Here is a 142,773-nt window from a genome sequence, read left to right as displayed (position 1 = left end):
GGCCACCCAGGTCATCAGTGAGCAAAGCCCAAGCGCAACCCCGGGCTCACTTCGAGCTCCGTGCTGTAGCTCTCACGTGCATATGCTTGTGGCGTGGGTGCTACTAGCTACTAGGAGTCTAGGACAATTTTCAAGCTTATAGCGAGAGAACAAATTAACCTAAATGCTACGAGAGCCCTCTCCATTAAGGATTAACTGAAGAGCTCTCTTGTTACCTTATGGAATATGCATAGGAAGTAACAAAAAAGAAAGAAAAAATAACTCTAGACTACACTTCTTCTCCAGCAACGGACGGGTGGGAGGTGGGCGGGGGTGGGTGGCGGCGGAGTTAGGGTTCTGGGGTTTCTGGGCTTGGGGTTGTGGGGAGGGCTCCATAGCCGGTGACCCTTAGAGGGATGGTCGTGGGTGGCAAGGCTGGGCGGCAATGACACCGCCGGCCGGGTGATGGTGGGCAGTGCCAGTGGTGGAGGCGCGAACGCGCAAGAGGAAGAGAGGAAGGGGGAAAGGGAGGGGAGAGGGGAGGGGATAGATGACGGCGGTCCTTGTCGGCATCAGGGGCGGAGGTGCGCGGGTGGAGGGGGGGAGAGGGGGGAGGGGAGGGGGAAGGCAGAGGGGCGGGGTGGTACGTGGGCGGAGTGATGCAGAGGCGGGGTCGCCGTCGGCCGCGGCGGTGGAGGAGGCGACGAGGTTGACTGGTTGGAGGAGGAGAGAAACACGGGGAGAAGAGAAGTGCAGGGGAAGAAGATAGTGCGGGGAACATGTGTAAATATGTGGAGAGTGGTTCTCCATCTAATATTAAAAATGAAGAGGCTTTTCCATGTAGTTGCCTCCATAGATTAATTAAAGTGAGAATTACGAACTGAATAGTACATATCCAGTATTCCCCTACTACGTACGCTAAGCTATAAGCTAGGAGTATTAAATATGAATAACTGATAAAACTTATTCTATAATCCCGGGTGAAATCGCGAGATGAATCTAATGAACATAATTATGCAACGATTAGACAATATCGTGCTACAGTAAACAACTTCTAATGACGGATTAATTAGGTTTAATAGATTCATCTCGTGATTTTCTGTCCATCCGTGTAATTAGTTTTATAATTATTTTATGTTTAATACTACTAATTAGTGTTGTAAAAGTTTGCAAAAAATTTTGCCCAAAATTTTTTGCGAACTAAACGCGCCCCAAGCTGATGTTAGATTTGGAATAATTGGAATGGCGAATTCGAAGTTATTATTATTACTATTTAGACCTGCAGATTGATTGAACTGACGACAATTTTATTTGAAACTGAGACTTTGCTTGCTGTAAGCGAAACAAGTAGTCGATGGCATGCATGTTACTCGGCATGTGCCGTGTTCCAAGCCAATGTCCACGCATCAAAAGGCGAGTTGTGTATAGGCCGTGCTCCCGCTTCGATCAAGGACAATCTCTCACGGACCAAAGAACCGTTGTGAAAGGACAAAACAGTGATATATTTTAACCACTCTAGAAACGAACGAACTGAATCACTAGAGCACTACCGGGAAACTTCTTATATAGTATGCCGACATGTACACACACCGACCATAACACTGGCATACAACATCCATAGTAGAGGTTGTGCATGTAGAACGGTGATCGCCATCGACGTCGTCGTTCACCCATGAAGACCAGCACAGCTACTTCGGCGACCGTCCTCTTCCTCGGCATCGCGCTCCTCTACGGCGTTCCCTTCTCCGCTGTAGACGCTGCGAGGCAACTGCCAGCAGAAGGCCGGCTGGTCGTCGAGAACCATCAGCAGGCGGCGGCGGCGGCTTACACGACCCTGCGGGAGAGGGCGTGGTCCAAGACGACGGCCATGGCGTGGACGCAGCAGCTGCCCTCAGGTCCGAGCCCCAGGGGTCCGGGTCACTAGCTAAGCTAGTCAATTGCCATGAGATACGGAGTTTCGTCGATCGATAGCGATTAAGAAGACCAGCCCGAGAGCTCCCTTTGTACGATGGTTTTCCCCCCATGATTCGTACATTTGGAAGAAGCTCGTGAGTTCAATTTCTTTTTGTTTCAATTCAGAGTTGTCGATTTTTCACTTGTGCTCTCTATTACTTCTTCATTTTGGGTCCAGCCGTCCATCAGCGTTCAAGCACTGTTTCAGTTTGGTTCCAAAATATATATAAAAGATGGGACTGTTGACACTTAATTCATCAGGTCCAATATTTTTTTCTTCTTCCAATTTGTTTAGTTCTTGCTGAAGAGCTCGGGAAGATCTGGTGCCCTATCAAGGGCACCAACTGTAAGTATCTCGGTGAGAATCGGTCCTGTTCACATTCCTTCAGCCGGCGGGGAAACGCCAGGCTCTGGAAGACGGTCCCTGGATGTTCGGCAAGGATTTGGTGGTGATGGTGGAGTTTGATGAGATGTGGCGACGCTTGGACGTAAGTATTCATAATATACAGTCTTATCTTGGGATGGTGTGTCCATTGGTATCGAGGATTTGTGACCAGTGATATCACCATGTCTCTAGTTTAATGGAACGCAAGATTCCTTCAAAAAAAGGTTTTGTTCAAGTCGACCACACAAAACCAGGGGCAATAATGGTTTTTCTTTTTGCAAAGCCAAGCTAGCTAGGTTTGTTGGTCTATTTCACCACGTGGAAAGAAAACAATGCAAGGTCTTTCAAACATAAAGAGAAACAAAAAATGGGGCAATCCAAGGCCTTCGATGGGAAAGGTTATTCATCGCATGCACGAGTGGGTGCTGGAGTGTCGCAGAAGATTCCCAGTGCAGCAAACTGACATATCTCGGATTGCGTGTTACTCCCTCTATCCTGAAACGTAGTCCATTTTAGGATTCAAAATTTATCCATAAATATAAAGCATTCTAGGTTGAGAATGAATCCAATCATTTTAATTGTGCATTATTTTCGGGTCTTTCCCAATGGAAAGACATGTATGAAACTATGTAGGGAGAGGTGAGGGGGTGCATGATGAGAAAGGGCATGCTATTTTAATTATCATATATTTAGTGACCCAAATAGAGTCACCATGCTTAATAATTAAGGGTAGGAGAGTCTTTTCTACACAACAACAATCTGTACTAAAAACTCCAGAATGCCCTACATTTCAGAATGGAGCGAGTATGCATACGTTCAAAATAAAAAAAATCTATATTTCGCAAACCAATTGTCCAAATTAAATTTCAATTACACTGCAGTGATCCTTTGCACTGAGATCTTTGAAACTAGATCATATATACTTGCCTACATTCGGTAAAAGTTAAACAACTTTTCTTTTATCCTGGAACATTTTTCTTGATTCATAGAACATTTAATTTCATTTTCGCAATACCTTATTTTATCTTTACACCAATCCTTCTTATGTTCTTAGAAAATATTTTTGAAACATTTTTTATATTGTAAATTGTTATCTTATTTTAAATTTGATGGCATGTTGCATGGCCGCACCGCACATACGCCCATCCACTAGCTTCTGCCTTTCTGCTGCGGTGGTGATTGAAGGCATATATGCGCTGCATATACGATGGAAGCGGATTAGATTCATATAAAAACAGATTCGGATATCAATCTTTCTCTTTCCTTCTGTTTTCATCTCTAGGCTAGTGCCGGGTAGTAGACTGGAGGACTGACAGTCGTGTCATGTGGTGGGCTGGTGGCACAAAGAGTTTTGGTTTTGAGGCTGCGGTGTGAATTGTGATCCGGCAGTGTGTGAATTTTAGGCCGTTATCACAATAGACTGTTGTAAAGAAGCAAAAAAAAACATAGCTTAGTTCCGAAAATTCTTTGATACAGGAGTTTCTTTCCTATATGACGCGTCTATGTCTAACCAAAACCGTATGCTCGCAAACCAAAGTTATTTCTCATTCACTGTACAAACATTTTGCCCACAAAACTGGTTAAGTGTGGCTTGCAACTAAATGGACCCACGTTAGCGGTTTTTTCTTTTTTATATTTAAAAAAATTAAAATTTCAAAAATATATGTCCGTTTTGGAAAATTTCAAAAATATACCCCGGTCGCCCTATGGGGGGCGACAGGGCTCAAATGTAATTTTTTTTATTCAAATTTGCAACGAAGTCCCTAGGGAAAAAAAGAGGGGGCCTGTCGCCCCCCCCCCCAACGGGCGACAGGCCCCTGTCGCCCACCCCTCAGGCGACCAACCAGGCGGCCCAGCCTACAGGCGCTAGGGGGGCCTGTCGCCCCACCAGCGGGCGACCGGGTCAGGCCACCCTTATATAAGGCCTCCCCCCTCATTCCCTCCTCATTTGACCTCAAAAAATCCACAACAAAACCAAAAAAAGAGAGGGGTGAGGAGAAGGGAAGCGGCGAAGCTCTGCCGAATTCCGCACTTGTGATCTACCGGTAACTTCTATATAAATGCGTTGATATTGTATAACAATTTAATTTAATTAGCAGATTAGCTGAATTAGATTTGATGCTTTAAAACACTAGTTTAGTATTACAATTTGAGTACTATTACAGACTTTTTCAAATAAAATAATTATACATTAGAATAGAATTATGACAGTACCTTATTGATATTGCAGTATAAGACAATAGAATTATGACAGTACCTATATTTTCACGCATCGATTTGGTATACGATATGTGCATTGCTTAAATCATTGTTTTTTATTTGGCGCACCATACTATAGCGCCAATGTCTTCGTCAGGATCAACCTACATTCCGTGGAGCAAGTGTAAAGCCACCGTACGCGAAGGAATTGATGTGCCAATGTGCTTCTGCGGTTCGTTATGCAAGTTCATGCAATCTGAGGTTTTAGGAGATGACTACGGCATGAGGTTCTTTATGTGTGAGAACTACGAATATGATCCACCTAAGCGATACGGCAAAGACCGGGCCAAGGTAGCAGGACAACATACGCTATTTTTCTCTGTGACCTAACATTGAGTTATGATTCTAACTTGTGTTGGACAAAGTCTCCTCCGCCTCTTTATGATTTTATGCAGTGGTTCGACACCGTGCAGTCGCAGCAGGCAAAGGACATTGTGGAACAAAAAGCAAGATGGGCTGCAGAACGTTGGCACCGAATAAAGCACGAAGAACAGCAAGAGGAGAAGCGCAAGATAGAGCAAGAAGAGATCCGCAAGAGGATGGAGGAGGTGGATCGTAAGGCGGCGGCCGAACGTGAAGCTGACAGGGAGAGAAAGCGAGAGAGGGCACGCCGTGCGAAGGAAGCCGGGCCCGAAGCAATTAGGAAGGGCAAATATCCTAGGTGCACTCAGTAGAGTAGTACCATGTAATCTCGGCATTTTACATTCCATAAGGCATGGTAGGTTTAGATGCAACAAGAAATTATCTTGTCGCGTACACATGCCACTGCAATTAGTTGTTTATGTTTTAAGTTGAGAGCTTAACTCTGTGTGTTGTAGCCTTTACCATTAATTTGCAGTTGTAGCCAGGAGTCTATGAAATCTTTGAACTTGTCCTTAATATTTTCGGAGCTTTTCATGTCACTAGAATACTAAAAAGCACACATTTTATTAATATAACAATAAGAATTAAGAACTAAGAAATACATCGGGGTCTGCTGCTAAAAAGCACACATTTTCATGACACTAGAATACTAAAAAGCATCCGGAGACCTCACCTGTCGCTCAGGACGCGAAAGGGGCTGCGGTGTCTGCTGCTGAGAGATCCCAAGAGATCACAGGTTGCCACTGCTCAGCACGGCGATCACGGGTTTTCCAAATGTCGCATTCTTTGCCCAGACATACGTGACAAAAGATGTGAAGTGCTCTTCCACCATTTCAAAAAGATGTGACAACACGGCAATCACACCAGCTCACCTTCAAAGCAGTCTATCTGGCGAGGACGACGGACCTGTCATTATACAGCGAAGGTCTGTGGCGTGTAGTGGGGAAGGCGGCATCTAGGCGCGATCGACCGAGCGGCAGCAATGCAGTGATGTGAGTCTGCATGCATAGAGATGCATCGAGTAGTCATTTTGAGAATCGAATCTAGCCTTTTCAGTGTTAGGTCAGCTAGCCTCTTCACTGTGTTGTCATATAGGTTTTTTAGGTGCATTTACACTCCACACTTCGGGTATCAGACCTTTGTGCGCCTATAAATACTCCCAAGTTTGTGAACTCCCAACACAACTCAAACACCAAACCTCATTGTATACCCAATGTCTGGAGGTGGGTCTTGCGGGAAGAATTACTATAGTTTTGGGAAAGGAAAAGGGGGAAGAAAGGGAGACCCCATAATATGGGAGGGGCCTCTTGGACCTGATTCCTTTCCGGAACTAGTGTTTGAGTTTCCGCCACAGCACAAGAGTGAATTTACCAATGAAACTCCTCTTCGACGATACGATAACCGTAGAGAACCGTGGCCAAAATGCAGACATGGTGAGGACTGCTTAGTGCAGATGTGCACCGACGGGATGGATGGCGGTCGGCGTTTCTTTAAATGTCCACACGCATGAGTAATACTCGGTTGTTTCATTTCTTTATCTTCAATGAGACACCTTACATGAAATTTGTTTTGCAGTCTTCCGATGCTCCAGAAAACTGTGATTTTACTAGGTGGGTAGATCCTGCACCAATTGATTCTGTTAAGGAGTTCATCGAGTACCTCCAGATAAAGATCTTTGATCTGGAATGCAAGGTGAACCATTATGAGGAAGTGAGCGAGGGTAACAAAGACGACGAAGTTGATGATACCAGCAATGCAGCCGGTTCACAGGATGAACCATGCACTATTTCTTACTGCAACTGCTCTTGTCACAAGAAGAAGGGCCCTGCGCCTCCGGCACCACCGCCTGCACCACCTGCAATGGGTGGATACTGCGGAGAAGGCTCAACGCAGTTTGCTACGTGGGGGTACGGCTACTAGGACTACCCTAGTGCTAGTGACATGCTGCATCGTTGTGTTTGTTCTGTTTTTTTAATTGACTAAGGCATGTTAGGTTAGTCCGGAATCTGTTTACCGTAGTTTGCAACGGGTTCTGACATGCCACTGCATGTGTGATGTGTGTTTCATTATCGTTGTATTATGACGTAAAATTTTGTGGTTCACATTACGTAATGCATTTCTTAGTTCTTATTTCTTATCGTTATATTAATTACATGTGTGCTTTTTAGTATTCTAGTGACATGAAAAGCTCCGAGGGCCATGTCCATGTCCGTGCCCGTTGGGGGGGGGGCGACAGGCCCCCTCTTTTTTTTTTCTCCAGAGACTTCGTTGCAAATTTGAAGAAAAAAAAAATTACATTTGAGCCCTGTCGCCCCCCATAGGGCGACCGGGGTATATTTTTGAAATTTTCCAAAACAGATATATATTTTTGAAATTTTATTTTTTAAATATAAAAAAGAAAAAACCGCCCCACGTTAGGAAGCACTGAAATAGGCTGTACTGTAACACGAGCCCACGCCGTGGACGGAGAGATGGGCTACAAGCCCATCTGCCCTCAGCCATGGTCCATATAGTTGCCTGACCCCCTCTCTCTCTATATATATATATCTGCCTAGGTTGTTTAGATTCAGCGATTAAATTTAAGATCCTACTCCATATCATATTAAAAAAATTAGATATTTAAAAATATTAAATAAAATTCAATTACAAAACTAATTACAAATTTTCAGAGCTAAATTGCAACATGAATCTAATAAGTTATATTAAATCATAATTAGCAGAGAATTACTACATCATTGTAGCAAATTATGTATTAATTAGATTTATTAGATTCGTGTCCTAAATTAGCATCTATCCATAAAAAAATTCATACAGATTTTATTTGATAATTCAAAATATCAAATTCTTTTTGATATATAATAGGGACAAAGTTTAGGGTAAATTCACAGAGCCAAGCCCGACCCGTTCGCAACGCCGCCACGGCCAGCGTCGAAGCCACCACCACCGTCTCTCACCAGCCGCAACTTCCACTCCGCCACAGTTCTAGGGTGCCCAGTGCCCTTCGCCGGCAGATTGGTACGCTTCTTCCTCCGGCTCGCCCTTCCTTCTTTTCATCCATCCCTGCACTTATCTCTCTGATCTAGTGATCTGAATTGCATTCATCGTTTCAATTTATCCCCATTTCTCAGATTGACCTGCGCACTGATGGGTAGTCCCAAGAAGAGTGCCTGCGCCGCCGCGGACCTCACCGACGACCTCATCGTCGAGATCCTGTCGAGGCTTCCGGCTAAATCGATCTGCCGCTTCAAGGGCGTTTCCTGGCACTGGTACGGTTTAATCACCAACCCCGAGCACCGCAAGAAGATCCCTCAGACGCTCTCCGGCTTCTTCTACCCCAGCGACAGGTGGACCCCCGAGGACCCCGTCAGAACACTCCCCGATTTCGTTGACATCGTGAGGGACGAAGAGCCATTTTCAGACCCCTCGTTGACCTTCATGGCCTCCTACAGGTCGATTATTCCAAAGATCTGCTGCAATGGCCTTCTTTTCTGCTTCTGCTGGAAGGTCTCCCCAAGGGATGAATGTGATCTTGTTGTGTGCAATCCTGCGACAGAGAAATGGGTTGTCGTGCCGGACTCTGTTGATGAAAGCATTGCTTTGAAGTACCATTTTGTTTTTGACCCAGCCATCTCCCCCCACTTCCAAGTGTTTGAAATTACAGACGCGGATGAGGATTATGGATACATCGGTGATGTGAATATCTACTCATCGGAGACAGGTGCATGGAGTTGCATAGGGAATGGTTGGGGCGACGAGCTTCAGTTAGTCGATAGAGGAGGTGTTTTTCTCAATGGAATGTTGCATCTGCTGACCTATGATTTAAAGATATTGGCAGTGGACACAAAGGGGAAGAAATGGAGGACCATTCCTTTGCTGGAACCTATGACTGTCTCTTGCTTTTGTAGAGGTCCTCTTGCATTTATCGGTCAGTCTCAAGGGCGATTGTATCACATAAATATGAGGGTTGGTGATACCTCAAAATTGTCAGTCTGGATTCTTGAGGACTACGACAGTGGTGAATGGATATTTAAGTACAACATTAGCACTGCACAGATTTTTGGGGAGAAGAATCTAATGTTTGAGAGGGACTACGCTTTGGTTGCGATTCATCCAGAAAGCAATTTGGTTTTCTTTGTTTGTAGGTGCAAGGATTTGCTGATATCGTATGACATGGATCGTGGTAAAGTATCTGTTAGCAATCTCAAAGAGCATCTGTATAACCGCCCATTTCTTCCCTATCTTCCATATGTTCCATTTCTCAAGGATTCACTGGCTGCTCAAGCCTAGAAGCATAATTTGCAGTGCGGAGGCCAACGATAGTTACCCTCAAGTGACATGGATGCCTACAGCCAGTTGTCCCCAAATTTAAGAATGTAGCTGCGGCTTGTGTAACTCACCTGTTTTTCTGGCCCTTATTTTGTGTTTAACTATCTATACAGAGGTTGCATATTCAGTTAAGTTTTTCTTGCTTTTGACTAATTGTATTTGTTTCCATTTGTTAGCTGTGTCAGTGTGCATGCTATGTTATCAACATGCACTTCTTTCGTCAGATTTCATCCATTTTGTTGAATACATAGACGGGTACTGATGTTTACTCAAAAACCCTGGAGTGAGATGCCCTCACTTGAAGTTATGAAAATCGCATACAGGAATTCAGCTCCGGCTTTTTCTTAGTACTAAAGAACTTAAGATGAGAGAACTTACAGTCAAGATTGATGCTTCAGCAATGTCTTTTTGGAACGAAGTCCTAGCGTGCAGGCAAGCTTGAGTGCTGATTGACTGTGGGCCAAGTCACTGAAACAATCATGAAAGACTCGGCGTCAAGAAGGGAAGGGACTTCAGGATAATCTCTCACCAACACTGGCAAGGAGGCACTACACGCAAGAGAATCTGCTCCATATAGGCATGTGGCCATGGAGCTACCACTGATCCAATGAACAGAACTGCAATCTTTGCCTGATGAAGGGACCCCCGAAATGTCATGACTTTGTGATAGATTTGGGGATGGGGACTTGGGGAGCTCTCCCTTCTTAGGATATTATTCTCAGAAGGTTGATAATGATAGGTAAGGCAGACATAAGAATTCATGTCTTTGCTGGCAGAAAAATGTCCGCCATTCATGGTGGCCAGCTGTGATATCTGTAGTGTTTCCTGCTAAGGTATACTCCATGACCAAAAGATACAAAAAAATTCTGCCAGTTTTTAACAAGGTTCAAGCGTTTCTCTACTTCCGATTTCTGAAGCATAGTATTGCTGTTTCATCAGTGTCTATTACCAAGCAAACGTGCATTAAGGCAAAGTATACTTGTTACTTTAGGTCTCCCCTTTGGAAGTTAATCGGTGATTACTCCCGGTTGGTTAGGGCATCCATCAATCTGTGGATTCGTTTCATTTGTACTAGCCATTTAGTCATTCCATCAACCTTGCTCTGAATATCAAAAAAATGTTAGGCTTGGTTCCCTGGCCGGACATTAGATAGAGAAGGGATGAGAGTTGGCGCAGGAGAGTGGAAGGGATAGATCCCTGATTACTTCAATAGGTAGTACAGTGTTTAAGGAGGCAGGCGCATCTGATGTTATTCACCACCTGCAGGATGATGTGTAATTCTTTCGTTTTGGAAGCAACATAGGTTACACTCCGTTTTATGCTTTCTGAAACTCATTTTAATCCTGTGTAAATGATGACATCATACTACTCAACAAGCACCGCAGGCAAACGATCTATTGTACAACCTGTTGGCATTGACACGCTGGCATCCCAACGTTTTCAGACACATACATGCCTTACGAAGTTACAAGTTACTAGATACACCGTGCGCCTCTCAAGCGACCATTCAAGAGGTGCCCATCTGTGCATTATTTATCTACAGGACGCACCAACACAACTGCTTGCGGAGGAACTTCACAAATTCACGCTCATCAGAGGACCGCCTGTGCTGCGGCTAACCTTGCAATTGGGACCCTGCATCCAAATTTATGTGTCATCAAATTCATTCAAGTGTGTGTGAATCGAAACACAGCCCCGTTAGCAATTGGCAGTTGTTCTAAAGTATGTGGGAGTTAGTATACCCTACAAGAACACATGAGAAACAACGAAATGACATACACCAAGGCAACGCGCAACTGGTGCCTTTTTTCTCCTCTATTTTTGTACGCCACATGTCACTTAATAAAGCCTAAGCTTACCGAACATCTCAAAGAAACCAATTAACACAAACATAAAAACCGTAAAACTGAGGAGATATATCAACAGAAAACTACAAAATTTGAATTTATAAGCTAGGAAACTCAAACTCATGCCACATCTGCACCATCTTGTTACTAGTCAGTACCATACTGCACACCATTCTGTTGCGAAAAGATGTATTAATTCTAAAAGGTTCAATTTGACTGTGTCTCATTCCAGCGATGTATTCATCAAGATATAGTAGTGCCTAACCTGAAAGGCGAACAAGAAACATAGTCCAGTCCAGCCTTCGCAAAAAATGCAACTGAAGAAGGCTCGCCACCATGTTCACCACAAATGCCCACCTGCCAATACAATTTCCAACCCAAAACGCACCAATTTAAATAACAAAGGAAAAATTTACCTTTCAATATGAGGAAATTTAAAAAGGAGTTCGGATGGTACATCATCTTATTTCTGATATATCATGATATATGAGCTAATTCATTACCTCCAAATCAGGCCTTGAACTTCGGCCCCTCTCAGTGGCAATCTTAACCAACTCTCCAACTGCTTTCTGGTCGAGCACCTGACGATCCAAAAGCAACCTTATTGAACCAAGACTTGAAACCACATTGTGTTTTAACAATACAGGGAGAACAGAAAATAGAACATAATGCATATCGGATTGCGACTAGTTTAAGAGGTCTTAATCAGGCAGTAAAGCTTACCTCAAATGGGTCATGCTGGAGAATACCCTGTGACATGTAGATTGGGAGAAACTTGCCAATGTCATCCCTGCTGTAACCAAATGTCATCTGTGTGAGGTCATTTGTCCCAAATGAGAAGAATTCTGCCAGCTCTGCTATCTGTCAACCATTGTAATCACATTCACAGAAATATACATCAGGATTCATGATAGGCAAAATGAAAAAAAATATTTATATTTGTTATAACATAGCTGTGTGCTCTTTCAAGCTCTTGTTGACCACAGACCTCCTAAGGACCCATACACAAGTAGACTACAAGGTTCATGTCCATTTACCTCATCAGCTATAAGAGCTGCCCTCGGAACCTCGATCATGGACCCAAGTTTGTATCTAATAGTTGTTTCTGCATTGGTAAAAACCTTGTCAGCAACTTGACGGATCACGCTCACCTGTTGGCCAAGTTCCTGAAAAAGCATCACTCAAATATTAGTTTTCTTGGGGTTAAAAGTTGCTGCAATTGATCGATCCATGCTATAGTTCAAACATTTTGAACCTAAACAGAAACATAAGGCAAGATGCATCTACCTTAACTAGAAAAAGGTGCAGCCCAGGATATATGGATATCTTTTTTCAAAAAATGGAAAAGGCCCGCTCTTATGCATATATATAGAAAAAAAATAATACATCCTAAACGTTGAAGTTTCATAGCATTACACTATTATGTTCTCTAATCAATCCCCTATTTATGTCAAACACCACCAAAAACTACAATCTACCTGAGGTGTTCCAACAAGAGGAACCATTATCTCGGGGAAAACTTGGAGACCTTGGTCATTCACAGCAATAGCAGCTTCAAAGATAGCACGGGCTTGCATTGCCGTCAATTCTGGGTATGATATACCAAGTCTAAAAATATGAAGCAAATTCAACATCAGAAGTGCCGGTGTGGGACATAAAATAAAGACTATATGACAAGTGCAAATCATCTACTTTCGTGCGAAATTTAATGAATCGGAATAGCGCTGCCCTTTTACATTAGAAATGGCTGGTTAGCAAACGCATGATGCAAGCGAGAACAACATGAATAACTGACCTGCACCCACGGAAACCCAGCATCGGGTTCACTTCAGAAAGTTTTTCAACCCTTGCAAGGATTTCCTCATGAGTAGACTTAGTGTGACAAGACAACATGTGGACAACATCCTCGATGTTACCCTCTGGAAGGAACTCATGAAGTGGAGGATCCAAGAGCCGAATAGTTACAGGAAGGCCTGGAAAACAAGCATGAATGCAATAGTCTCCCGCTGGATATGCAATTTAACTTTACGCTTCAAACTCATTTCAATGCATAGGGGTCCATGTGACAAAATTTTAGCAGTGGAAATAATTAACTTGGGAGCTCACTACATAGATCAATTTTTATCAATGTTCAGATATGACAATATTGCAGATGCATTAAGCAGTCAACTTGAACAGAAGATAAGAGTATTATTGCAGCTATCAAATCTGTTAATGAAACTTGCACAACTGTGAAATCAAACGCAAATGCATGTTTGTTATCACATACCATCCATTGCACGAAAAATCCCTTCAAAGTCTGTTTTCTGATATGGCAGGAGAAGGCCTAATGCTTCTTGCCTCTGTTCAGCAGTATCTGCCATTATCATCTGTCTCATGGCCTTAATCCTCTCGTCAGAAGAAAAGAACTGGAGCAGAAACGAAAGATGCAGTGACAACACTACACTAGTCATTAATCATATAATATTCCTGCAAGTGTAACATAAAGCATTGTACCAACCATGTGTTCAGTTCTGCACAACAAAATGCCTTCAGCACCATTTTTCCTTCCAGCCAGTGCATCTGCACTGGGATGGGCACTAAAACTTAGGTGGCTATGGCTGCAGAAAACTGAACCTGAAAAGGCATGGTCTTTTTTTCCCAATTCAGGCCCAACACCAGGTCCAGTCCTTTTTGCAATGGCTGTCAAAACAGTAATTGGAAATGGAAAAAACACTAGTTTTTGGACAGATGGCTGGTTGCTTGACCAAAGCCTAAAACAAACCCTGCCACATCTATATAGTGCAGTAGCAGTAAGAGCAAGGAAAAGAACAGTGTTCGATGCTATAACTGATGGAAGGTGGATTTCAGATATTAGAGGAGCATTGAGTGTGCAGGTTCTGATTGAATACATTCATCTTTGGGAGCTTCTTTCAGATGTTGAGCTACAGCCAGAGGTGGAAGATTTACATATTTGGAAGTTCAAAGCCTCTGGTCTTTATTCCACCAAATCAGCATATGAGGCTCTTTTCATTGGTGCCACCCAATTCGACCCTTGGAGAGAATTTGGAAAAGCTGGGCTCCGGGGAAATGCAAGTTCTTTTTGTGGACTGCTGCCCATAATCGATGCTGGACAGCAGACAGACTTGCTAAAAAAGGCCTTAACCATCCACCAAAATGTCCACTTTGTGATCAAATTGAAGAAACAATAGACCACCTGCTGGTTTCTTGTGTCTTCACCCGGCAATTCTGGTTCATCATCTTGCAGCAATTTGGGTTACAAGCTGCAGCACCACAGCTAGCTGATATCTGCTTTGTGGATTGGTGGGGAGGAGTTAGCAACATGCTTTCTGGTCAGGGTAAAAAAGGAGTTAACTCTATCATTATCTTAGGGGCCTGGTTAATTTGGAAAATAACCTCTCCGGTTGATCCATTCAGTGATAACCAATCACCTTCACAAAGCACCTTGTCTCCAACCACTAACACCTGCATATACAATTTGGAGGCCGTGGTAGCCGGGGGCGCCGCCGCCGCCGCCGGGTGCGCGGCCCCCTGGACCGTCGCCAGGCGCGCCGCCCTCCAGGCCGCCGCCGGGTGCGCGGCCCCCTAGACCGTTGCCGGGCGCGCCACCCTCCAGGTCGCCGCCGGCGGGGCGGGCTGCTGCCCACCGCGCGGTCCACTCCCGCCCTCTCTCCCTCTCCAACTCCTCAAGGTCTCCGTCGGCGGTGGTGTCGCTGGCGATGGAGCCGCTGAGGCTGTCGCGCAAGGTCTCAACCGCGACCTCCGCCGCACGCGCTGCATCCTCCGCCGCCTCTGCTTCCACCTCCGCCCTGGCCGCCGCCAGCTCCGCTGCAGCCAGCCTGGCCGCCCTCGCCGCTGCTGCAGCGGCTTGTGCCGTCGCTCGCCTGCGCCCCTCTGCCGCGGCGAGCTCGGCATCTCGCTAACGCCGTGCGCTCGAGGCGACCGAGCGCTGAGACAGTGCGTCGGACATGGCGCGCCTCCAAGGGGCTGCTGCGTGGAGAAGACGCAGCCTCAGACGAGCTGCTGCTCGTCCGCTCGGGTGAGGAAGGTGGAAGAGGGGCTGCTGCAGGTGCTGCTGCGCTAACTGCTGCTGCTGCACCAGCAGCTACTGGTGCTGCAGCAGCTACCACTGGTGCTTGGGAGGGAGAAGAACAGGAGATATCCAGTCTACAGGAAAGTACGGCTCTGATACCAGATGTTAGCAGCTCAATTTTCACTCTCATTGAGCTGAGAGGATGACACTCAAGTTGGGGAAGTTTTCTGGATTTTTCTTCATTCACACTCACAATGCCATGCCATCCAACAGGAGGGGAGGCAACACATTTATACACAGCTGCAGGGCAGCCAATACTGAGGCATATTCTACTCCTAGTCTAAGATGCCAAATGAAAGGACTAACTGCTGTCCTATCTAGATGCTAAAGCAGTCCAAGATGCTGTCCTCTAGAGCAGCAATGGTGCTAGTGTGTGCTGCAGAAAATGAGATGCTGCAGCCCCACACAGGACTACAAGTACAGCCCCACAAAGACCACAAGTATAGAGACTCATTCCCTTCACGTAGTTGCTGGAGTTGACGTCGAGGACGGTCGTGATCAGACTCCGGATGTTCTGGATGGAGACAGCCTGAGCGTGGAGGTTGAGGATGGCGGCAGCCTCGTGCAGCATCATGGCGGAGTGGAAGTCGTGGTGCTGCAGATGGGGAGAGTCACCGTCCTTCTGCTCTGGGGGACGCTGCAGTGGGGCGCCAGCCTCGGCGCGGGCGGCGGCCGCGCGATCCAGGGCGGCCTGGATCCGCTGGGCGGCAGCGTCCCGCTTCTTGGTGGCGGCGGCCGCTTCAGCCTCGGCATCGACGGCGCGCTGAAGAGCAGCGGCGCGTGCCTGATGCGCGGCGGCATCGGCAGCCTCCTTCTCCCTAGCAGCGGCGTCGGCGGCCGCCTTCTCCTTGGCGGCTGCATCGGCGGCGGCTTTGGCGGCGGCGGCCGCCTGTTCGGCGTCGGCAGGGGAGGGCCCAGCCATGGGAGAGGCTGGGGGCGCGCAGTGGAGGTGGGCGCAGCACGGCGGGAAGCCGGCGCGCGGGCGCTGCGTGGCGAGGTGCCGGCGCGCTAGGGCAGCGGAAGTCGAACCGGGAAGAAGACCCGGACTCGTGATACCATGAAAGCAAATATGGCACGGGAAATTGGTGATTGATTAACGAGAGTACATGGGGTACATTATATAGGCAAGGATCGGTATCTAGGGTTTATAGAACACACCCAATCAACTGAGATCCTTGCCTAATCGAGATCAATTACCATAACCCATCTAAAACCCTAGCCGCCTAGGCTGGGCGCCAAGGCCCAAAGGCCGGCCCACTATAAGCCTCGCTAACACAAACCTTTCTTTACATTTTTTTAGCGTATACAAAGTTATGCTCTCCATGAATTCTGTTCAACTGATATCTGATTGTTATAGCCTGTGTCAATAAATTTTCAACCAAATAACATAAACATGTCTAGCCTGCATCCAAGGGAATGTGTCATGTTCAAAGCCACCTTGGTATCTGCATTATTATCGCCAGACTTCATCTTAGGAGTTTTCTATAATATAAAGTTCAACTGAAAGGAGACATGTTAAATACTTACAACTTCACGCAAAAGTAACTGTAAATTTCTTTTATTCTAAGAGTGGCCAAAATGGGAATTATTTCTCTTTATGATTTTGTGTGCAGTCATATTTGCTGGAGCATGCACTTGACTCAGTACTTGAAAGAGGAGAAATCCCTGATGTGTGGTTGATTGTTGAATTGATATGTCAGTCTATTGCTCAAAGTGATTATGGAAGGATTCAGCAACTCTTGAATGTTTTGACTGAGGCTTCGATCAAGATCAATGAAGAGGAGTGGGCTAACATACTACAGCAAAATGTGCATCAATTTAGCATTGATGCTCTTCAGGACCTTATATATTACGTCAATACCTGTGGTACTGCCAATGCAGATCCCTTACATAGTTTAGTAAGAGCACTGCAGTCGCAATGTGAGACAACATCATTGAAGGACACATATTTGCTGGTTGATGGTACCAGTACTCAACAGCGTGCACTCTCATCGCTACAGAATGAAGGCAAAAATTCAAGTAGCGATCTGACAGAACAGGATCAGCTCATTGACACTTGCAAGAACTTGTGCACTGACGAACTTCTTGATGTCCCTGATTCCGATAGAGATATCCCTCAATTAGGTGTTGCTGCTGTCATGAGCAGGGCCATTTCATTAATCCGCCCAAGCTTGGAAAACATACATGGGAAATGTGATCTTGGGCATTGGGGTACACAGGTATCTGCAATTGATGTACTTGACTCCATGAGTTCTTATGGTGACAGTTCATTCAGAGAGGTGCCATCAGCATCAGAAATTCTTGAATTATGGGAACAGGAGAGGATAAATGACATGTTTAATCCTAAAGCAGAAAGCAGGACCACTGTTTAGTAGGATTATAAAATGCTGGCAGATATTATTTGATATGGGCAGTGGAATTCTTGCTTTAATTACTGGCAGATGCTGGAAGGCTGTAGTCCTTAAGTTTGTTCATGCAACTCTGGCTGCAATCTTATTGCCTGAATCATCATCAGGAGTCTTCTATTTAATCACTCTATATTTCATTGCATCATCATGGATAGCCCATACTGTGGAAAAAGCAAGAGACTTATGTAGATATATGCCTAGATATATACTTCTGAATTCAGCGCCAACTAATGCGGTTGTCAGAAACACGGTAACTCATGCCCAGGTTCGGTTCACTTAAGCTCAGTTTATACTTATGAAACCTCTCTCCTATCAACTACTGTTTCTTTAACTCACTCTTGTTAGGGTGGTTTGGGCGGTACCTGGCTGATGAGCAGACTAACAGTTCGTGGCCGTATTTCTTGCAAACTTACATTTCAGAAAATGGTCGCCACTGTCCTTACCTAATCTGCCAGAGTGTGGCAGATTGGCATCAGTACCTAGTCACCACAAATTTGAGACGTGTGGAAAGATTGTTATAGAAGCATACAGATTTCATTCGGATACCTTAGCTTCGCTGGTCGCTGCCGCTGACTTATCATGTTTTAACTTCTTCAGTGTGCTGATTTAGCAGAGAAGATTAGTGCAATATAATCCTAAATTGAATGGGCCATTCAGTACCTTCCTAGCAGGATCCCACACACAGCCCAACCACGTAACAAATGGGCTGAAGTCGAATCGTAGTAGTCTATCGGATGGAGCAAAAAGTAGGCACTGATGACGGAAAGATCGTTCGTCCGTCAAATCGACGAGCTCAATATATCATCATGCTCGAGGCTGGGCACAAGGTGCATGATGAGTGTTAAGTGGGTGTGCGCATACTTGTGCGCTTGCAGATTAGTAGTTCCGGTGTTGCGTACCTCTATCTGTGTTCTGGATCTATGTCATGATCTTCAGACGTTGTTCCTTGATGTTTCAAACGCTGAAAGTCATCGGCGTGTCCTCGCAGTCGAGACACACTTCCATGTTCCATCCGGTCCCGTGCCGGTGCGTTGAATTCTGCAGGCAAGGGCGTCCCCACATCACGTACGCCAAAGACTGATGATATATAAACCGGCCTACTGATAGATTGTGATGTGCCAATCTACCACATCACGTGCGTTGAATTCCATGTTCCTATCAAGGAGTCAAGACTATTTCGTCAGAGTCCATCTATGAAGGACTGCTCTGCAACTAGGGTTGAAAACGATCGGGATAAATCCCGTTCCGTTCTGTCCCAATTTCTACATTTTACCCGCTCATTTTTGTGTTTTTGGATAAATATGGAATTGGTACAAAATACGGGATGTTAAATTCGAAAAGGGGACGGAAATGGTTTGGCTTGTATCCAGATCGTTTTCGTATTTCCCGGGATATCCCATTTTTATTAATTCGGTATGTATCGTTTTTATTACTATGTGTGTGGCTATGGCTATGAATTTGTTAAATCATCTAAGTGTGGACCTGTGAGTTGCGACTATATACTACACTACTAAGTGTATGACTGTGAACTTGTTTGTGAAGCTGTGAATTATTATCATGGTTTACAATTACTTGTGTTATTATCATTTGTCTATTATTTTCATATACTCATGTCGGGTCTGTTGGGTGATTGGATATCGTAGGGGTCAGTGTGCATCCGTTCTGACTTTCCGTAGACTGTTCGCTTTCGACACATATCTGTTCGAATTGGTTCATTTTTTATATCCCGTGAGTCGTATTCATTTTCGTGTTCAACTATTCTATTTTCGATATAATTTTTGTATTAAAATATAAAAGTGAAAATGGTAACAGAATTATCCCGACTGTTTTCAACCATACATGCAACTCACATCAACTGAATAAAAAAACCGGCCTGGTTTGTGACGCAACGAAGACGCAGAGTGTGACGGGGTTCGTGATGATTGTTCGTAATCCTGATCCTCATCTGTTTCCAACTCTCACAAAAAAAAATCCTCTGGTTGATGATTTTCCACCACGCACATATATCCCAGTTTCTACTTCTAGAAGCACGTGTGCAGCGACATTTCGCAAACGGTTTGTCCCTGGGGGTACTAAGATAGTATTGGTGTGTCTGCTGGATAAGCACAAGGTTTTTCCCTTTTTTTCTCCTTTTTGAGATGGCATAAGTTGATTGTTTTACGAATATACAAGAGCTGAGGTTCGGGGGGTTTCTCGGCTGGGGTCAACTTGGCCTCTTCTTAATATAATGCCGCGGGGGCGGTCTTTTCCCCGCCCGGTCGAGTTTTTTTTAAGTAATCATAAGATAATTAAACTTGAAGCATGGTATAAGATGAATTCAATACGAAACCACTAACATCTAGTAACAAGCACATCATCATCATGTTAAGATAGTTGTCTATGACATTTGAATCATAAATACCACAGCACATCGCTATCCTAGCCATTAGGTGTCTGGCCGCCTGGCCTGCATCTGAAAAATAAATATTACAACATATCCGCATCACCTATCCATCAGGTGTCTGCCTGGCATCTCAATCATCAACATCACAGTGCATCCAAGCACCACACATCCGAGCACTATAAATATATACGCATACGCATAGCTACCAAACAACCTAACTGGTAGCTTTGAATATAACTGAGACCAAAAGCTAATCATTATGCCACAGTTTGTAGCGCAGAGGTCGATGCACACTTCAGATCCCATGCATCAGACTTTTATTGCCGGAGACGAAGGCCACACAAAAGCTGTCCGCAACTGGCAGAGACAATCAACATGAGTTTCATTACTCATGCATCCTTGCTTGGAGTGCAAAAGTATAATAATTTAATGTCTAGCACCTGTCATGGAGATGTAGCAGAAACTTCCAAATGATTTATTACTTGGTTTCTAAAAATAGGATAGCAGGTTGCTAATTAAAAAAGACCAACAAAATAGTAACACTCGATTGTTTCTGTGTCTTCTTACTGCATTTTGTTAAGTTATCTAGCTTGGCCACTTTGATCAGCCGAGTTTATGTGGTTATATGACTTGTGGATCCATTTTATTCAATGGAAAGATATCACATGTAGTCAGCTCCCAAGTTGTTTAGTATACATGGTTGTGCTTGCACAAGCAAGCTAATAACGGGCAAGCAATCATCTTAGGCTGTAATGCTATCTACTCTGTTCAGGTCGATCTAGTGTAGCATGATTGTGGTACCTATGATAAGAATATTGAGTGGACCTAGCGAGGTGGAGTTGAGGGTAGGTTAAGATCTGAACCTGAATTGAATCATGGAGCCAGTGCTGCTATTTTCTCCCATCTTCAGAGTCTACATTTCATATGCTACTTAGTTCTTCTACTCTTTGCAGAAAAATAATCACTTCACTGTTTACTCTTAAAGTAGGACGGGAGTCGTGCTTGTTTCGATTTTACTTCTCATAAAAATATCACATGCAGGAGCTTGATCAAAGTAGCTAAGTACCTGTTCTGATCAGAGGTGGCTTCACCACTGTCACTGCCACCACTGCCATCTGCAGTTTCTTCACCAGTAAATAGCTTCTTAGCAACTTTCTTGTTAGGCAATGAATGGGATCTAAAAGTACCGATATGAGTTCCATGTTAAATAACCAACTGGCAGACGTAAAACACAACCTTTCGCTACAATAAATATGTCTACTTTAAGCTAAATGTTATTTACTTGATATGGTAGGGAAAAAAGAAAATATGCAAAATGGCTATAATTACTAAACTATTCTACCAAAGTTTTGGAGATATTACTGGATTAAGGTCTTTTGATCCTCTGCAACTTTGTAAATGTCAAAATTAATAAAACCTCTGATTATGCCCATGAATAGAAGCTGAAATTGAGATTAAAACTGATTCCTTCTATGAAACACAACATACTTCCCCCATAAGCATAGTGCACAATCTAGGAGGCCATCGGAATTTAGAAATATTGTGACAGCCAAACTGAATTCTAAATTAGCACCTGTCACCGCTATAACTTGAACATGTAGAATATTTGTCCTACAAGTCAGCTATCCAACAAAACTTTGATTAGTACAAACCATGCTCTGTAGACCCTATTTGATTCCCAGCACCAAACTTAGGTTATCATCCTATTTCCTTGGCCTGTTTGATTGACCCGACGCTGAAATCAAATAGGGTCTATGGAGCTGGCCAACACATTACCACATTAATCATGATTGGTCAATGTTTGGTTCACCACCACATTAAGAAATCTGAATTGGTTTGACAACTGAGAACCATAAAAGTGAGAGGTCCAGCAATGTGCTCACAATTTTGGTTTGGTTCATGGAAGATCAGACTACACATTGCTGAAGCAAAATATTTGTACAAGCAAACAAGATGCCAAAAGGCATGGCCTAGTTATTCGAACCTAACAACAAATGATCTCAATATGATGACTGATGTTCTCATTTAACTCATGAATACACTGAATTAGGGGAATATTGGATCACGGCCGGCCATTTTATGAAATCTAGGCAGCGGACCACTTCATTTCAAAATCTAGGCACAAGACAAAAATCCAGGTTTTCAAAAAGAAAAAGAAACACCTATTTGCTGATAAACTGATAAGTTCACCAAGGCACAAAACAGAGAGGTAAGTTTAATTTGTGCCCTAAATTTGTATTTCTTTCAGACTTAGCTGATGAACTGATCTCTGAATTACTACCTTGATCCATTTGCCGTATAGGTGAAGGCATGCGATCATCACTTACTCGGCCAGGTCTTGCCTCTCCTATCACATACAAACAAAGCCAAAGAAATGAACCCTAGCACAATGTTGAAACACTCATATTTCTTGTCAGTTTCGTCAGAACAAGCAGAAGTGAAGGAGATGGACAGTAAATTAATAATACCTTTGCGAGCAGGTGAAGCAAATAATCGCCATCTAATGGTCCAACCTGACGAGAACGTAGCTGACAAAAGGAGCAGTGTTAATTCCAAAAGACCGTCGAACAAATATTCTAATGCAGGTAAGAATTCAGACCGAAGAGGATGGCTGTTTGCTCACCTGTACAGCCAAGTTGTAGGACGGTGGGTTCATCTCGTAGAGCTGATGGAGGACCGTTTGCGTGGCCTTGTAGGTGGTTGTTGATGATGTTCAGAACAAAATGGCAACTGATGATACATCCACACAACCAGAGCTAAGCGTATTGGTTCATCTTCTGATAGTGAGATAATGCTAAACAGTAACTGCTCATGTTCAAAGAGAGCTACATAGAAGAGAGGAGAGATTAGAGGAGGCAGGGAAGATGAGGAGAGAGGATACGGAGAGGGACCTGGGCAGCTTCCACGCCCCTAGTGAACAACAGCACGGTGGCCACCGTGAATAGGCGCTCCGGGACCTCCTTGGCCCGTCAGGCTAGGCCATCGCACTCGAGCTCATAGCTAGTCCCGAAGTCGAACCGCATCTCATCGAGCTCCAGCACGAGGCCGCCATCCTCGAGCTCGTAGATGGCGCGCGTCTGCCGGAACTCGCCGAGCCAGACAAAGGGTGCGGTGTCCTGTCCGACGCCGACCTCGTCGGCGACAAGGCGGACAATCGGGGAGTTGACCCCGCCGAGTCGCACGGGATTATTGGCGCATGCGAGGGCGAGGGCGGGGTCGACCGGCTCCTCGACCTCCTCGATGCGGCTGATGTTGGCTTCGATGCACGGGTGGCGCTTGAGCGCGAGCACCACGCGGAGAGGCGCACGGTCGTCGGGGTTGTAGAGGTGGAAGCGGAGCACGGCGAGGGATCGTGCGGCGGCGGCGCGCGGCTCCCGGACTGCCAGGCCGTCGCGGATCTCGCCTCCTCTCCCTCCGAGCTGTGCCCCGCACCGGATCTGGATCCCGCCGGAGCAGGCGGCGGCGGCGGCGGGGAGCAGGAGCACCGGTGGAGAGGGGCGACGGAGGAAAGCGAAGAGGTTGAAGGGGAGGGGAGGCAGCGGTAGGGAGGGAGGGAGGGAGAGAGAGAGGAGAGAGGGTGGCGGCGTGGAGCAGGAGTGGGAGGGAGAGGGCGCCGAGGAGCCAGTGAGCGGGGCTGGGTTCCGGGCTGCGGGAGGGCGTAAACGAAAAAATGCCGGGTTTTTTTTTCAAACACAACAGTATTATCATATTTCTTCTTCATATGGAAATAAACATAAGTTCAAGGGCTTTCACGAAAACTTTTCGAACGTGGATACTGTGCAGCCAGGGCGGGATGGGTTTATCTAAGATTTTCTGAAAATCAGAGGTCTTTTTTGCAAAACGGCCAGAGCTCGTGGGGACGCGACACGCGTCCCCTTTTTCGCGTGGGATGCAGGCGGACGAGCGTAGGGGGTGGATTTTAACCATTGCGATGAAGACTAGCTGCACGCAATGCTTGCGTCGATCAGGCGTCAACCTCGCTTCCCCTTGGCAATGGCATGGCCTCTTGGCGAGCTGGCCACCTCGTGCACGCCCCAGCCGCTGCCGTTCTTGGCGTGAGGAGGCTGCGAGACGAGCTTCTTTTTCTCCATGGACCTCCTCAGGCCGGCCCGGCGCGCGTCCTCGCCGGCGCCGTCGTAGCAACCGGTGCCCAGGGTGGGGAGGACGTACCACCAAATGGTGGTGAGGCAGATGGCGAACACCCGCCCGAACACGGCCAGGCTCACCAGCGTGAGCACGATGACGGCCGGCCAGTAGCGGGACGGCCGCCGCACCCTCGTCCCCCACGAGAAGGACGCCCTCCTCGCCGGCACCTTGGTGGTAGTAGCCTTCTTGCCCTTCTCGCCTCCTTCCCTCTCCATCGGGCTGGCCGGGTCCAGCGGGCTGGTGGACGAAGCAGGAGCCGGTGGCAACGGTGGCGCCGCTGCCCTCGGTTTCTTGGCGTCGGCGGCACCATGCTTGAGCTGCTCCTCGTCGGGGAGCTTCACGACGACGGGCGTCCAGCCGCCGTTGGACTGGACGAAGCGGACCAAGACGAGGCCGGTGTCGGAGCCGACGCGGCGGAGGATCCTGGCCCGCCGGGTCTCGAGCTCGGAGAGCACGACGGAGAACCGGTCCAACCCGCGCCCCGCGTAGGGGTTGACCTTGCCGCCGTGCTTGCTCCTCCCCCTGGGCGATCGTGATCCGCCCGCGCCGCGGCCGAGGTCCCCGGGGCCCTCGTCGACGTGCTTGAAGCTGCCCGTGCCGCACTCGCAGAAGAACATGGTGGTTGACTGACCGGTCGAATATTGGGGCGTGCCGATGAATTCTTGCGCTGCGCGCCTGATGGGGTGTTCTGCTCATTATAAAGGGATATGCTTGGTTGGTGCTTGGGGGTGTGTGTTGGCTAAAATAAAATTAAATTGCTTCGTCGATCGCAGGTCAAGCAGAAGCTTGAAGCTTCTGCTCATGACTTTGTAATAATTGCGCCGTGGCCTTGGTGTCGTGTTGTATGAATTGAAGTGTCTACCACTAGAAGGCCGCTAGGCCATGACTGTACTTGGGTGTCGATCTGTGAGATTGCTGCTATCCGGGATCAGATAAGTGAATGATTCAGCATCTACAAGATAAGAAAAGAGAAAGGAAGAATTATACTTTCATTTCTCGAAATTTGTGATTCTCTCAGTTGACCAAAATAAGACTATTCCATCAAGACATAGACAATGCTAAGACACCACGCCTACTCATTCCCATAGAACAGACAACCTACTCCCTCTATCTAGACATAGTGTATATTTGGGTGCACAGCCAGGGGCGGAGCTACAGCTTCCCACTGGGGTCCGCCGACCCCGACGAAATCTGTAAAATACAATGTAAATCACTGTTCATACTTGTTAATAGTGCTTGATGACCCCATCGTTTGGTAGACAAGACCCCGTTGAGCTTGTGGCCTGGCTTCGCCCCTGTGCACAGCAAGTCTCATATATATCAAAAAGCTAAAACAACCGATAATTTGTAACTGAGGATATACCTGTATGTAATATTTAATGCCTCCTCATCGCCAACCTCCATTATGCATCCTCTTTCTTCCTCATGCATAAGCGATCTTTTATGCTCCCTGTAAAGCTAACAGAGAGAAGATCCGTAAATTCAATCATTTCATATATAGGTGTGGAAGAATAACAAGGTACATTTAAGGATACAGAACCTTGCACAATAATAAATCAAACAGTAAATATGTCAATAATTAGATCAATTTCATAGTGCTTTCACATTGGATTTGTGAGACCTATATACCCACCTAGTTTGAGTCTTCATCACAACTTATTATCATTCTTCGGATCAACAAAATGAAGCGACAATTGTGCCATCTAGGTTGCTCATATTTATAGGGTAATAGGAAGGACTATAAAAAAACTCGAGGGAAAGACCACCCCACGGTATTTTCACTAAACAATAGATCTTTCTCATACAGACCGAGAAAACTCTCGAACCCCCACCCAATCCGTACACAGTGACCGTAACCCGTGATGGGTTTTTTGCGCAAAAACAAGGGTACGAGTCCTGGTCGGCTGACAGGTCCAACCCCTGCCCAACTACTGAGCGAATAGCAAAGACTCTAAACTAAGCATCCTTATCTGTAATTTAGAAAAATAAAATTAAGTCCCCCCCCAAAAAAAACCCTCCCCAGTTGACGCGAAACGATCACACACCAAAGCTCGAGAGCCCCGTACGCCAAGCTCGGACTACTCTTGATTCAAGCCAAGGCGTGCCAGTCAATTTGACTTGTAAATTGACAAGGAAACAACAAACCGTCAAATGCGAGAGCGTATCGGCTGGATTTCCGAACCACTCTCACGCGTTATACTGGCAAGGCTCTGCCGATATAGAAAACGACAACTAGACGGCTAGATAAAAACTGACACGTGCCAGATAACAATGCACAAACCCACGAGTATCGGCAAACGACAACTAGACGGCTAGATAAAAACTGACACGTGCCAGATAACAATGCACAAACCCACGAATGGATGGATCTGAGCAAAGCTATGCTTACAACCGATCTAATCAGCTTTTCAAGGTCTAACGCTACAACAAGTGAACTGATAGCCGATTAAACAGATTGCTAAACCGGGTAAATTGTGAATAGATCTAAACAAGAAAACAACGATGCGCCCAAGATCAAAGCTTAGATAAATTCGATAACTTTTGAACAGATCTGAACGAAGCCACAGCGATGCGCCCGGAAGCTAAAACTCAGATTTACTCGGTAAACAAAAACTTACCAGCAAACCAAGTCGCTCAAATATGAGGCGTCCTTGATCAGCTCGAAAGAACTCGTGAAAAAAGAAAAAGATGGCGAAGCCGCCGACGGAAAAGTAAATTGCGAGAAGAGTAAATTTGTGTTTGTTGGATGTGTATCAATCTTCTACAATGACTGGGGGGCTCATATTTATACCCCACGTTAACACGGTTCTAGCCGATCACGACAAAACATGACTCTAACTTAGAAAATAAAAACTAATTCTAAAATAAGATATCTCCTGCCAAACCGAAGCCAAAATATCTGGTCAGCCCTGCCCTCCTCCGGTCCACAGGATTTCCATCGGTGATGTATGATCACCCTTCCAAATCCACCGTTCACGCTAAACAGAATCTTTTCTCCTCTGCAACACTCTTCCTTGACATGTGTTAAAATCTGGTGTCAACCCATGCCCCCCAATTTCGGAGTAAAATATCCTTTTTACTTTGAAATTAATCCTTGTCATGATTACGCTGTCGAATGGTCTTCTCATCACTGCCGTCTCGCTTCCCGTGCGGGTGGTGAACCAAAATTTCTTCTTTGCCCTTCACTTTTCACCTTCCCGTACTCACAACGGGAATCTGCCGATTCATCTTCCGTCCTTTTACCCATACGCTTCTTCCAATTAAATCCAGGGGTAAAAGCCGCACCAGTGCGCCGCGGCTGATTCATCTCCCCCACTTTAGGCTATAAATAACCCCATCGGCACTGTAGTTTCTCTATCGGCCATAGCCTTCCTTGCCTTCTTCTTCCTCTAGCCTCCCAAAACCCCAGTCTTCCTTTCCTTCCTTCCAGAAAATAGCGAACAACAAGCGGGCCGGTGAGGGCTCTTCCGGTGCTCCTCCGCCGCTTCGTCCCCATCACGGGTAACAGATCTTCCTTTCTCCACCAATGCTGCACTCCAGATTGCATCTCTGACTAGTTCTTGATCTTTGCAGGAACATCGACGCTGAGCTCCCGGCGAACTTCCAAGCCCTGGATGAGGGTACCCAAGGGCTCATCCGCGATCTCCTCCGCCAGCGGAACGAGGCCCGTCGCCAGCTTGACTTGGTCCAAACCGGCCAAGTCGTGATCCATGGTCAGCTCTCCGGCGCCGACACCAGGGTCGCCAATAAGCTTTCCTGCCATATCTCTTTCTGCGATCACCACCAACTTCTTGTTCTAACTTCTTCTTCTTTCAGATTTGGAGGCACAGATCCAGACGCTCCTCGACGCTGCTCGAGTCGCCATAGACTCGATCAATGCTCGGGGGAGCACCGTCGCCGCGCACCTGCGGAACATCCCCAGCCACCTCATGGAGCTTGTCGGGCACGGAGCCCACGAGGGCGCCACCAGGGCCATCGCCGTGGTGTCCACCATGTCCGGGGCGGACTTTCGGCAGTGGCAGCCAGTCTTCCCCGAGTGGGGCGCGGCGCGGGAGGACTTCGAGGAGCTTGTTGACGACCTCAGCATTGTCGCCGACGCCATCGTCAATGATGTTAGCCTGGACGGGGTTGTCAGCAACGTCTTCGGTGAGGAGTCAGATTAGGTTGTAGCATGTAACAACCTATCTGGCTTCTTGTAAATATAATCAATGGATGGGCCTCCTCCCCCTTTCGCCTTTGTCTCTGCGTTGCTCTGATTTCCTTTAATTTTCTTCACATTGAGCCTCGATTGCCGCAACAAATGAATCCATGCATTTCAATGATTAGAAAACTCAATCGCAAAGAAACCCGATAACTCCAAGAAAACACCAAACGACCTTGAGCCAAATCCAAAATCATGTGTACGGAGTGTATTTTTGATCTAAGGGCGATATACATCATATCGGCCATGAAAGCATTTGAACACATTTTATTCCACAATCAAACCTTTCTTACTTTTCGTGCTGAAGGCGATACTTCCTTGTATCGGCTATATTCAAAACCAACCGATCTTTGGTGCAATCGGCTATGCATCTACCCATACACTTGGGTAATATTTTTTCAGATACTTTTCATTAAGCACACTAAAAAACTCTTCTCCTTCCAATGTTTCCAAAATGTATGCATTTCCAGGAACACATATGCTAATCTTATACGGTCCTTCCCATGTTGGGGACCATTTGCCGAATTTGGGATCCTTGGTTCCTATCGGCAGAACCAATTTCCACACCAAGTCCCCCAGGTCAAATGTTTTGGCTTTGACTTTCTTATCATACCATCGGCCCACTCTAGCCTTATTAGCTTCAATATTTATGAGAGCATTCAGCCGATAACCAGCCAAATCTTCCAACTCGTCTTTCATCAATGCAACATAGTCATCGGCTGTTAACTGATCCTGGAACGTGACATGCCTGGAACCAAGTCTAATCTCCCAGGGGAGAACAGCCTCATGTCCGTACACTAACTGATATGGAGACACTTTGGTGGCCCCATGACAAGCCATTCTGTAAGCCCACAAAGCTTCATTAAGGGTAGTATGCCACTTCTTTGACTACTCATCAATCATTCTCTTAATCAACTTAATAATCCCTTTATTGGAAGCTTCCGCCTGACCATTGGCTTGGGCGTAATATGGAGAAGAATTCAACAATTTAATTCCCATACTTGCGGCAAACTCTCCAAACTCCTCAGAAATAAATATACTACCTTGATTGGTTGTAATAGTCTGTGGGGTACCAAACCGATAGATAATATGCTCCTTCACGAACTCAATCATCTCTCTGGATGTTACAGTTTTCAGAGGAATTGCCTCAACCCACTTGGTGAAATAATCTGTTGCCACCAGTATGAATTTATGATTCTTGCTGGATGGTGGATAAATTGGTCCAATCAAATCAATTCCCCATCCTCTAAAAAGCCATGGCTTAATAATGAGATTCATAACCGATGCCGGCGCTCTTTGCACGTTACCAAATTTCTAGCACTCTTGACACCCTTTATAATAAGTGAAGCAATCTTCCAACATGGTTGGCCCAAAGTATCTATTCCTCCTGATCATCCACTTCATCTTATATGCCAATTGATGTGACCCACAGACACCTTCATGTATCTTGCCCATCAAGACTTTAGCTTCCTCCTTGTCAAGGCATCTAAACAAAATGCCATCAATCGTCGTATCACTCCCCTTCAAGCAACACATATTTAGTCGCCTGAAATCTGATCCTTCAGCTTACTTTCTTGGAGGGATCTTCCAAATAATCAACGATCTCCTTCCTCCAATCATCAGTAGGCAACTCCAAAGCTATGACTCCCTCTATCGGCCGATAACCAGAGACATGTTGCGCCAACCGATTGGCATCACCATTATAAAACTTGGGGACATGTTCTATAGTTACCTTTTTGAATTCTTTCAGCAATCGGCAGCACTCTTCATGATAAACCCGTAGAATATTATCTTTATATTCATATATACCGATTAACTGATTGACTACCAGCATGGAATCCCCAAATATCTCTACTGCATTGGCCCCAATTTCTTGCAGTAGCCGAATTCCTTTGAGCAAAGCTTGGTACTCAGCCTGATTGTTAGTAGCAGTTGCTTCTATCGGAAAAGACAATTCAAGTATTGCCCCCCAAGGCGACACCAAAACAATGCCTATACCAGACCCAGCTCCACACGATGAACCATCAAAGAACAATGTCCATGGAACTAGATTAACAATTTCCAGTTCTGGTCCACAATGTTGAACAACAAAATCGGCCATGACTTGTCCCTTAACCGCTTTAGCCGATTCATACCGTAGATCAAATTTAGATAAGGCCAAAATCCACTTTCCAGTTCTCCCATTTAAAATCGACAGCGAGAGCATGTACTTAATTACGTCATCCTTGCTTACCACAACACACTCAGCCGATAATAAATAATGTCTAAGCTTGGTACAAGAAAAGTATAAGCAAAGACATAACCTTTCGACGGGAGAATACCTGGTTTCAGCATCCAGAAGTATATCACACGTTCCTTTCCCTCGAACTCTTGAATAAGGGCCGATCAGATAGCATGTTCATCAGCGGATAAATATAATTTCAACGGCTTGTGCTTTTGTGGTGGAACCAACACAGGAGGCGATGTTAAATATTGATTGATTTCATCCAACGCCTTTTGCTGTGCTTCTCCCCATATAAATTTCTGATCGGCCTTCAACTTCAACAATGAACTGAATGGCTAAGTTTTACCGTATAGATTAGCAATAAATCTCTGAATAAAATTAATCTTGCCGATCAATGATTGAAGTTCAACCTTTGTTTCCGGAGCCACTACCTTGTTAATGGCTGTGATGGTCTTCTGACTAATTTTAATCTCTCTCTCATGAACCATAAATCCAAGGAATTGACCAGCCGACACACCGAATGCGCACTTGTTAGGATTCATCTTTAATCCATGCTTTCTGGTGCATTCTAAAGCTCTGCAAAAGTCGGCTAAATGTTCTTGATGCCCCTTGGACTTTACCACAACATCATCAATGTAAATTTCCACAATCTTGCCGATGATCTCATGGAAAATATAATTCATGGCCCTCTGGTATGTTGCTCTGGCATTTTTCAATCCAAAGGTCATGAAAATCCACTCGAACAAAGCCAGATACCCTAGGCATCTGAATGCAGTCTTATGAATGTCTTCCTCAGCCATGAATATCTGATTGTATCTCGCATTCCCATCCATAAAGCTAATAACTTTGTGTCCTGCAGCAGCATCCACCAGCATATCGGCAACTGGCATCGGGTAACCATCCATCGGCGTAGCTTTGTTGAGATCCCTGAAGTCAATGCACACACGCAGCTTTCCATTCTTCTTCTATACAGGAACCACATTAGATATCCATTTAGCATATCTGCACAGCCTGCTGAATTTTGCCTCTATCAACCTTATGATCTCGGCCTTTGTGTCTGGTAAGACTTTAGGATTGCATTGTCTTGCACCCTGCTGAAATGGCCGATACCCTGGTTTAATAGGCAATTGATGCTCAATAATAGATCGATCCAAGCTAGGCATCTCATAATACTCCCAAGCAAAACAATCTTTATATTACTTCAACAACTTCACTAGCCCTTGTTTATACTTAGGATCTAATTTGGCTCTAATAAACGTTGGCCTTGGTCTATCTCCATCCCCAACATCCACTTCTTCTAAAGCATCGGCCGACGTGAACCCATGTCCCAACTTCCCTTCATCGTCTAGGAACTCATCCATCAGGAACGGTTTGGAAAACCGACTGCTTGGATCGGAGGAAGCATGCTGACCATATTGACAGGTGCAGCCGATGATCCTGGATCTTGCCTATCATCAGTCTTTGGCTTGGCACACCTAACCTCAGACCTGACTCCTTTTTTCATGGGAGCCTCCTTTCTTTCTTCTTCTAGTAGCTCTATCTGACACTGTCTCTGAACTTGTCTCTTCTGCGATCTGGTCAAACCCACTGGACACCATTGAGGTCGATCAATATTATCATGAACAGGCTCTCTTTTTGGATCCCTACGATGTGGATACTCATTTGGGACTCGGGCGTTAGCAATCTGTTCAGCCCGCTCATCAGCAGAAATCCTTCCTCCTGCAGGATCACATAGCATGGTCCTGCTCCCCAGCCGATCATGCACTGAAACCCTGCCCCCCAGCCGATCATGTACAGGAATGCGTCTGTCATCATCCCTTTCTCTGATGATCGGCCCACTAGGTCTCTGGTCGAATCGTGGCTTCTTGTATGACCGGTCTTCATGGTAGAAACCGTTGCACTCTGGACAGTTATCCATTGTAGGCAGAGTCAAACCTTCTTCCCAACAGTACACGAAGAAAGGACATCTCCAATGTCCTTCATGGCATCGCGCAGCTCCCTCTCTGTACTGTCGCCTCTCCTGGTCATGCTGGAACTTGTTCAGCAGCATTTGAGACATGACCTTCTCCTTTGGTGTCGCAGACTCTTCAGCTTTCTCCTGCGGCTCCTTGTCCTTGGCTTCATCGGCCGTTTTCTGAGCTTTAGGGTCCACAGCTCCAGATTCCTTAGCCGATTGTGAAGTGAGCACCTTGGTTTGCAACGCATTCCTCTTTCCTCCAACATCTACCATGTTAGTAGAGAACGGGTGCCCATCTATTTTCATCGACTTCTTGGGTGCCTCAAATTTGAGCCTACCCTGCTCTATAGCCAATTGCATCTGCTGACGGAACACTTTGCACTCATTTGTCTTGTGAGACATTGCATTGTGCCACTTGCAGTACTTGATGTTCTTCAGCTCTTGATCTGTTGGGATCTTGTGATACGGCTTTAGCTTAATCTGACCCTCTGACAGCAACAGATCGAAAATCTTGTCAGCCTTTGTAATATCAAACCCATGCTTCTCGGGTTCCTTGTTGCCAAACGGGCACGAGATCAGCTTCTTGTTGTTCTAAACCCATTTAGCTGATCCCACCATCTGGTCATCATCGGAATCAGAGGAATCTGAGTAATCAGGAAAGTTAACTTTCTTCTGAAAGTTACTCCTCTTCTGCTAGTAAAGTTTGATTTCCCCGTCATCCTATGGGCCATCTGACTAATGCTGTAGAACTCTTGGGAAGCATACTTCTCCTTGATATGTGGCAAGAGTCCCTGGAATGCAACTTCTGCAAGCTGTTGATCAGATAGAACCAAACTGAAGCACCGGTTCTTGACATCTCTGAACCTCTGATTAAAAGCAGCGACCGATTCATCGTTCCTTTGCCTCAAATTGGTCAAATCGGTCAGTTTCATCTCATGTACGCCAAAGCAGAAGAACTGGTGTAACTGCTTCTCCAGATCGGTCCAGAACAGTATGGAGTTGGCTGGTAATGTTGTGAACCATGTAAAGGCCGATCCTGAGAGAGACATGGAAAACAGACGCACCTCCAACGCATCATTCTGTGTTGCTTCTCCACACTGCATGATGAATCTGTTGATGTGCTCTACTTTGGAGACCTCCCCTTGTACAGAAAACTTGGTGAAATCTGTAAGTTTGTATTTATGGGGCAACGGGAGCTAATCATATGCAGCTGGATATGGTGTCTTGTACATCAGCTTCTTCTGCTTTGGCCTTAAGCCAAACTGATCTCTCATCACTTCAGCAATCTTGGATGTGCAATCAATCTGTTGACTAGCAGATGACGTTGACTGTGATGCTGGTGAAGCTATTGGCAAGGCTGCCGATGCTGGCTGTGAACTGGGTGTAGCCATCGGCTGAACAGCCGATGCTGTCTCTATGACATGCTGAGTGACTTGATTGGATGGTGGCTGATAGAGGACCATCTTGTTGCCACGATTGGCCTGCGCTGACCCCTAATTAGCTTGTTGTTGTGCCACAGGATGTATATTTGGCACATTCACATGACGAACATAGTTGGTTGCAGGATCATGGAATACCTAAGTAACTCCATTGGCGTGAGGAAGTCTGGACATGAGGACCTCTGTAGGAGACTTGAGTTGTATCATCATTGCCAGATTCTACTGATGAGATGTCGGCCCGGAAGCCGACACGTTGGTTGGACTTGCTGGCGATAGCGTTGATATAACTGGAACCGCTGGCTGTGGAGCTGGTGCGGCGTCTTGAGATTGGGTCGGCTGTGGAGCTGACGCATTGACTTGTTGATTCATCGGCTGTGAAGCCGATGAGCTTGGTTTCCCTACTGCAGATGACATCATGTACTCTGGAGGCATACCATAACCAGTAGTAGGATCCCATCCAACCGGGAATCCTGTCATGAAGCCTCCCTGTGCATGTGTGGCCATTGGTGTAGACACTAGTAGAAATGTGTTAATCTATGACGATTTTCTTGTGACGTTCACAAAATTCGTCATTAAACATGATACATCAATGACAAATTTTAGGATTCGTCATGGATCACGGGTGACGGAGCCCAGCCATTAAAAAATTATGACAAACTGCAACTGAGCATCATAAAACAACAATGGATTTCATAACAGATCATATTTGCCATTTAGGTAATGAATTCTGATGAATATATATCGTCACTGATTACCTCATGTGGGCCCGTAACCTTGTGCCACCCGTGGGCCCCACCTGTCATGCCGGACCCACCTGCCATGTGGAACCCATCTTCAGACGTCCGGGAGTCAACAAACACATGGGCCCGCAACCTTGTGCCACCCGTGGGCCCCACCTTTCATGCGGGACCCATCTGCACCCATCTTCAGATATCCGGGACCCACCAGCCACATGGGTCCGCAATCTTGTGCCACCCGTTGGCCCCACCTGCCATGTGGCACCCATCTTCAAACCCACCGGCCACATGGCACCCAAAGACACTAATAATGTTAAATGGGGGCAAAAACAACAGTAGCCAGGAATCGAACCTGGGATGTGGCTACCAACACCACGTTTCTTAACCACTAGATTATGACATCATCCGTGGCTTTGTATCGTTTGACAAGTTACTTGAATGAAATAAGCAGTGCAGGTATACTTGAATGAAATTCGCATCTATGGGGCGGGGCACGATTCGCCTCTGTGGGTGGCAGCCGGTAGGTAGGCTCACGGCGGCGGCGGCCGGCAGGCAGGCTCGCGGCGACGGCTGGCAGGCACGCGGTGGCGGCGGCCGGCACGCACACCATGGTGGCACATGCTACTGCAGGTGCGGCTGCGGATGCGGTGACGGCTGGCACGCACACGGTTGCGGGCGCGGCTACGGCGACAGCCGGCACGCACGTGGCTGCGGCGACGGCAGCCACCAGGCACGACCGCGGCAGTGTCTTCGAGCAGGCACGCGAAGGGCAAGGCAGCGCCCTGGTGAGATTCCCTAATTGATGGTTACCTCAATGTAGATTGTTGTCTGAGATTTGTGCCTTCATTTATTCCTGGCATAGCGATTAAACTCTTGCCATGGATAATGGATTGCACATCTGGAATGTTAAAGGGGCTTGGCATGATTGTGAGGGTTAGTAATTTGTTTGCTATGAGGAGATGTTGAACTGGCACTACATTTCTACTCTGATGTGCAGCAGAGTAAAATCATGCTACCTTTGTAATTTCTACTCTATGTGTAGTAGAGTAAAATCATGTAACTAGGACATCATATGAAATCAGCAGCCTATATAAAATTGTGCACTTATTTATTCCTTCTGAAATTGAGTTGCATATACAGTTGCTTAAATTTGTAGTGTAATTGTTTGATAAATTTGCTTTGAAATTAATATTGTTACGTTCAACACAGATGGATAGAAGATGGATACATATAAGACAATTCACAACCGAGTATATGGCAGGAGTTGATCAGTTCATGGAATTTGTGGGCCAAAAATTTGGGAGGGATGTTCAGATACGTTGCCCATGCCGGAGATGCCTGAATCTGACGTCATGGCCGCAGCAAGAAGTCTATAACCATATGCATATTTTTGGGATTTCATGTACGTACACTCGGTGGATTCATCATGGAGAATCAGTGGATGGTGTAGAGGTTGAGGTTGTAGAGGATGAGGCTCATGAACATGGCAATGATGGTTTTGAGATGGATGTGGATGAGCATGATGATGAGGACGATCATGGAGTGCCAGAGTTAATAGGAGACCTGTATAGAGCAGTAGAGGCAGATGGAAAAGAACCTAATTTCTTCAAAGTCCTTGAAGATGCGAAGCGATCACTTATTCCTAGATCTAAGCATTCAAGGTTTTCATTTATGGTGAGGCTGCTCGATATCAAATAATTTTATCGGATCAACAATACGGCATTTGATGCATTGTTGAATCTATTGTCAGCCGCTCTTCAAGAATGTGACCTACCGAAATCGTATGATGATGCTAAGAAGTATTTGTGTGAGTTGGGCCTTGGATATAACTCGATCCATGTGTGCAAGAATAATTGTGTGTTATTTCGGAAGGAATATGCAGAGCTCGATGCATGCCCAAAATGCAAGGAATCTAGATGGGAGGATGCAGGTGTGTTGACGCTCCTTAGCGTCCCTGATTTATATACCGCAAGCGCACGGTTTTGTGTAGCTTTTCCCTCAGAGTATTCCCCCAAGATTTATCAATCCACGGAACCAAAGAGACAAGAAACAATCTACTAACATAGAGATTTCTTTGTGTTGATGTGGTGTAAAACGAATCTAATCTACTAAAAATGACAAACACCGAAGGTAGCGAGAGAAAGTTAGAGATAACCAATCTAGATCACCTAGATCATGCATATGTTGTAGTTCCAGCTAGATGAAGTGAAGTAAGATAGATGTGAATCTCAATGAAAAGCCTCTTTAAACCCAAAATCTCCAATCCGATCCCTCGATACTCCGCCTACTCTGTGGAGACGGCCTGTCACGACGCCCCCCTTTTGAACGAAAAACCCTGAAGTAAGTCGAACCCCCTTTGGTAGTTCCGCCATGAACCTCTAGCCACCATGACTACAAGATCATGCTAAGCGATCTATCTCGATAATAGATCTAGGCTGAAGCAAACCCAAAGAAAAGAACGAAATCGAAAGAGAGAACATGGTCGCTAAACATTCGGAATCACAAATAACTTCACCATGAATGATAGTACATCACAAGATCACAACCGGGGCCCTACCTTGATCTTGATGATCCTAGCTCCAGAACTCCGACGTGGTCTTCCTTGCAAGGTTCCCACGTCGGCTAGGGCAAACCCTAGACAACTAGCATGACCCTCGGCTCTCCGAGAGGTGTCCCTCTATCTTCTCTGCTCCTTGGCGTCGTCTCCCGAATTGATCTTTGCGTGAACCTTGGGGAGGGGTCTTTAAATAGCCTCAGGGAACCCTCGGTCAAAGGGGAGGTCGAACCGACCTAAAAAAGGGCTGGGCCGGCCGGCCCAATGAGCCTAGGCCGGCCGGCCTGGCTCTTTCCTTCGTCGTCTCGTGTTCATCTTTCTCCCCAAATCTCCTGGAATCTTCTAAAGTTTATGTCTTTCACGATTGCACCCCATTAGACGTCGTTATCTTCAAGATTTCTTCGAGGAGAAGGATAGGATGGAAAATCCTTCCTTAAATATCTCTTTTCTTTGCTTAGCCCCGAAGTATCTTGATCTTATCTTGTGGGCTTTGTCTTTTGGGCTTCATTGGAGGGTGGATGTGCATGAACGGGCCTCTAATCATCATGGCCTTCGATCCTTTGTTCGGGCTTTGTCCTTTGTCTTTCTTCGTGTCATCGCGTGATCGTGGGCCTCGCCATTTCATGCTCTAAAATTGGTCAAAAACCTGCAAAAACGAAGTACCTCCAAAATATATGTGCAAACGCGAAAATGACCAATAATTGGGCCGAGGTTAGGATGGTTATTGATTCTGATATTAAATCCATACCATTATCAAAGTTAAACAGGGGATAAAATGGATACTTAAGGAGCGCCAACAATCCCCCCATGCTTAAACCTTGCTCGTCCTCGAGTAAGTCTTTGATAAAAATCAGCGCTGCCTTTCAGTGTCCAATCCCTGCACTTGATCATACACGAGAAAACACAATGCTCCCAAAAAATATTTTGCGGTTAATAGTTCAAGTTGTAACCAGCTTTTTCAATGTGGAAGGTAGATACAAGTTAAATGCTTCCCCACAATTATTAAGCACATGCTCTCAAAATTAAACAAGTCTCAGAATTAAGAAAGTAAGTTCCATAAGTAATGCTAAACCAAGATCAATAAAACCTCATTGCAATTTGCTCATGGAAACTCTCGGCTCATCTTGTCTCTCAAACATGCTAGAACTACCTCCTTTCTTTCTCTCATATGTATATGTGAGACTTTATCTGGAGCTCTGGAAAGGTTAGTCCTAACAAAAGATATTATCAAAACAAGAAATATTTCTTATGGATTTACCGAGACTCGTCAAAAAGACCATTGGAAAATAATTTCTTTGTGGAGAGGGAGAGAATGGAACGCACACTTTGGATGGTGGACATGTGCAAATGGCAACGGTTGATCCCAAGGCACAACTGAAGTCCTTGTTATCGGATTGCACATGGTTGGAATAATTGAGTATAGAATAATCTTCAAAGTACCTGGAGTTTAATGAAGCTAAAGGAACCGAGGAGCTTTTCATCATCATTCATTTTTTTCTCTTCCTCTCTTTTTTTTCTTTCTTTTTGCTCCTCAGAACCGTTGGCAACACAATGCACTTACTCCACCTCCCCCCATGCTTGAACGTTTGCTTGTCCTCAAGCAATGAAGTGATGATAACTTGATGGAGTGAGTGCACAAAACTTTTATCAGTTCTCTGGACTTAACTTTGGAATTCAAGGGAGCATCTCCACGTGAAAGATTGAAGCCAACAGAAGAGGAAAAGGGGCAGGCCGGCCAGCCTAGGGGTGTTGGGCCGACTGGCCTACTGCCTGTAGGCCTCTACTTCTTCTGATTTTTCTTCTGCGAACTCTTTGATGCTTCCCAAGCTTATGTTTTACTGAATTTTTCTCTTGATTCCACTGTTTTGCCGTCGAAATAAATATATACTCAATATATAGGTTATGGTCAAGGAGGTGTTTCACAAAAAGATGTTTTTGGTTAAGGGTGGATATCCAACGAGGTTTGCGATGTTCCCGGTATAGAAACTCACAATACATGGATAGAATGGCTAGCAAAAGAGAGGTACGCAAAAATATGGAATGGTCAGCTTCTTAGTCTCGTACCAAAGAAGATAAATCCTGAATTAATTCACCTGAAAATAATTCTTGCTCTATGGTTGTTATGATAGATCATTTAGGTTTAGGGAAGGGTAGAGCAATTGCAAAAGGTATCATTGACAAGGTTAGCTAAAAATTAAATCCAAAATAAATTTTCCTTGACAAGCTTAAGTAAGAGAGCAAGAATAAAAGATGTGGGTCTTAATTTATCATAACCTCCACAATTGAATTAGCCGTCATTTAATTAATTTTCAGATCATGTTAGAGAGAGCATTAGTTTAATCATGCATTAACCAAGCACAAGAAAGTAGACAAAGCGGCAACGATCATCATATTTTATCATGGCACAAACTTTCTATCATCATTACTAACCATAACATTAAAGCGTGGGTGATGCATTTATTAATCATGGTGATGAAAGCAAAAGAAAACAATTTGCACACATGCTGAAAAATAAAAACAGAAAATTGCTACGCACACACAAGCTTGCACACATGCTGAAAATAAATGAAAAGAAATAGAAAAATCCAAACCACACGTGCGAGCATTTTATTCATGGTCTTGCCGTCGATCAATCTCCTTGATTGGCTCTTGCGTTGTATCCTTGGTCATAATACTGCAGAAATGCTCCTCCATTAAATTGTTCTGGTGGCGCCAGGCCTAGAAGTCCCATTTGATATGCAATTCCCGCAGTTCCATCTTCTAGTTGTGTTGTATGCCTCCGGGTGGCATCTGTATCTTCCATGTTTCTTCTTGCATAGGCACCCATGATTCTCATTCCTTGTTCCGGTTGAGGGAGGTCAAAATATTGTGCTGCAAATGACGGGTCGGGCATCTCTCCTTGGTATGACGAGGGTGGGTAGCCGTAGTTGCTAAATGGTGGGGGTGCCGCCGCAGCGTGCCCCCATGCTTGATCTTGGTTCCCTTCCCATTGACTCGTCCATCCTTGCGGGTATCCCTGTCCACTTGATGCACCTTGAAATTTATTCCTCCAATAAGCGGAACTTGGCGGTGGAAGGTTTACTTCCAAGTCTTCTTGTTGTGCCGATGCCGATGTTCCTTCAATTAACCTTCCTCTTTTTGATTTCTTCACCTTTTTTCCAATATTTTCAACTCGCCAATCAGTCCTCCCTCTTGCAAATAATTTCAGCCTTTGATCGGGGAGGGAAATATCCATTTCAGAAATAGTGAATCCCTTCTTTTCATCCCCTCCGGTATAATGACCTTGCCTCAAATGATCAATCCCAATATCTCTTCCCGGGACATAAAATTTTTGGATCACTCGTAACCTCGGATTCATGGCTCGGGCTATCATTGTGAGATAACACCCCGAACCAATTTCTCCCGTGCCGGATGATGCTTCACAAATCTACCTTTCAACCATGATGTAGGTGGGATCAATCACTTGCTTCTTCACCAATGCAGCATACATCCAATTTAATTCTTGGTCGGTGACCTTCGATTCTCTCATCCTCCCGAGAATTCTTTTGCTCAACCAAGAGTGGAATATTTGGAGGGTCACATTACTTATATTCTTCCTTTGGCGGTTGACATCTTTTGCTATCTTTGTCCAAAATTCATCAAGCTCTCCATCTTCAACTTGCACCATTTCATATGCATTACTTTTGAATCCGAGCAAACTTCCTATTTCTCCATAGGTGATGACTTTCTCTTCATTCTTGAGCCTAAATTTCAGACATGGCACTTCTCCATCATCCACCACTTCCGTTGTTTTTTCTAATGTCATGAACATCTCCAGAGCCACTTCTTCTTGCATGTCTACCGTGACACCGTCGGAAAATAACTTCCAACCGATGTTCTCCAAGAGCTCATAGATGTCATGATGGAATCCCAACTTCTCCAATGCTTCATCATCAAAATCATAATTTGCTCGCAGTCTTCCCTTCATGAACTTGAGCCTTTCTTCTTCTTCCTTCGACAAGATAATAAACCCATATTCTAAATTCTTGGGCTTGTATGGTGGTGGTGCGGATAACCTTGTCGAACGCCGTGGAGGAGGTGGCATCCCTTCGGTGAATCTCATGGAGGAGCTTCTCGGGTCTCTCATCCCACCAAGGAGCAGCATGTTGCTCCTCGGTGCGGGGTTCTCTTCCTCCATGCTCCGCGGAGACTCGGAGACCGAGTACCTCCGTGAAGAACTTGCCGATGCGTCGGATGTTGATGAACGCGTCCTTCTCCTCCCGGCGATGAACTTCATGAGGCCACTCATGGTGACTCCTTGCTGCACACACTCAAAAACAAACACACCGGGGGTTTCTTGCCGGCGGGAGAACAATATATCGAAGAGTGGAACAAACTAGGAATTGTGGTGAATTTTCTGAGATTTTTGGAGTAGATTTTGGTGGACGAATTTTTCAGAGCTCTAACTGATGTTTCTGGGCGAAGAACTTGAAGAACGTAAGCAAGGAATTGAATGAGGAGTGCACCTGCCAAAGGGGAGCACCAGAGGGCTTAAAAAGGGGCCAGGCCGGCCGGCCTAGGGCCTTGGGGCCGGCCGGCCTAGGGCATTCCTGGCTCTTCTCCACTTCAATTTTCTCTGGTGGCTTCCTGGTGCAATTATTCGCTTCTGTCCAGTACATCTTTGGTGCTTTGCACCGTCCAAATCCTGTGAACCACTCCTTCTTTGCCTTTGATGTCCACTTGCAACATTATTTCTCCACTTTGTATCATTCACCTTGTCCCATGCTTCATCATTCATCACATGGTGCCATCTTTGCTGAAAATCACATGTCCTTCCCATGCATGGCTGCTCCCTCCTTTGAATTATTTGCATGTGGTGGTAGGTAGAGAGCACAACTCTTTCCCGTGAACTCACTTTGATCAATGGATGTTAATCAAGCACAAAAACCCTTTCCAAATCATGCTTAGATGTTTAATCCTCCTCTAACTTTGAAATTTCAGAATTGACTCAAAGCATGCAATGAGTTTAAATGAATAATCAAAGGGGAATTGAAGCATCTTTACATTTGTAAGTCGAAAAATATTTCCCGACTACGTTAATTTTGGTTGCACCGGAACCGTTCACTTTCATGAATTGATAGCGAACAATCTCGAATTCAACCGTGGGTCTTGGGTTTAGGTTCTAATTTTTGCCAAAATGAGAGAGAGATTTTTGAAAAAGAGAATGATTAAAGTTAGAAAAATTCTAATCCTATGGTGATGAAAACTGAAAATTCTCTCTATGTTTGAGCGAACCTACGCATCAAGAATTCAAATGATATAAACATAGCGCGGCTCTATTCGTGTGTTTTATCTCAACTTGGTCCGGCCGTCATGGAGAGGACGGTCGCCAAAAATAGGTATGGAATTTCGGATGTGGCTTTCTCAAGAAGAGGCAAATAAATCATAGGATGGCTCATGTCATTGGTTTTAAAATAAGAAATAACATCGGAATGACCGAGCGAATAAAATCCAATTCGAATTGTTCGACCGAATGACCAATTGTTCAAAAGTATATCATGTTCTTGCGTAGCAAAATTCTCGACTTACTTACCTAAACCTTTCGCGGGTTGTCCTCCCGGCAGCTTATTCTCGATGAACGGGTTGAACTCCCGGCAGCTTTATTCTTGACTCGACGAACGGGTTGCCTCCCGTGAAGTGCTTCGTTTATAGTCTATAGCTAGACTTTCTTCTTCTTCACTTCGGACCAACGCTCGGTGATGGTGCTGCAGTCTTGGGTACCCACTTCCACACAATCCGTGGTGCGGGTTTGTCTTCTAGGTTAGTCGTCTTTTTGGTCTTCACAGGCGGGCTTTTAGCTTTCTTCTTGACGGGTGCAGCAATCTTCTTTGTCGCGATGGACGCGACGACTTCTATCACCTTCTTCGCTTCCTTCTTGTTCGGCTCCTCTTCTTTCCTTGGTTTCTCCTCTGTGACACGGCGGTGAGGCGGAACATATTTGACATTGATCATGTTGCAAACCTCGAGGCATGGACGAAACTTGAATTCGCTTGTGGTGCCATTGATGTCGAACTTTATCTCCCCCTTGCCAACGTCGATGTTTGCCCTTTCGGTCTTGAGGAAAGGCCTACCAAGTATGAGAGGCGCCTTGCTCCCTTCTCCCATATCGAGAATCACAAAGTCAACGGGGACTAAGTGTTCTCCAATCTTCACGGCCATGTCTTCGGCGATTCCCAAAGGATAGCGAACGGAATTGTCCGCTAACTCTAGGCACATGGCGGTGGGCTCTGGCTCTAGTAAGCGTAGCTTCTCGAACACATTATTTGACATGACGCTCACACTTGCACCAAGATCACAAAGTGCTCTTTCGAACATAAGAGATCCAATGGAACACGAGATGGTAGGACATCCGGGGTCCCTCTTCTTTTCAGGAGCTTCATTAGCGATTGCCGCGCTACATTCCTCGGTTAGCTTGACAGTGCTTGGCGGTATCTCGCGCTTGTTTCCCATGATGTCTTTGAAGTAGCGAGAATACGTCGGAACTTGTAGAGTGGCATATTGATGCTCAACCTGCGTACCATGTCAACAAATTTGTTGAATTGCTCATCTTCATGTTTACCTTTGCGGTATCATGGCCTTGGCGGTAGAATCTTGGTGTCTATATCATCTAGCTCAGACTCTGGCTCTTCGGTGACTATCTCTGGCATAGGAGTAGGTGCCTTCTCCTTGATGATGGTCTCCACTTCAACTCTTGGCTTAGGCTTCCTTGCTCCCGCCGCATGTTCGGGTTCTTCGGTCTCCTTTCCCGAGCGAGTTTGAATTGCCTTAGCTGTCTCCGGACATTGAGGTTGCCCAGGCAATTTTCCTTCGTTGCTAGATAGGCGTCCGGCGAGCTGGGCTACTTGTGTTTCTAGCATCTTCATCATGTTGAGTACTTGAAGGTTAGAGCTCCCGACCTCCGTCACCTTGCCATCAATGTTCTCCAAGATCTTGTCCATAGCCTTGAACTTGGTGACGGTGTCCTTGTTGATCTTGCCTTGCTCCTCCATGAACTCCTTCAGTTGTATACGAAGAGGCACCGAGTTTTGAATGGAAGAGCTTGCATTAAATTGGGGTCTACCTTGCCCGTAGCGGAAGTTGGTCGGCGGAATCCATTCTCCCTTCTTCATGTAGTCGAGCATCTTGGCTTCCTCCGGGCAATTCTTTTGCACATGGCCGTACTCTCCACATTCTTCACATGTAGACCTCGCTTCGGCCGCCTTAAAATCGATAGCTTGGGCTTCTCTCTTTTCCACTTCCATCTTCTCCAACCTTCTCATGAGCAAGTCGATCTTCCCTTCTAGCACTTCTTCGCGTTGCACTTGTAATACACTCTTCGCGGCGCCCACAGCTTGGAGTGGTTGTAGGTGCCCTGATGATGCCCATGCGTCATTGTCCGCCACCTTCTTGAATAGTTTGAAAACTTGAGTATGCGTGAGCACAATGATAGAACCTCCGGCCGATGCATCAATGATCCCCCTTGATGCAGTAGTGAGGCCTTGATAGAACTTCTGGACCACATCCTCCCTTGAGAACTTGTGATGAGGTACGGCGCGGATGTAGTCGTTGAAGCGCTCATAGGCTTCCGCAATAGTCTCCGTCGGGGCTTGCGTGAATGTTGCAATCTTGTTGCGCAGAATCTGGGTCTTGCCCGGTGAGTAGAACTCCGTCATGAATTCTTTCATCAAGGACTCCCAATTTTGCACCATGCACGGTGGTAGAGAATGAAACCATTGCAGCGCTCTCCCAAGTAGAGAGAACGGAAAGAGCCTCGCTCTTATTTGATAATGAGTCATCCCTTGCATGTCGAAGGTGCGGCATAGTTGGAGGAACACTTGAAGATGTAGATTAGCGTCTTCTTTTCCAGTGAAGGGCGAGCTTTGCACCATCCTTATGATCGAAGTCTTGATCTCGAACAGAACTCCGATGTTGTCGAGATTTTGGATCGGCAAGTCCCGAATGTCCGGAGTGCATAGCTCTCCGATCGTACGTTCCGGCTCCGGTAGCGCCATCCCTTGGTGAAGTGGCACCTCCTTTGGACTTGTTGGTGGAGTTGCTTGAGGTGAAGACGATGAGTCGTCGGCTTCAACTTTTGGATCTACTAGTTCCGGTTTCCTTGATCGTGCTTCTCGTCTCCTTTGCCTGTAAATTTTTCTGGATCATCCACAAAATTTTCGGGTTTGTTGGAGAGGCTCCCGTCCATCTCCTGTTAGGGGTTAGTGAAAAAGAAAAATATATACCAGATCTAAAAGATGAATATACAAGATCTAAAACATAAAAGAAAAATAAAGCAAATTAAAGCAAACTCTAGATTAGATTGATTTTTCGTGGAATAGATCCGTTTTCTTTTTTTTAGTTAGCTCAGAAAAATAAGAGATCTAAAAATATCAAAAGAAAAATCAAGAAATATTTACGAATGTAAGTAAGATTGGATCTTAAATCGATGGTTCCCCGGCAACGGCGCCAGAAAAGCTTGTTGACGCTCCTTAGCGCCCCCGATTTATATACCGCAAGCGCACGGTTTCGTGTAGCTTTTCCCTCAGAGTATTCCCCCAAGGTTTATCAATCCACAGAACTAAAGAGACAAGAAACAATCTACTAACATAGAGATTTGTTTGTGTTGATGTGGTGTAAAACGAATCTAATCTACTAAAAACGACAAACACCGAAGGTAGCGAGAGAAAGTTAGAGATAACCAATCTAGATCACCTAGATCATGCATATGTTGTAGTTCCAGCTAGATGAAGTGAAGTAAGGTAGATGTGAATCTCAATGAAAAGCCTCTTTAAACCCAAAATCTCCAATCCGATCCCTCGATACTCCGCCTACTCTGTGGAGACGGCCTGTCACGACGCCCCCCCTTTTGAACGAAATACCCTGAAGCAAGTCGAACCCCCTTTGGTAGTTCCGCCATGAACCTCTAGCCACCATGACTACAAGATCATGCTAAGCAATCTATCTCGATAATAGATCTAGGATGAAGCAAACCCAAAGAAAAGAACGAAATCGAAAGAGAGAACATGGTCGCTAAACATTCGGAATCATAAATAACTTCACCATGAATGATAGTACATCACAAGATCACAACCAGGGCCCTACCTTGATCTTGATGATCCTAGCTCCAGAACTCCGACGTGGTCTTCCTTGCAAGGTTCCCACGTCGGCTAGGGCAAACCCTAGACAACTAGCACGACCCTCGGCTCTCCGAGAGGTGTCCCTCTATCTTCTCTGCTCCTTGGCGTCGTCTCCCGAATTGATCTTTGCGTGAACCTTGGGGAGGGGTCTTTAAATAGCCTCAGGGAACCCTCGGTCAAAGGGGAGGTCGAACCGACCTAAAAAAGGGCTGGGCCGGCCGGCCCAATGAGCCTAGGCCGGCCGGGCTGGCTCTTTCCTTCGCCGTCTCGTGTTCATCTTTCTCCCCAAGTCTCCTGGAATCTTCTAGAGTTTATGTCTTTCACTATTCCACCCCATTAGACGTCATTATCTTCGAGATTTCTTCGAGGAGAAGGATAGGATGGAAAATCCTTCCTTAAATATCTCTTTGCTTTGCTTAGCCCCGAAGTATCTTGATCTTATCTTGTGGGCTTTGTCTTTTGGGCTTCATTGGAGGGTGGATGTGCATGAACGGGCCTCTAATCATCATGGCCTTCGATCCTTTGTTCAAGGTTTGGCCTTTGTCTTTTTGTCTTTCTTCGTGTCATCGCGTGGTCGTGGGCCTCGCCATTTCATGCTCCAAAATTGGTCAAAAATCTGCAAAAACGAAGTACCTCCAAAATATATGTGCAAACGCGAAAAGACCAATAATTGGGCCGAGGTTAGGATGGTTAGTGATTCTGATATTAAATTCATGCCATTATCAAAGTTAAACATGGGATAAAATGGATACTTAAGGAGCGCCAACAAGGTGGCAACAAACGGGTTCCTCATAAGGTGTTGAGTCATTTTCCTATTATACCAAGGTTGAAGAGGATATTTGCCACCAAAGCTACTGCCGAGAGTACCCAGTGGCACAAGAAACAGCGTAGGCAGGTGGATAATGAAATGAGTCATCCAGCAGATGGCGAGGCTTGGAAGCACTTTGACAGGAAGTATCCATCTTTTGCTGCGGATGCTAGGAACTTGAGGCTTGCCGTGGTTCAGGAGGCATGTAAGTATTCTCATGCATGTTCTCATGGCTGTAGGAATAATGAGAAGATTTCCTTTTTGTGGTCCTGAGTTTGCAAATTTCAGATTAGAGAGCTTCAAAAAGAGAAACCAGAAGACGTTAGCGAAGGGTTGTTTGCATTGTCATGTGGACCTAATCCTCAAGTCAAGACTTGTAAAGCTTGTAGCGTAAATGGAATCCGGTATAGCACCCTTGATCGTGAGAAGTTCTTACAGACCCAAAATAGTGGAGTCATGACTGAAGGCACACATGAAGACGCGACAATTGATTATTATGGTGTCCTGAGGGAGGTAATAGAGCTGCAATATAATTCCAATGTGGATGTCCGTCAGTCAGTTGTTTTGTTCAGGTGTGATTGGTACAATCAAGTTGGAAGGACAAGAGGGGTCAGAGATGATGGACATTTCAAGTTCATCAACATTGAATCATTTTGGTATAAATCTGTCCCTTTCATTTTAGCCACTCAGTCGAAGAAGATATTTTACCTGCCTGATACAGCTCTAGGCAAAGATTGGCGGATTGTGCAGAAAATTGAACACTGGGCTATGTATAATGTTAGTGAAAAAGATGAGCAATGTCCTTCTGTACACCAAAATGATAGTTGCTCTGACACAGAGCATGATGTCCAAGAAAGAGATGCTGATGAAGGCATGCACATTTTGCAAGATGATGGAGAAGTCACTATTGTTGAAGGTAAATTGGCAGACCTGATAGCAAGGAACAAGAAAGCGGCCTTGCAAGACAGTGATGATGAAATGGAGGAAGATGACACGATATTGCAGTATTGCAGTGACAATGGCAACATGGAAGTCGATGATATGGATAGTGGAGACAGCGATGATGATTGATCCACTTTGTGCTGTTGTGCTGGTCCGTGTCACTGAGGTAATTTCCTATTCACTTAATTAGTGGAGACAACTGCAATAAATATTTATGCTTTCCTTTACCAAACATCTCTTTTTCCTGTTGTAGCTCTGTTAAAACATATCTTATTAGACTCAGAAAACAGAGTTATTTTCATGTTAAGTGATTTGCATGCTGTATACAAATATGGCTTATAGAATAATCTGTTCATTTGGAGTGGACACAGCATGTTTAATGTATAGCCTTGACTTATCCGATGCATTGCTTTTATTGTGGGAAATCCAAATCTACATGTTCTGCATTTTCACATTTTGCAGCCCCATTTTATCAACTGTTTTATGCATTGCAGGACTCCGGTCCTTGACAAAGCTTCCAAGGCGGTTTGGGATCTGATACTTGACCGTGGTGGATTAGGGAAAGAGATAACTGAAACCAACCAAAAAGGAGCACGAGCTATACCAAATGGCTGTGATACAGACCTGCATGATGAGTCGGAAATTACCTATAGTTTTTGCGCCATATCTGTTTCTTTTCTTTTAGCATTGGTGATAGCGATTGTTGATGTTTTTGGTTAAGCTGAATGCAGTGCTGAACTGTTGATGCGCCATATCTGTTGACCATTGTACTGATCACTTGCCTAATAAAATGGGAAGGATAAGTTTGGTTTCAGATTATGTGCTTATGCGCCATATCTGCAGCTCGTTTCTGTTATCTAAACAAAGTTATGTAACCGAGCGAGGCTTGTTCTGAAGATTTTGCTTGGCTACCTTTTTTTTCTATTTTTTCTTGCTATAACAACAAAACATGCAAAGTCACGTGCTCTTGAGCCAGGAAAAAAAGCCCCTCCAGATTATTGAATCTCCATAACATCAATTTGCAATCTGTTACTTTGTGATATTAAACATAGATTATTGAAGTGTTAAACAGCAGTTAAATGGGATATCAGGCCGCGTTTAGTTTCCAAAAAATTTGTGGGGACTTCTACAACACTAATTAGGAGTATTATTAAACATAAATTAATAATCCATCGTCAATAATATGAGCTATTACTAAACATCACTTTGGAGCTGAGTGGACACATCACTTTGTATCGGATACGAATACAAAACGGATAGTTCGAATCCAGATATCTTCTCAATTTGAAACATAATGCTAAATGAGTATTGACTTATTTTTGTCAACAATGTTATAAAATAATTAAATAAATAAATACTTAAGACATATATATATCTTATTTATATTATTTATATAAATAAGACATATATATATGTCTTATATAAGACTTCAGCATCAAATAAGTAATTAATTTGATTGATAAGTGGGCAAGAAGATTAAAGATGATCAACTCATTGTTATCATCAATTCTAACTTACTTCCAAGCAGTTTCCAGACTTCAGAAGTGAGCCATAATAAGGTTAAATAAGTTAAGAAGGAGTTTCTTGTGGAAAGGGACACTTAATGCAAATGGTGGCCATTGCCTAGTAAAATGGAACAAAGGATTAAGGCTGAAAACCTTTGAGGCCTGGGGATACTTGATCTTGATCTTTTCAGTAAGGCACTTAGGCTGAGATGGTTGTGATACAAGTGGGTTTCTCCAGATAGACACTAGGTGGGAACTGAACCATCGGTGAATATAGTGGATACGAATACGAATGCGGATCTTATCGGATACGAATACAAAACGGATAGTTCGAATCCGGATTCGGATCTGGATATCTTCTAAACGAGTATTGACTTATTTTGTCAACAATGTTATAAAATAAATAAATAAATAAATAAATAAATAATAATTAAGACATATATAAGACTTCAGCATTAAATAAATAATTATTTTGAATTATATAAAATAATTTTGTCATTACATAAATATATTAAATGGTTAAATTTAATTTTTTATATAATTACTAATTTTGACATTATACAAATAGAGGTTTATTGGGCCAATTCTAGGAGGTTCCAGCCCAAACCCAGAATTTGGGCGCCAGCCTCAAAATCTCCCACCGAGTTAGAAAATCTGGGCGCCAGCCCAAAATTTTCCGCGGCCACGGCTTAGATAAATTTTCCGCGGCCGCCCCCACCTCCCAAACCCTACCCGCCCACGCCCCCTCCCACCAAACCCGGCCATGCCACCTCCCAAACCCTACCCGCCCACGCCCCCTCCCACCCGACTTGGCCATGCCACCTCCCAAACCCTACCCGGCCACGCCACCTCCCAAACCCGACGCCGACGCCTCCACCGACGCCGCCGACGCCGCCGCCGCCGCCGCCAATGCTGAAGCTGACGCCTCCACCGACGGGATCTCGGCGACTTCGCCGCCTCGTCGCCGACACACTTCGTCGACGGGATCTCCGTGAAGCCGCCGCCTCCTCGTCCCCGACGCCACCTCACCGACCCCTTCAACACCGCTTCCTCGTCCCCGATGCCACCTCGCCGACCCCTTCAACACTTCGCTGACCGGATCTGCTTCCCCTTCGTCGGATCTGCTTCCCTTTTGCCGGATCTGCACTGTCACCATGGTGACAATGTGTCGTGGCGCAGCTCGACGTATGCCAAGGTCGATCTCTTCCCAAGGTAAGCATTTCTTCCCTGGTCCCTTCTCCGTGCAGTATTGTATTCAACCGACTTAAAGCCATGTCTCAATGGTACTGTTATTTTGCATGTATTGGCATAGAGATTGGTTAGTAAACTATAATTCAAGATAGTAGTATTTGTTCCCATGTGTATGCATGCATGTCCAGATATCCATTTTCAGAATTTTTGTGGCATGATAATCTGAAGCTATATGGTGGCCTGTGGTAGTGTTGCTGTTGCACCTATGCAGATTAGGTATATGTATGGTAGTGTTGTCACAGTATGGTAGTGTCTGCTTGGTATATGTATGCATGGTTCTGTGCATCTACTGCGTATAGCTTGGAATAAATCCTCTGGTACCCAGAGTTTGTGGACTTCATAGTTAATTTTTTGTTGGGGGAAAACAATTCTGAACATCAAATTGTGTATCTAGGCTTCTCTGAAAATACATGCTGTTAACATTAAACATTCATGCATACATTTAGATTGCCAAGTTCTGAATTCATGTGCATACATTTAGATTGCCAAGTTCTGAATTGCCAAGTTCTGAATTCCTGTGCATACATTTAGATTGTTTGCTGTCACATCAAAATTTTTTAAGCTGAATGCTTGCATTATATTCAAAAGGTTGCCTGAGGTTTTGCTAATACTGTAAGCTGTCATGCATGAGGTTTTGCTAATATTTTAAGCTGTGATGCATACTAGAGTAGTAATCTGTGATGTATGGTTTTGTTAATATTGTCCCAGCTGAAATTTTATTTGTTTTTCTGTATACTATTGTGTTACATGCAACTTAACATACGTGAATGCTATATTGTTAATACTATCTGTCATACATGAATGCTAATATTCCGAGCTGAATATTGTCCCAGTTGGTTTTCCAACTTAACATACGTGCTGTTTGACTTAACATACATGTGTATGCTGTTCTACATTAGATAAATTTGAGCCTTGATCCAGTATTCTGTATTAGATACATTTGAGCCTTGACTTAACATACATGTGTATCTATATACTATTGTGTTCCATGCAACTTTGTTCTATATTAGATACATTTGAGCCTTGACTTAACATACATGTGTATCTATATACTATTGTGTTACATGCAACTTTGTTCTGTATTAGATACATTTGAGCCTTGATCTAGTATTCTGATAGTGACCATTTACTTATTCCTGTAAGAACAACAACAAAATGAATATCAAAGGTGTCGGGATGAGAGGGTAGCAGATAATATAAGAAGGTTGGCACAACTTGGGCTCCATGAAAGCATGTCCGAACTTAAAAAAATGTTTTCACAACCGGGATCCACAAAGGGTACAGATTCAGGCAAGAAGAAAACTAGGTGTGAAGATTCTGAGTCATCAGAATACCTCCTTGAAGATGACAGTCAAGGAGATAATGATGATAATGATGAATATTTAGACGGGGAGCAGCCCACACCCCTCATGATTGAGGTGCTTCTTCTTTCTTGGCTACGGGGGCTAGGAAAATAGCGAATTTTTCCTTCTGCATTTTTTCCTTCTATGCAGCATTACTGTAAATTAAATTCAGCTCTTGCATGTTGACCATTGTGCTTACAAGTTGTTTTTTTTCCTTGCATAGGTACCTAAAACTGGTAGAGTCAAAAGACTTGTTACAAGGAGAAGAAAGCAAGTGTCCGACATGGCTCCAGGAGGAGTAAGGCAGTCCAAGAGGGTGAAGGCAGGAGGACCAGCAGCGGAGAGAACATCTGGAGTCTCAACAAGGTCAGAGAAATGGCCCCAAACTTCACAAGAGGAGGTTGCTAATCAATAGTTGCCTCGGGAATTTATTGAGACACCCCAAAGCCATGAAGATGTTGAGAGACCCACAAGTCCTTTCGTGGACTGGTCTCTTGAGGACAATGACCAGCAGTCCCAACCCACTGATGGAGGCAAGTTTCTATGTTACCAATCCATTTTGTAGGCTTAAGAAAATCAAATTTCATGAATGCACACTAACTAAATGATAACTTTGTTATATAGCATCTACATCTAGACGCCCGAGGCGGCCGACGCAAGCAACCGCTGGAATACTTTTCGAAAGGATGAACAAAGCTATGGGAAGAAGGATGCCTGTGGTTGTTGCTGAAGGGGATAAGAGGCCAAAAGAACCAGTTCAAGCTGCCAAGTTTGCCTCACAAGCTGGTGTGGTCGTTAGGTTTGAACTTCCTATTCTTCGTCACTGGAAAGAGTACAAGAAGGATGAATCCCATTTTAAGGAATTCATGGGAAAGCTATCTGTAAGTAGATTTACACTCTTCTATGCTGCACTAATAAGCTATTATATGACCTTCTCTAACTATTGATATGTGCAACTCACATCACAAGATTCAATTGGTTGTTAACAATGATGATGCAACAAAGGCAGCTTGCGCTGATGTAATGCAGTCTACGATACGAAACCAGCATTATAGGTTGAAGAAGAAATACTTCAATGGTGTCCCAGCAAATGAGGTCAGAACTACTTCTCCTGTGGAAAACATGACTGATGAAGAATGGACTGCACTAGTTGCCCACTGGTCTGACCCTAAGAATAAGGTATGTTCCAACTTCTCAATTTTTTTCAACCTGTACTTGGAAGCTGATCTAATAAGTGCATGTGTTTGCAGCAAACCTCTGAAAAGTACAAACAAAACCGGCAGAAAGTGAAGTTCCATCAGGCAACAGGTTCTCGCGCCTATGTTCCTCACTTGCATGCCTATGTAAGTCAATCTCCTTTTATAGTCAGTACCCACTTTTCCCTTCAACGTACTATGTGAGATAACTATTCTAATATTCCATATATTTGTACCAAAGGCAGAAGAGAAAGGAGGTTGAGCCCAGCATAGAAGATGAAGAGCTTGATGCAGTGGAGGCCTATAAGTCCTGCCATACAAGCTCCAAAACGGGGCTGACTGATAAGGCACAACGCGCTGTTGTAAGTGCCATTCTGATATGTGATTTATTTATTGTTCATGACCTTATGTATCAAATACTGATGACTGTTAGGAAAGTATCAATAATGGCTTGGCTGGCATGTAAATTATGTGCATTATGTGCAGTTTTTATCATAAACTTGATTTGAGATAATGTGTTGAGAAAATATGTGCGGTTTTTATCATAAAATGTTGCCCTAATGTACTATATGGCTTGCATTGACTTATATTCTGCTGGTTTGCATTGAAGCTAAGTACATACATGCATAGTATTTATTCATGTTGGCTTCTACCCACCTAATTTTCTGTTGTTTTAATTTTTTCAGTCTAAAATGGAGGCTTTGAAGGCAACAGCTGTACCTGATGGTGAAGAGCCAATGTCTAGTGCACAAGTTGTTGCCAAGTTGCTCACCGAGGACAGCTCCATGTCAAACATATTTCTGAAGAATGCTGGTCTGCAGTCTGGGTGCTCCTCAAGATCAGCTACATCAACTAAAGGGATCTTCGGGAACAACTTGAAGCTGAACAACAAGCCAAAGCTGCCCTCGAGGAACAACTTGCAACCTTGAAGAAGAAGAGTGAGGTTACAGAGAAAAATCTTGCCAAGGCCCAAAGGCAGTTGGATGAAACCACAAAGACAGCAGAAGAGACCCAAAGGCGTTTGGAGAAAATTAAAAAGACAGCACAAGAGAACAATATCATCCTCCGCCGTTTCTTGAGCTTCAATGGTAACTCATCCTAGACTTATGAGTTGTTCCCTTGTCCCAATCTAATATTAGTCAAGTTCTGTGTTGAACTTGTGTCAGTCCATGGTGTGTTGAATTTATGTCAATCCAATGATCTTGTGGTGAATTTATGTCAGTCTAGTGGTCTGTGTTGAACTTATGTTGGTCTCTATTGAACTTATATTAGTCTGTGTTGAACTTATGTTGGTATGTGTTGGCCAATTCAGAGATAATGTGGTGAACTTGTTGAATTTGTGTGTGGTGAACTGAGCTGTGTGATCTGAGCTGTGATGTAAGTTCTATGACCTGCTGTGTGATCTGAGCTGTGTGTGATTTGAACTATTGTACATCTGTGATGAAAGAAGACGAAATACAGTGCCGATTTTTGGTGCCTTTTGTGATGATAAGGATGTATTCCATGACGAAAATGGACATGTTTTGTGATGAAAAAATGCTTCAGTGCAAGACACGTGGCGCAAAATGTGATGACATGTGGAGCAAAATATGATGACATGTGGTGCGATTTGAAATGATCCACGTGGTAGGGCCAGTGAAGGACATGTGGCAGATGCCACATCATCGGCCAGCGTGGCAGATGCCACATCATCCGCTACGTGGCAAAAGCCACGTCATCTGCCAGCGAATCCAATGCCATGTCATCTGCCACATGGCACACGCCACATCACCTGCCATGTCATCTGCCAGCGTGTCACCTCAAGCCACATCAGCCCCCAGCATGGTCCACGCCACGTGGCATTTCCTTTAGTGACGAATTTGGCGATGTCCTGTGACGTATATACTTTTGTCACTGAAGATCGTCTGTACGATGACAAAGTCCATTTCGTCATTGAAAAGATCACTTCTATGACGAATTTGACGATTTCATCACGGTGGGATAAATGTGACGGCATATGAATGACGAATGAGTTTTCATCACTACTTCGTCACAAAACATCTTTAGTGATGTTTTTGTGGCCTACTGTGACAAAAATGAATGGTCATCTATGTGATATTCCCTACTAGTGAGAGTTTGTATCCACTGGAGCGAACTGAGATGACACTGTCATACCAATAGGCTGTGTGACTCCAATATTCCCCCCTGCCTGAGCCTGAGGGTCAATCGGAGGCATTGCAGTAGCCGATCCGGTAGGGGGGAAAGCCATATGACTAGCCTACTGATAGGCTGGTCCCATGAAACCAAGAAATCCCCCATCTTGCAGCGTCTTGAGCACAGCATTGTGAACAGAATTAGCCATGATCGAAGCATGGTTTATGAAAGCCTGCCCGACCGCTTGATTCACCATATGCACCATCCTGTCCTCTTTCCGTGCTTCATCATAGGGTGGAAGAGTAGAAATATCATACTTTTTGATCACCTCTCCACTCCTATTTGTACTGAAGGATAGAAGGCACCGCTGTTCATAAGCGTCAGTAGTTGCCTTGAGTTCTGCTTTCTGCTCCTCCTTCAGCTTGTCCTTTTCGATCGGGATCTGGTTGCTTGATGAAACCTTGTCCTTCTCGTCAGACATCTTAATTCTTCTGGTGCCACCGAGTGTGCCAAAAGATGTGTTGACGCGAAACGATCACATACCAAAGCCCGAGAGCCCCGTACGCCAAGCTCGGACTGCTCTTGATTCAAACCAAGGCGTGCCAATCAATTTGACTTGTAAATTGACAAGGAAATAGCAAACTGCCAAATACGAGAGCGTATTGGCTGGATTTCCGAACCACTCTCACGCGATCTATCGGCAAGGCTCTGCCGATACAAAAAACGACAACTAGACGGCTAGATAAAAAATCGACACGTGTCAGATAACAATGCACAAACCCACGAATGTATGGATCTGAGCAAAGCTAAGCTTACAACCGATCTAATCAGCTTTTCAAGATCTAACGCTACAACAAGGGAACTGATAGCCGATTAAACAGATTGCCAAGCCAGGTAAATTGTGAATAGATCTAAACAAGAAAACAGCGATGCGCTCGAGATCAAAGATTAGATAAATTCGATAACTTTTGAACAGATCTGAACGAAACCACAGTGATGCGCCCGGAAGCTAAAACTCAGATTTACTTGGTAAACGAAAACTTACCAGCAAACCAAGTCGCTTGAATGTGAGGTGTCCTTGATCAGCTCGAATGAACTCGCGAAAAAGAAAAAGATGGTGAAGCCGCCGACGGTAAAGTAAATTGCGAGAAGAGTAAATTTGTGTTTTGTTGGATGTGTATCAATCTTCTACAATGACCGGGGGCTCATATTTATACCCCACGTTAACAAAGTCCTAGCCGATCACAGCAAAACATGACTCTAACTTAAAAAATAAAAACTACTTCTAAAGTAAGATATCTCCTGCTAAACCGAAGCCAAAATATCTTGTCAGCCCTGCCCTCCTCTGGTCAACAGGATTTCCACCCTTCCAAATCAGAACCTTTTCTCCTCTGCAACACTCTTCTTTGACACGTGTTAAAATCTGGTGTCAACACCCCTCCTTCAATACCTATGCAAAGATAAGTGTGAATGGAATAACTTTTTTTTGTTGAGATGATTCGGTTGGTCGTAGCTCATATATAAATAGCGCATAACGCGCCGAATTTTCCACATTTATTTATTTATCTATTTCTGTGTTCAACTCAGGCTGCCTCACTGCTCAGCACTTCACCGACGGCGACGATTGACTGTTTCAACCACGAGGGCCAGACCTTAATGAAACGTCCTTGTCGCTCACACAATCAGACATCAAGGTCGTGAGAGCCGCGAGTCTGACTGGCGCACAAAGAAACAAGCGTCCGATGCAGACCGGCCGATTATTCGGCAGGCTGCAGATCCTGAATGGATCAGCTAAGACTGTAAAGACGTCATGGGTTCTGTCAGTGGAGTTTGGAAATAACGTCATTATGAACGGTTATATGCTGAACGTTTTGCTGGCCAATACACGTTCTCTGCAGTACTCCGGTCTCCGGAGGAACTCTCCTCAGGGAATGTTTAGTTTGTGAAAAAGTTTGTGTTTGGATACTGTAGGATATTTCATTGTTATTTGATAATTAATATTTAATTATGGATTAATTAGCGTCATTAGATTCATCTCGTATGAATTAGTTAGACTATGTAATTAGTTATTTTTTCAACTGCCTTTAATGCTCTATGTATGTGTCCGAAAATTTAATGTGACGGATACTGCGCAATTTTTTTTGGGAATTAAACGCCCCCTCACTGGCGTATGGGTGACTCCAACAACACTCCGGTTCAACGAGTGGTAGATCCAGCTCACAGCCATAGCTCATAGGGGGCTGAAGCCTTCTTCCTCCTCTTCTCTCACCTTCTTTCTCTTCTTCTTCTTCTCCCGTCACTTTCTCCTCTTTAGCTCCCCTTGTCCTAATGGAGTAGGGCATCAAGTAGCCGGGCTGCAGCCCACTTTTTTTAGGAGATACAACGCAGACGCTCACAAGGACACGCACACCCACCCTTATGGATAACGCATGCAACCCTATCCGTATGAACACCTCTGAGAGACTGAGTCGGCAGATCCTCAAGATTGACGAAGTTATTGACGATGTCACCATTGGCACCTCGCTATCGACAGACATGTCGCCTACCACTCAAAGAGTAGCATCGGTTAAATCCTGAAATAAATTCAGAAAAATGCAAGCACCAGTGACAAGTCGAGAACTTGAACCCTAGTGGGCAGGTTTCACCACAAGAAACCTTACCATCTGAGCACTAGTGCAAAGAAGATTTATTTCAGTAAAACGGCCAGAAAGCATTACTGGTAGGTATATATATATATATACAGATGCACTTTTTCCATGATACATTGGCGAAATATACTAATTATTTATCTTAACATCAGTAATCTGCCCAACTGTGACACATCGTTGTAATAATTTCTTTAATACCTCAAGATTTACTAACCCAACCTAATTTCTCGATGACATTCAGTATATAGGGCTCGCATGCGTTCCTAGTAGAGAGATAGTTGTGCATGCATGCATGTGAGTATTTGTTTGTAGACTGACCAAATTTTGGAGTAATATAATACAGGCCACTATGCCAGCGAAACAAAACAGTGGTTTCAGATCGATCAACAAACACATTCGTAACTACAGGTGAAGACTCGAGAGAACTACTACTACTTCGTACCCTCTGATATATCTTTTGGCCGAAGATTAAGAATTTCGCGTGCATTGGGTTCCAAAATATACACAAAGATATAGAACACGACAGCCTTATCTATGTTTTCCCCGTTAGAAGATATGATTATCTTATTGTCTTCTAGCAGCGAAGAGAGAGTTGAGCTTTCTGACGCTCATTTTTGTCCATCTTGTGTTTGTCTTACCTCGCATGTCACAGCTTCTAGATGGAAGCTTGTCAACCACGACGTATGGAATTGAATGACTCGTTGGCAGATCATCACATGATCTTTTTGTACTACTAGAACGTTAAGCGCGCTTTGCGCGCCCTAGCATGACTACCATAAATTTTAACAATATAAATGAATTAAAGAGCATCCACTTCTTCAAAAAGTATGTAAAAAAATTATATCTGGTATCCCTAATATAGTGTGCTTTGCTAAGCCTATGCTTCCCTTTTCTTATTCTCAATAATCAATTTATTACAATTACTTTAAATAGCATCTAGTAAAAACTTTGATGGAGTTATGATGATGAATAGAAGCTCAGACGATCAGCTATTAATTCTACAAAATAAAGTTGCATGTTCCCAATTAACATCTACTTCCTCTGTTCTGAAATATAAGTCATTCTGGCATTTTACCAGATTCATTGAATATTCTCTGAATCTAGACAAACTGTATGTCCAGATTCATTGAACATTCTATAAATCTGGACACAGTAAAACACTCTCAGAATGACTTATATTTCAGGACGGAGGGAGTACACTATATTAATGATAAGAATGTATCAAATCTTGTTCTTTTCTATTTATTGTCTTCCTTCGCTTATTTCTCTTGCTCTTTTCTTCTCTTTTCTATTTATTTCCTTCTATGTCTATTTCCCTTCTTTTTCCCAATCCTTTGTATCTATTTATTTATCTATTCTCTCTCTTTCTTTCTTTCCTCATTATAAATCTCATGTACATAATCTTTGTTTGAGTATATAATTTATCTTTGTTATAATTTTTATCAACCTTGTTTGTTTCTTTTATAAGATATTAGTAGATCTATACTTACTTACCTTTTACTATGATCTAAAAAAACTTTTACTATAGTATGAAACTATTTGATCACAATTGAGAATGAGCCATGCTTATTTATATTAATTTATTTGTGTTGTGGACTCATAAGTTGGGGTGTGAAATAATTTATTTCCTTTTATGAGTTAAGTTGTTCATCATGTGTATATATACTTATAGAATATATTTTTTCAATGTAGATGTATTTGTTCTTCACCTAAATTTATTTATCTATGTGTAACTAATGTGTTTACAAATGCACAATCATCTGTTCACTTTGTACTTAAATTTTTTGGACTATTTTCTGTTATTTATCATATATAATCAAATGTTCGTGATATTTAATATTTTCTTCATAATATATTATTATTTGTTCGATATGTTTAATTTTTTAACAAAATATTTATTCCCAATAGCTGAAATTAATTATTTAGTGTAAAAAATGTTTTTTTCAAAATGTCATGCAAACAAAGGTAACTGGGGTCTTGTTTGAAATATTTTGCCATAAGAAAAACAATGGTGCAATCCAAATTTAATTTGGATGCTTGGTTTAATAGTTATAGTTTTTTTAATTTTGAATTTACATGCATGTGGGTCGCGCCAGCTAAAATTATCATCCCACAGTACGCGTGGAAACAGTTCCACAGCTGGGCTGATGACGGCCCATCATAGAATGGAAACAGTTTCGCAGTTGGGCTGATGATTGTCCATCTAATATATCCTCTTTTTTGTGGGTATCTAAAATATCCTCCAGATAATGATAGGTGGAAATGTCATCTGAAGTGATATATAACCACACCCTGAGCCCCATCTGTTGCTTTTGCCCATCACTCCAGGTGGGGTAGTCACAGCTCAGGACCCATCAATATGTGTGGGTGGAACTTGGGCATATGACATGGATGAATGCTGCCGTATTTTTTCCTCCATGTCCGCTCTCGTCTGCCAAGCTGAACCTGTTCCGCGCTGACTGTGTGGTCCATCCTTCCGTGTCTAGCACGTTATGGTCCTGATGCCCGGAGCCTCAAGCTTGTCTAGGCCTCCGCCTGGGGTGTCTACTCATAGCATATGCGACTACCGTCATACCATCGCACAAATCCGTCGGAGTTAAAAATATTCCAGAAATGCAAATTGTTCCAGAACCAAATAAAATATTCCAAAACAGGATAAAATTATCCCAAAATAGAAAATGTTACAGAACAAATAAAAATATTTTTTTAAAATATCATCTAAATATAATCAAGTGTGGTCTAGTTTTGAAGATCTTGTTGTAAGAAACATAACGGTGTAATCCAAATTTAATTTGGATAACTGGTTTGTAAAGTAGAGTATTTTTAGTTTAGGATGCACGAAAATCAAAACATATGTGCACATCTACTCTTTCCCTCCACCAGCACGAGCTCAACTTGATGACGTGGCGTGATGCGGAGAGCATTGGCGGGCGTGAAACACGGAGAAGGCCGGAGGGGGCACCAGTCTTTAAGAAACCCAAGGTTTTAAAAAAAACGCTAGATGCTAGGTAAACGCTAGCATATGGTTTAGAGATTTTTGTGATTAAATATAAATTAAACATCTTTTGTGATTAAACGACACTGTGATTAAACACAGCGCTAGACCAAAGTTTAGAGTTTAATCAAGATTAAACGTAGTTTTAAAACGTTTTTTGAAACAGGGAAGAAACCCGATAACATGATAATCGCCTCGATTAAATCAAAGCACGTGACTACAACAAGGGCTACAAGAATCTGCCGAGTCGTTGTTGTGACAAACTGACCATGTTTAGATCCCAAAACGCAAAATTTCTATAAACCGCTTGCATGGTGTACTAAACGTAGTCGAAAAATAAATTGCATTACACAAATGGATTGTAAAACGCGAGACGAATCTAATGAGCCTAATTAGGACGTGATTAGACACTAAATTGCTACAGTAATGCTATAGTAAACATGCTCTACAGTAACGCGAGACGAATCTGTAATTAGTTTTGTGATTAGTCAACATTTAATACTTCAAATGTTGAAGTTTTCCTTCAAAAAATACAAAAATGCAAAATGCAAAATGAACCAAACAAGACCTATTGATCATAACTACAGATCTGTACAAAAGAGTTGAGATGCATACCATTTCGTGTAAATTAAAATGAACTTTGTACATACGGTTCTTAATCTTTTAGTCTACAAACAGCAACGAGTCCTAGTTATTAGTTACAGTGCCTTTCTCCATGTCTTTACATCTCGCACTCTCTACCAATCAGTTGAAGTATGGACACCAAATAATGGACTTTAAGGATTAAATTGCATGCTTTTAAACAGATAGGTAGTGGAGAACCAAACCATATATCTTCTTGGTATCTTATTTATTAATAAGAAAGCTCTCCTTGAGAACCTCAGCTGCAAATATTAGTAGTTCCACCATCTCCATGCCCGCGGAAGAAAGAGGGTCTACTTTCTCAGACTTTGATTTTGGTGAATCAGATGGATCACAAAGAGCTTCATAGGTAATTGCATCTGATGAATCCCTGGCCCAGCTTACAGGAAGAACCGTGCTAAGAACTGTCTTCATAAGGTTTGCTTCAGTTATAAGACTGTTCAAAGCTTCAAAGGTACTCTCCAGAGAACCAGCTGATTTGACATCATCATACGCCTGATAAGTTTGATTGTTAGCCTCAAAGTAGTGCACTAGCATGTATTAATATAGTACTTAATAAAAGCTAGCAATGCATCCAAAAATCCTGACGGAGGACTGTATCAGTGCCATAGCATCGGGAGCGTTTAAATTAACTTTTGAAGCAAAATATGGATTGATACAGTTCTTTGCCCAGTAATTGTATGGAAAGGTATGAACATGGTGCTGCCCTACGTAAGTGTTTAGGAGCCCTTTACACTACAATCAAGTATGTACCTTCATTAAGAATTTTTTTAAATAACAAAGATTACATGCATGGAAGTATGGCAACAAAACGCATGAAATGATTATAAGTGGTGTAGCTTGATCATAATTGCTAAATGTGAGGTACCTGCATCTATCTTGCATCTACATTCTAACACACCAATCCATATATTTCTGCAAATGCATTTTGTTGACTAGGGAGTCAACTTCAATGGCTAAGAAAGACGATGTGCATGAATATATTTTCTCTGAAGTATATCAGTTTATCACTGCATACAATTGTCAGCAGCAATAACACATCCTTCTCTAGGTACAAGACAAGCACACTAAACCATTGGGATGGAACTGCAACTTTTGGGTTAGAAAAAAATTGAACACTCCAATCATACTAATCACACCTTATATATACAATATACACTCCATTCACTGCTGCAATAAATACTTGTGCAAGCTCCATTCATGAAGACACATATAGGCCAACCCTAGATTTGTCAGACTTCAGAGTCGGGACTATAAACATGACACATTTGAAGAACCTACACTACTAAGACCTCAATTGACAACCAATGTGCCCTTCAGTCTGACAAACATGTGGGTGTCTGCTAGATAATGCCATTGACGGATGGAGTGGCTCTGGCACCTATGGCACTATGAAAATGGGTCTGTACAATCAGCAATTATATCATCATAAATACCATAGCAACACTCGGCTTAAAACTCAGCCAGCTTCAGCAAAAATGCCTTACATGAAAATGAGCAGATGGTCTCGCTAGAGGAACACATGGCCATAAGCTTGGTAGCATATAAGATAGGGCCAGCTGAGATGGGGGGGGGGGGGGGGGGGGGCACAATGACCTCAGCCCTAGTAGGAAATTTCTCAGAGTAGAGTTGTCAGTTTGGCAAACCTGGCGACCTGACAAATAGATTCGACACAGAGCCAACTGAATGGTATGGGAATCCCAAGATTTACTGATGGAGGATAAAGTGCAATGTGCTGAGTTACAATGGAAGTGAACTGATAAACACCAAGATCCAATAATAATGAGCTCAGACACAGAGAGGTGTCTATTCTCAGCGCTTACATGGGCCCCTACACATAGTTGGACCTATATACATGCTAAACCACAGAATAAGGGACCATCTGCGTCAAAAAATGAAGATAATAATAGGCCATTTGAATATGCAGATGCCATCAACATATGCAATCTATAATCTAAAAAAAATATGCAGACCATGTAGTATCAAAGGTCTACCACCACTGCGTAATCTTACCATTGGCTAATGCATACTTTTTGGAAATTACAAAGCAATAAGGAGAAATGCACTGGTGCTGTTTGCAGCTAGGTAACATGCAAGCCATACTCAGTCACACCTTTATGTCTTTTGTAAACTCTATGGATGTCATGGAAAACTTCAGCATTATCTACTTAATAATTTGGTTTATGCCATATTTGTGATTTATCTTAAAAATCACCTGGCATATTTTCACTTGCAGTCAGCGCTTCTTCCAGACTTAATACAAGGACTGAGTAACAGTGCTCAAAGTGGACACTGATCCATCAGAAATAGAAATGGATAGGCCAATTGTTGTGACTGGCCGCATCACAAGTATCACAGTACGACAGATGAATGCAAACATAGCGAAAGGAAACTTCTTATTAGAGTATATTAGGCAACTCCGCATATGGTTAGTTTAGGATTGATTGTAATCCCGGGATAACCTTCCTTATCTCTAGGAGAGGCTACTTGCCCTCCAAGCCATGTACTCCTATATATACCGTCCAAGGGGCTCAATGCAATACATCAACCACATTATACGCATCCTACTTTCCAACATACGTCTCCATTATTCTCCAGTCTGACCGTTCGTGTTGCTACTGCTACGACTGCGGGGGGATGTTAGAGTATATTAGGCAACTCCGGATATGGTAAGTTTAGGATTGATTGTAATCCCGGGATAACCTTCCTTATCTCTAGAAATGGCTACTTGCCCTCCAAGCCATGTACTCCTATATATACCGCCCAAGGGGCTCAATGTAATACATCGACCACATTATACGCATCCTACTTTCCTACGTGGCATCAGACGCTTAGATTTTAGATCCTGACCTAGTCGCCGCTGCTTCCGCTGCCGTCGCGCCGCCCCCGGGGAGATCGATCTCCGCCGGGGGCAGCGCCCTCCTAGGATGCGCCGTGGATCCCTCTGAACCGCGCCGCCGCCGTCGTCAAAGCACACCAGAAGGACCTACCTCTTCCCTGGACACCCCATGGCGGCGCCGCTCGACGTCTCCGTCGGGTACCACATCTCCATGGGAGCGCCACTGGGCCTGCACACCTCCGCGTCGTCGTCCCACTCAGCTCCGCATCCGGATCCGCCCGCCCCTCCCGCGCATCAGGCCAGGCGCCCCGCCTCCTACTAGCGCCGCCGCACCGCTCCCACAGAGCGCGCGTGCCCTGTGCGGCTACAGAGGACCACCGCGGGGACACCAGGCCACTGCGCCATCGAGGCCAGCGGGCCGCCGCACCGCCAATCGACGTCAACGCCGGGCCGCAGCGCTACCGCCGCCCTCCCTCACCGACTCCATCCTCCACGCTGTCGGGCGCCGTCCCCTTCGCCTTCTGCACCACTTCCGCCGCTGCCATACGCGCGAGGACGCGGCTGCGGGGGCAGCTCATGGGGCCGCTACCCGCCGCGCAGCTGGAAGAGGACGCCGCTCGGGCCGCACGCCGCCCGGTCGAGTTCGCTCACGGGCGGGTCTCACCACTCTGCTCTGCCTCTCCACCGTTTGACCGACGGGTGGATGAGGATAAGGTTTGGGGGTAACGCTCCGTGCACCCTAGATTGTACCCGCAGGTTCATCTTGATGCTGCTGCTGTTTTTCTTTTCCGATCTAAGATCGGTTTGCGTCGCCCTGCCGTTCGTCGCCGTTCATCGTCGACACTCCCGAAGGATGAGGTTGTTGCTGCGCCCTCCAGGCTGCAGCGACGACGTTCGTGATCAAGCCACCCTACCGGTGCCGTCGCCTTTTCAGGCGGTGGCCACTCGCCGCCGGTCTTCGCCAAGCAGGTGCTCGATCCGCCTCTGCGGCTCCAGCCGTTCTCGCGCGGACATCACCGCGGATGTTCCAGAAGGAAGACGTCGTCGCCATCCCTAATCTGAGCGCGACACTTGCTGCAACCTGCGCCGTCGCCACCCGTCCTGAGCGTGACCTAAGTCGCAAACCGCGCCATCTACCATCGTCATCCGCCGTACCGTCCAGCTGCTCTCTTCGGCCAGAAGCTGCTGAGGTTGTGTACTCGATGATGGATAAGTCTTTGCTGTTGATCTTTGTGGTCCTTTGTACCCCTGCAGCATCTCTTGTACCCCTGCAGCATCTTGTAGTCCTTAGTATCTTGGACTGCAGGACAGCAGTTAGCATCTAGGTAGGACAGCATCTTCCCTTTCAGTTTGCTAGGACAGTAGGACAGCAGGAGCATCTTGGATTAGGCAGCTAGCTTGTGACCAGGCTGGTTGTATAAATATGTAGCCACCCCTCCCGTTGGATGGCATGGCTTTGTGTTTGTGAATATGAGAAAACCAGAAAATTGCCCCAAGTTTATTGTCATCCTCTCAGCTCAATGAGAGTTAGAATTGAGCTGCTAACAACTAGTATCAGAGCCGTACTTTCCTGTAGGTTGGATCTCTTGCTCCTCCCCATCCCAAGCGCTTGTAGCAGCCCAGCCACCACCACCACCAGCTAGTGCAGCAGCAGCAGCAGCTCCGGCTGCCTCTCCTTCCCCGTTCCCTTCCCCCTCTCCACGCAGCAGCCCCTTGGAGGTGCGCCATGTCCGACGCACCGTCTCAGCGCTCGGTCGCCTCGAGCGCTCGGCGCCAGCGAGACACCGAGCTCGCCGCGGCAGAGGAGCGCAGGCGAGCGACGGCTCAAGCCGCTGCAGGAGCGGCGAGGGCGGCCAGGCTGGCTGCAGCGGAGCTGGCAGCGACCAAGGCGGAGGTGGAAGCAGAGGAGGCGAAAGATGCAGCGCGTGCGGCAGAGGTTGAGGTTGAGACCTTGCGCGGCAGCCTAAGCGGCTCCATCGCCGGCGACACCACCGCCGACGGGGACCTTGAGGAGCTGGAGAGGGAGAGGGAGCGGGAGCGGACCGCGCGGTGGGCAGCAGCCCACCCCGGCGGCGGCGGTCCGGATGGCGGCGCGCCCGGCGGCGGCCAGGACGGCGGCGCGCCCGGCGGCGGCGCGCAGGGCGTCGGCGCGCAGGGCGGCGCCCGCGCTCCTGGCTGGGGCGCGCGCGGCGACGCCCCCGGCTACCACGGCATCCAAGCGGTGGTCCGGGACGGTCCCGCTGGCGGGTGGCCACCCTCACCAAGTCCAACTACGTCGAGTGGGCCGCGGTCATGGAGGTGAAGCTCCAGGTGCGGCATATGTGGGAGGCAGTCCGGTACGGCGACGTCGACTACGATGAGGATCGACGGGCGCTAGATGCTCTCATCGCAGCAGCCCCGCCCGAGATGCAGTTCACGCTTTCCAAGAAGCGAACTGCCAAGGAGGCCTGGGACTCCATTGCTGCGGCACGTATCGGCAGCGACCGCGCCCGCAAGACCACTCTGCAGGCACTTCGCAAGGAGTGGGAGAACCTGGCCTTCAAGTTAGGTGAGGATGTTGATGACTTCGCTCTCCGTCTCAACACTCTGCTGCAGAAGATGGTGCAGTTCGGCAACGACACCTACGACGAGGAGAGAGCTGTCGAGAAGCTCTTCCACTGCGTCCCCGAGAGGTACAGGCAGACCGCTCGCTCGATCGAGTCTCTGCTGGACCTCTCCACCATGACGATCGAGGAGGCGATAGGTCGCCTCAAGGTCGTCAACAGCGACGAGCCACGGCCCCCCTCGGGAGGCATCTCCATCGGTGGGAAGCTCCACCTCACTCAGGAGCAGTGGGAGGCTCGTCGCGGTGACAGGAAGAGGGGGGAGCCCTCTTCCTCGACTGGTGGCCGCAAGCGCGGCAAGCCGCGAAAGGGGCGCGCCGAGGGTGGCGCCCGCGGAGATGCTCAGGGCGGCGCCGCCGATAGGCCCAAGGCGGCACGAGACGACGCCTGCCACAACTGTGGCAGGCGCGGCCACTGGGCCAGTGACTGCCCGCAGCGGAGGCGTGGGGGCCAAGCCCACGTCGTGGAGGCCCAGCCGAATGACGAGCCGGCTCAGTTCCTACTCCACGGGGACATGGAGCCGCATCCGGCGGCACCGCCTGCCACCGCTCTACTCCACCTCGACGAGCCGCGCGCCCGAGTCCTCGGCAACGGCTCCGACGACTACAGGGTCGACGGCTGGTACCTCGACTCCGGCACCACGCACCATATGACCTGGCAGCGGGAGTTCTTCTCCGACCTGGACGTCGACGTAGGTGGCTCCGTCAGGTTCGGGGACTCCTCCGCCGTGGAGATCAAAGGCGTGGGCTCCGTGATCTTCACCGCCAAGTCCGGAGAGCACCGGATGCTCACCGGAGTCTACTACATCCCGGCGCTGCGGAACTCCATCATCAGCCTTGGGCAGCTCGATGAGAGCGGCTCACGCGTGGTGATCGACAGTGGGGTCCTCCACATCTGGGACCACCGTCGCCAACTCCTCGCCAGGGTGGTTCGAGGGAAGAACCGCCTCTACATCCTCCACGTCGGGGTGGCCCAGCCTCTGTCTTGCAGCTCGCAGGGACGACGAGGCATGGCAGTGGCACGAGCGCTTCGGGCACCTCCACTTTGAGGCCCTGAAGCGGCTCGGCGCCAAGGAGATGGTGCGAGGCCTCCCGTGCCTCGACCATGTGGAGTAGCTCAACGACGTCTGCGTGCTGACGAAGCAGAGGCGGCACCCCTTCCCCCAGCAGGCGAGCTTCCGAGCCAGGGAGCGGCTCGAGCTCGTACACGGGGACTTGTGTGGCCCGGTGACACCGGTCACACCAGGAGGACGGCACTACTTCCTGCTGCTCGTCAACGATCTCTCCCGCTACATGTGGGTGATGATCCTCGACAGCAAGGGAGAGGCTGCGGACGCCATCAGGCGTGCGCAGGCTGCTGCGGAGGCGGAGAGCGGCCGCAAGTTGCGCGTGCTGCGCACCGACAACGGCGGCGAGCTCACGGCGGCCGAGTTTGCGGCGTACTGCGCGGATGAGGGCATCCAGTGCCACTACTCCGCGCCGTACAGCCCGCAGCAGAACGGCGTTGTCGAGCGGCGCAACCAGACGGTTGTGGGGATGGCCCGGGCCCTCCTCAAGCAGAGGGGGATGCCGGCTGTCTTCTGGGGAGAGGCAGTGGTGACGGCGTCCACATCCTCAACCGCTCGCCCACCAAGGCACTCGACAGCATGACGCCGTATGAGGCTTGGCATGGGCGCAAGCCGGCGGTCTCCCACATGCGGGTCTTCGACTGCCTCGCGTTCGCCAAGGAGCTTGGCCACATCGGCAAGCTCGACGACAGGAGCACTCCGGGAGCGTTCATCGGCTACGCGGAGGGCTCGAAGGCCTACCGCATTCTCGACCCGGAGAGACAGCATGTGCGCACGGCGCATGATGTTGTGTTCGACGAAGGACGAGGATGGGCGTGGGACAAGGCGGTGGACGACGGCTCGGCTCCGACGTACGACGACTTCACCGTCGAGTACGTCCACTTCGAGGGAGCTGGGGGAGTAGGCAGCTCTTCTTCGCCGAGCGTGCCTACCCCGGTCCCCGAGCCTCCACCGACTCCGGCGCCCGCTACACAGGCAGCACCACGCTCTCCAGCCGCGACTCCGGCTGCGACGAGTTCCTCGCCTGCAACACCACAGCCGGCGACGCCACGCACTCCAGTACCGACAGGCACTCCTCCGGGCACGTCTACTCCGACACCTGTTCGTGCTGAGCACAGCCCGGTGGAGTTCGCTACTCCGCTCTCTCACGACGAGGAGCGCGTCGACGCGTATCACGACGGCGAGCCGTTGCGGTACCGTACGATGGAGGACCTTCTCGGCGATCAGCCGGTGCCGGGACTGGTGCCTCACGACCTAGAGGCGCAGTTGCACCTCGCGTGCGACGACGGCGAGCCTCGGTCTTTCGCAGAGGCCGAGGGACACGTGGCATGGCGTGCCGCGATGCAGTCGGAGATGGACGCGGTTGAGAAGAACCGCACTTGGGAGCTTGCTGATCTCCCTCGTGGTCACTGCGCGATCACCCTTAAGTGGGTGTTCAAGCTAAAGAGGGATGAAGCCGGCACCGTCGTCAAGCACAAGGCTCGTCTGGTGGCACTAGGTTTCATGCAGCAGGAGGGAGTCGACTTCGACGATGCCTTCGCTCCTGTGGCACGGATGGAGTCCGTGCGACTCCTTGCGCTGGCTGCCCAGGAGGGCTGGCGCGTCCATCACATGGACGACAAGTCGGCGTTTCTCAACGGCGACTTGAAGGAGGAGGTCTACGTGCACCAGCCGCCGGGATTCGCAATCCCTGGCAAGGAGGGCAAGGTGCTACGCCTGCGCAAGGCCCTCTATGGCTTGCGGCAGGCACCATGGGCGTGGAATGCCAAGTTGGATTCCACGCTCAAGGGGATGGGCTTCGAGCAAAGCCCGCACGAGGTGGCCATCTACCGGCGGGGCAATGGAGCAAATGCCCTGCTGATGGGTGTCTACGTCGACGACTTGGTGATCACCGGCACCAAGGATGCGGAGGTGGCGGCGTTCAAGGAAGAGATGAAGGCCACCTTCCAGATGAGCGACCTAGGACCTCTCTCCTTCTACCTAGGGATCGAGGTGCACCAGGACGACTCCGGGATCACACTTCGACAGACCGCTTACGCCAAGCGCGTCGTCGAGCTCGCTGGGCTCACCGACTGCAACCCAGCTCACTCCGATGGAGAGGCTGAAGCTGAGCCATGACAGCACGGCGGAGGAGGTGGACGCTACTCAGTACCGGCGCCTTGTGGGGAGCCTCCGCTAACTCGCCCACACACGGCCGGACTTGGCGTTCTCCGTCGGCTACGTCAGTCGGTTCATGCAGCGACCGACGACGGAGCACCAGCAGGCCGTGAAGAGGATCATCCGCTACGTTGCGGGGACTCTCGACCACGGTCTCCACTACCCGAGGTGCCCTGGGGCGGCACACTTCGTCGGGTACAGTGACAGCGACCACGCCGGCGACATCGACACCAGCAAGAGCACGAGCGGGATCCTCTTCTTCCTCGGCGAGTGCCTCGTTAGCTGGCAGTCGGTCAAGCAGCAGGTGGTGGCCTTGTCCAGCTGCGAGGCCGAGTACATAGCAGCCTCCACTGCTTCGACCCAGGCGCTCTGGCTTGCTCGACTGCTTGGTCATCTCCTTGGTAGAGACACTGAAGCGGTGGAGCTTAGAGTGGACAGCAAGTCCGCTCTGGCGCTAGCGAAGAACCCCGTTTTCCACGAACGGAGCAAGCACATCCGGGTGAGGTATCACTTCATCCGAGGCTGCTTGGAGGAAGGAAGCATCAAGGCGGGCTACATCAACACCAAAGATCAGCTTGCGGATCTGCTCACCAAGCCCCTTGGGAGGATCAAGTTCCTTGAGCTCTGCTCCAGGACCGGGATGGTACAATCTTCACACAAGACGACGCACAAGACTTAGGAGGAGAATGATGGATAAGACTTAGGAGGAGAATGATGGATAAGTCTTTGCTGTTGGTCTTTGTGGTCCCTTGTACCCCTGCAGCATCTCTTGTACCCCTGCAGCATCTTGTAGTCCTTAGCATCTTGGACTGCAGGACAGCAGTTAGCATCTAGGTAGGACAGCATCTTCCCTTTCAGTTTGCTAGGACAGTAGGACAGCAGGAGCATCTTGGACTAGGCAGCTAGCTTGTGCCCTGGCTGGTTGTATAAATATGTAGTCACCCCTCCCGTTGGATGGCATGGCTTTGAGTTTGTGAATATGAGAAAACCAAAAAATTGCCCCAAGTTTATTGTCATCCTCTCAGCTCAATGAGAGTTAGAATTGAGCTGCTAACACTCGAGCACCTCGATGACGCTTCGACCCGCGCCCACTCCACGGCTTCGACCACGTCCACCTCGACTTCGACTACTACGGCACTAAAGGGCTATCATCTGCATGAGTCTCCAGTCAAAACTTTCGCACCAGCGTTCCAACTGCAGGGGGGATACGTCTCCATTATTCTCCAGTCTGACCGTTCGTGTTGCTACCGCTACAACTGCGGGGGGATGTTATAGTATATTAGGCAACTTCGGATATGGTTAGTTTAGGATTGATTGTAATCCCGGGATAACCTTCCTTATCTCTAGGAGAGGCTACTTGCCCTCCAAGCCATGTACTCCTATATATACCGCCCAATGGGCTCAATGCAATACATCGACCACATTGTACGCATCCTACTTTCCTACACTTCCAAACTTGAGGTAGTTTTTTTTTCCTTGCATAAAAGAAATGAACCGACGGGCGGGCCTGGTGCAGCGGTACAGCCTACCGACTGTAACCAGAAAGTCCCAGATTCGAGCCCCAGCCTATGCACATTTGTGCGGGGAAAGACTTAGTGCTTAAAACGACCATTCCCTAGACCCCGCACAGTGCGGGAGAGCCCCAGCCTATGCACATTTGTGCGGGAAAGGCTTGGTGCTTAAAACGACCCTTCCCTAGACCCCGCACAGTGCAGGAAGCCTACGGCACTGGGTAAGCATAAAAGAAAATGAACCGCAGATTCACTGACAAATATTATGCATTATATTAATCATGCATTGTTTTTCAAAACTTCTCATAATAAAAAACTACATCTGTCAGTTCAGAGAGCATACTTTTAAAAGCACAATATGCAGTCTATGCACTGAAGAAGTGAGGCGTTCCACAGTACCAACACCTTCAAGAAGTGTGGCATTTTCAACTCTTAACCTGCAATACAGTCGCACGAAATAAAAAAAATCAATGCCGAAATACATATTGCTTGAATAGAGAAGTTTCTGTTACTAGTTTATGGGCTGTTTGGTTTGAGGAACCATCTTAGGATGAGGTGGTCAATCATGAGTTAATCCTGTGAAATTTTGTGGATGAACCCATTCCTCATTATTAAGCTAACCATTCCACAAACCAACCAAAAAAAGTGAGTGAGAAGAAGATGATGCATCACCCCATTCCTCAAACCAAACATCCCCTTAAATCCTTAATTTTCCATCACAAACTAATAATCAAAGAGAAACAAAAAAACAGAAAATAAGTTTTTCACCAGTGTTTATCCCTTTTAGTTTCTTGTAACATTTTGCAATGCATCTATATGTTCCATTCATTTTACTTTTAACTGTATTAATTTCAGTCTAAAGCTTTTAACATATTAAGGGGAGAATGTTGGAGTTGCAGCAGCAAGAGAATGAGGCAATGGGAAGAACAGGGGAAGCACTCCTCCTGTTGAAAACATGCATTTAGGAAAAACTCATTAAGTCCTTGGCTCGAATAAGAAGTAACATCTTCCGACATAATCAATTTTTAACCTTTAACAAACAAATCCAGCAGTTTGAAAATTATACAAGAGCATTTCTCTAACACTGCGTTTTGATGTAGGTATTGGGTCTTAGAATTCCGAATTGGTATTGACTAACTTCAAATACAGTTGTTTAGATGGTTTAGAAATCGGATCTAGAAATCAACCCCAATGCCAACCGGTATTCACAGCACCTGCGGCCCCTTGCCCTCAATACTGAGAGCCCTGCCCCTCCATATTACGATGAATTGACCTTCGCTCTTCTTCCATGCGACCTCCGCCCAACCTCTGCCGCCGGCCGCACCCCCTCCTCCTTCCTCAGTGACGCAGCTCACAGCCCCCGCCCCTTCCTCCTCGCGGTCACACCGGCCACACCCCTTCCTCCTTCCTCGCCGGGGCGGCTCGCGGCCAATGCCCCCTCCCCTTCTTCCTCGCGGTCGTGGTCCCCTCCTCTCCTTGCCCCCCCCTCCTCTCTCTTTCCTCGCCAGCACCCCCTCACCTTCTTCCTCAAGGCTATGGCCCCTCCTCTCCCAAGTCAGTTTAGGTCTACCTTTACCCCTCTTTACCTTATCAACACGCTTTAGCACCCCACTACGCACCGGCGCCTCCGGAGGCCTCCGTTGGACATGTCCAAACCATCTCAACCGATGTTGAGTAAGTTTCTCCTCAATTGGTACCACCCCTACCCTTTCCCGAATAGCTTCGTTCCGGACTCTATCTGTTGGTGTATATGTGAGCCCATGTATAGAGATCCATCCAAAGTCCCATATATAGAATCTATATATCCCACCCTTCCAGGGTTTGGAGAAATACAAGTCATTATTCTCTCCTATCCTCTGTCTAACATGGTATCAGCTAGCCATCCTCCTCTCTCCCCCTAAGTCTAGCCGCCGCCGCCGCCGGCAGCCATGGCCGGCCGGCCTCCGGCGCCGCCGCCCCTCTCCTCTCCTCTGCTGCTTCCCTCTCCTCTCTCCTCTGCTGCAGCCGGCGCCCTTGCGCCGCGCGCGCGGCCCCAGGGCCGAGCGCCGCGCGCGTCCACCCTTCCTCCTCCAGATCCGGCCGCCGCTGCCGCCGTCCTGGGCGCGAGCGCGGCCTCTGGTGCCGGCGGGGCACCCTCCCCAGCTCCGCACGCGTGGCCCCAAGGCGGGGAGCCCGGATCCGCCGCCGCCGCCGCCGCCGCTGCCGCCGAGCGCGAGCACGCCGCGGGGGCCGCGGCCCCATCCCCGACGCCGGCCGCGCTCCTGGTCGCCGCTGCGCCCCTGGACGCCACGCCCCTGGCAGCCCTCTCCTCCCTGCCCGGCGCGGATCCAGCACCTGTGGAGGCCACGGCAGGCACTCCTCTGCTCGTTACGGTTGGGGGTGGGGTGGATGTGCCGCCCCTTCTTGGGCCGCCGCCGGTCCTCCTCCGTCCTGGGCCGCCGGTCCTTCCTGCGCCGGCGCATCCGGCTCCGGCCGCGCCGGCCCAGCTGCCCGCCGCCGCAGCAGCCGACGCCGCGTGCGCCGCGGGCACCGCGGGCACCGCGCGCGCCATGGTCACAGGCGCCACGGACGCCGCGGTCCCCGCGCGCGCCACTGGCACCGCAGGCGCCGCCGCCGCTCCTCCGTGAAAGACGATGGCTGGGAAAAATAGTAGATTGATTATGGAAGGAGCCCAAGGCTCAGTACATATAGGCAAGGATGTCCCAGGAATAGGAAAGATCTAATCTAGAAAGGAAAGAGCTAATCTAGGGAATCCTTGCCGAACATAACCAACACTACCGAAACCAGGGAGGGAGGCAGCAGCCGCACCCCCTAGGGTTGCAACCGAACCCCCCTGGGCCCGTGGGCCTATACATCACGCTAACACTCCGTCCTGGCCGGCCTTCGGTATGCCTCCCGGCGACGCACCGTACGCTGCCGCTGCCGTGGAAGCGGTCGTGGGCGCGGGCATAGCTCCAACCGCGGGCGCCGCGACCGCCGCCGCCACCACCCGCCTCGCGGCCGCCCTGGCCGCCGCCGCCGCCGCCGCTGCCGCCCACGGCGCTGCGCCCACGCCACCCATGGCCGCGCCCGCGGCGCCTCTTCCTGCGCCCGCGGTGCCTCTCCTCGCCGCGGCCCTCCTCGCCGCCAAGTCCGAGGCTGCGGCGGATCAGGAGCGGGCCCGCGCAGCTGCCGCGGCCCTCCTCGCCGCCAAGTCCGAGGCTACGGCGGCTCAGGAGCGGGCCCGCGCGGCTACCCTCGCTTGGGAGCGCGAGCGCTCCGCGGCCGACGCTCTCACTTGCCGGGTCGCCGCGGAGAAGTCCTACTTCCTTGTCCCGCCCGTCGTCCCCTTCACCGAGCACGGCGCTTCGTCCTCCCACCAGACTCTGCCCTCTGGATCCGGACCCCGGATCGACCCGCCCAACCCCCTCCTTGGTGCTCCTCTCACCGGCCAGGCCGGGGGTGGGGACGACCGAGGGCGTCGGCGGCGGAGGGGACGTGATGGTGGTGCTCGGGGCACTCCGGACCCGACTCCAGCTCCCACTCCTGCTCCTGGCCCTGGAGGTACGCCCTGGCCATCCTTCAGCGCCCAATGGCCAGGGCGCATCCCGATATGGCTGTTTCAGGGTAAGGGGGTCTCGTCCTCAGCCCCAGCCGGCGGCCATGCTCGCCGCTTTTGCTCCCCCGCTCGCGCCGTTCTGGACCCCGCCCGCTCCACCCAGCCAGCAGCCGACCTGGCCTGGGGGTTGGGACCAGGCCGCACTGGCACAGTCCTTCAGCGCCGAGTGGATCGCCGACTCAGGTGCCTCCTTCCACACCACCCCAGATGCCGGTATCATCTCTTCTGTCCGACCCTCACACCCCTCTTGTCCCTCTTCCATCATGGTTGGTGACGGGTAGTCACATAGTTCCCGGGTCGATCGGGTCGTGGATCGGGGTCGAGGGTCGAATGTGTATAAAAATGCGGGTTGAAGGGAGTAGTTTGGAACGAATGACCCCGGTTAATCCGGGTCGACCCTCCGGGTCGATGACACAAGTCACGTAGATCTCATATGTCCTACAATTAGAGATGTGTGGTCTGGCAAAGATATAAAAGCAAAAAAGGAGAGAGAAGAAACTTGGGCTGCCCATGTTGGTCCAAATAGCCCATTACTCATCTAACGTAACCCTATCTTTGAGTCGCTGGCTGCTGCACGTCGCATGCTGCAGCCGCCGCCGCCATCTCTTTCCTCCCCGTTCTGCCTCTGCTCTGCACCGCTTTCACCAATATGGTAGCTGACTGCAGCATCTGGCACCATCCGAGAACAAAATTGGTAGTCCATGGCTCTCTCATGCCTCCGCAGTCCGCACTCCACCAGCGAGACCCGCTGGCATGGTCCGTCATCTGCGCTCTACTGGGAGGCCGGCCGTGTGCGCTCTGGTGGTGAATCGGGACGTGACCAGCTAGAATTGGGTCGACGACCCTGGTCGTCCCCGACCCTCGATTTGGGACGACGTTCCCGGGTCGAGGAACGTGAGGTCGACCCCGCATATGGTGACTATTGCCTTCCTGTCACCGCCGTGGGTTCTGCTCCTAGCTCTCCTTTCGTCTTCCCAATGTCCTTGTTGCTCCTCAGATGGTTCATAACCTTATTTCCATTCGTCAGTTTATAGCTGACAATTTTTGTTCCATCGAGTTTGATTCTTCTGGCCTCATTGTAAAGGATTCGGCCTCCCGGCGTCCGCTACTCCGGTGTGACAGCACGAGGCCCCTTTACACCCTTTGCCTTCCTTCTTCCGCTGCACCACTCTCGCCTTCTTCTTCGCCGTGGCCATTTTGGTCTGCCGCTTTTGCCGCGACGCCGTCTTTCACCACCTGGCACCGCCGTCTTGGTCACCCTGGCCGCGACGTTCTTGCTCAGCTCAGTCGTAGTGCCGATGTTCCTGGTACTAGGGCTCCTGCTGAGCCCCTCTGCCATGCGTGCCAGCTCGGTCGTCCTGTTCGGCTCCCTTTTTCTTCTTCTTCGCATGTGACGCATGCATTTGATCTTGTTCACTGTGACCTGTGGACCTCTCATGTACTTAGTCTTTCTGGCTATAAGTACTATCTGGTAGTGGTCGATGACTTCTCGCACTACTCTTGGACGTTTCCTTTGCGCGCAAAGTCTGAGACCTTCCCCACCCTCCACTTCTTTGCCTGGGTGTCCCCTCAGTTCGGCCTCACCGTTAAAGCCATCTAGTGTGACAACGGGCGGGAGTTCGACAACTCCACCTCCCGTTCTTTCTTCCTCTCTCGGGGTGTTCAGCTGCGTATGTCTTGTCCGTATACCTCTCCTTAGAATGGCAAGGCTGAGCGGATCATTCGTCGTGCGCACCCTTCTGATCCAGGCCTTTCTGCCCCCGCGCTTCTGGGCTGAGAGCCTCCACACCGCCACCTACTTGCTCAACTGCCTTACGTCCACTGCTTCTCCTGCTCCCACTCCACACCACGCTCTTTTCGGTACCCCTCCTCGCTACGACCACCTTCGGGTCTTCGGGTGTGCGTGTTACCCTAACACCTCCGCCACTGCTCCTCACAAGCTAGCGCCCCGCTCGACTCGTTGTGTTCCTTGGTTACTCCCCTGACCACAAGGGGTACCGATGCTTTGACCTCACCTCTCGCCGCGTCCTGGTCTCCCGACACGTCGTCTTTGACGAGTCGGATTTCTCCGACTCCACCTCCTCCACACCTTCTCCTGACCCCGAGCTGGAGTCTCTGTTTCCTACTGACCCGGTGGTTCAGCCACCTTTTCATGTCTGTCCTTTCCCAGTGCCCGCAGTCGCGCCACGCGCGGCACCCGGACCTCCGATCGTGCCGCGCGCGGACCCGGTGTCTCCTACTGCGCCACGCGCGGCCCCGGTGTCTCTTGCTGCGCCACGCGCGGCCCCGGTGCCTTTCTCCTGCACCTGCGCGGTACGCTCAGCCGGTGCAAGTGTACCGGCGTCGTTCGGCGCCGACACCGGCGCCGCCGCGGTACGCTGAGCCGTTGCAGGTGTACCGGCGTCGTTGGGTGCCGACACCAGCGCCGCCTCCTGCTCCGGAGGCTCCTGCAACACCTCCACCGGAACCGTCGCCGCCGCCGCCTCCACCGGCTCCGTCTCGAGCCGAGCCGGTGGTGTACCACCCGCCCGTCGTCCATCGGGATCCTCGGCATATCCATCCCATGGTGACTCGGCGGATGGCGTCTCAAGCCGCGACCCTCTTCGCCACCGAGGGAGAGCCGCGGGTCTCTCCGGTACCCTCCTCTGTCCGCGAAGCCTTGGCGGATCCGCACTAGCGTCGCGCGATGGAAGAGGAGTACTCGGCTCTTCTTGCCAACCAGACGTGAAACCTCGTGCCGCATCCGTCTGGTTGCAATGTGGTGACTGGCAAGTGGATCTGGACGCATAAGCGTCAGGCTGATGGCACACCGGAGCGCTACAAGGCTCGTTGGGTTCTCCGGGGGTTCACTCAGCGACTTGGTGTGGACTATGATGAGACCTTCAGCCCAGTGGTGAAGCCTGCTACTGTGCGCACAGTGCTCTCGCTTGCGCTCTCGCGCTCCTGGCCTGTGCACCAGCTGGACGTGAAGAATGCGTTTCTTCACGGCACTCTGTCAAAGACTGTCTACTGCTCTCAGCCGGCGGGATTTGTGGACTCGAGTCGTCCGGATATGGTCTGCAGACTCAACAAGTCTCTCTATGGTCTGAAGCAGGCTCCTCGGTCTTGGTACTCTCGGTTCGCCACGTTCTTGCTGACATTGGGGTTCACCGAGGCCAAGTCTGACACGTCTCTCTTCATCTACCGCCGTGGGAATGAGACTACATATCTGTTGCTCTATGTCGATGACATTGTGCTCACAGCCTCCAGTCAGCAGTTGCTTCAAAGTGTCATCTCCTCTCTGCAGCAGGAGTCTGCTATGAAGGATCTGGGTCAACTCCACCACTTCTTGGGCGTCCCTATTGAGCCTTGCTCGTCTGGTCTTCTCCTTCACCAGCGGCAGTACGCACTCGATATTCTGGAGCGGGCTGGGATGACTTATTGCAAGCCCTACTCCACTCTTGTCGACACTCAGGCAAAATTGTCTGCTGATCTGGGTGATCCAGTGGCTGATCCTACTGCCTACCGGAGTCTGGCTGGCGCTTTGCAGTACCTCACCTTCACTAGGCCGGACCTCACCTACGCTGTTCAGCAGGTCTGTCTCCATATGCATGATCCCCGGGAGTCACACCTTGCTGCGCTGAAGCGTCTCCTCCGCTACATCCGTGGCACTGCGGACCTCGGCCTAGTGCTTCACCGCTCGTGCTCTGCTGAGCTGGTGGTCTACACCAACGCTGACTGGGCTGGCTGCCCGGACACTCGTCGCTCCACTTCCGGCTACGCCGTCTTCCTGGGCGGCAACCTGGTCTCCTGGTCGTCCAAGCGGCAGCCGGTTGTCTCCCGCTCCAGTGCTGAGGCGGAGTACCGGGATGTCGCTAACGGCATGGCGGAGGCGTCCTGGCTACGACAGCTCTTGGCGGAGCTCCACAGCCCGCTTGTCAAGAGCACGCTCGTCTACTGCGACAACGTCAGCGCCGTGTATCTCTCCACCAACCCCGTCCAGCATCAGCGAACGAAGCATGTGGAGATCGACTTACACTTCGTGCGCGACAGAGTCGCCATCGGCGATGTTCGGGTACTCCATGTCCCGACTACCTCCTAGTTTGCTGACATCTTCACCAAGGGACTGTCCTCCTCGACCTTCTCGGAGTTTCGCTCCAGCCCAACGTAGCCGGTGGCTAGATGTGGCTGCGGGGGGTATTTGCCCTTTGTACTCTATTTGTACTCTCTTCTTGTCCAGTCTTGAACACCGCTGCGCCGGTAGTTCAGACTGCGGGGGGCTGTTGGCTTTCTTGTTGTCCAGTCTTGAACACCGCTGCGCCAGTAGTTCAGACTGCGGGGGGTTGTTTGTGTATATGTGAGCCCATGTATAGAGGCCCATCTAGAGGCCCATGTATAGGATCTATATATCCCACCCTTCTAGGGTTTGGAGGAATACAAGCCATTATTCTCTCATATCATCTGTCTAACACTATCCCTCCTTGTGTGCCCGCAAAACCACCGTAACATCTGCATCTCTGCTACACTCAGTTTCTATACATCCAAACATGAATCCAATTTTGATTCTTTCCAGGATTCCAAAAGCCAATTCTACGGTCATCCAAACAACTGAATTTGAATCGTGACCCATTTCAATACCATGGTTGATTTGGTATTAAACCCAATTCAACACCGTACCCTCCAATATCGACATCCAAATGGAGCCTATACAAACTTCTACAATTTTTTTTAGATTTTACAAATATATTGCAAAATGTTTTTTTGGAGATCTGTGATAGTGTCTAATGTTGTGACTTTATATTTTCTCCATTGCAGCTTATTAACAATCAATGGTAAGAGCATCTCCAAGAGTATTTGTAAATTTCACTCTCTAAATCATCATTTGAAGAATCATGTACTTAAAAATCGCTCTCTATATATCTTCACTCTCCAACAGCTTTTCCATATTTTGTTTACACTCTAGAGAGCCATTTTCTGTCTATTTTGGCTAGCGAGAAATCCGGAATAGATGATGGTTATATTTAGATAACCACTTAGAGAAGCTCTTGGAGGCTATTTTTCTATCAAAATCTCTATTTCTAACAATTAGGATGAATATAGTCTCTTGGAGTTGCTCTAAGCCCATTAAAAATACAGGTTGTATGAAAGTAGAACGATATATCTCTTTCACAAACCTTGCAATATCCACTAAGTGCTCTTTGCAAACTGTATGATCATTTCCATCAGAGCTCCCATGTCCAATATTACTGCTTCTCATCCAGTGTCTTAAGGACGTCCTCTTCAGCATAGTTTTCAGCATCCCTTGTTGGTCATGCCCAGGAATGGCTTTTGATGAATTACCAGTACCATGACCTTCCTTCACAGCAGAGCTGCTGAGCATAAAAGGTAGTAGAGTTATAATAATAGCATTTAAATTTAGACCACAGAAATTATACTAAATATTTACATGTCAGCTTCTGATGCCGACATATGTGTCACGCCTGTACCAGACATTAAACTGAACACAAGAATGGTTCTGGCATGATCAACAGTCCATCTCAACTACAGGAACTGCAGCGATCAACCATTTGATGCAATATGAATATGGTGTACATTTTTTTTCATCCAAGAGTCTGTTTTTAGTATGTTAATTTCTACAAGGGCCCTTCATAAACATCAACCTTTTTATAATGGTAATGTTGTGGTCATGTTACCCCCAATAAAAAAAGTAGTTTATTATGATTATTTACTGCAGAAATACTTACCCCTTCAACTGCAGATATTCTTCTTTAAGTTTAGCTAATTCCATCAGGACCTTCACCTTTTCCTCTTTAACCTGTATACAAAAGGTAAGTCAAGAGACACATCCATCCAACATTACATGCCGATATGCAACAGATACTCACTACCGACAAATATGTGGAATACTTCAATCAAGGATGATACTATTGACAAATAACCAGTATAAGCAATGTAGTTAGTCTAGTTCAAAACATCATTGATGAATTTTCCCATGAAAAATCCAAATTCAAAAATAATTCACGTCATTTCTGTCCATACTTTCATAAATAATTGTTACTCTAGCTCAAAACATCATTGATGAATTACCCCAAGAAAAGTCCAAATTCAAAAATAACTCGAGCCATTTTTGTCCATATTCTCGAAAATAATCATATGGTTCAGTTTTCCTTTTTCAACAGCTAGGGGTGAAGATATACAAAAAAGTAATGGTATGAGCTATCAACTTTGTGGCAATGTCAGATGAGAACACGCCACACATACACAATTTTTTTTTTGAAATAAACACACATACACAATTTAGAACACTCAAAATATGTACATTGTATTTGAAAAGTAACTTCAAAAAAAAAGTGTATAGGTACTACTTGAGATAACTTCTTCTGAAGATCCTCAATAACAATTTGGTCTTTCTGTTTCTCTAATAGGTATCTTTCTTGTTCCTGTGAGAAGAGCATAAGTGCTTCCATCTGTAAACGGCACCACCACAATATAAGATTATTCAATCTAATGGGAAAAAAATCCACCAGAACTTCAATAATAAAAATTGAAAAACGTTAAGCAGGCCTATCACAAATTGACTCACGATGACGAAAAGCAAAAAGAATCACTGGAGCGGAGAGAAGCTGTACCTTCTCCTGTAAGGCTTGTGCTAGTGCTTTAGATTCATCAAATGATATGGAATTAGAATCGGCAGGAGAATCATTCTGCATCATATGCAACCAAAATGAACTGTAATTATCCATCAGAAGAAGCGTTTCTCAAAAAAAAAGCAAAGGAGAATACACTATGTAAGGTATATATCAGAACCCTGATCCCTCAGTATTTAGAGCAGTTTCATATAATTTCAATCCTTGAAACACTAGTGAAATATTTCCCAGAAAAGAGCTAAAAAAGATTCAAATCTTCATCCACTTTCTTTCTTCATGTCCCCATCATGTCAAGTGAGCTTATAACTTGCTTCCAAAGATGCAAACAACAGATGCAATTTCTCAAACGCGCTTTGTGATAACTGATGTGGTCAAACTAACAGTTTGTTTAGTTAAACACAATTGTAGTAAAGGCATTCTGATTAAACTACTTTCACAATGGGCTCCAAAACTTTAAAATATTCAACGGAAGCCTTAAAAACATACATTTGTGCTGGAGTAGCAGCAACTATAGGATGAGCAGGAAGGGAAACAGGGAGTGTTTAGGCAGCACACAGCTCCGTTTTGGGACTGCAGGAGCTGAGAGGAGAGGTTTGGTTCTTTTGAAGCAAAAGGCTTACTTCTTTAGATTGCATATGGGTACATATATATAGTGAAGACCTAACAATCCTACTTGCTGTCCAAGGCAACTGCTAGACTTGCTGGCTAAGGACTTGTTGACCAAAGGACTTACCTTGTTGACTAAGGACTTACCTTGCTGACCAAACGAAGAACACGAAGCTAACTTATAGTAACCAAACTAGTCTAATACTAGATAAGTAAGCTAATCACAAGGATTATTTCTAAAAATTTGATCCACAAAATTTGAAATGTTTGTAGCACCTTAATCCATCCATCAATTAAGTCCTAATGAACTGAACCAGCCTGACATGTAGATCCCACTGCAAAAGTGGAGTTTCATGTTGACATAGTTTTCAGTTAATTTGATTTGACTAGAAAACATGTCTTAAAGGAAAATGTCATCACTTATCAGTTTTTACAGAGTTAGCATCTCATGATGCTAAGACATCCTATTTCCATACATTTCCTCTGATTAGAGCAATACTGTGACAGTTTTGAATGTCAAACACATTTAAAGTGATCTATTCAGATTGCTAGCATTTAGTGACTTAAAGCTCACGATTAAGGGAAGATTTGATTATGTCATATAGAGCAATTTGTCAATGTCCTCAGAAAGTATGTTTCTGTAGCCTGTAATCATAGAAAGAGGCTCAGGTTAAATGTTCAGGGAAAAGAAAGCAAACTGTTTACATAAACAAACCTTAGGGCTTGTGAAAGTGCTAGGACTGATATCTGTAGCAACATGCACATCTTTACAACTGCTGTCACAACATTGCATTACGTCACCAGGGTGTTCACTAACTTCAGTGTTGATGCAAATTTCACTTAGCTTATCTTGAATTTCTGCAACAAGTTTGATCAGCTGTGAGGATTCTTCTTCTAATGTTTTCATGATTTCAGCCCTTTGATATTTGCAGAACTTTTGAAGTTCTGACAATCCACTTCTCAGAAATCGATCATACAGTGCCTGCACTCCCAAATAAACTGTACAAATTAAAGAAGCCATGAGAAAGAACAATATAACATTTCACAATTGTACCTGTCTTTTCTCTAATATTCTTGCATTTCTTTGCAAATGCTGTTCAATTTCAAGGCCCTGCACAACCGAAGTTAATAGCTTCCAGCGAACAAAAAAAAAACTTGTCTTATCACTTCCAAGCTTATCTTACCATCCTTAGATTGCTTTGAAGCTTTGCCATTTTAGCTTTAAGTGACTCTTTCTCCTCTTCTAGAGATGCCTAGACAAAAAAAAAATGTTAAATGAATTAAAGGGAAAACAGCTTATGCATCAGTAGTATGCAAACCACTTTGGTTTAGCACTGCTCAACATGAAAATTCTCAATAAACAGAAAGTCACCAAAACTTTAAGAGCGGTATAGCAGTACTCGAGAACAAATTACTGATTAGAGTCTGTCAATCATGTTGAATTACAACAAGTACATGGCAGAATTTGGTCAAAGATGACACGAAAATCTGAATGGACTAGGACTTAGCTGGAGAACACATGGGAGGTTAAAACTAGATTTATGAGAATCATCGATAACACAGGTAGTTTGCATCCATGTATGGAGCAGTATATCACATGAGAAGCTGGAATTCAGAGCACAACTGCATAAGTCCTGAAATAGCTGACAGCAAAGTTTCATCATTCCTAACTTGGGCATTTCATAGGTTCCCAGAATAAGATTAAACAACAATGCAATATGATGTTTAGTATCACAGATAATATGTATTGTGCAAGAAGAGTGAAAGAAATTAAAATAACACAACTGAACAAGAATTGATCTTTATAATGGATAAAGGGTTTAAGGTTTACAATGTACTTCAAAGTTGAGGTTCCACCATCGGAGCTAAAACTCCAATTATCAGCAGAATCATCTAGAAGGATCGAACACTTCTCTTCAACAGTAATGTTTGAAGGACATTCACAGTCTCTGCAACGAAGGTCATAGAATTTTAAAATAACCTGAAAGAGAATCAAACATCAGCTTCTAGCTGGAAAAGGACCGAAAATAGCTATAAATTAGAAAATTACAACAGACTGTAAGGGATATAATAGAAAATAAACAACCATGTAGATGAAATAGGTAGGTAAAGGATTTCTTATATAGTCAGGAGTTCATTAAGTTCACAATAATCAATACATATAAATACAGCGTGGACACAGCAATTGAGGAGTTTTCAGAAATGTACCAAATTACCAATAAGGCAACATATGCATATGCACTTGCAAAAAAAAATAGTATATAGTTCAAACTTTGTCAAACTTCCCAGGATCTATATCATTGTTGTGCCAATAAAGGTACACAGGAACCCTCCCGCCCTACCTTAAAGTTAAAAAAACACACAAAATCCAAGAATGCTGATCTTAGGACAACCAAAGTAATGAATGGTTGTAAATTGTACTCATTCCAGCCACAAAATAGTGATGTCTTGGACATCAACACAGTGTCAGACAGAAATTTGACAACTAGTTTGTACTATAATATTATTGACACTAGTAACATAGTATGATTATGAAACTACACTCTGAGCCAACTCTACTCATACCACTTGTACATGTTCAATCATTATGTACTAATTGATGATCGAAATGTCGATATGTTGATTGCTATCCATAACATTACTCTATTGTGACTGGAGAGAGTAATTATTAACCATTAGGAACTTAGAATAGATTCTAGAGTTCCATCAATGCAGAATGATAGGTGACATTACACAAATTCCTATTGATCGTACTGGCAATCCATAAAATTACTTACTTTCAAGGAAGATTCTGTCTGTGACTTCAGTTCTGTTAATTTCCTCTGCAAGTCATCATTTAAGTGTTTCTGATCGTCAATTGCAGATTGATATTCTCTCTTCCTGCCAATCAGTAACTATCATGATATTTGCATCCTTAGCTAAAAAAAACTAAGTGCCAAATACAGGATAAACTAGAAAATACAGCAAATGAACCAAGAACCATCATGTTTTAGTTCAAAAAAGCTCAAAAATGTCATGTTATCTATTCTTTTCAATAGAGTTGCAGGTGTGTTTTGAGTACCATCCATTATTGATAGTGGCTACTATTGGAGTATATTGAGCCCATGTGTTTAGAGGCCCATCTAGAGGCCCATGTGTAGATACTATATATACCCACCCTTCTAGGGTTTGAGGAATACAAGCTATTATTCTCTCCTATCCTCTCTCTTACATGGTATCAGTTAGGGTTTCCTGGGCGCGGCTACTGTAGCCGCCGCCGCCGCCATGGCCGGCCTGCAGCCGGCGCCGCCGCCCCCTTTCTCCTCCTTCCCTCCCCTCTCTTCCCTGCCCTCTTCCTCTGCTCCGACTGCGCCGACCTCCTGGCCGCAAATAAGGCCGGCGCAGCCCTCTCCCGCCGCCGTTCTTGCGGCCCTGTCGCCGCTGCCCGACCCCGCAGCCGCAGCCGCCGCCGCTGGCACAGGGGCCGCGGCGGCCGCCGAGGCTGCTACTGCCGCTGGGACAGCAGAGGGCCGCGCGCCCGCGCCAGATCCGGCCACTGCCGCCGCCGCGGGGGGTGCGGAGGCCGCTGGCGCCGCTGCTCCTCGCGCCGCCGAGGTCGCCATCGCCGCGCCCTTGGTCGCCGCCGCGCCCGTGAACGCGGACCGCTCCTCTGCCCTGCGCCTCTGGCGGACTCCACCCTGCGCGTATGAGGGCGCGAAGGGGGCTGCCCAGGCTGCTGGGGGTGCGCCTGATGGGCCGCCCCTTCCTGGGCCGGGACCCAACGTGCCGCCGCACCCTGGCCCATCTTCCACACCTCCCCACGGGCCGCCACTGCCTCCGGTGGCCGTCGTGGGTGCCGCAGACGCGGCACGCGCCACGGCTGCCGTCGCCTTGTTGCCTGCCGCCGCCGCCCGGGCCGCCCAGGCCACGCCCCCGGCCCGTCCGAGCGCTGATACAGCCTCCCCCACCGCCCCTGCAGCGACTGTTGCCCCTGCTGCCGCCCCTGCGGGCGCGAGCGCGGGGCCCATGGCGTGGGGGCCGTCGGGGCCATGGGACTGCTGCAGCAGTCGCTCGCCGCTGCCGCCGCCGCGGCTGGCGCGGGGACCGCCGCTGCAGCCGCCGCCCACGGCGCTGCTACTCCCTCCTTCCTTCCTTGGCCTGCGCCCGGGATGCCCCCCGCGGCGCGGCCGTGGCCCCAGGACGCACCACCGCCGCCAGGGCCGCCTTCCCCGTGGGCCTCCGCCCCCTGGCCTGCCGCCGCCACACCCTGGGCCGCCGACGCCGCCTCTGCTGACGGCGTGGCGCTGCCCCTGGCGCTGGATCCACGGCCTCTGCCGCCGCTCCTATGTTCCTGAGCGTGGGGGCCGCCCCTCCTCTGTTCCAGGCCGCCGCCCAGGCGCCTCCTCTGCTCCAGGGCGCGGGCCGCGCCACGCACGCCGCAGCCGCTGCCTTTGTGGCCGCAGTCGCGCCCGCCGCGCACGCTGCGCAGGCCGCGCGAGCCGCCGCCTCCATTGCTGCCGCGCAGGCCGTTGCGCCCGCCGCGCAGGCCGTCACGCACAGGGACCCCACGCGGGCTGCTGCCTCTCTCGCCGCTGCGCAGGCCGTCGCGCTCGCCGCGCAGGGGGTGTGCCCTCGTCCTCAGCCCCAGCCGGCGGCCATGCTCGCCACTACTGCCCCTCTGTTCGCGCCGTTCTGGCTCCCGCCAGCTCCACCCAGCCAGCAGTCGACCTGGCCTGGGGGGTGGGACCAGGCCGCACTGGCGCCGTCCTTCAGCGCCATGGGTCGGACGCAGCCGGTCAGCACCGAGTGGATCGCTGACTCGGGTGCCTCCTTCCACACCACTCCACATGCCGGTATCCTCTCTTCTGTCCGACCCCCAAACCCCTCTTGTCCTTCTTCCATCATGGTTGGTGATGGGTCTTGCCTTCCTGTCACCGCCGTGGGTTCTGCTCCTGGCTCTTTGCGTCTTCCCAATGTCCTGGTGGCTCCTCAGATGGTTCATAACCTTCTTTCCATTCGTCAGTTTACAGCTAACAATTCTTGTTCCATCGAGTTTGATTCTTCTGGCCTCACTGTAAAGGATTCTGCCTCCCGGCGTCCGCTACTCCGGTGTGACAGCACGGGGCCCCTTTACACCCTTCGCCTTCCTTCTTCCGCTGCACCACTCTCGCCTTCTTCGCCCTGGCCGTCTTGGTCTGCCGCTTTTGCCGCGACGCCGTCTTCCACCACCTGGCATCGCCGTCTTGGTCACCCTGGCCGCGACGTTCTGGCTCAGCTCAGTCATAGTGCCGATGTTCCTGGTACTTGGGCTCCTGCTGAGCCCCTCTGCCATGCGTGCCAGCTCGGTCGTCATGTTCGGCTCCCTTTTTCTTCTTCGCATGCGGCGCATGCATTTGACCTTGTTCACTGTGACCTGTGGACCTCTCCTGTACTTAGCCTTTCTGGTTATAAGTACTATCTGGTGGTGGTCGATGACTTCTCGCACTACTCTTGGACGTTTCCTTTGCGCGCCAAGTCTGAGACCTTCACCACCCTCCTCCACTTCTTTGCCTGGGTGTCCACTCAGTTCGGCCTCACCGTTAAGGCCGTCCAGTGTGACAACGGGCGGGAGTTCGACAACTCCACCTCCCGTTCTTTCTTCCTCTCTCGGGGTGTTCAACTGCGTATGTCTTGTCCGTATACCTCTCCTCAGAACGGCAAGGCTGAGCAGATAATTCGCACGACGAACGACGTCGTGCGCACCCTTTTGTTCCAGGCTTCTCTCCCCCCGCACTTCTGGGCTGAGAGCCTCCACACCGCCACCTACCTGCTCAACCGCCTTCCGTCCACTGCTTCTCCTGCTCCCACTCCACACCACGCTCTTTTCGGTACCCCTCCTCGCTACGACCACCTTCGGGTCTTTGAGTGTGCGTGTTACCCTAACACCTCCACCACCGCTTCTCACAAGCTGGCGCCCCGCTCGACTCGTTGTGTGTTCCTCGGGTACTCCCCTGACCACAAGGGGTACCGATGCTTTGACCTCACCTCTCGCCGCGTTCTGATCTCCCGACACGTCGTCTTCGACGAGTCGGATTTCCCCTACTCCTCCACACCTTCTTCTGATCCCGAGCCGGCGTCTCTTTTTCCGACTGACCCGGTGGTTCAGCCACCGTTACCTGTCTGTCCTTTTCCTGCAGGTTTTCCCGGCGTACCGGCACCGCTTCCGGGGATCAATGCTGCGCCGCGCGCGGCCCCGGTGCCCGCGGTCGCGCCACGCGCGGCCCCCGGACCTTCGGTCGTGCCGCGCACGGTCCCGGTGTCTCCCACTGCGCCACGCGCGGCCCCGGTGCTTTCCCCTGCACCTGAGCGGTACGCTCAGCCGGTGCAGGTGTACCGGCGTCGCTCGGCGCCGGGTTCGGCGTCGCAGTGGTACGCTGAGCTGGTGCAGGTGTACCGGCGACGTTCAGCGTCGACACCGGCGCCACCTCCTGCTCCGGAGACTCCTGCAACGCCGCCACCGGAGCCATCCCCGCCGCGACTCTCTCCGCCACTGAGGGAGAGCTGTGGGTCTCTCCGGTCCCATCCTCTGTCCGTGACGTCTTGGCGGATCCTCACTGGCGTCGCGCGATGGAAGAAGAGTACACGGCTCTTCTTGTGAACCAGACGTGGGACCTCGTGCCGCGTCCGTCTGGTTGCAATGTGGTGACTGGCAAGTGGATCTGGACGCATAAGCGTCGGGCTGATGGCACACTGGAGCGATACAAGGCTCGCTGGGTTCTTCGGGGGTTCATTCAGCGGCCTGGTGTGGACTATGATGAGACCTACAGCCCGGTTGTGAAGCCCGCTACGGTGCGCACGGTCCTCTCGCTTGCGCTCTCGCGCTCTTGGCCAGTGCACCAGCTGGACATGAAGAATGTGTTACTTCACGGCACCTTGTCAGAGACTGTCTACTGCTCTCAGCCAGCGGGATTTGTAGACTCGAGTCGTCCGGATATGGTCTGCCGGCTCAACAAGTCTATCTATGGTCTGAAGCAGGCTCCTCGGGCTTGGTACTCTCGGTTCGCCACGTTCTTGCTGACATTGGGATTCACCGAGGCCAAGTCTGACACGTCTCTCTTCGTCTACCGCCGTGGGGATGAGACTGCATATCTGCTGCTATACGTCGACGACATTGTGCTCACAGCCTCCAGTCAGCAGTTACTTCAGAGTGTCATCTCCTCTCTACAGCAGGAGTTCGCTATGAAGGATCTCGGACAGCTCCACCACTTCTTGGGCGTCACTGTTGAGCCTCACCCGTCTGGTCTTCTCCTTCACCAGCAGCAGTACGCCCTCGATATCCTGGAGCGGGCTGGGATGACTGATTGCAAGCCCTGCTCCACTCCTGTCGACACTCAGGCGAAGCTGTCTGCTGATCTGGGTGATCTGGTGGCTGATCCTACTGCCTACCGGAGTCTGGCCGGCGCTTTGCAGTACCTCACCTTCACCAGGCCGGACCTCACCTACGCTGTTCAGCAGGTCTGTCTCCATATGCATGCTCCCAGGGAGTCACACCTTGCTGCGCTGAAGCGTCTCCTCCGGTACATCCGTGGCACTGTGGACCTCGGCCTGGTGCTTCACCGCTCGACCTCTGCTGAGCTGGTAGTCTACACCGACGCTGACTGGGCTGGCTGCCCGGACACTCGTCGCTCAACTTCCGGCTACGCCGTCTTTCTGGGCGGCAACCTGGTCTCCTGGTCGTCCAAGCGGCAGCCGGTTGTCTCCCGCTCCAGTGCTGAGGCGGAGTACCGGGCTGTCGCTAACGGCGTGGCGGAGGCGTCCTGGCTACGACAGCTCTTGGCGGAGCTCCACAGCCCGCTCACCAAGAGCACGCTCGTCTACTGCGACAACGTCAGCGCCGTGTATATCTCCACCAACCCCGTCCAGCATCAACGGACGAAGCACGTGGAGATCGACCTACACTTCGTGCGCGACAGAGTCGCCATCGGCGATGTTCGGGTACTCCATGTCCCGACTACCTCCCAGTTTGCTGACATCTTCACCAAGGGGCTGCCCTCGTCGACCTTCTCGGAGTTTCGATCCAGCCTCAACGTAGCTGGTGGCTAGCTGTGGCTGCGGGGGGTATTAGCCCTTTGTATTCTACTTGTACTCTCATCTTGTCCAGTCTTGAACACCGCTGCGTCGGTTGTTCAGACTGCGGGGGGTGTTAGCTTTCTTGTTGTCCAGTCTTGAACACCGCTGCGCCGGTAGTTCAGACTGCGGGGGGGTGTTGGAGTATATTGAGCCCATGTGTTTAGAGGCCCATCTAGAGGCCCATGTGTAGATACTATATATACTCACCCTTCTAGGGTTGGAGGAATACAAGCTATTATTCTCTCATATCCTCTCTCTTCCAGCTACCGCCTACTATACACTATAAACAATGAATCCCGTAAAATCGAGAATATGTAATCAGCCACTGAAACATTAGTAGTACATCAACCACCTGAGAACTCAGTGAAAGTAAAGATCGAAATATTGCCATCTTATAACATCCACAAAACCAGTATGATTAAGGTCCTCGAGTCCATGCCACTAAGTTATATAAACAATTGTCGTATATAAGTGAACAGCTATGCGACAAACCTTTCCTCAAAGTCAGCAAACTTTTTCAAAATTGCTTCCTCCCGCTCTTTCGCTTTCTCACACTAGAAATTTCAAAATAATAATATGTGATTCCCAAATTCCAACAGAAAACAGAATTCATGTACACAACATTTATATTTGGCTTATTAAGTAAACTAGAAAGAACCTCCATTAATGAACTGTCCCGTTCAGAAAACGCTTGAGCAACACTGCACTGGAAAAACCTTACTTGCTTTTCTAGATCCTTGTTCTGCATTGTTATTACAGGAAAGAAGGACATGTCAATAGTAAGCCAGAATATATATGAAAGGAGTCTCAAGCAAACACAAAAACTTTTTTAATTGTTAATTTGCTAATTCTAAAAAAATCTTAATTTCTACATACGAAAATGATGCTTCTGCTATCTATCTCATTACAATTTCCTAGTGCTAATTTCTAAAAAAGAAAACAGAAGTATGTGCAGAGGTCCGAGCATCTCTATCTCAATCTGTACTATTATTTGGCCTCATTCCCTGAACCACAGAGCTATGGTATACAAATCAAAAACTTGTAACTCCAGGCAGGTCCAAGCATAAGTATATCCTATCCTTCTACCAGAAGCCCATACTCATTAAATCTCCATTTTTTCCACTGAATGCATACACTAGAATAGTATCACTTATTACTTCAGAATCTTGCATCCCTAATGAAGAAACTATGTTTGTGCACAGCAAGTAACATGAACCAGTAAGGAGAGCCTCTCAAGATCCAAGATGGACAAAAATGGCATTCCACTGGGACGACCTACTCACTCAAAGGGTAAAAATGGCATTTTGTAAACTACTTTGGGGAGGAAAATGAAACAAAAATGCTGGTGGTAGCCAAAGGTATGGTCATAAGTGAACAATGAGACCTTTTAGTGGTCATAAAGAACTGTGTAATTTTTATATACTGTAAGAATTAAAGGTGCATTCAGAGGCATAGTACTGAAGCTGTGATCTTTTATTGTCAGTTGTCACTGAACTAGTTTTTTTTTTTAAGCACACGTCCACACCCTGTTACTCTTTGCCCATAGATAATGACAGAGGATCAAAACAAAATCAGGACTGCCACAGTAATGATCATTACTGCCAAAAGTTATAGTTCATACTAGACGAAACAGCCAGTTGTTTTTGGGTCAAAGTAGGAAACCTTTGATAGCTCAGCACCATGTAACTCAGCAAGCTGGCTCTGAAATTTAAGTAAACCACAGAATGAGAAAACAGAAGGAAAAAATAAAGGCACCTTTAAACAATAATAAGGAGAGAGAAGTAGCACACCTTAACTCGATAGGCTTCAGCAAGCTCCTCTTGTAAATTTTGATTCTCTCTTAAGCAACCATTTAACTTCTTCTGGAGGTTCTCAACATCCTGTTCCAAAGCGGCTGTCCTGAAAAGTTACAACAACAAAAAATTTGCTTTTTGTGCACTACAAATGAACTGTTAAAATTAGATATGGATATGGAAGCACCTCTGAGAAAGCATTCGAGTTGCAACAGAAACATAACCAGGACCAGCTTGTTGCATACACAATTGCTCAATATCTTTTCTGAGCTCATCACGTTCTGCAAGCAAAGTATCTATCAGCACATGCCTGTGCCACAAGAATATTATTAAACGAAAAGACTCTTAACAACTAGTAAAACGATTAAATGAGGCGCCTAAATCAAACTATTTCAAACGGAAAACGACAGTACTGAAACTAAACTACAGGATGCCAAGTTGGTCTACAGAGAACTGATATAATAAACACCAAAAAAGCAGTATGATAGGATTGATTAGCAAAATAAATACAAATGACAATCTTGTGTACCAAAGATGTGGGTGCATACCTCGCTGGAGTTCTTCAACTCGACGAGTTAACACTTCAACAAGATCCACTTTTTCATCCATTTCTACAGAAAAAGAGAAAAGGGGGTAATTTTTTGAATCACCAAATTCATTTTCGTATCCTAATTATTCAAAAAAATATTGATAGCAAATTTATGAGGAACAGAAGCCAATTAGCAAAGGCAAGCTCAGGTTGTTACTGTCAGCTCTAGGCCGGCGTTGATCGCCGCCGGCGAGAGCAGGAGCTCGGCTGCAGAGACGAAGAACTCAAGAACACACGCGAACACTTGGAACGAAAGGGAACGAGTTTTGCTGCTGCCCAAAGACCGCAGCGTTTTCTGATCTATTCTCCTTTTATATGTGAATTACAAGCAAAGGTCCTGGCGGCCGGCCGTACGCCGTGCTCACGACGTGTCCATCCCCACGTCCGCGTCGTCCAGCCAGACCCAGTCGCCCAGGTTCATGCGCGAGCTATTCTTGCTGCCACTACCTCCTACACGCACGGCGACCACACAAAGTCGGTGCTCGTGCACATGCATAATAGAAAAGGGAAACATGCAAGTCTATCTACAACGCAAGGCTTAACTAACAGTTACCCACACAAGCTAACTAGGTTTCTTGACAAAAAAAAACAAATTAGCCCCACAAATATGCTAAACTAGCAAGAGCGCTTAGATTTGCAGCATATTCCAAGAAGGTATGGTAGAACAATACTTGGTTCTTTTGAGAAGATGACTTCTGAAGGACAAGATCTCATGACATAATATGGTACCAGAAGCAACAAGACTATGAAAGTGGAGCTTCATATCCTACATTATTTTAATGGGGAACCAGAGAGATGCAAATGAAAAGGAAAACAAAAATGACTAACTAAGCACCACAAACAACTTCAAAAGCAATCATAATGACAGAGATTCAGAACTCAGAACCTTAGGTTCAAGAGGAAAAGATCATAGATTCTAAAAAATTTGACCATTGTAATGATTACTAAAGGTATTCTAGCAGTACAAATCATCATACATACCAAAATCTGTTGGCACAACAAGTAACCTTGCACTTCAAAAAATCCATGTTTGCTGCAATCAAGAAAGCTATTTTTTTCCACTTGGACTAGGCCTAGACTACTTAATGAAGTATTATCAATGAAGGTTGATCGACATCAGCAGATACAAGTAGAATACAGAATTTACCATATTGTAGCCCTTCAACACGACGTATTAATACTTCCAAAGCATTCTGTTTTTCATCCTTTTCTGTTCAGAGTCATATAGATAAGTTAACAATGTATATAGTTATAGCAAGTATAACATAATTAAATAATGCACTCAAGTAAGAAACTAAATGATATGCCATTGCAAAAAGAAAGAAAGAAAGAAAATTGCTTCAATGTAATATTTTTCTTGAAAACGGCCCAGTCAGATTAAGTGGTGCAAAAGGTAACTAATACTAGGATGGTAGAGAATTTTGGAAGTTAAGAAAAATTTGCTGGTTCAATACAAGAGTTTTTTCCTCTGACAAAAGGCGACAGTGGAAGCTGGACTTAGGGTCAATTATTCCCAGAAATTAAGGAAAGCACATCATGATGTGATGTTACAGCCATGCGAGTGCATTCACTGCTTCCGCTATAACAGGATTTTTTGAATTGTGGGAGGGAGGAATTAAGTCTAAACCACAAATGTTACCTAATTCTGGATTCAAATTTATAAACAAGTATCCAAGAGACATGACACGAATTTTTCTGCTCTATCAATAGTAATGTGCAGTATCTTGTGTCGTTCATTCAAAAGAATGGCATGGATTATGTCAAGCCTCAACGTTTTCATTGTCTATTATTGTAGTCCAATTCCAATGTGTATTTGTACTTCTCACATACAAACATAGCTCCCAAACCATAATCAACGACAAACACATAACAAATATCCTTTAATTACATGCAGCAAATTGGCACACACAAACAATCTCCTCAGTAACTTTGACATTTAGCATGATAATCTTTCTAATGCCTTTTCCCACTACTGCTTCAGTATTGACTAAGGTTTGCAGTATCGAAATGCAATTTCCCTTCGCTGAAGGAATCAATTCAATCAGCAGCTTCCTAAAATGAAATGACATCGGTCAAGAACCTATATAACATAATATCATGTGGTCTGAAGGAGCGCCAAAAGAATTTTGCATTGACCACATGAGACAGAGTAGTCCAGCCTTAACGCAAACATCCACCATACCACAACGGCACAACGAAGCAAGAGCGAAGAAACTGACACTAATACACTACCAATTACCAAAGCAACAAAGGCAACCTAGAACGCAAAACATTGCAACTAAATAATACCGAGGACCGGAGATTACCTCGCTGTAGCTCCTCGACCCGACGACGCAGCGCGTCGGAATCTGCAGCTTCGTCCATTCCAGAGCCCACCCCACGGCCCTGCTTGGTCGGGCGGGGATTGGGACTCGGGAGCACGAATCCGTGTCTAATTCGAGCACGGGCACACCTGAAATCAGCGAGGCAGGCAAAATCAACATTGAAACCAATAAACAAACTGAAAAACACGTAGGAATATTCGAGGTTGCTTGAGCTCAGGGAAGCGCGGGACCGATCGAGGGTAGGGCTTACCAAAACCAAGGGAGACCAGTACCTGGTTCCCGCCGGGGAGCCGAGGTGTGCGGGTCTCGCGCTTCGGCGGAGGCGGCCGAGGAGGGTCAGAGGGAGGGCGGCGAGTTTTGGGGGCGGGTAAGCAGAGACTGGACGACCGAGCTGTTTGATTCGCCGCTTCTGAAACCGACCGCGACCGAGCCCAACTTGGGTGTAGAAGAACCCCAACCACGCTTCATCAGTACTAGACTATGTAGCCCATGTTTGGTTGGGTGTGTATCCCTATTAGAGTATCTCCACCAGTCTCCTAATAATCTTTTCTCAATAACTGATATTGGAAGATGTCTCAATAATAATTTTAGGATTATTAGGTGAGTTGCTTTTGCAGTCTCCCAATAAACTTCTCTCAATCCAACTATCTTATTGGAAGAGTCACAACTTCCCCTTTATTTAGGGAGAGAGGAGGTGAATTATTGGGATGTCCCAATAACTATTGGAGAAAGGGGAAGATTTTGAGAGATTGATTGAGCACTAATTTCCTATCTACTCTCCTAATACGGTAGTTGGATTGGGGATTGGGAGACTGGTGGAGATGCTCTTAGTCTGGTTTCCGTTGTGCAATTGAGGTCGTGGCCTGGCTCCGCTATTGCAGCTGAATACAAGCCGGGCCTCGCTTAGGCTCTGTTTGGGAGAGCTTTTCTGGAACTCGCTTATAAGCTGAGCAGGCTATTTGACAAGCTGCGATCTGGAGAATCTGCTGCCTGAATAAGCAGGGTGTTTGGCTAGCCTAATTATTGCTGGTAGATTATCTATTCTGGGCATGAAATGACTGTTATACCCCTGAGGCTGATAATAAGCAGGGAGGAAAGAGAGGGCCGGCGCTCAGATGCGTGGGGGAGGAGAGGGGCTGGAAGGGGAAAAGCTGCGCGTTTCCGGATAAGCGAGGTTGGAGCCGTGTTTCGAAACGCCGTGGTGGGGAGGATTTTTCTGCGATCACGGTCCAAATAAGCAGGTTGATAATCGAAGTGTTTGGCAGGATTATTTGGCTTTTTCGCTTAAAATCTGAGTTAAGCGGTTCCAAACAGGGCCTTAACCAACCGGACGGCTCCCGCGTATAAGTGGGGCTTCTTCCGCTAGGATTACCATCCTAAACAAGTGTTCACTCCCGCCCGCCACCTCTCTCTTCCTCGAGCTTTCTCTCTCGCTCTTTTTATGGAGTGGAAAAAGTCTATTTAACCTCCCCAATTATTGATAGTGGACTACTTCACCCCTCCCAAACTATAAAATAAGATATTCTACCCCTAAATTTTTGAAAACCAGTCAAATAACCCCCTCAAGTGGTTTTGGATGGTGGTTTTGCTACAATAACACGGTTTGAGGGGGTTATTTGACCAGTTTTTAAAAGTCCAAGGAGTAGAATATCCAGTTTTATAGTTTGGGGGGTAAAGTAGTCCACCATCAATAATTAGGGGGGTTAAATAGACTTTTTCCTTATGGAGTTATCTCCCATTCCGCTCTAGGGTTCTCGATAAGGGGTTGGCTAGTAATGTCTCTCGCCCTCCTACCGCATCTAGACGGGCGCAACATCGCGACGGTGTGCTGAAGTGAAAATTCCTATTTGACACTGCTAAAGTTTCTAATTCCTTCCTTAGCCCTCTACAGAAATTCAAAGTTTGTTCCTAAAATGACACTATGATCCATTTGAAGCACGGTGTTAAGTGGCACATGAAAAGACTGTTTTGCCCCTAAATCAAATTAATATGTTTTGTTGTCAAGAATGAAAACATCTAGGCCCCTAGTGGGTTTTGGAGTATTGATTGACAACACGATTAAAGGACTAACTTGTTTGCTTAAGATTATGAGCAGGAATTTAATTGAGAAATCGGTACTAAATGAGATGGCACATGTGTTGCAAGCAAGTGTGTTTATCCCATTGACATTATATATACGTGACAATCAAAATAAAAACAGAAAAGATAGAGCAAGGTATTCATGGTAAATATGAAGACTCTAATATTTGCTAAGACTTGTTAAACCTATGATGGGATTCAAAGTGACAAGCAAAACAAAGAGAAAGGAAAAGATAGAGCAAAGTATTCATGGTTGAAATGAAGACTCTAATATTTGCGAAGACTTGTTCGATTTATAATGGGATTCAAAATGACAAGTAAAGATTTTGTGAATGAGATGTGATATGCTTATGCATAGCTTCAAATATGGAAGAACTTATCATTTGTGATGAATGTTGTTAACAAAAGAAGCAAGCAAGGAAAAATGAATGAGACATGGACATATGCATATATGTGGAGTATGGATGGAAATGGGTCGGGTCGACCCATTGGGTAGTTGTCCCAACCCACAAGAATAGGGCCAATGGGTTATAGGGGCGGACCTTAAACTCCAAAATGGGTCAATAGGGCCGAAACCTATTGACCCAATGGTTATTATGGGTCGACCCACTTGTCATATTAATAATTTTTTTATTTGATCTATTAGTTTTCTTCATTCTTTTGAATAAATACAACTGGTCATAAGTTGTTAGATTCTATATACTTCAAAATATAGTGAGAAAATATCACACGTTGGAAGTGAAAATGGATAAAATTAAAATCATGGATAGCTTGTAAACATATTTAATTTGATGCATTGCTAACAATTTTAATATATTATTGTGATATATTTTAATCTTGAATCTTATCTTTTCTAAAAGTGTTGATAGTATACATGGTTTGGATTATAGAAAAATATTTGGGTCGACCCATAATACCCAATGGGCCATCAAGGCCATAACATTTAGGAGAAATGGGTCGACCCATGACCCTTAGAATTGGCCTCGAGGCCATGGGGCCGGGTCCAAGGCCAAGGCCGGGTCCAAGGCCAGGGCCGGGTCGGCCCATTCCCATCTTGAATTGTGGAGTCTCAAATATGAAAGAACTTGTCATTTGTGATAAATGGTGATTAACAAAAGAAGCAAACAAGGCAAAAGAGAATGATACATGAGTTTATGCAAAGATAACATCTCAAAATGGAAAGCTTGCATATGAGATTGAATTGAGAATTCGAATTGATAAAGAAGATTTCATGCATGACATAAATCAACATGAGTTCAAGATGGACGGCTAGAATAAAGGTAGGGGACCGAGAGGCGTGTTTCAAGAGGCTACGCAAGCGACGGCTTGGGGGGAGCAAAGAAACCGATATGGGTTAAAGACCGGAGATCCTAGAGTCATGGAGAGCTCTATGTTGAAGAGTGTCATTATTCAAGTGAAGAAGGTGACTTGTGAATCAATGTTGGTTTTCATTCCTATGCAATTCAAGATTCAAAGTCACCAGGTCAAAGCAGGTATGGTCAAAGAATTGAAGATGTTGTGCCCTCATGGTATTGATCGAAGAAAGATCGGCGTGATCATAATGTGAAGCTCAAGTGAGGATTGTGGTAGTGATATATTTTATTTGTGCACTTGAGTATAAGTACGTCGTACTATCAAGAGGGATGCAACATCAGTGGTTTTGACAATACCAAAAGTGCTCAAAACAGTCCCAAGTGAGATTAGCCGGAAAGAGAACTAACAAATAGAAAAACTAGTGTGGGACCGTGACCGGTCTGACCGGTCTAGGCAGGAAAGTGCCCAACGGCTAGTTTTCAAAACTGACTGGTCTGACCGGTCTAATACTAACAGGGGCAACGGCTAATTTTATGAGAGGGGGTATTTATACCCCATGACTTCACCCATTAGGTGCTGATGCCATTCCATTCAGAACACATTTGAGAAGCTTGTGAGCACATGGAGAGTCCTCCCCAACATCTCTTGTGAGAGTTGCTTGATTCAAGTTGAATCCTTGAGTTGGGTTGAGTGAATCTAATCCTTGCGAGTCTTTTGAGGAAGAGAGATTGAGCTCTAGCTTTTGAGCACTTGAGGTTGCGTCGGCCAACTCGATCGAAGCATTTGTTACTCTTGGAGCATTGGCTCCTAGACGGCTAGGTGTCGCTGGCTAGCTCCCAAGATTGTGGTGAGCAGCGGCAAGTTTGTTGCAGCAGCGATTGTGTGCCACGAGGGCGCATGGTCATATAGTGGAGATAGGAGATAACTTGACCTTGGGGTCACCATAAACTTCCTCAACGGAGACTAGGATTCACACGTGGGTGTACGGGGTGAATCCGAACTTCGGTAAAATAAATCATCGTGTCTTTCTTGCATCATTTTTATTTCGGTTTGTTTTACTTACCTTGCATCATAGTCCTTGAGTTTGAATTGTGCTTCCGCTCGATCTACTTGGGTGTGCTTCATTTGTGTGCAGGGAAATACGTTTACTGATATAAATAACCTGCAGAAGACATCCTACAAGTTTTGTATAGGTTCAAGCTCGAGAGGGGATTTTTCCCTATTGGTGACTGCCTGTCTGCATAGACCGGTCTAACCGGTCCAGACAGTGCCAACAGGGTTAAGAGCTAAAATTTAAAGAAAAGCCTATTCAAACCCCCCCCCCCTCTATGCTACGATATCGTGTGATCAAGATCCTTTCAAAGAAGTTATATCGGTTTGGCAAGGATACTATTTTGGCATTATTGTTGTTGTGACAATTTTTTTAAATGTGTTCTCACATGTTTTTCATGCAAGGAGATATTATTTTGTATATGCAAATGTACATCAAAAATATTGTAACATTCCCCATCAAAAACCTCTGCCATATTCTCATTTCCTTTGAACAAACACAATATTGCATAACTGAAACAACAACCAGCACAGCTTCACTTGTTGGCTGGACAAATTCCAAATGTGGTACATCAACCATCTCAAACATTTTCATTGCCAAAATTGTCATCTTCTATGTCTAAAGTATTTACTCATGCAGTCATGAACAAATCAAGTGCACAATTGTGCTACATCAAATAAAAAACAATCACAACCATTTTGGCCAATGAGATTAGCATAAAATTATTCTGCATTTTGGTCCAGTTGCTCGCCGGCTGTGGCCACGAACCGCTGCAGCGAGTAGTCATTAGCAATGCCCGCTGAGAGCGTCGAGGCACGCATCGATGATGAGTAGCGGGAACGGGGAGGCTGGGTCGCCATTGCATTGCAGATGAGCGTCTCGAGGAGTGCGCCGACTAGCAGACATACATGGCCATGGGACGGTGCGGTGGCAGGCGCAGCCTCCAGTGGTGACGAGGGAGCGCACGGCGCAGTAGTGGAAAATGTTTGGAGTTGATGAAGGAGAGTGAGATCTTGGCGCCGGCGTTGACGGCGTAACTCACGACACTGGCATTTGTTGAGGCGGACGACGAGGTAGTGCACATCGATATGCGTGCCTTGGCCGGAGTCGAGGAGGCCAGCGAGATTGCCCGTGACGCCGGCGACATTGCTGCCCCTGCGGAGACGGTGCGCGAGGAGGAACGAGCAGTGGGAGGCATGGAAGGTGGAGAGAAGGGAGTTGTTGTCGAGGACCGTCACGAAGAGGATGTGGAGGCCCGCTGCCGCGGGCTGAGACGCCGTTGCCGCGGTGTGAGAGGTGGAGGTGGAGGAGCCAGTAGTGGTTGCCAATGCTAGGGAAGGATGTTGCCACGCGTGGCCGGAGCCACCACGCGTGCACCCATGCCGCTGACGCTTGGAGCCCCCGCGCCCGATCAAGCGTATTGTCATATAATGAGGATATTGATAAGTTTGCATATTGCTACTTGACTTGCATAAGAAATAAGGTTATTCATGTCTTCTTCATGTGTAGATGGAAAGTGCTCATGAAAAATACATGCGGGAAGAGAAATTGCAGAATTTGGATCTCAATTCGCAAGCCTTTCAGAATTTGACACCCTGACCCACATGTCAATGACTCAAGATGACCCCACATGTCATTGTGATAAGAGTGTCAAATCCTGAAAGGCTTGTGAATTAAGTCCCATTGGGTTGCATTATGCATCCCTGCTTACTCAAGAATAAGACATTGTTGTACCTTTTTTGTGCTTACTCAAGAATAAGACATTGTTGTACCTTTTTAGCAAAAAAAATGACATTGTTGTATCTCACCGCATGAATCTTCATATGTGTTGCATAGTAATTTTGAGCTTGGACTGCCTCGCAAGCCCACACTCACCTGCCGGTGACCACGCCGGTCCTAGCGGCCACCTCTCCTCGGGCGGTCACACCAACCAGGAGCGGCCACCTCCTCTCTTCTGCATCATGCTCTTTGGGTTTCTCTTCACCGGTATCCTTTGGTTCTGATCGCAGTGGTTCTCTCTCTTTGTTCTGTTGGGCTTTCAAACATGGATCCTTCCTGTTTGGATTTCAAGCATGGGGCTCTCTTTGCGGCTAAGGTACGACAACTTCTCTTCTCTACGGTAGCTTCCTCCTCTCCGGATGGTGCTTCGAGTTTCTGGCTGATTGCCTCCTTCAGTCAATCTAAGTTCAGACTCGATAGTGAATCAGTCAGCATGATTTTAGCCTTAGTTTTGGGAGGGGAGTCTGATCTACTTTCAGTGGTTGAAATTGATCATTGGGTTTTTAAATTCTGTGTGGCCTCATCAAAACTAGGTTTTCATGATATTTGCTTTGTAATCATTTTCTTGCACTTCATTTAAGCTCCATTTCCACCTCTGGAATGAAACTGGTTTGTCTCAAGCCAAAGTTGTTGTCAACGTTGATCATTCACCTGACTACCAATGGGTGGAAGTGAGACCAAAGAGAGCTAAGAAAGCTCTGGCATCATTTTCACGATCGGACATTCTTCCCCTCTTTGGAAGCAACACTATTCCATTGGTAAGATGAAATCAATTTTGTCTGTGTGTGTTTGGTCGTCTGAATTCTCATGATCTCTTACGGAATTCTGTGAGCAATCTGGATTAATGTGCACCTTCAGGTCAATATTTAGCGAAGAACACATATTTTTCAAATTTGAAGGCAACATTTACTGATCTTTCTCCATTTTTGGGAGTTTCCAATCTAGATTTAAATTTGTCATTAAATGGACTAATGAGCCTCCATGTCAACCTGCATCTACGACCATTTTGAGGATGGGTCGAAAACATCATGCCCATTGCCTTTCCAATAAACACAGCAGACCCAGTTGTCCAAATAGTGTCGGCTGCACCTCTTGCTTCCGCTTGGGGCATATTGCGCTCTATTGCAGGTTTCCCGCCTCGATTTCTGTGCCTCTCTCAATCGGACACCTAGCCTTCCTTCCCCAGCCTTGATGGAGCTTCTTTCATGAAGGCTAATGGCTGGTTTCAGCACCTAGTGTCACTGACAAAGGGGGCTTCTACCTCAGGCTCACCGATATTTACTTCCTTTAGGCAGCTTCATCAGTTGCTCTTGGGCACCCCCTGTGATCGCCACTCGACCTTCCTCTACATGACAGGCTTCGAAGCCTGCTCCTGATGCACCACCGCAATCTCTACCTCCAACCATGGCTCGCCATCGAAGACCCTCCAGCATTCTTGGTGGTTTCCTGAAGCTCCGCCAGTGTCTACATCGCCTACCAAGAAAACCTCAGTTCATGCTACAGTGACTCCCCCAATTCTGTGTGCTACACAGCAATCTGGTGAGATCATGGCTTACCGCTTTGTTGATCCTGCTCCTTTCATGCCTCGAGACTGCAATCGGGTGGAGGTTCAGGGTAGAAAACCCATGAGTAGAGTGGTTCTCGGGGGCCATAGCAAGGAACAATGACGTTGCCATTGTCTCGATTGATCCTTTACTAGCAGAGCAAGTCTCTTTTGCATCTATTAGGGAGTTGATTGATGATTTCCTCCGGAATCATAAACAAGTGGTTTTCGTTCTATTCAGCCTTGTCCTTTTGGCAAAGCTTATGTGCGCCTCAATTATTACCATGATAGGGATTTCTTAGTTGCCAATAGCCCACATGTCTATGGTAACTACAATATCAGCTTCAAGCCACATAATAAGGGTTGGAATAATAGAACCACTACCATGAATTATGAGGTTTGATTAATGCTTCTTGGTTACAATATTGATTTCTGGGAGACCCCCAGTAACTTGGCAAGAGTCATTGTGAAGGCAAGTGTGGTAGATTTAACTGAAGTTCCTTGTTTCATTGTGTGTGTTCAGAAGGTGAAAATTTTGAGGGTGGATCTTGGACTTGTCAGTGTGAAATCCTTCAGGCCACTCTTTTGGGGGGAGGACCGCCTGATGAGGATGACCCACCAAATGGGCCTGATGACTTATAGCCAAATCTCTTTGAGTTCTTTGGATTTGGCCAACCTGGTGTAGGCCCCAATGTCGATAATCAAGGTGATAATAATGATCAGCAGATGGATCAAGATCAGGTTAACCAAGCTGCGGAAGGTGTGCAACCTCAAGATGTTGTAGGTTGGGGACTTTGGCCTGATCAGCAGGAAGATGGACCAAATACATTTGAGGCTAATGCAAATGTGGTTAATGTCCCTATGGCTATTGCACAGAACATTGCTCCCCCCAACCTGATGAAGATTTTCTTAAACTGAATGACCTCCTACCTGCTCAAGGAATTGATCTTAATGCAGCACTTGAAGATGACTTAGGTGGTATAGAAGATTTGGCACAAGTGGATGCAGTGCAGGACATGGTCATTGAACCAGAAATGCATCAAGAAGATGAAGTTCTGGCTGTTGATTCTGATGCTGATTCTGCTGGCTCTGCAAATGATCAAATGTTTCCCCCTCTAGCAGATAATGCCTGATGAACTACAAGAGGAAGACCTTTTGGTTGCTGATGACGTTCCCATGGCTCAAATAGAGCCTTATCAGTAGATTTAGAATGGTGGCAACCATCAAGATGAAAATATTCAGTTGGGCTTTGTTCAAATTATTGAACCAGTAGCAGATCCAGTGTTCTCTGCCCTCCTCCCATTGCAGCCCAAGCCCAATCCTAAGGCAGTGAGACTCTGGGCCTAGCATCTGAATTATGGCAGGTCTAATTCTTCAGTCACAATTCCACCAATCTGGGCTGATTTCTTCACCACTCTACTGGTAAACCCAATGAGCTTCAATTGGGCTAGGCAATTTCTGTCATCTGATGCCTAGCAGCATTTTGTTGATCCTGCTAATTCTGCTATTCCTTTCACCATCCCAGACAAGTGCCCTTATGTACATGTCCCACCATGCATAACACAAATCACAGAGGCAGAATTGCACAGCATTTTGGATGCAGATCTTGAAAATGGGGTTACTCAAGCACACTCACCCCCAAAAGTTGACTTGAAAGTCAAAGGCAAATTAGTTACAGAGGAATCCTCATCTGATACACCGGTTGAACAAGTTTTGCCTAAAGTCTCATCTTCTTCAAGACCTTGGTCTAAAGTCTTTTTAGGCAAGGCTAAAAATAACAAGAAGGAAGCTGTCATGGAGGATCCTGCCACCGGACGCAACACAAGAGTACAAAATCTCAAAAAGTGATTCAAGAACCATCAAACCTCCAAATCTTTAACATTCAGTCATCAGGATTTGGGTGCTTCCTTCTGTAAGTTGGATGAGAATGATCTCACTGATCAAGCCCTAAGAAAAAAAGAAAAAAAACTGCTCATGTTGCTTGGAAGGCAGCAAAGAAGAAAGATGCTGATGATCATGATGTTGACAAAAAGGACAAGAAGAAGCCCAAGAAGTAATGCCCCTTTCAGAAGCGCTTTCAAAGGAATGTCATTCAAGCTAATTTTGCAGTGTGATGGCTTGTTCCTTTTGGACAATTTTATATTGCTTCATTGTTCTATAATATTTGAACCTTTGGGTTTGTATAAATTAATGTGGTACTTTACTTTTGTTGCATTAAGGGTTATCTATATTTTAGTGCCCTCTGGAACTCAACCTATCATCTTTATAATGGCTAATACTTCTTCCTTCAAATCATGGAACGTTCTTTGCTGGAATGTTAGAGGTCTTAACTCTGATAAAAAATGGACTTCTATCAAAGACAAAATCTCTGAAAGTAAATGTGATATAATTTGTCTCCAGGAAACAAAAAAGGAATTCATTGATCAGCCTTTCATCTGAAAGTTATGCCCCCAAGTTTTGACTCTTTTGCCTTCCTACCATCTGTGGGTGCCTCTGATGGTTTGGTCACTATTTGAAAATCCCCACTCTTTCAAGGGCAACTTGTTTTCAGTAATGAATTTGGTGACACAGTTGAATTCACCTCCAACCACAATGCTATTGATTGGGTACTGACTAACATTTATGGTCCTTGGACTTCAAGTGGAAAGCAGCAATTTATTCATTGGCTTAAGAATATTCAGATGCCACATGAAGTAGATTGGTTGTTTCTTGGAGATTTCAATCTCATAAGAGATACTGAAGACAGAAATAAACCAGGAGGAGATATTTATGGAATGTTCTTGTTCAATGAGGCCATTAGTGCACTAGGTGTGGTTGAACTGTCTTTGCATGGTAGAAAATTTACATGGACAAACAAACAATCTTTGCCACCACTGGAGCGCATAGATTGGTTTTTCACATTAGTTTCATGGACCAAGTTTTCCAGGAACACTTGTAAACCCCCTGGTAATGGAAACTTCATATCATGTTCCATGTCTTATCTCCATCAAAATAGATATACCAGCAGGTAGAATCTTCAGATTTGAAAAATTACCTAATGGAACATGAACACTTTCCTCAAGTAATTCAGCATGGATGGTCTTTGTCTACCTACCCGACTGATGCAGCTAAGATCATTTCAGTCAAGTTTAAAAATTTAAGAAGGGTTATTAGGCAGTGGCAGTCACATCTTTCCATTCTTAAATCAAGTATTGAAAATGTCAATTTAGTCATTTCTCTACTTGGAGTCATATAAGAATTTAGGGATCTCACACTATCTGAGTGGAACTTCAAAGATATTCTTGTCACCAAACTGATCCAACTTCTCAAGCAGCAAAGAATCTATTGGAAGCAAAGAGGTACAATTAAATGGGTAACTTGTGGAGATGCTGGCACATATTTTTTTCATGCAAATGCTACAATTCGTTACATGAAAAAATTAATCACTTCTCTTACAGACAATAATGAAATAGAGCACACTAGTCACATAAACAAGGCAGATCTTCTCTGGAATCCATACAACAAAAGACTACGCATCTCGGAGTTTCAGCATATGTATTTGGACCTGAGCACACTCATTCAACCCTCTGCTAGCTTAGATTGCCTAGAAGAACCTTTCACCACAAAAGAGATTGATTTTGTTGTCTCTAATATTCTTTCGGACAAGTCACCTGGACCTGATGGTTTCAACACTGATTTTCTGATGAAGTGCTGGTCATTTATAAAGTAGGACTTCTAATGATGAAAATCTGAGTAAAATCAAAAAATTAAAATCGAGTAATGATTCCTCAGAAAATTAAAATCTTCCTCTCGATTATTATGATGAAAATCTGAGTACATGCACCCACATTATTAACTTCAGTGACATGCAATCAACAACTAGTACACATCTAGCCAGGTACCTTGCATCAATCAGCATACCAAAAACAACTCATGCATGTGACAGAAGCATGGATGGTAAGATCACTCCAGTTGTTATGTAATGCAGTACATGATGGATGCTTTCTCAGAGTCAAACCTCCAAATGAAGCAGTAGTCATTGCAGTTACTGGTTAGGCGCTCAACGGCGCACGGCACGGTGAGTGATGCACTGGCGTCCTCACGCTCCCACGAGATCCTTGCAGTGCATGGGAAGGCACATTCGGTGCTCGGCAAGTGTAAAATATTGCTAAACTCTCCCACACTTAGGACCACCTCACCGTTGATCCTCCTAGATGCGCCAGCCCCTGGCAGGGAGTCAAGCCATGGGCATATTGGTTGCCCCACCATCGCCTTGTATGCATCATTTGCTAGGTAGACGCGGTGATTGTTGCAGCCCGATACGATGGCTGGGAGAGCATCGGGCAACTCCAGCTCAACCTCCACTTCTCTCGGCGTCTTGTTGGACACAGCCACTTCCACCTCCGAGGTGGTGGCACCAATGACGTTGCTGCAGTCGATGAAGATGGTGGTGCGCACGGGGCGAGCAGGACGAGGCTTGATGACTTTGGGCACCTGCAAATTTGAGATCAGGTCGCGCTCCACGGGGAACAACCGCCCTGCATCCGGGGACGGTGCCCTCCATGAAACGGAAGACCCCTCAAGGGAAAGTCCTTGAAAGTGCTCTTCACAGCTTGGAAGAAAACTCTCAGGCATGCACCATGCCCTCATCACCACAGGCACCTCGCCATCGTTGGTGGCCCACCGTACAGGAGGCGGCGGAGGGTAAGACAACGCATCCCTCTCCCTCTTTGACACGGGAGATGGCACAAGATAATCCTGCCGGTTGCGCTTATGCGCCCCCAATAGGATGCTACTCACTGTGGTGCTGATAGGCATCGGTGGAGGCGGAGCCGGTAGGGGTTTGGGAGCGATGGGCCGGAACCGTCGTTCCATGGCCTCGCTAGTCTCTGCGGCTACTTCCTTCTCATGCGCCATGAATGCCATAGCAGCTCTCTAGACTCTAGTCTTGTTGCCTGTCCTGTGCAGTTGTGAGTCATTTGGCTGTGGGTGTTGGGTTTTAAAAAGAGGTGGATGGTGAGGCCTGCGCAGGCCAGTTGAACCGTTGGGGCACGCGTGTGTCCCGCCCATGGCTACGTGTAGACGGCATGCTAGACACGTAGACAATGACTACATGTACATGATTCAATGCCTGCACTGGTTTGCCAAGTACGCCTAAACTTTGCCACAAGAGTGTGAATGGATGGTAACTCAGTAACGCTGCCATTTTAGTTCCATTGATAAGTTCAAGGGGCGTTGATGCATGCATCTGGGACCATTAAGCGGCAAGCCTTTACTTGCACGGAGAAAGAAGGGTTTTCAACACTCTTGGAATGCATCGACTATGTGTGCCTGCGAGCACGCTATTGGCAAGGCTAGTCATTTTAAAAGGTTATCATGATTGGATCTATTGGCAAGCCCTGCATTGCATTGCCTACAATAGATATCTCTTGTGATTGTGTTGGATAATAGTATTCGTTCTCTTTCTGAGTCATTGTGTTGGAAAATATTTTCAATAGGTATGTTATTGCTAATTCAAATTGTAAGGTAGCTAGGAATGTTTTTACACATAATAGTGCCAAAAATAATTATGGCATGGTGCGTGTCCTCTTCTGGCAACATTTCCCCACTTTCCCGCTACGGTTTCGAGTTTGTCATGGTGTTTTATGGTGTGATGACGTCGATTATGGTTAGTTGATTAATTGGCAAGTCTCACAAGGCTTATCGATCACTCTGCCAGTTCGCATGCATTACGATTGGCAGTGGTAGCAAGCGAACTATTATATTAATAATAATGTAGAAAAAAAATTAAAATCTGCACTGCAAGGTTTCTAGAATCCACCTTTGTATTTATGGGTATGCATGCCTGCATGCTGTAAGGCATCGCTAACAAACAAAATAAGTTGAGGCACTCATGAGTTGATGACTCATCATTAGGTAGTTCATCATGTCTCTTTCTGCATGCAACATGAGCATGAACAAATGAGTTGACGAACGGGTGCAGGCTAAAGAGAAGTGACGAGTGGCCACCACATGCATAAGTGTCTGCATGCAGACCAAGGGATGCATGCATCCAGACTGCCAACATCCAAGTGGACTGACGTATGCAGGCTGCGCAGCCTACCCAGCCAGGTGGCTAGTGGCATCACAAGTGATCCTGGAGGCACTTGGAGCTAGATGCCGAATGATCTTGCAGGGTGTTGGTGCATCCATCTCATCGAGGGATGGCATTGGTTACCCGAATCTTGTAACCCAATGGATTTTTACTCAATTAAAGTATGGGGATCGGGGATTGAGTCAATTTTCTTATCTGTGGGATTGTTAATGGGCATAAAGTCCTACCCGTGTTGGGTTTATGGGCATGGTTTGTTCATACAATATACTCGAACCGGTAAACCTATGGTTTTTTTAAACCGAGTCCAATCTAGTGCAATTGTCATTTTATTTTGGGAATTTATAATAAAATTAATAACCCTTCTCCTTCGCTTCTTATTTTGGTGAAACTCAGAATGTTTTGGGGTGGGTAGGATGTTGTTGATTTGCCGTTGTAGTGTTTGTATATGGATATAATGGATTGGTGGTTTTGTCTGGTGTTATGATAACTTGAATAATGAACTTGTTATCTATATTTTTAATCCCTGTAGTAGTGAGCATCATGTATACACTATAAAATTAATGCTTATTATATTAAACTTGTTGATTATGGTAATGACTAGTATATTAAGTGTAAACCTATGGGTACCCGTTAATCCGATGGGTACAGGTTTGGGCAAAATTCTAAATCTATCATGGGTATGGATTTTTAAAATAGATTTAGATATATTTTTCATGGATTTAGGTTTGGGACGTCAAAACCCAATAGATTTGTGACCGTTGTCATCTCTAATTTCACCGGCAAGTCAAAAGTTGCATTCTATGCATCATGCAGATGCCGGCAGCCACATGCAGACCATAGTCCACCGCTAGGTTATCGGTGTTTACTACAGACAATCCACCAAAAGGCTACCCGAGGTGGTATAGATTGTACGGTGGGATTTACTGAGCCTAGTGTGTGCTACATCATCATGTGTTGGGTGAAAGATCGATATTGCTTACACATTAGGGTTTTCGAGGGTATCACTTACGTGCCTTATAATAATCATATTATGCCATGTATAAATTGACACTTGGACAAACAGGTTGTGGCGGATGATTTGATAATATGATGATGATGATGATTGACTACTCTTTCCACATATTAGTATAATCATGTGTTGCCATAATTTTTCCTATACTACACCTTTTAAGCTACTTATATATATGTACTTCATAGAAATTAAAGGAAAACTTGACGTGCTTGTAAAAAAAATACTAGCCAAGCTTGTACAAAAGGCTCAATTAAATTAAACGCATTGCCACATGGTGAGTAGCACCGTGGTCTTCGAGGCCTAAGATGTTACAGGCTAACTAGATGACGTTACATATAGTCAGGGCGGATCTATAGGGGGGCTCCAGCCCCCCAGCCATGAAACTCCATTGGAGCAAGAGGTGAAGGGGGGAGAAGAAGAAGAAGAAGAAGAAGAGAGGAAAATGAGGTGAAGATGGAGGTGGAAAGAGAAGGGAGCCCCCCTCCCCCCCCTATTAGCTTGTGCTGCATCCGCCACTGCATGTTATGTCTCGGGATGGCAAGTTATTGTGTTGCACAATTTTGGAGGGCTAGCCTACTTCAAGGCTCAAGCACCTGTTCTAAAATCTTCTGAAGGCCCAATAGAGCCCATTTTGGTTCGAAATTGCATTTCAATTATTTCCACCATGTAGAGTGAAAAAATGATGATATAATGTATGGTTGAATTGGTAAATTACTCTAAAAAACATTTTCATCTGGTGGACCAACTACTTCGATTCCACAAATAATGAGCAAACGGGACTTTGATGGCCCACGCATGTTCATGACTTCTAAGCTTTAATAAATAGTCTAAGTGGGGTGCAGCATGACCCATTTTCTCGAGATTTTATACTACCACAATGGACTCCTACGAAACATAGTAGTTTATGTTACTGCATGTTTACGAGTTCGAAGAGAAGGAAGAACGCTGGGGCTCAAGCCCAAAGGTGTGGTATAGCAACATTTATGAGGAGATGGCGCGGGTCAGATCCGCCACGGGGAGCCACGCCGTCTCCGGCGATGGCGGGGACACCATGGGCCGCGTCGTTTACAACAGGAGCCCGAGCTCGTCCTTCTCCACCGGCACCTGCCAGCAGCCGTGCGCCGGCGGCGGCGATCACCTCGGGGACAACGACCTGCTATGGCGCAGGCATGCGCGTGGGCGCAGCTGCGGGCGTGCTCGCGCCCGCCGGTCGCCGCTGGCCAGCCTCGCCGAGCGCGCCTGGCCTCCTCCCTTCCGTTATTTTGAAGAAAGAGGATAAAGAAGAGAGAGCAGGGGAAAAAAAGAGAGAGCGGGCCACATATTAGGGCTACCTAACGAGGAAGTGAGATGGAATGGCACACGCATAAAAAAAATCTGTAATGGCAACATGTATCTCCAAACTTTTTAGTAGCATATACGTAACGGCGAACTTTCTTAATGACATACGCATAAAAGACTCTTAATATACTCCCTCCATCCAACTATGATAGATATATTTCCATATGGCACAATGACCAAGGGCACTAAGTATGTTTATCAATCTCATAAATGCAACATAGATTTTTTGTTGGTCCTCCAATGTTTAATTGAGAACTCCTCGTTTCTAATGCTATTTATTGTCACAACCCATGCCAATAGCAAATATAGCTATCATTTTTGAACATTTGAAATTTTGAAATATAGCTATCAAAAATAGATGGAGGGAGTATAGTCTAAGTGAGGTGCAGCATGACCCATGATTTCCGGAGATTTCTTATACTACCATAATCGACTCCTACAAAACATAGTAGTTTATGTTACTGCATGTTTACGAGTTCGAAGAGAAGGGAGAACGATGATCCATGTTAGTATAGGTACTGGTTCATCTTCATACCGATATTTTAACAGTGGACCTTTGGCGTGTTTTCTAGTAGTGTCAATTCCGAATTATATATAGCTTAAACTTTTCTTGATATATAATTTTTCGTATACATCTGAATATATGCTACCTAAAATGATGTATAATTTGGAATGGATGGAATATTTGGTACATGCGTCTTAGCAGTTTAAAACTATTCTTAGTTACTACATTGGAGAAAATAAGATGTGTTGCAAACTGAGCGCTCAGCTAGTAGGGTGGGACCTGGCCATCCACGTTTAAATCCTCGGCTTACTACGCGGGTGTTGGTGCTATTCTTCTAGTGATAGGCAACATATTCATCCGCAGCGGAGCATTTGTGGTAATTTTGTTAATTTCGAAAATCTATCGGCTCTGTTTCTCGGATGTGTTTATAGGGATATAGTTACATATTCTTTTTATATAAATGAGTTATATACACATACGCAAACTCATTTCTGCAAAGGATGTCATCTTTTTTATATAAAAGCACAAAAATATGCAATCCTTTTCTCACATGGTTAGCTGGCGGCGAATTCGTCGCGATCTTGTCCTCCTCCCCTTCCCCTCTCTCGCGATAACATACTCATCGCTCTGTTCGGCTGGCTGTAGCTGGTAGCTGGTGCTGTTTTGTTGTAAAAAAATACTACTGGCTGATACTAATTTGGTGTGAGAAAAATACTGTTGACTGGCTGACTGATAAGTCAGTTGACAAAGCGTCCTGTTTTAATATATTCACGTGCCGGCGCCAAGTCGATGCATATCTCAGCGGCATTCGCCATGGACTCTGTCGGAACCAGCTAGATAACGGAGCACCAATCACCAGCTGCCATGGATGAGATAAGCTTCACCAGCTGCACACCCGCTGTGATCTGTGTAAACGCGCTGTAATCAGGTGGTTGAATTGAGCAGGATCAAACTCCTGTTAAACGACCATATATGGTCGCAGCTTCGGAAGAAGCAGTTCGAATGCCAGGAAATTGGACCAGCAGGGGCAGAGGAAGATGCAGGACTTGCAACGCAACGATTCAGCCAAGGGCGACAAATAGGCTTACTTTCTCAGCACAGACGAGTTTTAAGCCCGCCCGAACGTGGGCCTATCGGCCAACAATAATAAGGATTTATTCGGCCCAATCGAAACCGCCATCACACAGCCGAACCATCCAGAAACGGCTCGGGCCCGTTGTCTCATCTCTCTCGGTGCCGCCGCGTCTCCTTCCCCCAAACCCTACCAGCCGCGGCAGACGCCAGCCCGCCACTCCAGGAGCGACCCGCGCCCTCCCCCCTTCCTCCCTACGCAAGGCCGCAACCACGCCGGCACGCTGCCCCTCTCCGATCCACCTCGCCTGCAGCCGCCGCAAAACCCCTCTTAGAACCCACCGGGAGAAAGCGGAAAAGCGGGGGAAACAGAGGGCGATGGCGTCGTCGGAGGGGGATACGAACCGGCTGTGGCGCATCCGGCGCACGGTGATGCAGATGCTGCGCGACCGCGGCTACTTGATCAATGAGGCCGAGGACATCGGCCTCAAACGGGCGGCCTTCGTGGAGAAATACGGCGACCCCGTCAGCCGCGAAGCCCTCGCCTTCAACCGCTCCAAGAAGGACGAGCCCGCAGACCAGGTCCCTCCCCTGTTCCGCCGCCCCTGCTTCCGCCGGCGCAGCAGCAGCGTAACCCTAGCCGTGTCGTACCCCTGCAGATCTACGTGTTCTTCCCGAACGAGGCCAAGCCCGGCGTGAAGACGATCAGGAACTACGTCGAGAAGATGAAGCAGGAAAAAGTCTTCGCCGGCATACTCGTCGTGCAGCAGGCGCTCAGCGCGTTCGCACGCAGCGCCGTACAGGAGGTCTCCCAGAAGTACCATCTGGAGGTCTTCCAGGTCCGCTCTCTGTTTCCTTTTTGCCGCATTGTCTCTATGTTAGTATGGGCGCCGCTCGCGGAAAACGATGGCTGATGCTTAATGTGATTGCTGTGCAGGAAGCTGAGCTTCTTGTTAACATTAAGGAGCATGTCCTGGTGCCGGAACACGAGGTCCTGACACCGGAGCTGAAGAAGCAAGTGCTAGAGCGATACACCGTGAAGGAAACCCAGGTCGATAATTTCGCTGTTCTTTCCTCTGTGGCCAAACTACTTCGTTTTTTTGTAAAAACATAATCATTCTATAATTTATTCTTCTGTTGGACTCTTCGGGTTAAGGTTTCATCATGTACAGCATTTGCACGAAACAATGCCTGGGTCTGCATATGGAGAAATGATTTTTCTCCCATGGTTTTCATGAAACAATAAGATGCTGAACTTTGAGCTATTTTCAGCTTGTCATCATTCTGTAGCTTGCTAGCATATTTGTTCATTTGATTTTTTGTTGCCTAATTGGGAACCGACATAGCGCATAAATGCCCTGTTTGATTTTAGTTGGCACATTGGAACAAAAAAAAAGCAAATGTTTGCAGGCCAAATTCACAATCTACATTAAATATGATTTAAATCTTAAAAGAACCAGTGTATCGATTGGTAAAATGATATAGAGAAATCAAAGGTGTCAAAGTTTGAACCTTCAGTGCAGTGTACACATGCACATTATCTGTCTGGCTATCTATTGTTTACACAAATTGTGAAGAAATAAGTCAAACCATAGTTAACCTTATTGATTTTGTTACTGCCATTAATTTGCATTGCAGACTAGGACTGTTAAGTATAATATTGTTGATCATCACTCAGGATTACAAGAGCTGTGTATGATTTTTTTTTCAAAAAAGAAAGCTTTGTATGATTTCAGGCTTTCAGTAAAGAAGAGTGATAAACTATATATGCAAAATGTTATCTGAAGCGCTAAATTCTAAAAGAGTAGGGTGGGAATGGGAGGAACACAATGGTATTAGAAAATTTATTGGAGCAGAAGTATAGGTAGAATCTGATTTGTTGTCTGCCATGTTATACAGTCGTCCGACTAATCGCGATTAGTCGACCTTATCGCTCCGCTGGCTTCGATAAGTGAAACGACTAGCTTTTGTCGATCAGATGTCTGATCGTCCGACTAATCATCGCCTAATCGCGATTAGTCGTCCGACTAGCTACTTGGACGATCAGGCCAAAACCAAAAGATGTCCAGCAGACCAGCACTCCAGCCCGCCGCCTGTACTGGGCTCAATTAGGCCCATTAGCCATTAGGGTTAGGTTAACTATATAACTTGCACCATTAGCCATTAGCCATTAGGGTTAGGTTAACTATATAACTTGCACCATTAGCCATTAGCCATTAGCCTGTACTATGTGGGACAAGAATATGGAGTTCTGGACAGTTCAAACATCAAATCTCACAAGTAAGTGTCACCAAACTGACTATCATTGTGGTGTTCCTGCTTGCTATATAGTATATAAGTACATATACATGTACATATATGTCGTGGGATATATAGGACGACTATAGCGACGACTAGGACCGACTAGGGTCGACTAATCGACCTGATCGACGACTAGTCGCGACTAGTCGCCTTATCGGTGCCATGGCGACTAGGTTCGACTAGACGACTGTATAACATAGGTTGTCTGAGCAAGTTATTCAAATATGTAATCGAAAAATAATACTTTCAGATATGATTAACACTACTGACTGATAACTGATAACTGATTTCAGTGCATATTAAGTTAGAGAGTGTTAAGAAGGGAACTGTACCGGCCAGTGGTGAAACTAGGGAGTAGGGATGACCCCACAGCCATGGCCCCTTGTGCTCCAAAGTTTTTTGTAGACCCTAATAATTAAAACTTCATGCCGTAGCTTAGTTTTCAACCAACCCTGGTTCTGCTCCTGCTACTGCGCTCATTTACTCAGGGTTCTTAACTTCTTATCTGGGCAGTTGATTTCCTAATATCATATATTCGCTCCTTGTGTCATGTTTATTTAAAGAGCATAATGTTCAAGGTTGTGTTTGGCAGGTGCCAGCCACCTCTATCTCATAGTCATACCGCCTTAATTTCATCAAGCTTTAGATGTCTTAACAAATATATGCTTTGTGATGAGATGAAGAGACATTTTTTGTATCCTCTGATGATACTATGTGTTCTGATGATATCTAACTGTCTATGATGCAGCTCCCCCGGATTCAGATTACAGACCCAATAGCAAGATACTACGGCATGAAGCGTGGGCAGGTTGTGAAGATCAACCGATCCAGTGAAACTGCTGGAAAATACATCACCTACCGCTACGTTGTCTGAGCTTCCCCTACATTCTCATGGCTTGAGCTTCTGCCGTGAACCATCACCAAGTGAAAATTTCCCCCTAGCTTCTAATCTCGCTGTGTATTTCGAAACATTGTTACCGCTGAGAAGCTGAAGTGCCTTTAAAGTGCTCTGGTGCTTTTCCCTGAGAACTGATTGACGTTAGGCCGTTTTAGCACAAGAATTAGTTTTCCTGTAGCAGTAGCTGTGTTCCATCTCTGAAATCATTGCTTCGATTTGAAGAGGACAAGCTTTGACCCGTATCGGCTTCCAGTTGCCAGGATCGTGTTATTCACGCCCCTTGGAGGCCACTGTTTTTGTCTGAGTGGTAGTCTGGTTTGTCCTTAGCTCTGTTTGATTTCATGTTTGTTGAAGGTTGGACAACACATGAACAATCGTTTCCTTGTTCCCAAGCTAGTACTTCAAGGTATGACATGACCCTATGGGGAGAACGAAGAAATAGCCAGCTGCCAATTCCCAAGCCTGCTATCGATTTGCAGAGTAGCCAGGGTAACTCACATTCTCGAATTCTCACCACTAGAAACCTTCACTAGTAGAAACCTTTCTTACGGTCATCGTTGTTGGTAAACTACTTGGGCTTTTCGACGTATACGCGTCCTCTTGGCTTATCGGAAAGGGTGATTCTTTTCGCGGCGTCTATTTATCGCGCGCGCGGGTGCGATGTGTGCTGTCGCAGAAGGCGCCGCTGCTACTGTGTTTCTTCCCCGGCGAGCGCGGCGGCCGGACTTCGGAGTAGGGGCTTGGGCGGCGGCGGTTGCGAGCTACATGAGGGGGAGGGGGTGGGCGGCGAGGGGTGGTTGGTGGGGGGAGCGGCCGCCAGCGAGGTCGCCGGCGGCCGGGGTGGTGGAGGGCGGCGGCGGACCTTATGGTCCGGGGTTGCCGGGGCTTGGGGCGGCGCTGGCCACCGGCGGCCTTAGAAGAGTGGGGAGGGGGCAGGGAAGCCCGGCGGCGGCGGCAGGTTGCTGGGAGGCAGCAGTAGGCGGCGGGGACGCCGTCGGCCGGGGTGGTGGGCACCGGCGGTCGGGCCAGGTCCCGGGCGGGGGCATGACGCCGGAGGAGGGCGGGGATGCGACCTCAGTTAGCGGAGGCGGCGGAGGCCGCCGGTGCCGGAGGAGACGGTCGGCGGCGGGGGGCGCTCGGCCTCTGCGGCAGGGGCGATGAATAGACGCCCCCATTCTTTCTCCCTCGTGCAGTTGCAAGAACCACACGGCACGATTCCGGCCCGATCCGCCTTCAGGCCTTTCAGAAAGTCGCTGCGGAGAAAGAAAAAAAAAAAGCTCTTTCTCGCCCAAGTCAGTCAACGATGCGGACGGCGGCGACATGCCCCCGCGCCGGCGTGCAACCAGCCACGGGCGATGTCTCGTTCATCACTCTTATCTTCTGTCCAAGAACATTCATCCAGATCGGAGCGCCACAGAAGGCCTACCCCCGCTGTCCTTGAACCACCCGTGGAAAAGTCTCGACACTCGAGCTGGGCACTTGATAACCGGTGGAAAAAAAAATCTGTGCAACCTTTGCACCACGGTAAAAAGAGAAAACGCCAAGCTTCGTCATTTTGAAACGTTATAATATGTTTTAGCTTGGTTCTAAATATAACTTTCAACCGTATAAAAATTTATTTACATCTATTTCATCATCCCAAATTATTAGTCATTTTAATTTTTCTAGATGCATCTAAAAATATAGTTATAATCCACTATTTCCCTCAACTCATCTATTTTGAGATCACATAGCCCCCCCCCCCCCCCCAACCAAACCACCGCTTTATAATCCAGGTGTCCAAAAAAATAGGAATTTATAATTCAGATTTTTATAATTTATAACTGCTATCTAGATTCCTAATAACCCGAATTTCATCTAACATGACCTAAAACTTCTCAATTTTGGAACAAGGGAGTTGTGGCGCGAAAGGGACGGGACATGGGGACACCAACATATCTATGGTTGCTCACGATCACACCCCTCTTTCGGTCGTGTAGGGTCCCGGTCCCCATCTTGTGCATTGTAAGGAGGTCAGATGTTGGCCTATCAGGCCAGGCACGAGCATCACTGCAGCGGATGCGTTGCCCAGCTGCTGAGCTTACTCAAGTACTCAACCATTCAGAGCCCACGCAGCCTAATTGCAACCTCATTCAGAGGGAGCTATGCTAAGCACTACCAGAAGAAAACCCAACAAAATAATTACTAAGTACAAAGACAGTCAAAGGAGCGGCTTTTACACCTATCTTTGACTGACAAGGGTTCGGTGCAGCTGTTTTTGTCCCGAGCCCTAGCCAATTTGCTAGGCGCAACATGCCGTTCTCAATGCGGACAAAACAACAGCAACACCATACTCTAGTACAACGACTGCAGCCGCCAGCGAAGCACATGATTCGAATTTCGACCAGCGGTGCAAAAATCCCCCCCAGGTAAATCCTCCCAAGGGTAAAAAGGATAAAATACCATTGCTGTCACTTCGCAGTCGCACTTCAGATTTGTCTCCATTCAAGTACTCGAGTAACAGACTAGTCAAGGGCTCAAGGCACCGGGTAGCTCTCGCTATCACCGGACGAGGTCAAAATTAGAATTTAGCCGTGGCTGATGGCGACAATTATGTTTGAATTGTCATGCGCGCAGGGATTGATATTCCTTTGTTTTGTCACAGAGAGCTGACTTTCTTATCAAAGACAGCATGGGATGACAGAATATTACAGGACAGACAACTAGATAAGACTCGACCAGTATACCAATAGCTTAGAAAATTTAGCTGAAAGAACTGCTCCCGCAAAATAGAAAGGATGGAAAATAGAGCAAAGACCAGACCACAAGTAGACGGTCCAAGGTTCGCTAGTGTACAGCACACGGTCAGCAGCTTGTTGAAAGCTTAAGCATTCAAACACAAGATTTAGCTACAGATCCAAGGTTGATAAGCATGCAGCTTGTTGAGAGTTAAGCATAAGAATAGAGCATTTCTAACGACCCAGGAGGCCAGGACCCAGATGATACTAAGTTTCAAAGTAATGGAACTTAAAAGTGCCCATCTAATGACTGAACAGTATGCTGGTTGTTCCAAGATGGAACTTTGAAAGGTGATATCAGGATTTAGGCACATCAAGAATTACAGTTCCATACAGATACTACAAGCACTAGCAGTAGCTCAAATAGAGATACAGAATTGCAAACAGATCTTACAGCTTACATGATTATCGCATTCCGAGTTGATGCAACGATCAAATTGACCACCTAGCATCCAGCGACAACTTTGGTGCCTCAATATGGTTGGCTTACCAATCATGATGCCCCTGATCCGCCCATAACAAGGCTGTATGTATAGCATCATTGAGCCTCACCAAAAGGTTTCACAATCCACTGCGTGATCAGCATCAGCTACATGGTGTCTGAATCTTCCTTGTTGTAGGCCAGCGGGAACTCATCAAACTGCTCTGAGACATCACGGCCCTGTCCAATGCTCTTCAGAGCATGATAAGCCCGATACATTGAGTACCTCTCCTTCGGACGAGGCTGGGTACATGCAAATGCAACCTTCAAGAACTCCTCAATCTCCTTGTCATGACCCTTTCCGCGCAATGGCCTATCAACAACATCACCAATCCGACCAGAAGCCTTGAGCTGATTTACCCAATCCACCAATGTCCCTTTGAACCCTTCCCCCGTCACATCAGTTACCACAGCAGCAGCCTCCTGCCCACTCACAAGCTCAAACAATATCACTCCAAATGCATATGCATCGCCTTTCATTGTACCAACTGGATTGCTAGCACACTCTGGGGCAACATAGCCAAACTCCCCAAAGTCCCCATTCAGGAAAGGACTAGTATCACCGCCCTCGCCAGGCGTCATCCGGACCAGCCTCGTGAGCCCAACATCCGTGATCCGAGCCTCATAATCCTCATCAAGAAGCACAGCACTTGAGCTCAAATTCTGATGAATCTGCAGAACCTGGAACCCATGGTGCAGCCACGCGAGGCCTCTTGCTGCCCCAACTGCGATCCTGAGTCGTGTTGCCCAATCCAGCGGCGCTTCCCCTGGCTTCTTCATCACCGACGAAAGAGCCCCACTCTCCATATGCTTGTACACCAGCAGCCTCTCATCCTCGACAACACAGAACCCCAGCAGTGGCACGATGTTGGGATGACGCAGCTGCCCAATCCGCCCCATCTCTGCTCTGAAAGCCTTCTCCGAGAGCGGGCAGGAGTGCAGGCGCTTGACCGTCAGCGCGGACCCGTCCCGAAGCACTGCTCGGTAAGCAGTCCCCGCCCGTGAGCTCCCGGCGACCACGATGTGGCTGGTGTTGAAGTCCTGCGTGGCGGCCATCAGGTCAGCCAGCTTGACCTTGACGATCGGCTTCTGGAAGAGGGAGACCGGAGCCAATCGGTTGTGCGCCGCCCGCAGCCTCTCCGCCCACCAGCTCCCGTCCTCGACGGCAGCGCCGCCGGACTCGCTGCCGCCGCGCCTCTGGCGGCGGCGCCCCTTGCCGGTGCACCGCCAGAAGAAGTAGGCGAGGAGCAGCGAAGCGGCGGCCCCGAAGACCCCCGCGGCGATGACGATGCCGAGGCCGGCGCCCCCCAGCCCGCGGCCGCAGCGCGAGGAGACGGGGCGGCCGCAGAGGCCCGAGTTCCCAGAGAAGGAGTCCTTGGGGAAGTTGGCGCCCAGCTGGGTCGGGATCTGGCCGTCGAGCTTGTTCCCCGAGAGGTCGAGCGACTTGAGTCGGTCGAGGCGCGCGAGGGAGGCGGGGATCTGGCCGGAGAGCTGGTTGCCGGAGAGCTTGAGCGTGTTGAGGAAGCGGCAGTTGGCGAGCTCCGCGGGGATGGGGCCGGTGAGCTTGTTAGAGGAGAGGTCGAGGTTGACGACGAAGGGGAGCCAGTCGCAGAGCGCGGGGGGTATCTGGCCGTCGAGCTCGTTGTCGGAGAGGTCGAGCGTGGTGGCGGCGCGGCAGTACTGGAGGGCGGAGGGGAGGGCGCCCTGGAGGCCGAACCCGGAGAGCGAGAGCGAGAGGACGCGGGACTCCTGCATGTTCCAGCATAAGATGCCGTTGTAGTTGCAGACGGCGCCGCCGGAGGTGTTGGTGAAGTCCCAGGAGGCGAGGCGCCCGTCCGGGTCGCGGAGGCCGGACTTGAAGCCCTTGAGGCATTTCAGGTCGTCCTCCTGCGGCGCCGGCGCGGGCTGCGGCGCGGCGGGCGGGGCGAGCAGGAGGAGGAGGAGGAGGAGCGGCAGGAGGAGGCGGGGAGGAGGCATGGCGGGCGGATGCGCGCGGGTTGTCGCGGTGGTGGTGGTGGTGGTGGGGGAGGGGAAGATGGGGGAGTGGTTTGACCAGGTGGGAGAGGGGAGACTGCCTGCCTGGTGACTCAGATTCCTTGAAATTGCCATGGCATGTCACGGCTTAACATTTGAGCGTTCTCCCTCCGCCCTCGATATTGAATCCAACGACTCCGCTTCTTAGGCCCGCACGCAGCTAAAGAAGTGTCCGTTTCACCCGTTGCAGGGTAACAGTACCGCGCGCCAGTGCCGCACGCGGCGCCGCCTCCGTTCCCCGCGCTCGGCTCGATCGCCTGCGTCCGGCCGGGACGCCGCTGTGGTGGCCCCAATCCCGCTCCTCGCGCGAGCGCCAATTGACGGAGACGCCAGGTCGCCGTCGAGGGAGGCCGTCGGTCCCGTCGTCCCGGCGCGATTGGGGAGGAGGCGGCCGCCGCAGGAGCCCACCGGGGGCGCCGCAGCGGGAGAGCGCTGGGGCTGCGCAGCACCGGGAGGACGACGAGGAAGGCCGCGGCCGCGGCGCACGCGCGTTCCACGAGCGAGCCGTGCCACCCGGCGCTCGCGCGCCTCGAGGACACCTTGTGGCGTGCGCGCGCTTTGGGCATGGTCCTGCTGCTACAGCGAAGTGGCGGGCAGCTCCTAATCCTCCGGCTACGGCCTCGCGCTTCTGGAGGCCGTCCTCGTGGAGCTCGGCGAGACGCTCGCCACGCCATGGGCCACGGCGGCCCTTCGCGATGCCGGTGACCAGGCGTTCGACGCCGCATACGGCACGTTCAGCGCCGCGATGCTCGCGGTGAGGCAGAGCATGGCGGACGCACTGGCGGGCACCCGGCGCGGCAGTGGCCGCGTCGCACGCGCGCGCAGGCAGACCGAGAGGGAGCTGCACCACCTCATCGCCGCGATGCAGCATGCCTCGAGGCACGTGGTGGCGGTGACGGGCTCCGCAGACGCCGCGGACGACGAAGTGGTCGGCGTCATAACGGAGGCGACCGTGACCGTGGCCTCGCGCGGCAGCCGCGATTCAGTCCGGTGGCCAGCCGCCAGGTAGGCGAGCGGGCACCGCGCAAGGCAGGACCGGGCGAGCGCTGCGCGAGGAAGCCGATCAGCAGTATCCGCGGCGCCATCCCCCGCGGCGTCCCAGGCGGAGTCCCGCGGCGGCGGCCCCGCCAGCCTCCCGCGGCGACGGCCCTGGCGGAATCCCGCGCCACCGGCATCCCCGACCTCCCACGGCAATGGTTCCCCTCCCAGCGCCACGGCGGCGGTTGTGGGGGGAAGAGGAGCGACGCGCTCGGGATGGATTCGGCGACGAGCGGCGCTTGGGCGGTTGTAAACGGGAGGAAAACGGAGTCCGCGGGTCAAAACGGAGGTCTAGGGGTGGCCGGCACAGTGGATTGTTAGATTCGTTTTTAAGGCTCTAGATCGCTCAAATGTTACACCGTAACATGCCATTCCAATGTCATGGAATCTGAGTCCCGGCCTGGCGGGGATGGTGGAGTGGATGGGGAGGGAGCAGAGCACTGGGTCAGGCGGCGAGGGAGGGTCGGAGAGTGAGGTGGTGGTGGTGCGCCGTGTCGTCTGGCGTGCGGCGTGGTGCGCGCTCGGCTCGGCTCTAGTGGTAGTGGGGTTGGCTTTAGTTGCAAAGTTCAAAATTCTAATTTTTTTTCAGCACTGCATAGAGACTTAAATATAGACGAAATAAAAAATGCATTGCACAATTTGCTTGTAAAATCGCGAGACGAATCTAATTAGGCCGTAATTAGACGCTAAATTGCTATAGTAAACACCTCTACTGACAGATTAATTAGGATCATTAGATTCGTCTCGCGATTTAGAGACGAGTTCTGTAACTTATTTTGTGATTAGTCTATGTTTAGTATTTCAAATATAAAAAAATACTCTTTCAAAAAATTTACAACCTGCAATTAAACAAGGCGTTGGTTCTGGTTGGGTCGGTGGGGTCGTGCGTGGACTGTGCCGCGGGGTCGCCGGAGACGTAGGGGTGAACAGTAGGCACGAGGACGGCGCGGTGAAAATGGTTGCCAGCTTGGGCTGGGCTCCTCGAGAGCTGGGAGATTTGCAGGCTTGCAGCTAGCAGTCAAACCGGCGCGGTCCGGTAATGGTTTACCGGACCGGTTTGATCGGAAACCGATTAAATTCAAAATTAAATGTTCAATCGGTTCCGACCGGCTTACGGGTCGGTTTGATCGGTTTACCGGCTGGTTTGACCGGTTTACCGGCCGGTTTGACTGGTAACCGGTCAAATTCAATTTTTTTTTTGGTTTAAATTCAAATGCCAGCAAAGTATACTAAATAAATATTTGTATAACATATTTTAGTCTAAATGAACCCTCCAACCCTCTTTTGTACTACTTTTACATTGTATTTGTATAATTTTGTATGCACACTTTTTTTGTTTAACTTCAAATCCTCGCAAACTATACTAAATGAACAAATTTTTGAGAAAATTTGACACCATTAGATTCGTCGCACCTTAAAGTATTTTTAGGAATTTTTTATTTTTTTATTTCAAATTTGAATTTTGAATTTGGGCCGGTTTGGTACCGGCCCAAACCGGAACCGGGCCGGACCGGTTTGACCGGTAACCAGTCAAACCGGACCGGTTCCCACCGGTTTGGTGAACCATGGCAACTGTTGCCAGAACTGGCTGGAGAGCGAGTGGTGGATGAAAGGCGGTAATCGGTACTGTAGCGTTAATGTAACCAATCATGGTGGAATTTGGCTCATTAGATACGTCTTGAAAAGTTACATACATCCATGAAAAAGTTTCGCAAATAAACTTCGTTTAGTACTCCATGCATGCATTCGTCTTTTTATGTAAAATGTTACAAAACATGGTCAATGCAAGATATAGAAGGATTTAAAATTTATACTTAAATATAAGATATTCTAGAAATTTAGATAAATATTAAAGCAAATCATTTAATTTCCTATAACTCTTAGCTGTAAAATACTTATCTTTTTTATTCCTTGCCATGGTGCTTAATCTTAGGAACAACTTTAATTACAGCTAATAAACTAATATTTTGTTTGGTTGGTTGTGGTTGGTAGCTGGTGTTGATTTGTTGTTAGAGAAAAATACTGTTGGCTGATACTGATTTGGTATGAGAAAAAAATACTATTTGCTGGCTTTGACAAACCAGCTGAACAGAGCGCAAGAGTTTTTGAAGGGTAGATACCTTTTATTCTTTTTTTTTAATTTATCCTAAATTACTAGAATGACTTATACTACAGGACGGATGGAGTAATGTATATGTTGGATTTGGTGAAAATATCTTTCTCTTAATCCAGACACTAAGACGCTGGTAACTTTTTGTATGAAAAAAATGTACAAAAATCATATGGGATGTGTATCAAATATGGTCATGAACTTTGCGCCTCAAAAAAATATCAGTGTAGGAAACAAGAACGGTACGTTTCAGTAATGAGTCTTGTCGTGGGCATTTTGGGGACCCACAGCCGGGTGGCGGAACGCACCCGCCTATTCCCTGAGGGGGAGTACTTGGGGAAGTGCCAAGCTATTAGGCCGATCTAGCTCGGGGGCAAGAACGCAAGAACACACAGATTTAGAATGGTTCGGGCCGCTGGAGCGTAATACCCTACATTCACTGTGTGGTGTATTGCACTTAGTATGAATGAGTCTATCATCTGCCCCGCCGGGCTTGAATGACATTCCTCTAGCGAGCGTCTCTCTTTTATAGACCAAGGGGACGCATACACAGGCGTTCAGACCCCGACAGGTGGGTCTAACGTGAATGTATAATATACTGCTCAGAAGGCTTCAATGGAGCTATAACGGTTGAGAATCTCTTCTCGGATACGCTTCATTTCCCTGTAGACTTTCTGACCGAGGGGGTTTTATTTGTCCCATCGGCGAGGCGCCCGTTGGGGCAATGTAGCTTGCGGCATAGTCTGTCAAGGCTACCGTGCAGGCGTCATCATGGGCGAAACCGAGCCGTCATGTCCAACTAGCATAGTAGACTGACATACGCGGCGTGGACGGCGCTAGAGACTGCACTGTGCGCCTTGGTAACACGCGACCAACAGTGCAACCTGGGAAAAGCCGCCTCGGGCTCTGCTGTGGCAGAGCGTTCTTCTGCCTACCGTATTGAATGCGGTAGGTAGGCGAGTCTTCCAGTGGAAGCCATGCGGTCCCGCACGCGTGCCTGCACCCACAGACACGTGGCGGCTCCGGACCAGCCCCAGGCGGGGTGTCGGTTCCTCCTGCTGAGGGGTCCAGATAGTATGTGGGGTCCGGAACTCCCTGGGAGGTCCGGGGCCCCCAGCTGTTTTGGCTGAGGGTTACCTCCTCCGGGACATGTGGCGTCACCGGACCCTCCTCAAGCGGGGAGTGGGTCCGGGGCCGTTTGCCGGGAGAGTATGGCTCCGGACCACAGGGGTCCGGCTGCTCGGCCGTCAGGGCGTAGTTACGGATAACTACGAGACTCTTGCCTAGACACAGCAAGAGGGGGTACCCCAGTTCTGGGGTACCGACAGTGGCCCCCGGGCCCACCTCGGGAAAGGTACGAACCCGCGGGTGGGGCCACTATCGTGATGTGTTTCCACGCAACTTGGCTGTGTTGGTGTGCTCATGTCGAGAGCGGGTACTCCGGACCCCTTGGAGGCCGGAACACCTATTGCCAGGTTCAGGTACTAGAGTGCTTTCCTTAGGGCGGCGAAGGTGTATGCTTGGGTTATGGAACCAATGCCAAGCGGCTACACGGACCTCGGACCGCTCAGGGAGCGAGAAACACTTCCCCGGACCTGGCTCCTGGCGACCGTGGCGAGCGGTCTCCGCCGGAGCAGGCCACCGGAGTGGACTTGAGTCGACCGTGGCGAGCGGCCTCCGCTGGAGCGGGCCACCGGAATGGACTTGAGTCGACCGTGGCGAGCGGTCTCCGCCGGAGCGGGCCACCGGAGTGGACTTGAGTCGACCGTGGCGAGTGGTCTCTGCCGGAGCGGGCCACCGGAGTGGACTTGAAGTCGTTGCTGACGATCCCATGAATTATGCCACCGGTCCTTGCAGCAAGGTGTAGGAAACCAGGCCTTATATCAGAAAGGAGCCCGGGACCTCTAGGGACAACAGTCTCGGATACTAGGGAACTCGTAACAGGGCAGTGAAGTACATAGGCTTAGGGTACATTAACAGGCTAAGCTACGCGGAGCTTCTCTACCCCAGGATACGGGCACCACTTCTCCTGAGCAGGTCCCTAGGGGTCCGAACTGCCATCCAACTAGAAGGGGTGTCCACACCTGACCACAAGCCAGCAACTCAACTTGGATCGTTAGTAACTAAAGAAAAGACTCCGTTTGGGAGAAGGACACAGTTAAAACGGATAAGTGTAACCAAGGTAAAGTTCAGATAAGACTTGAGAAAGCAATTTTCCTTTATTGTGGTTATCGTGGTGTATATCAGAGGTCGGGGTTACGAGGCTGGACCTCTACCGCTCTTAGACCACTTGCTGGCGTTGCCTGTTTGTGCGATGAAGCCAGAGATCGGGTTTACAAGGGCGGACCTTTACCGCTCCGGACCACACGTAGGCGCCATGTTATTACAAGGATGTACTCTCCTAGTCCTATCTAGGGGTAACCTACGGCCGCCTTTTGTAAGGCATGCATATTCCCAACCAGAGTGGAATCGCTACCTTTGAGTTCTCCACAGTCGTCGGAGGCGAAGGTATCCTAGACGTGCATGAACTGCATCATCTAGCATCACCTCGGGAGCTCGGGGGGCCCTTCCCTGTCTAAGAACTGTCATATACCTAGGTAGCATGGAGACGAATTCTTTGGCTTTGAATGGGAGTGGCCCAGCCGCCGCCGTCTGCCGCCGGAAGCCAGCCCGATGATTGCTCATCACGAGCTGGGTGCTCATTTGGATGAGCACGGGGCGTGGAGAAGGGCGGTCGTTCGCCGGCTCGACCTTGGTGCTAGCGTTAGGCCCCGCACCTGATGGCAGGATCCTGTCTGCAGCAGCACCAAGAGAGACACGGTCCTGGCGAGGGAGGAGACGATAGTAGACTTCCCCCGGGGCACAGTGGTCGGCTCCAGGCTTCACATTGAGAGAAAGCCTTGAGCCGACGCCATGTCGCCGTAGGGTAAACTGGTGGTTGCTTGAGAGAAAACCTTGAGCCGACGCGGAGGTGTTGTAGGGTGACGCACAGCGGGAGTCTCCGCTGCGCGCCACTGCCGTGCGCCGCCGCACCGAGGGCACCGCTGCCTCGGCACTATGGCATGCGGCGTAGGTGCCGCCATGCCTCTCTTCATCTTCTCGTCGCCGTTGCAGAGGATGAGCTCAACCTCAGAAGCCTGGAGATCTAGCCAACGCTTGCACCTCCCCACGGACAGCGCCAAATGTCGTGGGCTTTTTGGGGGTACCCACAGCCGGATGGCGGAACGCACCCGCCTATTCCCTGAGGGGGAGTACTCGGGGAAGTGCCAAGCTATTAGGCCGATCTACCTCGGGGGCAAGAACGCAAGAACACACGGATTTAGAGTGGTTCGGGCCGCCGGAGCGTAATACCCTACATCCACTGTGTGGTGTATTGCACTTAGTATGAATGAGTCTATCCTCTGCCCCGTCGGGCTTGAATGCCCTTCCTCTAGCGAGCGTCTCCCTTTTATAGACCAAGGGGACGCATACACAGGCGTTCAGACCCCGACAGGTGGGCCTAACGTGGATGTATAATATACTGCTCAGAAGGATTCAATGGAGCTACAGCGGTTGAGAATCTCTTCTCGGATACGCTTCATTGCCCTGTAGACTTTCTGACCGAGGGGGTTTTTATTTGTCCCATCGGCGAGGCGCCCGTTGGGGCAATGTAGCTTGCGGCGTAGTCTGTCAAGGCTATCGTGCATGCGTCATCATGGGCGAAACTGAGCCGTCATGTCCAACTGGCATAGTAGACTGACATACGCGGCGTGGGCGGCGCTAGAGACTGCATTGTGCGCCTTAGTAACATGCGACCAACAGTGCAACATGACAAAAGCCGCCTCGGGCTCTGCTGTGGCAGAGCGTTCTTCCGCCTACCGTATTAAATGCGGTAGGTAGGCGAGTCTTCCAGTGGATGCCACACGGTCCCGCACGCGTGCCTGCACCCACAGACACGTGGCTGCTCCGGACCAGCCCCAGGCGGGGTGTCGGTTCCTCCCTGCTGAGGGGTCGGATATTATATGGGGTCCGGGACCCGTCGGGGGTCCGGAACTCCCTGGGAGGTCCAGGGCCCCCACCTGTTTTGGCTGAGGGTTACCTCCTCCGGGACATGTGGCGTCACCGGACCCTCCTCAAGCGGGGAGCGGGTCCGGGGCCGTTTGCCGGGAGAGTAGGGCTCCGGACCACAGGGGTCCGGCTTTTCGGCCGTCAGGGCGTAGTTAAGGATAACTACGAGACTCTTGCCTAGACACAGCAAGAGGGGGTACCCCAGTCCTGGGGTACCGACAAGTGTGGTGTGAAATGGTTCACACTATACCATTTTCACGTGAACGGTGATTGGTAGAGTTTTTTTTTCAGGTAGGTGATTGGTAGAGTTGTGCTGCTAAACATGCAAGTCAGGTAAATAAGATGAGCACACTATATCTCTTCTCACGTGAACTGTGAGTGGTTGAATTGTGCTGCTAAAGCTGCGTGTCAGGTGAATAAAATGAGGCTAGGCCATATAAATCTCATATGTGCTGGAAATTTAACAATATCTCTTGGTATATTTTTATTTCTTTTGGTGGCATTAGCAGGACTCACAACCATCCACGTATGTGCTGGAAAATGGCATTATAGACGTTGTGCTTCAAGAAATGCCAGCAGTAACGGTTGGATGCACATCACACATATCGTGCCCTATATGGTTGAGTCATGCTAATGCCAGCTAGATGAACAAGATCTACCAAGTGAAATTTCGGTTCTATTAGGATCTATTTATTTTAGTTTCTTTATTTTAGTTTCAGATTTCAGATTACAATACGTAGATGAAAGAAGTTTTTTTTCAGATTCCATGATCTTTACCCTACATATTCTACAATCTAGCAATCTATCTCTATCGACTTCACATTGCGGTTCAGATCAGATTTTTTTTAAAAAAAACGAACTAGACATGAGAGCCGCCGATTATATTGTAAAAATGATGAAGCCTCGACTGGACAAAACAACAAATGGAAGAAAAAACAACACGAGCAAGTTAGATTGACACATCAACACATGCTCACCTCAACTAAGCTATTGGTCGGATGAGGATATCGACACGATCCGTAACAACTATATTCGGTCGGATTGGGACATCGACACAAACCGCACAACTCAGACTCAACCATACTAGCCGGTCTCCACCCGAGCGCCAACTCTGCAGCAACTAAACCAACGCCGCCACCACTTGCTACATTCTTTTTTTGTATTTTTATTTTTTTGTATTTTTATTTTTTTTGTATTTTTATTTCTTTAGAAAGAAAGAAAAAAGAGAAAGGGGAGAGGCGTCCAGAGCCACCTTAAGGGGGAGGGCATCCAGGGCGATGGTGTAACGTCCCACCTCTTCGAGGTCGGGCCCGCTTACATCTGGCAGCTTTATAGGAAATAGACTACCTCACAGACCAACACAAGTCTTTTCTACTCCAGGCCAAACATGTTTAACCTCGGGGTTCTTTCGAGATCGGCTTCCAGAAAAAAATTGCAACTTGTTGGTATGAGTATTCTATTAATCCTATTAAGCCGGGATGTCACATACTCACCCCTTAAGATCCCAAGCCAGGAACGTCCTTTTTTGGCCAGGCCACGCTTACATCTGGCAGCTTTATAGGACATAGATTACTCTCACAGACCAACACAAGTCTTTTCTGCACACTTTGTCCTCACTCGTGCGCATCCGGGAAGAAGTTCCCGGTCGGTCACCCATCCCGAAATTGCTCCCCTTAAGATCCCAAGCCAGGAACGTTCTTTTTTGGCCAGGCCACGCTTACATCTGGCAGCTTTATAGGACATAGATTACTCTCACAGACCAACACAAGTCTTTTCTGCACACTTTGTCCTCACTCGTGCGCATCCGGGAAGAAGTTCCCGGTCGGTCACACATCCCGAAGGCCGAAATTGCTCCAGGCTACTCGTGCGCACCCGGAAAGAAGTTCCCGGTCGGTCACCCATCTCGAAATTGCTCCAGGCCAAGCACGCTTAACCTTGGAATTCTTTCGTGATCGATTTCAGAAAAAGAAGTTGCTACTTGTTGGTATGAATATCCTATTAGTCCTATTAAATCCAGGACCGGTATGTCACAGATGGCCTGGGACCCACAGAGGAGGGGAGCCTAATATCTAGTATGTCGTAGGGAGTAGTACTTGGATCAACTTGGAGTATACGAGCAGACAGCCAGGCACGCAGGTCTTCCGGCAAATATTAGAATTCACATGTGTGACTGGTAGTCAAACTATCACACATAATACAATTTTTTTATATTTACCTCGAACTGATATATTGGGCCAACCTAACTTCTTACTTTGGGCACATTAAGAAGAAAGTAGCTTATGATGCCTAATATCCACTCGGGGTCCAAGTAGCTCCCGATCTTCCGGACTTCCGCCCTTTCGCCCTTCCACGCCGCGATCGCGACTCGGAGTTCGGCGTTTCGTTTTCATCTGTTTTCACTCGGATCCGACGCCGGGTGTTCTCCTTCTCTAAACATCCAGCCACCGACACCGTAGATTGGAGTCTGATGCACTTATACACATGCAGGCCCGCACGAGCATCTGTTGTCTTGGCGCTAGCACTAGCGCTTTAGCAGATTGAAGCTAATTCTAGTTTTATGTTTATGTTATTTTAGTTTGTAATATTAACTTTATTCTTCATGAATTACATATATTAATCGAATTTTTATATTTTTTTAAATTACCATCAGTCCATCACAAATGAAAAATAGTTGGTCTAAAAAATCTATAGTGTCCAGCTCGCCCTAAGGCCCTTGAAAACGGTGAGCCGGCCCTGGAGGCGCCCTGCAACAGCTGAGCGACGAATGATGAAACCTGCGCGCTAGGAAATGCCCAGTGCTGACTTCAGGAAGGACACGGCACTAGAAGCGGAGATGCTCGACACCACCTTCAACAAGCACACGACACCAATGGCACCGTCCACGTTGTCCCAAGGAGAGTTGGATTATTATCACCTGCATCGTCAGTACAGTGTAAAGAGACGGATGGCGCCTCCAGCCCCACCAACATAGAGCTGCTGGTGCGCCTCCGCAAGGCGGCAGCCATGGCATATGCTCGAGATAGCCGCCATTGGCCACGCTACTGCGGCGTCGCCGACACACTGCTGCACGGACCCAGCGCATTCCATGGGCCGTCGCGCCAACCGCGATGCCGCTATTGACCGCGAAGCCGCAGCTGCGGTAGAGCCCACCGCAGCTACGCCGTGACTGGCGTAGGGCCGTATCACCCCCGCTGCTCCGCAACGCCGAGCCCGCTGCCGGGCCGCGCGTCGCCGCAAATCCATGCCCGCCACCCAGCCGGGCCGCTGCCGCAGCGCCAAGACAGGCGCAGGGTCGGACCGCCGCCGCCGAGCTGAGCCCGCTGCAGAGTTGCGCCTTCGCACCGAGCAGCAGGGGGTGCCGAGGAGCCCGACATGTGGTCACCGACTGTGCGCCCTCCCGCCGCCGTCTCCGATGCTAGGACCAACCAACGTCGGTACCTGCCTGTAACGACCAGCAATGCGTGGATCCGGCCACCAACGCGCGAATCCAGCCACTTCGAGTGGATCTGACCGTCTGCCATGTCCAGGGAGTAGAGGAGAAGAAGAGCGGAGGGGAGGAAGAAGGGAGAGGGAGGTGGGGAAAGAAGAAGGAACAAGGGGGAAGGCCCCGCCGCCGCCCTCCTCGCAGCTCACCGGATTTCCAACGGGCTGCTCCGGCGGTGGCGGAGGCAAGGAGCAGTGGTGGACTGGAGGTGAGGTTAGGTGGAGCGATGGAGAGCCGCCCGAGTCGACCAGAGAGGACGACGCGGGGGCGTTGGATTGGCTTATTATTTCTCAGATCAGATATTTGCTCACTGCATTATTACGAATATAACAAGTGTGGGTTTACTCCCTCTCCGAGCACTCGCCCAAATGCCACTCGATCTCCTCTTAAGTACAAGGAAATGAACAGGAAACAGGGGAGAGAGATGCCACAATCCACCGCTCAGCTTCTCATAATCCAAAGCTAAAACAGCACAGGGTTTTAGTCATGGACTCATGGTGGTGGATTGGAACTTGGAAGCGACACCTTGTGCCCATGTTGGAAGTGCCGCTCTGGAACCCTTTTCAACTCTTCCTTTGATCAGAGATCTCACCACCTTACCTGAATAACAAAAAAAGAAGGGTTTTATGTGAAGGTGATCCAAACGTTCGGCTGGTTTTGTGTGGACGGGCATGCTCCGCTTGAGCTGAGGGTTTGAGACCGACCTGATTCTGATTGGTCGGTGCGTGCGAGATAACCTAAAATGGTCTCGTAGGCCACTTTGGAGTTTGGAGGGGCAGGACGTTACGGAGGCTCGTGAGCTGAGTAGCTGACGACACGGGATGGAATGGCTGCGACCTGCCAGTGAATGCCGCTCAGGAGTCAGGAGGAGGCGCTCAGCATGCAGCAAGTGGAGTGGCTGCAGGCGGTGCACCTTCTCGCCGTGGTGGCACCGGTGGCTAGCTTGGCGTCCCGACTAGGTCTGACCGGATTCTGATCGCACCCGTGGCCGGACGCCGCAACAAGAAGGTCGCGCTGGTGGAAGGGCGAATCATGCATCGGCACACATGCAACGCCGGGGCCTGGAGCCTGGGCGGCGAGCACATGGCGGCCGCCCGCAAGGGGATAGGATTAGGCGGCGACCCATCTTTCTGTCTGTCAGGCGGCTCTACCCACCAAACAATCTGACACGCTGGCCGTTGGGGAGGCAGGTCAGGACGGAAAGCGTCGCGCGTCCGGGGGCGAGGCGAATGCGAATCAAATCCATGGCGGCCGGCAGTCTCGGGTCGAGGTCGTCCACTCACCCTCGGAGCCGAGTCGATCGCCGGCGGGGCCTGCGTGCGGACGCGCCTAACGGTCTAGCGGCGATGCGTCCGCTAGCTTCGCGCCCGTCCACGGTGATCGCGACCGGCTTGCTTGGAAATCTGACTGCTTCGTGGCCATCTGTATGCACGAGGCGCGTCCAAATGTCCAATTGACTCCAATAATCCAATTGCCCCTTTTCTCTGCTAAGAGAGGGACGGAGGCCAGGCCACACCAGTTAGTACACCACTAAAGTCTCGGTATGCGCCCAAGGTAGTAACACATCAACGTCCAGCAAAAAGTCATTATGAATGTGAATAAAATTCACGACCTGTCTGATTGGAAAACGGTTGCCTGAGCTCACACAATGCCCTGCAGACGACCGTCGACCTGCTAGTCAAGCTCCAGCGCATGCGCGGTTCGTTAGTCCGCCACTCTTCCGCTTTTACCGTTTCAACGTAGCGGGAGCACCGAAAGAAACAGTTCGTGGCTTCACGCTGGACCCGGGAGTGACACGGCAGGGACACTACCTAGGCTACTGATGTGTGCTCAGCTGCTCATCGATCAGGCCCTGACCTCAGCAAGCCCTGAGCTGAGCTTCCTACTGGCTACAGTACAGTACAGTGCTGCACGAATAATGCTAGAGCTGGATGCATCAAGACGTCGAAAGCTTGAAATGCTAGCAAGTCGAAAACAAATGCTTGTAGGCGCCACTACGTCTACTATAGTAGGGATTTCGAGTAAAATAAAAGGTACCAAAAAATAAAAGAAAAAGAAAAAAGCGTAACCCAGAAGGTGCTACCCGAGCACCTGCAGCTGTCCTCTGGATTTGTGTTGTGAGCATCGATCGTCCAGTGCTGATATTCATGGGAATCGAATGGATTCTGTAGTCATCAACAGCGACAAGCCCAGCGATTTATGTGACAACCAAGTTGACGGACGCAAGGAGCGCAATCCTCCAGGCACATTTAATCGCTTGGCAAAGGAGCCCAGCCTGTATCCAGCAGATTTACGATTTTAACACGGGCGTAAAGTAGCAGGAATCAGACGAAACACTTTCATCACTCACAGAAAGCATGTGACCGAAGGTTGGGTCGAAGTCAACCTTAAGAATAGCTCCAGTTGATGTTGAAACTAATTTTAGAAGATAACCAATGGATTCACTTTCACTACAGATGAGCATAAGGGCTCAAAGGAATAAAAAGTAATATATGTACAAGATTGTGACAGCCACTGTAGTCGATCGATTCTCTCTGTACAACATGGTGCAAAAGTGTGTGATTCTACGATAAATAAAAGAATGAGCATACAGCATAGCGGTGGCAATGGCCACCCGTTTCCCGTATGGTAACAAGGAATTCGCTCACCACAGGGGATCAAAACAGTTATGTACCAAAAGAAAGAACGCAAAGAATGGCTTGGTCATGTCAGTTCTAAGGAAATCACAGATGCAACTTAGTTCTAAACATGCACCCGACAACCTTTTTAGGAGATGGGTCTTTCGGTCCTTTGTCTCGTTGCCCAGAAGTGAAATACAGCCATCCATCCCAGTATCCTACCAACGTGGTCTTGATTCGGAATGGTAACCGCCCAATCACACTCCATTCCTGTAGATGGGGCTCAGTAGCGTCACAATGACAGGTCAAGGGCCTCAATGATTTACATAATGCAATTCTGATACTCGCGTTTCATGCTTTCCATTAACTACCTTATTGCGCAGTTTTTCAGCATCATGGAAATATAGAAACTTTAACACGGTTTTAGTTGCTTTTGTATTAACTACACTGAAGAATGCTGTTAACATACCATCTGTTGCTAAGAAAAGCATGAAAACCCAAAACCCAGTATGACAAGAAACAAAAAATATATCTGAAGTAAGCACACTTTGTTCCCTCAAATTTCCCATCCTTTTTCTGAATTATCTCTACAATAGAACGGAAAATACAGAAAGAAAGGGAAAAAAAATTACCAGTGTGTCCAGATTGAACCGAAATACTTCACCAACCAAAACCATCTTTTTGGTTATTGGGTGCTTATCAGTGGTACCTCCAGCAATAATGAGAGAATTGTTGACATTCACCCAAGCAAACTCTATATGGGAATCTGGTTTTGGCATAGGTGGGAGTTCCTTCCACGTCATCCCATCAAGCATATAAACATTGCTATACACAACCTGCACAAGCAGAATATTGGTTCTAGATGAGAGGCAATAACAAATATAAACAAGATAGTGCAAATCTGAAGGTTACTAAGAAACTAGTAGATAGTGCAAATCTGAAGGTTACTGTGGCAGCAAACCAAAGTGCTTTTATCAAGGGCCGCTGCATTCATGACAATTTTGTTCTAGTGCAACAAACTGCCAAATTCTTGCATCAACAGAAACAGCCCCGTATACTTCTGAAGCTTGACATATCCAAGGCATTTGACTCTGTCTCATGGCCTTTCTTACTGGAAATCCTAGAGAAAAGGGGTTTTGGTCCTAGATGCTGAAACTTGATTAGTGGGTTGCTGGCCTCTTCTTCTACTCGTGTCCTTCTTAATGGAATTCCTGGGGAGACTCTATTTCACCGGCGTGGACTGAGACAAGGTGGTCCTTTATCGCCCATGTTATTTATTCTAGTCATGGACGTTTTCAACAGTATTGTGAAGAAGGCTAATGATGAAGGATTACTGCAACCGTTGGCAGCAAGAAATATACACCATCGGGTTTCTTTGTATGCTGACGATGTGGTTCTCTTTCTCCGACTGGTTGCTACTGACTTGCACATGGTTGAGGACATATTGCGGCTATTTGGGTCGGCTACTAGTCTTAAAACAAATATACAGAAGAGCAGTGTCTTGCCCATTCAGTGCTCTGGAGATGATCTATTGGTAGTGCAAGCTCACCTCCCTTGTGAGATCCAGAACTTTCCGTGCAAGTACCTTGGCCTTCCTCTTTCTATCAAGAAACTGACACGGTCTCAGCTCCAACCAATTATTGACAGAGTTGCGGATCAGCTCCCAGGATGGAAAGCTGACCTGTTAAATCGGGCGGGAAGAGCTATATTGGTTCAACATGTGCTCACGGCAATGCTAATCTATGTGGCATCTGCCTTGGACCTGCCTCCTTGGTGCTTAAAGGCCATTGACAAGATTCGTCGGAATTTTCTATGGCGGGGCAGGAAGGAGGCTAATGGAGGGCATTGTTTAATAGCTTGGCCTAAAGTCGCTAGGCCCAAAGAGCTTGGAGGACTGGGCATTTTAGACCTGCAGCGATTTGGTTGGGCTCTCAGAGTGCGTTGGTTGTGGCTTGGCAAGACTGAACCGGAGAGGCCATGGAGCGCCTTCCCAATTCCAGTGCACAACTGCACCAAGTCTCTGTTTGCTACTGCTGTACATTCAGAAGTTGGCAATGGAGCAAACGCAAAGTTCTGGACAGACAGGTGGCTGGATGGACGTTCCATTGAGATGTTGGCTCCCAATTTATTTGCTTGTGTTCCAAGGAGGAGAGTCAACAAACGAACTGTACAGGAAGCTTTGACAAACGACAAGTGGCTGGAGGACATCCAAGGCCACTATTCAGTGGCGGTTTTATCTGAATATCTTGATATTTGGGCACTAGTTCAGGAGGTGGTATTACAATCTGATGTGGAAGACACTCACAAATGGTGTTTTGAGGCTTCAGGGCAGTTCTCTACTAAATCAGCATACGAGGCCTTTTTCAATGGGTCGGTTTGCTTTCAGCCTTGCAAACTGATCTGGGGATCATGGGCGCCAAGGAAGTGCAAGTTTTTCTTATGGCTAGTTGCCCACAATCGCTGCTGGACGGCGGATAGACTTGCTCGCAGGGGACTACCTCACCCGGAGCACTGCCCCCTCTGTGAGCAAGAGGATGAGACGATCAATCATCTCCTCTCAGCTTGTGTGTTTGCCCGCCAGTTTTGGAATGAGTGGTTTTCTGTTTTTGGTCTGCAAGAACTCACCCCACAAGCTGTCAATGTGGACTTCTACGCTTGGTGGCAGCAGAGTAGCGACCAATTGCACACAAGTTTACAGCAAGGGTTCAACACCTTGGTTGTGCTTGGAACATGGTGTATTTGGAAGACTAGGAATGATGTGGTGTTCAATGGGGCTGCTCCTAGAATTAATAGAGCTCTCCTCCTTGCACGGGAGGAAGCTGAATTTTGGATGCTTGCAGGTGCTAAAGATCTTAGTGCCATGGTCGCTACTAGGCTCCCCAACTAGCTGTTGGTTGTGAGCTTGGTTGGTCTCGTTGTTTTTGGAGCGTGTGTGTGTGTGTGTGTGCTATTTTGGCCAAAACTCTCCTTCTATTAATGCAATGATATGCAGCTCTCCTGCATATTCGAGAAAAAAAAAAGAAACTAGTGAAACTAGAATATGTTGCATTGAAAAGGTACTTGAATTGATTCTGGTCTTAACTCAAAACATCAACTATGGCAGTGCTGAAGGGCAATAACAAAGAAAACAGTGAAACTAAAATTATGTCACATTTAAAAGGAACTTGAATTCTGGCCTCAACTCAAAATCATCACAGAATCTTGCTTCTAAAAAAAACGAACTCCAGATAAGCGGAAACAAACAGGGCCTATGTCAATGCTTGAAGGGCAATAAGATAGATAAACAGAATAGTGCAAATCTGAAGGTTACTAAGAATATAGTTGAACTAGAATATGCCAAATTTAAAAGGTACTTGAATTGATTCTGGTTGACTAAAAATCATCAGTTATGGCAATTATTGAATATATGTGATAATATGATAGTTTAAATAGTTAAACCAGACTAAATGTCCTTGTCTTTTGTTTTTCTGGAAAAGAAAATGCAGTGACATAATGACAATCCACTTTCTGGTGAAATCAGGTGCGCCACTATTTATTGAACAAAGTACAGTATGCTTGGTGTTTAGATGCTTATTTACTAATCATAACGGCATATGATTAAGTTGTCCTTTATGTAGGGAAAACAGATCCCAGTTGATCTTAAAACATAGGGCCCACATAATGTGCATCGATTAGCTATAAGATTGGCATATCAACATACCTCACTTCTTCTAACACACTTAAATATAGGAGACCCAGGCTTGGCCATGAAATCACCTTCTTGACCACCAATAACAAGGAGTTTATCATTTGCAACAACACAAGCCCTGGAAGTAAACAAAATAATTTTGTAAGAACTTCAGCAATTTAACAATTAAGGATAGTGTTTTCAGGATTCACAAACCAACTTCTTTGAATCATGCAACCAAATTTATAGGAAAACATTTGCAAACAGCATAAATGTTGCCAAGAGCATAAGAAAAGTGGAAATGCACCCAGTAGCAAAATGCCAAGACAACCTAGGGCATAGGCATCTAGTAACATTGCTTTCCAACGAAAATAACAACTGATGATAACATAGGAAGGGGAGGTTATTTTAGGGCAACATAGTAAGGGAAGTTATATACCTATGAGGACCTCCAAGTGGTATTGGTATCTCACTCCTCCACTCTTTCTCCAATGCTTTCCCATCCTTTACTGCGAGGCTCCAATGTTCAAGCCCAGGCTCATGCCTATCCTCCTTGCTGCCACCCATCACATGAAGTCTGCCTCTCCATAGTTGAGTTGCTGGAGCATATCTAAACAAAAGAATTTAAACCGGAAAGATATTTGGTTCAAATTGTTTACAGTCTACATGTTGGCCAAATATTCAAACATAATATTTGCATTGACGGAGCAAGGAACCAACAAGGCAACAGCTTTTCAGGTGCAAGTAATCTGTAAGTGCACAACGGGTGGATGCCCAATTTTTTAAATATATTCAAATTAGAAGAACAAAACTAGTACCTAGGAACTGGCAATGGAGGCAAATCATGCCATTCTTTTGTTTCTGTGTCCAATACAAAATTTTGAGCTGTAGGCCCCCTACATTGCGGACCATACTGTCCAGTTACCACATAGATGAATCTTCCATCAGTAACCATCCCCAGATGTGAATGTGCCATGTCCTTGGGCATATCAAATCTTCCACCCCATGTATTATCCGAGAAATTGTATATATCAACATGAGAATGCACCTGCAAAATGGAAAAGAAAAAAAAAAGAGAAAGGAAAATCTCAGGGAAGGCAAATTTTTTAACATACTGAAATAACTCATATCTAACTGTAGATCTCTTCAGTGAAATTTGCATTCTGCTCTTACTAGTATAATTGGCAGTCCAGCAAAGTTACTACTTGTTCAATACTCCCTCCGTCCCAAAAAGAATGTAAATCTCGCTTCCCGAGAAGTCAAACACTTTTAATTTTAAATAAATTTATACAAAAAATTACTAACATGTCTCCGAATTGATGTAATATAGATATATATTACATGATTAATCTAAAGATACTTATGTTGTAATATATATTAATACTATTTTGTATGAATTCGGCCAAAGTTGGAATTGTTTGACTCCTCGGGAAATGAGATTTACATTTTTTTTTGGGACGGAGGGAATAGATGGGATCAGGGTACAAATTATCATACCTAGCACAGGTAATTCAAGTTTATTCCATTATGTAAGAGCAGGCAACAGTGAATACTAAGGCTTACTAGAACCTTGCATAATCCCAATTCGCTCTATGTGATTTCCATCAGTTGAATGTATAGTAGTGCTATCAGTCTCTTTCACAACTTGACATCTTAATACATAGTACATTCTTTAATGAAATGAAGAGTATAAGTAGCTAACTTGAACTATCATTCATATCCAAATTGGCAAATACTTCTTTATTACACTTCCCAAAATATAAGGCAAAATTCTCTGGTGCAAGAAGCATCACTGCTCCACTTTTTCATGCACCAGATGTCATAGATTATAGAAAGTAGATATCTTGAGACACAAAGCATGAAGGTATAAAACTATGTAAGACATATCAAGCAGGTTCCTCACATGGTTAATTGTGCCATATCCAGCAAAGACATATAAGCGATTCTTAATCTGTATAGCAGCACCATCCAAACGTACGACAGGTGCTTCAGCCATCTCCTCCCATTTTAATTCTGGAGCTGGTAAGTCTGCAAAAGTTGCATTTATGTCCATCGAACCTACAGGCTTCTTGTCCTTCTTATTCTGTACAGGAAAATTATAAAATGGGCTAGTTTTGTGAGAGACCATTGTGGCAACATAATGAGAATAAACAAACCAAGTAAACTTGCAAATAGAATCCAATCTAACAGAGTTTTAGACCATAGTGATGGTTGAAAATTCTTCACAGGACATAACTTTATACATTGTGTACTACTGTATGATACCAAATGGTTCGAAAGAAAAACTGCGATCACCAAATTCATGTCATCCAGGCATACAGAAGATATTATCTACTGTTTGTATGATACCAAATTAATGTCATCGGCATAAGTATGATAACAAATGTGAATGGACACGATATTTAGGGCCTAGATTTCAAATTAAAAAGGCATATTCTTAAAACTTTTACTCCCATAATATTGTGTACCCAATCAGAGCAAATACAATATGTCTCACAAGCAAGCTTATATGAATTATAAACAGTACAGAACTCTTGATAGTTAGTAGTAAACATCACTGAAGAAACCCAAAGCAGAGCACTGGCGCAATACTAGTTGAAAACTGCTGCAGACAGTCCCAAGGAGCTGTAGCAATATGTGGATAAGGGTATCACAACCAGACTATCTCCATTCCTACGAGGAGAGTGAAGTCCAAACAAACACATGAATCTATTGCTAAAGTCTACGCCTAACTCTTAATGGCGGCGCATCTGGACTGAAGCAGATCGAGTAAAACTCCCAAACCAAGGGAACATGTTCAGCTCAGCCGATCAGCACGCACACGTTACCCAATTACTCCCTAAATCCCACCAGATCTCACCAATCCCGTAGGCGCTTCGTGACTACGCCCGCCAAACCCTACCCCGAAGCACAGAAGACAGGACGCTCGAGCCTCAGCAGCGGCGGCAATCTAGCATCCCTAAGCATTGGGCGCGAGAAAGGGGAGGGAGTCCTCACCTCCTTCGCGACGGGCGGCGCCTCCACGGCGAGGCTGGTCGAGAGGTTAAGCCTGGAGGACCAGGCGGCGGAGGACCAGGCGGAGGAGGTGGACGAAGCCCAGAGGAAGTCGACGACGAGCACGAGGCCGAGGACGGCGACGACGGCGAGCGCCACCAGGTGCTTCGGCGGCCGCGCCTTCGCCGCCGGCCTCGCCATGGGCGGGCGGCTAGGTTAGGGGAGGATCGGCATCTCGGCCGGTGTAACTGTGAAGTGTACTCTAACCATAGCAGGGGGCAAGACGAAGGATCGTGTTCGTCTGATAGGGGACGGATGCCTTGGTACCCTTACCTTCCGAACCAGGTGGTTGAATTTTTTTTTTTTTTGGAACCTACCAGGTGGTTGAATTGAGCAGGAATGCAGGATCAAACTCCTGTTAAACGACCCATATGGTCGCAGCTTCGGATGAAGGACTTGCAACGATTCAGTGAAAGGCGACAGATGATGGATGTGGCCGTGGGCGACAAATTTTTTTTAGCCTCTCATCTGGGTACAGCTATAGAATTTGTTCATACATGTACGCACATCCACCTAACACATGCACGCCTCACACACACCTCATATGTATAAACAAACCTACAAATCAGTATAATGTTCAGACGAGTTTTAAGCCCAACTTGAACATGCGGTTGTCGGCCCAACAGTAAGGATTAATTCAGCCCAATCGAAACCGCCATCACACAGCCCAACCATCCAAAAACGGCTCGGATCCATTATCTCATCTCTCTCTTGGTGCCGCCGCGCGCCGCTCCATACCCGCGAAACCCATCTCAGAATCCACCAGGAGAAAGTGGAACAGCGGGGGAAACAGAGGGCGATGGCGTTATCGAAGGGGTAGACGAACCGCC

The 142,773-nt window shown here is 47.3% G+C and overlaps 9 protein-coding genes and 1 pseudogene across 14 annotated transcripts; 3 read left to right on the top strand and 7 right to left on the bottom strand.

The window, feature by feature from the left end:
• Positions 1 to 7,829: 7,829 nt before the first annotated feature.
• Positions 7,830 to 10,148, top strand: LOC120692512 (F-box protein At5g07610-like). Its single transcript, XM_039975845.1, has 2 exons — positions 7,830 to 7,954; positions 8,068 to 10,148. The coding sequence occupies exon 2, from the start codon at positions 8,084 to 8,086 to the stop codon at positions 9,224 to 9,226; it is 1,143 nt and encodes a 380-aa protein (XP_039831779.1). The 5' UTR covers positions 7,830 to 7,954; positions 8,068 to 8,083; the 3' UTR covers positions 9,227 to 10,148.
• Positions 10,149 to 10,746: 598 nt separating this feature from the next.
• Positions 10,747 to 16,127, bottom strand: LOC120689161 (pyruvate, phosphate dikinase 2-like). The gene is made up of 10 exons (XM_039971485.1): positions 15,656 to 16,127; positions 13,613 to 13,794; positions 13,382 to 13,520; positions 12,908 to 13,085; positions 12,591 to 12,720; positions 12,150 to 12,278; positions 11,836 to 11,973; positions 11,616 to 11,693; positions 11,378 to 11,469; positions 10,747 to 10,900 (listed from the first exon to the last, which is right to left on the bottom strand). Exons 1-10 carry the CDS (start codon positions 16,125 to 16,127, stop codon positions 10,858 to 10,860), a joined length of 1,581 nt encoding a protein of 526 aa, XP_039827419.1. The 3' UTR covers positions 10,747 to 10,857.
• A 6,838-nt stretch (positions 16,128 to 22,965) lies between these two features.
• Positions 22,966 to 23,923, bottom strand: LOC120689160 (triphosphate tunnel metalloenzyme 3-like). The gene is made up of 2 exons (XM_039971484.1): positions 23,773 to 23,923; positions 22,966 to 23,399 (listed from the first exon to the last, which is right to left on the bottom strand). Exons 1-2 carry the CDS (start codon positions 23,921 to 23,923, stop codon positions 22,966 to 22,968), a joined length of 585 nt encoding a protein of 194 aa, XP_039827418.1.
• LOC120692438 lies at positions 23,698 to 25,042 on the bottom strand. Its single transcript, XM_039975735.1, has one exon. The coding sequence runs from the start codon at positions 24,757 to 24,759 to the stop codon at positions 23,968 to 23,970; it is 792 nt and encodes a 263-aa protein (XP_039831669.1). The 5' UTR covers positions 24,760 to 25,042; the 3' UTR covers positions 23,698 to 23,967.
• A 36,775-nt stretch (positions 25,043 to 61,817) lies between these two features.
• On the bottom strand, positions 61,818 to 96,097 carry LOC120687489 (paramyosin-like). 6 transcript variants are annotated; one of them, XM_039969500.1, is made up of 20 exons: positions 95,942 to 96,097; positions 95,652 to 95,797; positions 94,493 to 94,555; positions 93,305 to 93,367; positions 92,944 to 93,037; positions 92,754 to 92,862; positions 92,626 to 92,664; positions 91,622 to 91,705; positions 91,456 to 91,517; positions 85,653 to 85,755; positions 84,707 to 84,856; positions 84,060 to 84,128; positions 83,930 to 83,986; positions 83,591 to 83,857; positions 82,252 to 82,326; positions 81,988 to 82,089; positions 81,367 to 81,437; positions 80,797 to 80,994; positions 72,389 to 72,482; positions 61,818 to 62,385 (listed from the first exon to the last, which is right to left on the bottom strand). In XM_039969500.1, exons 2-20 carry the CDS (start codon positions 95,707 to 95,709, stop codon positions 62,074 to 62,076), a joined length of 2,070 nt encoding a protein of 689 aa, XP_039825434.1. In that variant the 5' UTR covers positions 95,710 to 95,797; positions 95,942 to 96,097; the 3' UTR covers positions 61,818 to 62,073. The 6 variants fall into 6 exon arrangements, with proteins under 6 accessions (XP_039825434.1, XP_039825433.1, XP_039825435.1 ...); XM_039969499.1 differs by having other exon boundaries at positions 95,920 to 96,096; XM_039969501.1 differs by having other exon boundaries at positions 80,797 to 80,991; positions 95,920 to 96,095.
• Positions 96,098 to 107,388: 11,291 nt separating this feature from the next.
• LOC120690314 lies at positions 107,389 to 108,272 on the bottom strand. Its single transcript, XM_039972922.1, has one exon. It carries the CDS (start codon positions 108,230 to 108,232, stop codon positions 107,390 to 107,392), a length of 843 nt encoding a protein of 280 aa, XP_039828856.1. The 5' UTR covers positions 108,233 to 108,272; the 3' UTR covers position 107,389.
• A 5,297-nt stretch (positions 108,273 to 113,569) lies between these two features.
• LOC120691380 (DNA-directed RNA polymerases II and IV subunit 5A-like) lies at positions 113,570 to 116,959 on the top strand. Its single transcript, XM_039974432.1, has 4 exons — positions 113,570 to 114,016; positions 114,094 to 114,273; positions 114,372 to 114,485; positions 116,484 to 116,959. The coding sequence occupies exons 1-4, from the start codon at positions 113,813 to 113,815 to the stop codon at positions 116,607 to 116,609; spliced, it is 624 nt and encodes a 207-aa protein (XP_039830366.1). The 5' UTR covers positions 113,570 to 113,812; the 3' UTR covers positions 116,610 to 116,959.
• A 2,659-nt stretch (positions 116,960 to 119,618) lies between these two features.
• On the bottom strand, positions 119,619 to 121,983 carry LOC120690994 (inactive LRR receptor-like serine/threonine-protein kinase BIR2). The gene has a single exon (XM_039973944.1). The coding sequence runs from the start codon at positions 121,866 to 121,868 to the stop codon at positions 120,000 to 120,002; it is 1,869 nt and encodes a 622-aa protein (XP_039829878.1). The 5' UTR covers positions 121,869 to 121,983; the 3' UTR covers positions 119,619 to 119,999.
• LOC120689159 lies at positions 121,867 to 123,383 on the top strand (annotated as a pseudogene).
• An 11,637-nt stretch (positions 123,384 to 135,020) lies between these two features.
• LOC120690997 (kelch repeat-containing protein At3g27220-like) lies at positions 135,021 to 142,186 on the bottom strand. The gene is made up of 7 exons (XM_039973947.1): positions 141,887 to 142,186; positions 140,793 to 140,972; positions 139,708 to 139,937; positions 139,329 to 139,499; positions 138,923 to 139,028; positions 135,855 to 136,058; positions 135,021 to 135,492 (listed from the first exon to the last, which is right to left on the bottom strand). Exons 1-7 carry the CDS (start codon positions 142,082 to 142,084, stop codon positions 135,328 to 135,330), a joined length of 1,254 nt encoding a protein of 417 aa, XP_039829881.1. The 5' UTR covers positions 142,085 to 142,186; the 3' UTR covers positions 135,021 to 135,327.
• Positions 142,187 to 142,773: the final 587 nt, after the last annotated feature.

Source organism: Panicum virgatum, chromosome 9N, assembly GCF_016808335.1.
Source record: "Panicum virgatum strain AP13 chromosome 9N, P.virgatum_v5, whole genome shotgun sequence".
Classification (NCBI taxonomy): Eukaryota; Viridiplantae; Streptophyta; class Magnoliopsida; order Poales; family Poaceae; genus Panicum; species Panicum virgatum.
The sequence above is the reverse complement of the archived record's forward strand: the minus strand, read 5'-3'. Positions and strand labels throughout refer to the sequence as shown.

Bases quoted from the DNA above. Each gene is read 5' to 3' on its own strand.
- LOC120687489 (XM_039969500.1), bottom strand. From the start codon at position 95,709: ATGGACGAAGCTGCAGATTCCGACGCGCTGCGTCGTCGGGTCGAGGAG. The intron at 94,556-95,651 runs GTAATCTCCGGT...GACTCTGAACAG, and splicing joins GGTCGAGGAGCTACAGCGAG to AAAAGGATGAAAAACAGAAT. The intron at 82,327-83,590 runs GTTTGTTTATGT...CATATGATGCAG, and splicing joins GCACTTTCACAAGCCCTAAG to AATGATTCTCCTGCCGATTC.
- LOC120689160 (XM_039971484.1), bottom strand. From the start codon at position 23,923: ATGGTTAAAATCCACCCCCTACGCTCGTCCGCCTGCATCCCACGCGAA. The intron at 23,400-23,772 runs GTATCCACGTTC...GAGGGAGAGGAG, and splicing joins CATCCCGCCCTGGCTGCACA to GCGAGATCCGCGACGGCCTG.
- LOC120690994 (XM_039973944.1), bottom strand. From the start codon at position 121,868: ATGCCTCCTCCCCGCCTCCTCCTGCCGCTCCTCCTCCTCCTCCTCCTG.
- LOC120690997 (XM_039973947.1), bottom strand. From the start codon at position 142,084: ATGGCGAGGCCGGCGGCGAAGGCGCGGCCGCCGAAGCACCTGGTGGCG. The intron at 140,973-141,886 runs GTGAGGACTCCC...TTTCCTGTACAG, and splicing joins CGCCGCCCGTCGCGAAGGAG to AATAAGAAGGACAAGAAGCC. The intron at 139,938-140,792 runs GTGAGGAACCTG...TCCATTTTGCAG, and splicing joins GATATGGCACAATTAACCAT to GTGCATTCTCATGTTGATAT.
- LOC120691380 (XM_039974432.1), top strand. From the start codon at position 113,813: ATGGCGTCGTCGGAGGGGGATACGAACCGGCTGTGGCGCATCCGGCGC. The intron at 114,017-114,093 runs GTCCCTCCCCTG...GTACCCCTGCAG, and splicing joins AGGACGAGCCCGCAGACCAG to ATCTACGTGTTCTTCCCGAA. The intron at 114,486-116,483 runs GTCGATAATTTC...TCTATGATGCAG, and splicing joins ACACCGTGAAGGAAACCCAG to CTCCCCCGGATTCAGATTAC.
- LOC120689161 (XM_039971485.1), bottom strand. From the start codon at position 16,127: ATGGCTGGGCCCTCCCCTGCCGACGCCGAACAGGCGGCCGCCGCCGCC. The intron at 12,279-12,590 runs GTAGATTGTAGT...ATGCTTTTTCAG, and splicing joins CTCTTGTTGGAACACCTCAG to GAACTTGGCCAACAGGTGAG. The intron at 11,470-11,615 runs GTAATGAATTAG...TTGTATTGGCAG, and splicing joins GTTCAAGGCCTGATTTGGAG to GTGGGCATTTGTGGTGAACA.
- LOC120692438 (XM_039975735.1), bottom strand. From the start codon at position 24,759: ATGTTCTTCTGCGAGTGCGGCACGGGCAGCTTCAAGCACGTCGACGAG.
- LOC120690314 (XM_039972922.1), bottom strand. From the start codon at position 108,232: ATGCCTATCAGCACCACAGTGAGTAGCATCCTATTGGGGGCGCATAAG.
- LOC120692512 (XM_039975845.1), top strand. From the start codon at position 8,084: ATGGGTAGTCCCAAGAAGAGTGCCTGCGCCGCCGCGGACCTCACCGAC.